The 144179-nt window shown below is 40.7% G+C and overlaps 4 protein-coding genes across 5 annotated transcripts; all 4 read left to right on the top strand.

Annotated features, from left to right (window-relative positions):
• The first annotated feature begins 35461 nt into the window (after positions 1-35461).
• On the top strand, positions 35462-54857 carry map1b (microtubule-associated protein 1B). Its single transcript, XM_084935627.1, has 7 exons — positions 35462-35897; positions 37553-37654; positions 44748-44830; positions 45521-45661; positions 45841-50980; positions 51238-51476; positions 52533-54857. The coding sequence occupies exons 1-7, from the start codon at positions 35714-35716 to the stop codon at positions 52686-52688; spliced, it is 6045 nt and encodes a 2014-aa protein (XP_084791753.1). The 5' UTR covers positions 35462-35713; the 3' UTR covers positions 52689-54857.
• Positions 54858-61615: 6758 nt separating this feature from the next.
• Positions 61616-64639, top strand: ptcd2 (pentatricopeptide repeat domain 2). The gene is made up of 10 exons (XM_084935623.1): positions 61616-61748; positions 62113-62205; positions 62290-62419; positions 62505-62622; positions 62726-62804; positions 62901-62992; positions 63071-63184; positions 63286-63360; positions 63447-63560; positions 63856-64639. The coding sequence occupies exons 1-10, from the start codon at positions 61619-61621 to the stop codon at positions 64075-64077; spliced, it is 1167 nt and encodes a 388-aa protein (XP_084791749.1). The 5' UTR covers positions 61616-61618; the 3' UTR covers positions 64078-64639.
• A 613-nt stretch (positions 64640-65252) lies between these two features.
• On the top strand, positions 65253-72823 carry cacfd1 (calcium channel flower domain containing 1). Of its 2 annotated transcripts, none has more exons than XM_084935626.1 (5): positions 65253-65905; positions 68175-68247; positions 68805-68930; positions 69082-69189; positions 69291-69580. In XM_084935626.1, the coding sequence occupies exons 1-5, from the start codon at positions 65797-65799 to the stop codon at positions 69301-69303; spliced, it is 429 nt and encodes a 142-aa protein (XP_084791752.1). In that variant the 5' UTR covers positions 65253-65796; the 3' UTR covers positions 69304-69580. The 2 variants fall into 2 exon arrangements, with proteins under 2 accessions (XP_084791752.1, XP_084791751.1); XM_084935625.1 differs by lacking the exon at positions 69291-69580 and adding an exon at positions 69587-72823 and having other exon boundaries at positions 65261-65905.
• Positions 72824-80634: 7811 nt separating this feature from the next.
• LOC146383991 (carboxyl-terminal PDZ ligand of neuronal nitric oxide synthase protein) lies at positions 80635-142433 on the top strand. The gene is made up of 11 exons (XM_084935622.1): positions 80635-81175; positions 82903-82974; positions 110226-110318; positions 110425-110483; positions 113412-113520; positions 114169-114310; positions 117427-117599; positions 122335-122496; positions 123398-123602; positions 124373-124703; positions 138465-142433. The coding sequence occupies exons 1-11, from the start codon at positions 81071-81073 to the stop codon at positions 139024-139026; spliced, it is 2013 nt and encodes a 670-aa protein (XP_084791748.1). The 5' UTR covers positions 80635-81070; the 3' UTR covers positions 139027-142433.
• Positions 142434-144179: the final 1746 nt, after the last annotated feature.

The following is a 144179-nucleotide window of genomic DNA, read 5'->3' as shown; positions in this document are numbered from 1 at the left end:
GAGCACGCAATGTTTTTTGCAATCTTCTGTTGTTGAGTTTTTGTGAAACTGCAAGAACTGCAGCCTCAGTTCCCTGTTCTTTACAGGCGTGGCACCTGCTGTAGTCTTCTGCTGCCCATCTGCTTCAAGGTTTGATGCGTTGTTTATTCATAGATGCTCTTCTGCAAACTTTGGTTGTAAATGCATGGCTATTTGCTTTCCTATGAGCTCCTATGACATCAACAAGGTATTTTCATCCAGAGGACTCTAACTCACTTTTCTCTACAAATCCTTGACATGGTTGCACAGGGAAATCCCAGCCGATCAGCAGATTATGATCTATATGTCGAAAGTCACCTAAATTGCATTTCTTCCTCATTCCAGGGACTTTACTTGTGCATGTATACATGCCTAAATATATTGCAGCCATATCTAATAAAGTGACCTGTGAGTGTGTTTTGCAGGCTCATTTACATTGTGAATTTTCCAAAAATATGTTTTCAAGATTTAGATCAAATCCCAATTAATCCCAATATCAAGGTTTAATACTGTTTATCAGCTAAGATGTGACCAAGTCCATATTACCTCTTTAACCTTTTCTCTGTAGCTTTTCAACAGTTCACTTTGATAGTTTTTGTAGTGCGTGTAGTTGTGTAACCCATTTAAATGCAATCATTTAGCAGCATTAATTCCACTTAATTAAAGCGCTTATATGACAATATCCATGAGCATCTGAACATGCCTAATGTGCAATAAAAAAAAGACGGTGTGCTAACGTGACATCTTCTTTCACTTCTTCCCTATGGCTAACCACCTGCTGGCCTTGCAAAGTTTGTCGTTCCCCTGGAAAACAATCACATAAATTGTTTGTGTGAGCTTTTATAAAACAGTTACATTTAAGTTACACCACCTGCAGTGGTTGCATGAATGCATTAAAGCGAAAGTAAATTGTCTGCTTATATGATGTGGAACTCGGCATCCTGTTAACCAACAAGATGGAGTGTTCTGACATCTGTTTAATGTTGTGAAAGAGCCTTTTTCTAAACCAACTCGCCATCTTTTCCCAACCCTGACCAAGAAGTTGCAGCGGCCGAAGTTAAGACAAAAAGTAAACAGTGAATAAAGACAAAAGTTAAAAGCGTTTCCAGACACAATCTCCAGTCTCACAGTCAGAAACAGAGTTTGTTTGCACCACCGCTGCTCTTTCACACCTACCTGCCAATGCAGACTTTCTGTCAGAAGGGAAACACTTCAATATGTTGTTACAGAAATGCTTAGAAATGTTTCAGGAACTAGAAACAAACATCCAAAATGACTGTTTAGTTGAGTTTAATTATGTTGCAAACAGACAGAAGTGTGCTTTCAGTCTTCCCATCCCCACTCTTGCCACGTGTTGCTACGGAGACAGATAACCACAGGTTTTGTCCTTGGACTGAATCATTTGAAGGAATGTGCTTGTTTATTAGCAAGACTAGAATGGAAAGAATTTCTCCCCAGCAGGGATTTAGGCAGATTAATTGATAAGCCAGTCTTTATAAAAAGCTACAAACATGTTAACTTAATTGTCTATTTGCATATTATTTCTCTACAAATAATTACAAGATCAATGTCCTGGGTGATAATAAATACTGCAGTGAACATTTCTGATTAAAAAGTGCATTAAAATCAAAGCAGAAATATATATAAAAATATTAAAATACAACCTTTTCCGCTTTCTGTCCAGTATGTGATGTAAAGGGTGGTCAGGGTTACTTAAAGGTGACTTTCTCTTCAGCACAGCTTCAAAAGTCTTGAGTTTGCAGCCAATTACAGAGCCCGCCTTCCTGATTAATTTATCAAGTCTGTCAGTGTCACCAGCTCCAGTGCAGGTAACACGCTGATGGAAAATCCATCATTTTCCTGCACGCACTGAAGGATCTCAGCTTCCTAAGGAAATGGATCCCCATTCCTCATCTCCTTTTTTGTATACAAAAAGGGGGGATGAGGGGAAGATCAACTTCTGAGTCGATCTTCTAGTTCAGCCAGTCCTCCACCACATCACCTTCCTGTCCCAGGTTAGACAAGACCAACATGTTCGTTCTCAGTCAAACAATCACCATGCCTGTGGGTTTTTTTCACATTCAGATTATTCATTGCATTTGTTTTTCGACTTTATTGGCAGTCAGGTTCCTATGAAATCATTCTTTGTTTCTTTTCTTTTTTAACTTGTAAAATGAACCATATTATCCACATAACTGCCTTTCTATGATGTTATTACGTCTGCTGATTGTTAGGGAGATAATACTTTGACCGTCTGGAAGGCTTGCAATGGGGCAAACAAATCTGGGGCTCGTATGAATTACGGCCCAAAACAATACGACACTGTGGCCTGCTCAGATGGGAAATGTACACTCAGTATATTTGAAAATATTTGCATAGTGGCGCAATGTTCATAAATTTGGTTCTGAATAGCACCACAATTGATGTGAACTTTATCAGTCAATTAATCAAGCTTCATGGGTATAATTCAAGGCTTTCTTTCAAAATATCATATTGCAGTAATTTTTTTTTACTACGCAGTCTGCTGTTTTCAGAAGCTCAGGATAGGTATTTTATTATACCAGTGTTTAGTTCCTTTTAACTCTAAATCCATTAACCTCCTAGGACCTGGCGTCCAAATATGTGGACACCCGATTTTGGGTCGTCTAGACCAAAATACTACATTTTGCTCTACAAGCAAAGTTATTGTACAGGTTGGGCCATTTATATGGATAGACCGTAATAACATGGGAATGGTTGGTGATATTAAAGTCCTGTTTGTGGCACATTAGCATATGTGAGGGGGCAAACTCCTCAAGATGGGCGGTGACCATGGTGGCCATTTAGAAGTTGGCCATCTTGGATACAACTTTTGTTTTTTCAATAGGAAGAGGGCCATGTGACACATCAAACTTATTGGTAATGTCACAAGAAAAATAATGGTGTGCTTGGTTTCAACGTAACTTTATTCTTTCATGAGTTATTTACAAGTTTCTCTTTGTTCACAGCCTTTGACATGTCGAAGAGGTTAACACGTGAGGAGCGGATTGAAATCGTGTTGATATCTGGTGAACGCAGCAACCGGGTCATTGCAACAGATTTTAATGCAAGACACCCTACGAGACTACCCATCTCCCATGCTACAGTCAGCAAACTGCTTGCTAAGTTTCGTGAAACTGGTTCAGTGTTGGATTTGCCAAAATGTGGACGCAAGAAAACTGTCGCTAATGAAGAAACATCAGTGGCTGTCCTAGCTTCATTCAGCAAGAGCCCACAGCGTAGCACTCGCAACATGTCACTGGAGAGTGCCATTAGTCGAACATCCCTTTGGCGGATATTAGCTACTCACTAATGGCAGCGTTACAAACTCCAGCTACTGCAGCATCTCAACGAGGATGACCCAGATCGGCGCACAGAATTTGCAGAATGGGCAAAACGAAAATTGGAAAAGGACCCTCAGTTCACGCAGAAGATTTTGTTCAGTGATGAGGCAAACTTTTATGTGAATGGTGAAGTTAACAAACAAAACCACCGTTATTGGTCTGACACTAACCCACATTGGATGGATCCCTCCAAGACTGTTGGAACAACAAAAGTGATGGTTTGGTGTGGTATATGGGGTACAACAATAGTGGGTCCATTCTTCATCAATGGAAACCTCAAGGCCACTGGATATTTGAAATTGCTACATGATGATGTGTTTCCCTCTTTATGCACTGAAGCTGGCACGTTCCCTGAGTTTTTCCAGCAAGATGGTGCACCACCACATTATGGGTGCCAGGTCCGAGCACTCCTAGATGAACAGTTTCCTGGAAAGTGGATTGGTTGTCGTGGGCCAGTTGAATGGCCCCCAAGGTCTCCCGATCTGACCCCCTTAGACTTTTATCTTTGGGGTCATCTGATCTGGCAATTGTCTATGGTGTGAAGATACGAGATGTGCAGCACCTGAAACTACGGATACTGGATGCCTGTGCTGGCATTTCTCCTGCGGTGTTGCTATCAGTGTGTGAAGAGTGGGAGAAGAGGGTTGCATTGACAATCCAACACAATGGGCAGCACATTGAACACATTTTATAAGTGGTCAGAAACTTGTAAATAACTCATGAAAGAATAAAGTTACGTTGAAACCAAGCACACCATTGTTTTTCTTGTGGCATTACCAATAAGTTTGATGTGTCACATGGCCCTCTTCCTATTGAAAAAAACAAAAGTTGTATCCAAAATGGCCGACTTCTAAATGGCCACCATGGTCACCGCCCATCTTGAGGAGTTTGCCCCCTCACATATACTAATGTGCCACAAACAGGACTTTAATATCACCAACCATTCCCATGTTATTACGGTGTATCCATATAAATGGCCCACCCTGTAGTTACACAAAGGTTTGGGGAATTTTTGCTCGTTCATTTTTAAAATGCTACTCAGGAAATCTTATTTTTACTCAAGTCCAAAACATCCAACTCAGAATAAATGATCCCATACAGTCAGAGGATCTTGGATGGATCCTGAGTAAGATTTCAAAGATATGAGTGAGTCATTGACAACATGGCAATAAATGCACACCTATGCTTATAGGACGCTTTTCTCACCTTTTGATAAAACCTTGTTATTGTCACAGCAAGTTGTGAAGTATAAAATAGAACCTCAGTATAGTTTGCTGTAGTATATATGCCTGATAATGATCTACAAAAATATGAGCCAAGTCCTCATTCTAGCTTAGGTCAGTGTTTGAAAATCATGCGGCAGATTGCATCTGCTGCCTTCTGAGCCACTGTTCCTTGTTTCTGTGGGAAAGGAGTCGGAGCTGTGCAGCACTTTGAATGACCTCAGCTGGACTACGTCTGTGATCAGGAGGCTTGTTCTGGTGTCCCCTTGTGAACAAGAACTCCAAGCCAAATAACTGCGTGTGATCTGTGGAAGATAAATCTTTTCCCAGACAACACAGGGACATTTAATGCTTCACTAATGCCACTGTGTGTTTGTGCTTAATTTGCACCGTAAATCTGACCATGTGTCAGGGGAGTGAAAGATCTGTGTGCATGCTGAGTGACAGTTTTGCTCCATTTCTGCTTGTCAAACTGTTAAAGACTCTTTCCTCATGTCTTATGCCACTGGAATGATGGTGATAACTGTATTGTTTACCAGAATGTAATTTAAAAAATAATTAAATTGTGAAATCTTGACAGATTACTAGTAATTCTAACTGTGGCTTCTTTCAGTTACATTTAAAAGTGAGTAGATGAGAAGTGAGGCGGCACAATTTTAATAGTTCTTTTTGAGTATCAGTGTGTGGGGGCTTTTTGTTTTGTTTTGTTTTTTGAGGTTTGGGTGGGTGGGGTGGCGTTGTACTGGCTATGAACAAATTTTAAAAATATTCCCAAGAATGCCAGCTTCTTGGCCTTTTAAAAGATGGCCTTTCTTAGTTTTGTAAACACCAAGTACAGTATTTAGTGATCACTGTAGGCAAAGGACAATGACACTGGCCAGGCCTGACCGCTGCTGCCAAACAGATCAAGGTATGCTAAACAGACACAGCAAGTCTGCTTCAGGTTGTGCTGAGATGCTAGGAAAAAAAGGGTGAGGCAGAACACAAAGAAGCAAATTGTAAATATCGGCAAGGTCAAGCTGTGACACTCTGAATTTAAAATAAAGCTAAACAAATTAAACAGTAAGTAAAGCTTACTGTAATAACCCTGCAAATATGAACACATAAGGAAAGAAAAAAGCCTGCAAAACCCTTACTTACTTAGACCTGGAGTGAAACCATTAAATTCATAACTCTTATTATAACTTACTAGCTCATGATTACAAAGAAACAGATTTATTTACATTATTTGTGCATTTTAAAGCACAGAAGAGCTGTTTTTTACTTCAATAGAAAATAAATACACTGCCAACTGTGAGTGACGGCAAATGTAAAAAGCTAATTTGTCGTAGTTCTTTTTCCAGCAATTAAGCAAGTATAGGTTAAAAGCTCCTTAAAAAGCTTCTGTTGATATAAAATTACTTGTATAGGTCCCTACCTGGCCTGCAATAAATAGCAGATCTAGATTGGCTGTTCACATCTTGCATTTGTTCTAATGAGCCTCCAGGGAGCTGCTCATCTGGTTGTAAAAACATGAATGATAGTAAAAATAAAAAACAGCTCTATTACTCCACAGTGGAGTGTGTGGAAATGAGTGTCTGGGGTGATTTGTGACACAGTAAAAGCTGCAAGGGTGAAAGGGAAAATTTACAAGATGGTTCTGAGACCTGCTATGATGGTGGCAGTGAAACAATTAGTATATCAGAGAGACAGTTTAGGATGAGCAGTTTGGAGATGTACGTGAAGAGGGCCTGCATGGGAATAGAGTGACAAGGAGGCAGATTTTCCACTTTTGTCACCTCTAAATGGAGCAACCAGGTGGAGAGAAAGAAAAAAAAGGAAGGAAGGAAAAGAGAAAAGGAAGAAGAGAAAAGGAAAAAGAAGTAAGAGAGAAGAAGAAGGAGGACTAATGTGATACTGACCCGGTTAAGCATGTGTAAAGGTCCAATGCAGCAACCGTGCTTCCATTTCTTTCAGTTTTGAAAAAAATGTTTTAATAAATATGTTTTTAATGTTTCTTGTTAAACATGAACATTATTAGACTGTACACATTTATTTTAATGAATGCTCCATGTTCCTGGGTATGTAGCCACTCTTTAGCAGTCCCTGTAAATGCCTTTTGGATTGTATAAATAAGGAAACATGGAGTCCATACTGTCTCACCTCACATTTTAACTCCCAGCTGCTTCAAGTATTGTGAAACCTCTTAAACGTTTCAACATGAAAGCAGTCAGTCTCTCTGCAGTTTCTTTATTTTCCTTTCAAATTAGCCATTTCAAGTCTTTCTTGATGAAAGAAAGGTATTTTAAAGCAAATGCTGAAGCCGATGAAAAAGATACAAGTGAGCAGCCACACACAGGGACCGGAAACAGAGTTCGGCAGTTCAAATCCTGGCTATATTTTCCTTCCATCTCTGCACTGCGTGCCAATCGAGATATGAAGCAGGTGTGATGGTGGAAATTAACTCAAGAAAAGTGTAGGAGCTTTGTGAACAACCATCAGAGTAACATCTAAACACAGTGATGTTATTGTGTCAGTTTGTTTGTTTGTCTGTCTATCAGCTGTCTAGTATCTACAGTTTTCAACATATCCAGATCAAATTATGTGTGGTGCCAGATACCAACAACAGCTGGAGCTGATTTCATTTTTGGTGAAAATCGAGTCAAGGTCACACCAAATGTGAAAACAACTTTATTTACCCATATTTGTTATGGATCATCATCAAACTTGAGTAGCTACATTGGCTAAGCATTTGATCTTGACATTCATTGTTAGTGTCCAAGTTTAAAATCGACCTTGGAAAAAATATTGTGAGTGATATGAAAGAGCAAGGTGGCAGCTGCACAACACACTTTTTAGTTTTTCACTACGACCCCCTATGATGTCACAATAATGTTTTTAGAGTTTCGCAAAATCACAAAGTGCATAAATATATCTTGAAATCTCACATTTTTACAGCTTATAGGAGACAGACTTCTGCGTCAATCAGGTTGGTAAAGATAATCAAATATGCCATTTTGGCAGTGTTGGGCAAGTTACTTTGAAAAAGTAATTAATTATAGTTACTAGTTACTTCTTCAAAAAAGTAACTGAGTTAGTAACTGAGTTACAAGATTCTAAAAGTAATTAATTACTTGAAAAGTAACTACTGCGTTGATTTAAAAAATGTTTAACCCTCTGGGGTCCAAGTTATAATTGGGCATTTTATTTACCCATATTTGTTATGGATTGTTCTGACACACAACACCAAACTATCCACAACACTACACACTAACTACACGAGACAACACATTAACTACACACTCCAAACACGCTAAACGTCACAAATCGCTCACATCTCAAAACTCGCTCTCTATTTTTCTCCTGTCTTTCTTTCTCTCTCTCGCCGTCACTCCTAAAACTTCCCCCTCTTCCTAAACAACCAAATGTCATGTTGCCATATCATTTTTGATTGGCCGACATGGTGCATTTTTCCACCAACACGAAAGGGCATTTTTTGTTTTGTTTTGGCTCATAAGGAGAGAGTGCTTGCTAGCGCTGTCCTTAGACAGTAAACGTGATGAAACTATTGAGGAAAAAACGCTGCGTATATATTGTTTATCATGACTCTGGTTTTACGTGGCCTATTAGTGTCACGCCCGCGGTGTGGCAGACGTGTGGAGTTGTAGAAAGGACCCAAAAGGCGGCAGCTCTGGTGCAGGTGAGTATTTATTTACAGGAGTGGGTACAAACAGCAATGGTGGGTGAACATGAAACCGGAAACCTAAACTGGGTAAAACTAACAAAACAAACCAGAAACGAAGATGCAGGGAGGTCCGGGGAAATACACATGGAGAGATACACATGGGGAAATACACATGGGGAAATACACATGGGGAAATACACATGGGGAAATACAGGGAGACCGAGGGGAAACAACACAGACAAACCAGCAACTACTAGGACAGAAGACACAACTTAAATACACTCAGAGAACACGGAGATTACACACAGGTGGGGAACACAGCTGGGAGTGATTAACGTGACGAGACTAGGGAGGCAACTGAAAACACTCACATAAGACGCAGACCTTCACAACATGAAAGGACACAAACTAAGAAACGCGGACTAGATACAGGAACACACGGGCAGAACAGAGTAAACACTAAACAGAGGAAGAGCAGAACCAAAATCGCAATAAGAGAAAACACAAAACGCTGGGTCAAAAGGACCCAGGATCATGACAATTAGCACAATTTAAAAACTGGTATATATCACCTTGTTGCTTTGTCATCTTAAAGTGGTCATGTGATTGGCTTACCACGACTACTTTATTCTTCCTCAGTCAAACAGCAGCACTCATGCGATTGTTTTGCCCCCTTAGCTCCAGGTGTTGTGCCAAAAAGTGATCGTCAGCTAGAAAGTGATTGCCGCCCGCGGGAGCGTGCGCAGCTGCTTAAAGCTGTAGCGCCCAGATTAATTACAGATACTTCCATGCAACTGATATAAGGTGCAGTAAGCTGAACACTATGGCGTTATTTTTGTGCCACTATTCTGAGCGCACGTAAAAAAAATTTGCAGGTGCAAGTGTTGCATTTTGAGGAGAAATATTTTTTGAGCGAAGAAAAGCTAAATTTGAGTGAACAAAATTCATTGCTGCGTGCAAAAAATGTATTTCAGTGTTTGCTATTATCCATACACACACACAATAGCAGCCCCTCCCGCTCAGTTTTTGCATTTGGGCTTGCTCGCAATGTGTTGCCCGTGCGCGTTCAACTCTTTCTGTACACCGTTATATTTGTGCCACAAAACCAGCCAATCACAGACTTGGATGCAAAAAAATCTGATTGGCTGTTTTGGTCTCAAATCAGCTCGAAATGACGAAATGCAAAATCACCATCAGCCCACCAGGCAAATGCCCGGTATGCCCAATAGAGCACGTGCACGAGAAAATGCTAACTTCCTGTTTTAAGACCGGATGTAGGGTTGTACATTTCCGGTAGCTTTATTTTGCGGTCAATCGCTACTGCGAAGATGGACTTGTAACAGCCACTAGGGTGTGGTGTCCCTTTAAGACACCCAAGTCGAGGGTTGATGGTGTCATCAGTTTGTGCCACTGCTCTCTCTCTCTCTCTGTGATTGTGTGGACATGTGCTTGCACGCTAGTGCATGAGGAGGGATGGATTTTATGTTTTACCTCTCCAGACATCTTTGTTTGCAACGTTATGGGTTGTACGAACACTGTGCGCTGTGTTTGTTAAGCTGCAGCCGTTCAACCGGGCTTATATGGTTGATGAAGAGAAGGTATATTAAAGAACACACTGTGGAATTCCCAACGCCAGCGCGAGTTTGTAATCTTTTGGCTACCCTGCTAAGTGTTTTGCCGCCTCCTCTCAACCACTAAACGCAACCCGACGTTACAGACTCCAAAAGCATTTCCAAAATACGGAAACGGAAAGATCGCTTTAAATTACAAATAGCTGTGTACTGCTGGGGGGAGATTTAACAAGATGTTACGTTTCCACTCCTTTCCCAAAGATCCTGAATTGCACGCACAATGGCTGATAAAAATCAATGGGGACGGCTTCACAGTTACGACCAGCTCTAGAGTGTGTAGTCGGCATTTTGAGACTGGAGAGTGTCGTGTCTTCCTCTGGGAAACGTTGTCTTCAGCCGAAAGTTGTTCCCTCCTTATTCCACTGGAATAATTTTTCAAAAAAGACAGAGCGACCCGGAGTTTGGGAGCTAGTGACCCATGGCCTTAATAACATTACACAAATGTGCATTTTAACACGAGGCTGAAGTTGGTTTTCGTTTCTAGGCCTCATCACTTTAACAATATTAGTGTAACTTACCTCCGATCTGTATTACATTGACCAATAGAAAGTTATAATTTGATCTGAAATTTAGCAATAGCTGCAGAAAAAAAACTATATTTCACCATTTAAATGCAGATTTCCGTCATATGAGCATTTGATGGCCTTTTGGAATCTAATCCAAGAGGCAAAAAGAAGGATGGTGAGGGTCACCAGTGGTCAGAAGAGCCTTTCCACCAGCACATCCACCGAGAGCCCTGTAAACAGACCAACTGTAAGTTCTACAAAATTTCTACCTGCTTGATCTGTGTGTATTGCGCATTTTTGTGACTGCAGCATTTTTTTTTTTCTCTTCCAGAAATTGTTGCCAATTTATGAGCTCTTCTTGTTCCTGAATTATCTGGCAACCGGCTGTACACAAAGGGAGCTTTGTCCAAAGTTTAACATTCACAGAGCTACAGTGAGTAGAATACTTGTGTCATGGTCCAACTTTTTGTACACTATGCTTGGATCTGTCTCCATCTGGATGGCACCTGGCAGAGTGAGAGCAAACTGCCCCACGGATTTCAGTGGGACTTATAAAAATACCCAGGTCATTCTTGACTGTACTGAAATGAAGTGCCAAACACCCTCCTCCCTTCTGCATGTCCTCTTGGCATGTCCCCCCATGGAGCAATGACATTTGCCTCAGCACTTTTTGAAGGCTCCATCAGTGAGAAGAAGATTTTCCGTCACTCTGGCATCACCTCCCTCCTAACGCCTGAGATGGATATAATGGTGGACAAAGGGTTTCTGGTAGATGATGGATGTCCTTAGAACCCAGTCCATTGCACGTTTTAGGGTCTACGTGCAGAGGCTCATCAGGAGGGTTAAAGAAAACAAACTTTTTGACACTGTCATCCCTCTCTCCATTTCTGGGAGTATGAACCAAATTTTTACTGTTGCACGTCTCCTCACAAATTATCAATACGGACCCCTGGTCAAAAAATGGGTGGTTGATTAAAAGCTTGAAATGTGTGTAGTGTATTTTGTAGGATGTGGGAGAAGTATCCAGTGTTGGGAGAATACTTTACAATTGTATTTAGTTACTGAATACTGAATTCTTGCCTTTAAATGTATTTTGTAGCATATTCCATTGCTTTGTCTAATCAGAGTACTGTATTCTGAATACTTTGAATATCTTTAGAATATTGTTATTACTCTAAATTCATGTATTTAGTTACCTCCTAACAATGGAAGTAGCAAATTTTTTTTACTTAAGTAGAATTGATAAACAGCTAACACACCCCCTTTCCTGGTTAAAGTTCAATAATAAATCACTTGATGTTTTACTGTATCTCTGCAAATAAAACTGTCTTACTTTAACCGCATTGCCTATTGCTCTATTCTGTGCGCTTCTTTTTGACTGCAATAGATTTTCTAAAGATGCTAAATACTGTTTCCCTGGAATTCTGAAAGAAAAACACATAGATTTCAAATTATCAACTGTATTTGACATACTTTGAGATTTATAACAGTAAAGATATCAAATTTTTTTCAACAAAAAAAACCATGATTTGAACACAAACACTGCCAATATTAATACTAACACAAAACTAGTCTGTGTGAACTGTTCACCAAACCTACTTTTACCAACAGCTTTCTATTTTGATCAAAACAACAGGCAAATATAACAATGGCCCTTGCCCACCATGTAAGTTTATGACGTTAAAGTCAGGAATGTCTCCATCAAACCCTCATCCCTCTGTATTCTTTGTATGAAAACATCTTTTTGAGTGGAGACTACAAAATCGCACCAACTCATACCTGTAGTTAGCAGCTGGCCCTGAACTTGCCAATAACAGGCATGTGTTGGTTTAAGCTGCAATGCCCCACTGATGACCTTGAGGTAAGGTGCATCTACATAACTTCTAATGTTTGGACATTTCATTTCTACTAGGCCAAACTGAGGTTGCTCCAAGGGGTCAAAAATGATACCTCGGAAAGGTAAAATGATTGGCTAGAATCCAAAGTGTATGACATCTCAGGGAAAAAAAGCACTGAAATAAAGCACCGAAATGTGCGCTGCTTTTCGGTCTGGTTACTACCGCTAATGTCAGAACCATAATGGCACCGGATACCGGTACCCATCCCTACCTACAAAGTACAATATTTCAATGTATTTAATGTCATCAATGAATATCCTTAGAAAGTATTATAAGGCCAGTCCAGCTATGCAGTCAGCTGGTGGGTAACAGGCATCTCCGTAAACGTTAGAGCACTTTTGCAAATAAGTGATGTCTTGATAAATCGATCAGATATTTGAAGTTTACACAGCACCATTCTCGCATGAAAATATCTTAAAAGTTTATTTTGTGACCCAGAAAGAGTAATATTTCAAACTCCGCCGCTCTGTGTTCCTCCGCCACTGCCTCGTTTGAGTTTTGGACGAAGTGGATTCTGGGATATTGCATTTCGAGCTGATTGGAGACCAAAACAGCCAATCAGATTTTTTTGCATCCAAGTCTGTGATTGGCTGGTTTTGTGGCACAAATATAACGGTGTACAGAAAGAGTTGAACGCGCACGGGCAGAAATGTTGAGAGCGCAAGCAACACATTGCGAGCAAGCACTAATGCAAAAACTGAGCGGGAGGGGCTGCTATTGTGTGTGTGTATGGATAATAGCAAACACTGAAATACATTTTTTGCATGCAGGAATGAATTTTGTTCACTCAAATTTAGTTTTTCTTCACTCAAAATAAATTTCTCCTCAAAATGCAACACTTGCACCTGCAATTGTTTTTACGTGCGTTCAATTTTTTTTTATGTGCGCTCAGAATAGTGGCACAAAAATAACGCCATAAAACACAGCTTCAACCGTCTGTTTGTTGAAAAATAGTAACGTGACCGCACCGCATTTTCTTGTTAGTAACGGTAACGGCGTTGTAACGTTAGAAATAGTAATTAGTTAGAGTACTTGTTACTGAAAAAAGTAGGGGCACACAGGGTCACACATTAGGAAACATCTTTTTGTTTCCACTGGATCTCCATCTCCAAACTTTAAAGCAATATATTAGTCATTGGGAAACAAAAGTGCTTTCTTTGTTTAAGCTCTTTAAAGAACTATTCTTTCAATTTGACATTATATGACAGAACAACACAAAAAGATTAATATACTACATTAGATTCCCATGTTAAAAATGCTGACATCACAAAAATGATCTATTAAAAACAGCTGATATCATCATGTTTCAATCAAAACATTACAAAACATTAACGTTTTAGTATAGCCCTTGTCCTTTGGGGCAACAGAGTTGCATTCTGCTCCTGTTTTATGTGAGTTGGGAACCAAAAAGAAACACAGACACACAGACATTAATCTTACTCCCATAACAGCAGATCAAGTCATTTCATTCCACTGACAAGCACTTGATCAAATCTGATTGCTGCCTTTTTCTAGTGTAGTTGTTTTATAAAAGTGCTTATAGGAATATAGACGAGTATACTTTTTTAAAAGTATTTGGCCTTTATAAACTACGACAGTGTATTTTAAATCAAACATTATTTAAAATAAATATAATTTTAATTACACGGAATCCTTTTAATACTTGGTTAAAGTCTAAGACCTATGGACATCACCAAATGCTGTGTTTCCTCCTTTTCAGATGCCAAGCCTTTACTGCAGCTAACCTTCAGTTGCTGCTTGTTTCATTCAGTTGTGTATTTAGTAACCATAAAGCATGCTCAGATGACTGACTTAGCCATTGAAGAATTTGCTGCCTTGATATACTCTGGGTCAATAACCATTTACTTTGTGACGTTCTCTCTGTTCAGTTTTACTGCATGTGGCTGAATTCTAAATCTGAACAGGCTATTCCATTTTCAGAGCATCAAAAATAATTAGACAACTGTCTGGCTTTCATTGCTTGGTGAGACCAGCTGCCTTGTTGTTTGATGACAAATTAAGCAGATAAGAGACTCAAGGGAGTTGAATCAAAGAGCAGAAGTTGTTTGTAGCTTTACAGTGGAAGTCCAAATATGAGGTCCAAAGCATGAAGGAGATTTTCATCAATTCATTTCAGTCAATTTAGTTTTACTTGTATAACAGCAAATCACAACAGCAGTCACATATATGCAAACTGAGAGACCCTGCAATAATACAGAGAAAGGCTCAAACCAAAGTAAACCTGTCTCAGAGACAGAAAACTGGATTTATGTTTGATAGGGACAGGAAAGCTGAGGAAAGAGAGAAGAGAAGGCCCTGTAATGCTCTAAAACAGGGGTGGGCAATCTCAGTCCACGAGGGCCGGTGTCCCTGCAGGTTTTAGATCTCACCTTGGGTCAACACACCTGAATCACATGATTAGTTTGTTACCAGGCCTCTGGAGAACTTCAGGACATGTTGAGGAGCTAATTTAGCCATTTAAATCAGCTGTGTTGGTTCGAGGACACATCTAAAACCTGCAGGGACACCGGCCCTCGTGGACTGAGATTGCCCACCCCTGGTCTAAAAGTTAAAACTAGAATTCTAAAATGGAACCTAAATCAGATTGGTAGCCAGTGCAGCCAAAAACAGGGGGTCATATGAGTCAAAAGCATGGATTATCATCTCGAGTTCACTTGTTGACACGATGGATATAAGTTTTGAAATGTTCCTTAAATGAAAAAAGCAGGTTCTTACTATCTGATTTAAATGTCCCTCCAAAGAAAAAGCTTTATCAACAATAAATGGATTGGTGAAGCGGCCGCAGCGATGCGGACCCTCTACCGGTCTGTTGTGGTGAAGAGAGAGCAGAGTGTAAAAGCAAAGCTCTTAATTTACCAGTTGATCTACCTCCCTACCCTCACCTATGGTCACGAGCTGTGGGTAGTGACCGAAAGAACGAGATCGCGGATACAAACGGCAGAAATGGCCTTCCTCCGAAGGGTGGCTGGCCTCTCCCTTAGAGATAGGGTGAGAAGTTTGGCCATTCAGGAGGGGCTCAGAATAGAGGCACTGCTCCTCCACATCGAAAGGAGCCAGTTGAGGTGGTTCGGGTACCTGACAAGGATGCCTCCTGAGTGCCTCCTGGGTGAGGTTTTCTGGGCATGTACCACCTGGAGGAGGCCCTGGGGCAGACCAAGGACACGCTGGACATGCTTTTATCTCTCGGCTGGCCTGGGAAGTCCTTGGTGTTCAAGCTGGAGGAGGTGGCTGGGGAGAGGGAGGTCTGGGCTTCTCTGCTCAAGTTCAAGTTCAAATTTATTCGCCACATGCAGTGGCAGGTTGCCCTGCAGTGGAATGAACCCGCCCCCGACCTTACACACACAACACAGACATGACATGGGGATACAAGTCAGAGAACGGTTGCATTACAGAAAAACCACTGAAATGGACACTACAATGGGAAAAGTACAAGAGGAAAAAAAGAGACCTCTACTCATGCTGGGCTACAGGAGGACAGCATGAGAACAGGAAACAAAAAAACTCCTCTGCACAGAAAGCACATAAATGTCCACAGTACAACATTATAGAGCATGTGACCAGCAACAGGGTTGGGTAGGGGATAAGGAGTAATCCCAGGCAACACAGCAGCCATCCTGCCACCGCGCCGACTCTCCAGCGCGCCTCGTGTTCCCAGGAGGCAACAAGCATCGAAGGCATTGGAAGGGGAGGGGGGATGTGTGAGTGCTTATCAGTGTAAGTGTATGTGTGTGCGTGTCCATAGTTCAGCTGAGACAGTGTCCTGCACCCTATCAGGCTAAGTAAACAGTCTGCTAGCCAACCCAGGTGGCCTTGCATGGGATGGGAAGAATAGTCATCACACAGTCGTTATCAGGGAGTTTTTGTTCGGCTCCAGCCTTGGGCCCGTGCAGCTGGCGCCGTGGTGTCCGCATGTTGATGTTGTTGATTTTTCTTTTATGCGAGCAGCTCAGGAGAATTTCAAAGCTGTTCTTTAACACTCCGACACTGGTCTCTCAATCTCCCGTTGGAGAACTGCGAGCCTCCCCATGATGGTATCAAACTTCTGTTCCGTGGTGTTGTCATTCTTGTGATTCTGAGACCCCACAACTGCAGTGAGCCGTTCTGCGATGTGATCCAACTTTCGCTCAAGGGTCTCATTTTGAGCAGGCCTCTCTTTGATGTATCCCAATATACGCTCAATGGTGTTATTTTGAGTCTTCACGGCAGCTGTAAGCGTCTCCAAGGTGTTAACCATGCTGCGTTCGTTGTGAGAGGTCGCGCCTCGTCCCATCGCTTCAATTCCAGCGGGCAGCCTTGGGGGGGTTTGAACAGCCGGTTCCGCTCTCTTAATTCTCCGATAAGCCAGGGCCAAGCCAGCTCCGATCAGCAAGAACCCTGTTATCATGGTTCCGAATAGGTAGATATCTTCAGCGTCTTCGATCGACAGTCCCGCCAGGCACATGATCCTTCAGTTCTGCCACCCGTCCATCGTGTATCCGGCAGGGAAAGTCCCTCCAGGGCACTCGGGCTCTCCCGAACCCAGACTTCTCGTTGAGAAAAGGGTGTCAATAGCATTCAGAGACCAGTTGATCAAATCCATAATTCTCTTTTAGGGTTTAGAGAACGACAGTGAGAGACTGTTTGAGGGAAAGTAATACACACAAGACAAGACAAGGACACAAGAGGCTAAGCAGGGAAGATAAGGGGAAGGAGGAGAGGAGAAAAGTGCGACCGCCTTCGCCAAGAGCCAAGAGAGGGCTGCTGTCCCCGCGACCCGGCCCCGGATAAGCGGAAGAAAATGGATGGATGGATGGATGGATGCTTCTGTGAGGAACCTAAATCACCCAGTCGCTGTTTAATATCAGGTATTCCACTGTCTGGTGCAATAATCAAAGTTTCTGTTTTGACTGGGTTTAGCTATAAGCAATTATTGTTCAACCATTGTTTAATGTTGGTTAAACAGTCAATCAGAGCAGAGAGAACTTCAGAAGGCTTAAATGAATAGTATAGCTGAATATCAAAAAGATGATAAGATACTTCAGGAAACTGCTGTATTATCTGGCTTAAAGGAAGAATGTATATTAAAAACAGAATAGGTCCCAGCACGGAGCCCTGAGGAACTCCACACAGCAACTCTGTAGATTCTGACATGATCTGGTTTGCAGACACACTAAAACTCCTTTCAGATATGTAAGATGAAAACCAGTCTAGAACAGAGCCAGACATCCCTACTAGGTCTCTGTCTGTTTACCGGAAATGCAATTTACGAAAACCAGATTGGAAACGGTCATAGATGTTGTGTTTTTCCAAGTATGCTGTAAGATGGACAGCAACTGCCTTCTCAAAGAGTTTTGACATAAATGGGAGTTTGGAGATAGGTCTAAAATGTTAAAGTAGAGTTGGATCCAGGTTAGGTTTTTTTGAGCCTTGGTTCCACAATGGCATGTTTAAAAAAGCTGGGGAACACCCCAGTCTGAAGAGAAACATTAAAAAGGTTCACAACCCAAGGACCAATGGTGTCAAAAGCATTGATGAAAAGCTTAGTGGGGATAATATCTGAGGGGCTTGAAGATGGCTTCATTTTGTCCAACAGGGCTGCTATTTCATCATAAGTCACAGTTGTAAAAGTTGACCAGGAGTGCAAAGGGAGTGCCTCACTCAGAGAACAAGAAAGTTTTGGGGAGATTTTAGCATTGATTTCTTTGATCTTATCAACAAAAAATCTGAGTTTATTACTGTCTGTCTATCTAAAGGTACCACGTCTGGGGATACAATAGCACTGATTTAGTCAAAAAGAATCTTGGGATTTCTCTTGTTTTTTGATATGAGTCTAGAAAAATATTCTGATCTAACATTTTTCACCGCATCATTAAAGGAGAGCATGAGATCTCGAAGATGGAGCCTCTGAACTTCAAGTTTGGTTTTCTTCCATAGTCGTTCTGTTTTGCGGCATATTCTCCTTAAGTTTAAGATAGAGTCATTTATCCAAGGGCATGTCTTTTCTTGTAAGGCAGAGCTTGTTTTAATAGGTGCTACTTGATCCAAAATGGATTTGCATTCTCTATTAAAGGACTGAATGAGATTATTTACATCATTTCCAGTAAAAAGTGGAGAACTGTCAAGCACAATGGAGAACCTCTCCAGTAGTCTCAGTTATTATGCGTCTATGAGTTTTTAACTTCACAGGTGTTTGTTTAGAGCTAAAATTGAATTAAAAAAGACACAATTATGATCACTCAAATGTACGTCCTAGACAAACACGTTGTCAATGTGGAGGCCCAAGGAAAAGACAAGGTCCAAGGTACGGCCTTTTAAATGGGTCGGATCAGAGACATGTTGGACAAAGTTAAAAGAATTAGATATAGATAAAAGTTCAGCTGCAGAGTTAGATGAGGCATCATCAATATGAATGTTAAAATCTCCAAGAATCAAAACTTTCTCCAGCTCCGTAAAACCCTTTAAGAACACAGTAGCAGGACCAGGAGGGCGATAGACTAAAACACAATAAAAGATGTTCATAGAGCCCACCTTAATTGTTTGCAACTCAAAAGAAGAATAGTTTTCAGTTTGCATACCTCTGCATATGTAACTGTCCTTAAAGATGACAGCAAGTCCTCCACCACGGCGACCTAAACAGGGGACGCCCAAGTAGGAGCAGCCAGTAGGGCACAGTTCATTTAGGTGAATAAACTCACCATGCCTCTGCCATGTTTCATTGAGAAACAGAAAATCCAGGTTTTTTCCTGTGAAGAGCTCATTCAGAGAGAAGGATTTGTTTGTGATGGACCGGGCGTTAAAGAGCAAAATCCGACTAAATGCTGGCAGCGCAGGTTTCACATCAGCTTGTCGAAGTGGAACTGACAGCAAACACCTTGTCCGAAAGCATGGTCTCCAGCAGCGCCACGGAACCAGTGGGACCAACCACTGGTTTTGCGATGCAGGCTGCGAGGACAGAGAAGTGGGGAGATAATTGACAAAATACAGAGCATCAGATGAGAAAGATCAAGGTTGTAGTGGCCGTGATTACGCGTTTCCAACCAAATCTCTCAGCGAAGGCGGTCGCACTTTCTCCTCTCCTGCCCTTAACTTCCCTGCTCAGCTTCTTATGTCCTTGTCTTGTCTTGTGTTTTACTTACTTTTCCCTGGAACACTCTCTCACAGTCTGTTCTCTAAAACCTAAAAGAGGAATTATGGATTTGATCAACTGGTCTCTGAATGCAATTGACGCCCCTTCTCAACGAGAAGTCTGGGCTCGGGTGAGCCTGACTGCTGAAGATATCTACCTATTCGGAACCATGATAACAGGGTTCTTGCTGATCGGAGCTGGCTTGGCCCTGGCTTATCGAAGAATTAAGGAAGCGGAACTGGCTGTTCAAACCCCCACAAGGCTGCCCACTGGGATTGAAATGATGGGACGAGGCGTGAGTTTCTCAAAATGGGCTCATTGAGTGCAGCACGGAGAAGATCTTGGAGAACGCACGGCTGCTATGAATACTCAGAACAAGAATTCTGAGTGAAAAACTGGATTACATCTGGAGGGGCTAGCTCGAATAACACCTTTGAGCGCAAATTCGATCACATCTTGGGGAAGTGCACTGCGATCGTGAGTTCTCAGAACCTGCTCTTTGAGCAAAAAGAATGACAACATCACGGAACGTAAGTTTGGATAACATCATAGAAAACTCACGGCTCTCCAACGGGAGATTGAGAGACCAGTGTTGGACTGTTAGAACAGCTTTGAAATTCATATGAGTTGTTCGCACTAAAGTAAAAACCACCATCACTTCATGCAGAGACCCCTTCGGTGCCAGCTGCGGCCTCAAGGCTGGAGCTGAACAAAACACCCTGATAACGACTGTGTTTAGACTGTTCCCCCCATTACATGCAAGGCCACCTGGGTTGGCTGGAAGACTGTTTACTTAGCCTAGCAGGGCGAAGGACACTGTCTCAGCTGAACTCTGGACACACACACACACACATACACTGATATGCACACACTGATCCCCCCTCCCTTTCCAAACGCCTTCGATGCTTGTGCCCTACCGGGGAAGATGGTAGTCGACTGGACCAGCGCAGACATGCTGTAGGACCAGATGCGCTGTCTACACCGGCTCTCTCTTACCCTTTACCCGCCCCTGTTGCTTGTCTTGTGTTTCTGTGGTGTATTGATAGTCATGTGCTTTTTGTGCTGAGGTGTTTTTTCTGTTATCAAACTGTTCTCCCACTAGGAGCTCAGTCTGAGTGGAGTTTTTTTTCTCCTCCTCTTACCTCATGTTATGTATTTTCGTTGTTTTTTTCCTATCAGCCTACCTTTCTGACATGTCTCCCCAATGTGATGTTTGTGTAAAGTTGGTCAGAAGGTTCCTTTGTAAGTGCACATGCGGCATTAGCGTGCTGCCTGCTGTAACCTTAATTTCCTTCGGGATTAATAAAGTATTCTGATTCTGATTCTGATCTGGAAGGGTAACTGGCAGCAGAAACCGGGGACGCCTCCAGGCCAGTCGGGAAATCTCCGATCTGTAGGCTCATCTAATGTGTACCTGGAAGCCGGCCCACCAGCCTCTTTTCCTCGATTTCTTCTTGGAATTGCCTAAGGCACATTTCATAGGTAGCAAGAAGTAATCTGGTGGGGTAGAAGAGCACACAAATGGTGGGGGGAAATTTATCCTATAACTGTCCCAATCGTCATAAAGACGTTCCATAAACTCTTTGATGTGGAGCAAGGAAGAACGGTCATAAATCGCAGCAGCATAGCTCCATATATTAAACGTCAGGGCTGATATAATAGCATAAAATACAATACAACGCAGACAGATAGAAGTCAAGCCGAGCAAAGGTGCCATCTTCCTGTCACAGTCAGCACAGTCACCTAGGCTGGCCTCTGTCAGACGTGCAGCATATGGTCGCCTGCTTATTCCAGTGAGTTAAACCAGCACCCCAACAATTTGGTACATTCTTAACAAGAGGCTATACACTGGCCAGGTCAGCAACAGCCAAAGTGTCTTAAACACCACAGAAGACCTAATCACCAAATCAAGTCAAGAACAACCATTATGGGTTAGGCATATCATTGTCAGAGTGTACTATCCATTCAAGAGATGCTTTCATGAATAGAAAATGCAAAGGGTTTAGAGCAATGTCACGTCTACAGATCCGAAAGTTTTATTCGCAGCCAAGGTTAATTACACAACTGGGAACAAGGTCAGATACCCCTGTGCTGAGCCGGGGTTTTACTAACGAGGGAGGCCAACAATCCAGCAAAGAATGACTGTCAGCCACCGCTGAAGAAGGAGATGGTGATTGATCATTAGGGCACAGGTGGGTGATGATCCACAGGTGAGCAGGGTGGGTACCCGTAACGTAAAAAATCCCTCAATATAACAAAGCACCACGAAAGTAGCCCATAAAGTAACCACAAAATTAAACCAACAACAGTTTAAAAACACTATTCAACAGCATTAACTAAGTTTACTTAATAAATACTCCATTTACAGCTTCTTCACAACACTACAGCATATCAGGCAGAGTGGGATAAGCGGAGAGTAAAAAAAAAAGGTGTGTTTTGATGGCCTTTAGCATTTGATGACCTTCTAAAATCTCTGCAGTGTGGAAAGAAAACAACCAACACATCCATTAAAACGAGTGCTTTATTACAGGCAGTTGGAAAGGTTAAATGAATGGAGCGTGAGTGTGCGGCGTTAGTGCCAAAGCTTTGGATCAACATCAGTCAGTCCCCTGGTGGATAACATACAGCCAAGGAGTCAGATAAGATTTGGCTGGGCTTTCAAACTGATAAGAAGCAGAGAAAAGACCATCGGAGCACAGAACAGCACAGTATGGACACGCAGCAATTTCCTGCTGCTCCGATCAGCACAGAACGAGATGTTACAACATTAAAGAAATGAGGCTCAGAATGCACAAAGCTGTTGAAATGAAGAACTGTGCTGAGACAAGAAAAGCCTCTGAGTTTCAAAGGAAGTGTAGGTTTTGTTGTGTAGGTTTTTATTCCTACATTTTGAAAAATGTCATTTATTGCTGTTCATTACATGGCAAAGTTTATACTAAAAGATTTATCAGTTCCCTCCATCTACACTTATTCAAGTGGCTATTTTTATGCATGTATGGGCTTCAAAGTTCTGCACATTTTCTATAATTTGATGTATTGTTGCTTCAGAAAACTGTGACACCGATTGCAGTCATCGCTAAACCGAGTTTCGGGAAGGGTGATCCCAAGTGCAATATTGTGCAGTGGGTGCCAAGTATTTCCACTAAATGGTGTTGGCGGATTTGATGTTACCCAGTGTTGCCTTAATGGGTTTTGTTGAAATGGAAACACTCAGAATTCAAAGCAAAACATACAATTGCATTTAATTGCCCAACATGGCTTAATCGGCCACAGAATTAGCTGAAAGTTAAAAGAGACACATCACATTTTTCCTTATTTTCTGCTTACTTACGGCCTACAATGTTGAATGTTTATATTAAATGTAATGTAATAATATGTGGATGAATTTGAGAAGCTGTCATTTCCAGTAGTGAACATCAGCCGTCAGTGACCTTTCCCAAAGCTTACAAATCAGAAATGCCCTAAAACCTAAAACTTTTTAAATTTACTTTAGATTATTCGTACATAATAGTGCAGTCTTGAAGTATAAACCTGAAAGTAGGCATGTTTCCTTTGGATAGACAGTGTGAACTTAGTTATATGCATCCATCCACTCCCACTTATCCTTGTCAGGGTCACGGGGGGGCTGGAGTCTGTCCCAGCTGTCTTACGGCTAGAGGCAGGGTACACCGTGGACAGGTCACCAGTCTGCCGCAGGGGTAACACATAGACAACCATTCATGCTCACATTCACACCTATGGGCAATTTAGAATCACCAATCACCCTAAACCCACTAACTGCATGTCTTTGTACTGTGCGAGGAAGCTGTAGTGCTGTGGGGAGAACATGCAAACTTCACACAGAAAGAACCCGGCCTGCTGGTGGAATTGAACTCAGGACCTTCTTGCTGTGATGTAACAGTGCTAACTAGCATGCCACCCTGCTACGCTAAATTATTCAATATAATTTTTTTTTAAACATTTAAAAAATATATTTTTATAAGTATATCCATTTATTTTTATTATATTTAATTATATTGCAATTATTCAATATGATTAAAAACTATATTCAGAAATAAACATCTGCTTTAGATAGTTTTTCAGCCTTTACTTCTTCTTTTGTTTCCCACTTCCTCAGTTTCCTCAGATATTTTTAGGGACACCCTGAGATATCCTGCAACTGAAAAAATATGCCTAATTTTTTAGCTAAGAGTTCTTTTGGGAATCACCTTGTTGGTGCAAAATTACTATTGTATGTTTGTCAAACATGGAAAAAAAATGCTATGTGTAACAAAGTGTTTAAAGATACGATTTAAAATGAGAAGTTGTCCGTTTTGTGTAGACAAAATGCTGATTCGTCCCATGAGTTAGGTGCCTTTTTATGCTCGAATGATTCACAGGTCAGTGTTAAGTGGCTAAGCAAACAAATAAAGAAGATTCCTCTGAAAATGGTCAGGTGCAAAGACTGAAATGAGTGAAAAAGCAGCCAATGTCGAAACAAATACTTGATAGATTTCCAGGAACTATTGCTCAAGTCTGTCTCCTTGGAAGACAAATATAAAGAAACAAGGGGTGGCTTCAGACTTTGGCTTCCCCAGGACAAAGGAGAGAATAAATAACAAAAGAAAATTGAACAAGCAACAAAAGGCCTGCATGGAACCTGACCTGCAATTTACGGCATCCAAATTCTGCAAAACACCGAAGGAATTTAAGTGATTTCTTGTAATAATCCCCAGGTGACTAATTGGTCACCCCTTACATCAGCCCGCAACCTTTCGAAATTTTCTTCCTGTCACGCTCAGACCTCATTGGAGAAACATATATGTCTCTAAGCTTGTGGAGATTGGATTCTCCAATGCAAAGGGGGAACCCATTTTTGAACTTAAAGCATTATTGGATGCTTGGAACTCTATTGCACTTAGCCAAGTTGATCTGTAAAACCTGCTGCATACCACTAATTTTTTGAGGCATAACAAAAGGATTCAATTGTTATCCACAAAAGTCATGACAGAATCTCCAGAGATGCTTATCATGCAGTCCTAAACTCCATTTTTCTCAGCTGATGAGATGAATATGGACAAAAGCACTTAATTGTGTTTGTTTGGTGAATGTTTCTGAACGTGCTTACATTTAATTGTAAAACACTGCATAATCCTTAGAGTGTTTCCTCCATTAAATCACACAAAGTCCTTATTAATAAAACATGTCTGAGTCTTCCACACACTTGTAGTTGCGGTAAGCACTTCGGCACTGTAAGCATTTAACAGGAAAAACTGGATTTCTTACAGATACCGTAAGTGTGTGGTTTGGAAATGACACACACATGCACACACACATCCCCCATGCAGGACACAGTAGTTTCCTTTGCTTCTGCAGGAGTTTATGTGTTGTGACTCCACAGCTCCACTCTCTGGTTGTACTTTAATGACACAGCGCAGAACGCCACAGACGTTCAGACTCGTTTTGTACTTTAGCCTCCTCTGAGTTGTCCCTGCAGGAAAAAAGCTGACACACATTTGGCTCGTGATAAAAGTCTGAAAAGACCTCACAGACTGTGCTCCAGTGCATTCTGTAACTCACGGTCACTGCCAAAACCTCCACTTTGTTTGCTGATTTCAGGTAATGACAAGTTTACATGGTTTAAGGAGGAAGCGCGTTTCATAATGACTGAGGTTTTGCGAGGTCAACTCAGTAACGGAATGTTGACTCACAGAGATAAAGCTTCGAGATAGCAAGCTGTGCTTTCGTAAGCCACCGTGAAATGTTTTCCTGTGACAGGACAGCAGGAAGCTCTTTTACCTGTGAAGGTTTAGTCATATCGTGTTCACAGAAGTTTAATGACGGCTTGCACTTTGTGAGGTTGGAGGGGTAATAATATATCCTTAGTGTGCAGTTCATTCATGGGTCAGCTCAGGGTCCAGGTGTTTGTAGTGAGATGGTGTTTGTGTCAGCTGATGTCTTTTAGTAACTATGAAATTATGGTTAGTGGTGTCAAACAGGCTGGTCAGACAGGCTGGTTTGAGTATTTCAGGAAGCATTGATTTTCTGGAATTTTCCCATGCAACCATCTCTGGGTTTTACAGAGATTTGTCTGAAAAAGAGAAAATATGGGGGAAAATGTTTTGTTGATGCCAGAGGTCAGAGGAGGTTGACCAGACTGCTTGAGGCTGATAGGAAAGCAACAGTAACTCAAACAACCACACGTTTCAACCAAAGTATGCAGAAACATGACCAACAACCCACTCATAAATAGGCCCTCTCCCTTGGGTCTTGGCCTTGTCCAGTCATGTCTGAGGCGACTCAGAGTCCTACAACACCGGTAATAACTCCCACACGAGTATTCACTAGCTGGGCCCATGTCCTCATTTTAGGTTTGACAGCATTTTAGCAGGTAAAGGCGAATGGCTTGGACATGAGTTGAGCTGCAGTTTGGGGAAGGCCTCAAAGGGGACTGGCGGCGGCTCCCGGGCCTGGCAGATTGCCATGTACTAAATAGAAGTGAAGAGGTTAAAGAAGTGAAAAGGGGAGGGAGGTTGGGGCACGTAAACGAGAATGACGAGCTTGTATAACTGGGAGAACCTATATAGATGAGAACTGGAAGGAGAGTGTTTGGAGGCGTGATCCCACTCCTGAAATTCCGAAAATCCGATACTTAATCTCCAAAAATAGACATTATGCTTGACCTGGGAGAGCTGCCCTCTAGGTAAAGTCGATGGTTCATATGGCTCTCCATCATATCAGTGCTGCTGACTTGGGGTATAATGGTTATTCCATATAAGTTTGGGGTTAATAATAAAAATAATTATTATTATTAGCAGTATTATTAGTAGTAGTAGTTTTTCCCTCCTGATTCTATTGATCCTGGACATATCTCTCTAAGTATCCTAATTTATGTGATGTCTTGCTCTATGTTGAATTTTTCAAAATAAAATTTTCAAAAGGAGGAAAACAAAAAACAACCAAGGTATGCAGAAAAGCCTCTGTCAATGCACAACATGTCAGTTCATAAGGATTCAGCAAAACTCTGAAATTAGACAACTGGAAAAATGTTGATGGCTTGATGTGTCTCAATTTCTGCTGTGACATTCAAGTGGTAGAATTTCATGTGAAAAACACAAAAGCATGGCTCCAACCTACCTTAAATCAATGGTTCAGACTGCTGCTGCTGAAGGTGATGGTGTAATGGTGTGGGGAATATTTTCTTAGCACAGTTTACGGGTATCAACTAAGCAAATATATACCATACATGGGTACTGTTGCTGACCATATCCATCCATGTATGACCATAGTATACAGATCCCCTGATGGCTGTTTTCAGCAGGATAAAGCACCATGTGACAAAGCTTAAATCATCTAAAACTGGTTTCTTGAACATGACACTGTCTTCATGTATTTAATCTGCAACAATTGCTTTCATGCATGTGTTCTGTAAACCTGTCTTTAAATGATCAGCTTTCTATATGATAGCCTATGATTTAATTAAAAAACAATAAACAAAAAATGGGACGAGGCTACTATGACCACTGCTATTAATCAGAAATATAATGTAATTAAATTAAGTACTCAAGTACCTAAATCTGGCTCTACCTCAACCTTTCATGACACTAATGTGCAACTTAAATTATGCTTTTATATTTTGAAAACTTGATAACTAAAAACTAAACACTAAAGTTTCTTGTCTTCTCCCACCACAAGAATGCACACAAATACCTGACGTATGATATTAATTTATTTTAATAATTTGTGTGCTAAAGAGAAAATCCACTCTCCCTGAGCCTGGTTCTACCTTTTCTTCCTGTTAAAAGGGAGTTTTCCCTTCGCACTGTCCTCATTTGTCTGATTGGGATTGTCTCTATATTGCTGTAGGATCTTTGCTTTTGTAATATAAAGCACTTTGGGGTGACTGTTGTTTTAATTTGATGCTTTATAAATAAAACTGAACTGAATTGAATTAAGGTGACATCTATAGCCTGTGTTCCTGTAAAACAAGCACCACTCAAATAACCAGTGTTGCTCAGTTACCTATTTACAGTAAAATAAGAAACTAAATATTAATGGCGATCTTTTCAAAAAAGGAAAAGAAACAGGACAAAAGTTCTCCAATGTAACATGAACTGAATTTCCTGCTTTTGTTCAGGTGTGTCGCCACAAGAGGGAGCCATCGATCAAATTTTGACAAACTTCCTACACTTGTCTACAGGATAATGAACAGCTACGATCTCCTTCATATTAAGAACAGACTTAATGACATTCCTGTTACTGTTCTTCTGCGGTTGAAATTTTTTAATCCAGTCTTATGAACAACTTTTTAATTTAATATTTTATTTTCAATTTTGAATTTGTGAAACTTTAGTCTCACTTGGCTCCTTAAAGCTGTAATGTGCCTCTCTAGATTAATACCACAAAGCCATTCCTATACCTTGGTGCTGCCAGTAAGACCTCTCCTTTCTTCACTGACAGGAGTTCACTTTGTAAAGTGGTGAGAAACTGTTGATCTAGCAGTGGCTGGATTTGCTGGCGGTCATAGAGCAGCGCTTCTGCCCTGGGCCCCGGATGTTAATGACCAAGTGGAAAATATTGAATTAAACTAACTTGAACAAATACAACTCAGGATCAATCTTTATATTTTTGATATAGATTAAATAAATCTGTCAGGTGTGGTGTGTGAACTTTCAGCTTCTGAAGTGGGGCACGTCTTCTAGAGAAATAGTTCATTAATCATCTCCAAAAGTTGACTCTGTTCATCTGGACGTAGCGTTTTGTGGGAGAAACGTTTCGTCACTCATGCAAGTGACTTCTTCAGTCTCAGCTGACTGTAGGTTTCCCCAAACTTATGAACAGTACATTTGCATAAACTTTAGTCTCTCTGTGAATGGTACTCATTGCAATTGATCAGTGGGCTTTGATCAGTGGGTTTTGGTCGGTGGTTGTTGATCAATGGACATGAGAATTTGCATAATTAAGATTAAGGAACTGACCTCCCAGCCCATTGTTCCTTCAGTGGGCTGGTTTCAGTCATTATGCAAATGTACTGTTTATAAGATTGGGGAAACCTGCAGTCAGCTGAGACTGAAGAAGTCACTTGGATGAGTGACGAAACATTTCTCCCACAAAACGCTATGTCCAACTACGTCAACTTTTGGAGATTTACTTACCTGGATGATTGAGCATGCATCAAGAAGTTCATTAATCAGCAAAGTCATGTGACTGATCCTCTGCCAAATATGAATTTCTGTACATGTGATAATAAATAGGGTAGTGGCTGATGCTGTTATAAATCTGCATCCAAGACTACAGAATGAACTCTTCTAGATGTTAAGAATAAAGTCTAAATATTAATAATTTGTCCCAGATCTAATCAACTACCATTCCCATAAGTCGTTAAAGCCTTTGAAAAAAACATCATGTCACTGACTGGAAGTGCAACGTTAGCATTGCATTCAGCTGCTTGGGTCCTCTGGGTGTCATTCAAGCAGCAGATCTGCCTGTAAGGACTTTGGTTACTTCACACTGCATGCCACACACACATTATGAACACTGATAGAGAAACGAAAAGATCCAGTATTAAACTTTCCACATCTGCGTGTGTGCAGGAGTCTGCTTGACTCACTTGCGGGACTTGGTGGTAACTAAATGGATATAGGAAGATCAATCATAAACAGAAAAGGATGACGACAATGAGGCATGAAGAAGCTACAGAAGGCAGAGGGAGTTCAGTCCTGGCTGTTTTACCAGCAAATGGGTCGGGACACGAGTACCAGATTAAGGTTACCAGTTAAGGGAAATTTGTGTGTTATAGAGATGCAGTCCAAGGTGCATCAGTGACAATTGCTAACGGGTATGAGACCAGTGATCTATCTAGCTTAATATAATTTTTTTCAAACATTAATTTAGAGTTAAATGCATTAAATACTTTTTTTTTTTTTTGTTCAAGTGTTGAGCACAACACACGTTGCTGCATTCAATACTGGCCTGCCACTGACATTCAATACTGTTGCTGTGTTATGTGACCGTAAGCACATGCAAAATAATGAGTATCGATGGCTATAGGATGGAATGGTGCATGATATCTGGTCTGATAAAACACTTGGTCAGCTCTATGTATGAAATAAAGGATAATTATCACTTTTAAGGTCTAATGACTAACAAAATCTGACATTTAGTTAGATTTTGGTTGGAATGCAAATAAGAAAATGTTGCAATTATCAGGCGGAAATCTAACCTATTTCTATTCTGTGATAAACGCACAGTGCCATAAGATCCTCTTGTATCTGAGGTATTTCAGCTCAGGCAGTACAGCAGTGTTATCCAGAGCAGACGCAACAGGGTTCGATGGGTTCATGCAGACACACCCACACAGACACACAAATCACAGTTGCTGGCTTGCCTTTGTGAGGCATGTCCATAAAAACAGGTCAGACTGACTATTTTATGATTGGCATTTTCTAAATTCCTGCATAGTGCTGAACATGATCGCATTTGACAATCAGGGAGATGGAAATCAGAGCTCTTGTATAGTGGATATTGCATGTATGCTTTAGAGAGTCATTGCACTCATGTAAACTTCATTGATTGAAACTCTCATTCATCACGCAGCTGCCTTGTTCAATTGCATGTATACACACACACGCACACAGAGGTCTCTGTGATACACTGGTGTTGTCAGCTCAGCAGGGTGTAGACTAGCCCAGAGAAATGCCACAGACACACCAGGCATGGCGTGAGGGACTCCTCAGTGATGGAGTGTGGTCTGTGCACCTGTTTGTTCCCGTTTACTGGAAGACCTATTTTCATTATTAATGCAGTGTGGGCATGTGCTTTTTCCCTTTATAAATATATACTAACTGCTTCCCTTAAACATAGTGGTATATAATTGAACACATACAGTAACTGAGGCTCTAGTTACTTTACAGCAAGTCCTGCATTCATTTATCAAACAAGATATAATTGATTTTTGCATGAATTTGCAATGGGATTTAACATTTGTAGTTCCAACACTTCTCCATAAGCAAGCATTGCATTCTGACCTTTCTCAAGGTGAACAGTTTTGTTCTTGACAAACACACAATGCCTGCTGGCTACATCACCACAGGGGCCTTGGCAACATGACTTAGGGGGATGCACAAATGATGTGTGCCCATTTGCAACTGTTTACTGTGCAAATGTTGTGCAGTGATTTCAGAGGACTTGTAAATAACTTAAACTAATAATGAGAATCAATATTAATATTAATGTTCTAATAAAACCTCCCATCCACATATGTGCCATTGTGGGCATTTGGTGCCAACTCTGCACAGGAGGAGCCAGCGAGTGCAGCCACTGAAAAGATGTTTTACCCACACACACTCTCTCTATTAATGTCTTAATTGTGGCCCCAGATGGCGGAGGACAGATGGCAGTCCCAATGCCAAGAAATCTTGAAAATGAAAAACCTCTTGAAGAGAAAAGTATTTTCAATATATATGTAATTTAATTTGTTTCTTACTTAAACTAAGTCTACATATTTAACTGGAGTTAACGCAAGTGCTACAAAAATATTAATGAAGGTTCTGTTTTATTCAGGTAAAGCATAATGAAGCCGAGGTTACCCTTTTTTTTTTTTAATCAAAAAGAGTGATGTAACATGAACTAGCTAAAACGACTGGATTATGGATTTTTCTGTGCAGCTCTCAATAAAAAAAATTCCCTCCCTAAATCTCACACTGTCATCAAAATTTTAAGACACCCTGCTCAGAAGGGGTTAACAGCTTTGTAAGCTAACAAAGTAGAGAACATAGTAAACACTATAATGAAAACAAAACTAAATCATAATTATAATCATACTGGCCTGGCTCTATTGTTGTCAAACTGTAATATTGATAAATGTAACCAGACTATATCACTTCAGAGACAGAGAAACTGACAAAGAAGGGGTGCCAAATAAAGGACACAACAATTTTAACTGAGTAATTAATTTTTAAAATCATTAATTACATTTAGCCATATTTTCTCTCTGTTTCAAGCTTTACATTTACATTAAGGTGCCATTGCTAGAGGGAAATTCTTCTGTTTCATCACCAAATATAGGGCTATTACAGTGTTTTAACAGTGAAGAAAGCTTTGCAAGATTTAATGGTGACTTTTTTCAGTCTATTTGCTTTGTATTTGAATATGAACAATCTGAACTTTGAATTTAATTCATTTTTCTTCCTATTCATTTTTTTATGGAACAGAGCTAGAAATATTTGCTTCTGGCACACATTTTTTTCAATGTCTATTTTTAAGTTGTTGCTTTTTTAAACATATACCCAATTTAGTCTGTTAGTGTGTCTTATTAGACTACTGCTTTTGCCATTTACTAGGACCAAAAAGAAACAGGCAAATGACATGACCTCAGCTGATAACCTTCCATTTTCTGTGTTTCATTAAGGTCAGCTAAGTCATTCAGCACATCAGAATGAAATTAATACAGTACGTCTCTATTGCTGGTAGGAGAGTGAGATATAAGAACTTTTCTGGCAGGAACCACTGGCCATATAATATAAGCATAAATGCAGCTTGATTTTCTAAAATCCATTCAGAGTAGTTCTAGGCTTTCAGTGTTACCATAGTCCATAGTAAAGTGAAACTGTGCATCATCAGCATAGAAAATAGTTACTAAATATGTGGCCCAGTAATATATTTTTGTATATATTCATGTTGTTTTCTGTGTTCTTTTTAAACAAATTTTAGAAGAGTGTTCACCTCTTTGTTGTGATCACTATTGTGGTTGTTACTCAAAAACGAATTATTATACATATTACACAGAAGACTTTTCTTTAAAGTAATGTAGTGCGTTACTTTATTACTTGAAAGATAAGGTCATTCCTCCCTCATTACATTACTTTCATGTTACTCTATAAAATAGCTGAAACACACTGTCTCATAATTACCATTTAACAATGTAAACCTGGGGCTACAGTCCCACGGACCAACACAAATCCCTATCCAAATGAGAACACACATATGATCTTTTTCGTAGTATTTATGTACGACCAGAAAGCTGAAAGTGCAAAGCAAGAATGAAAATCAGCACAAAGAGAGTTTAAAGCGATCGCCACGGTGATTCTGCTTTAGAAACATGAAAAGGTAGAAACAGAGGCTCCAGCCTGGCTGTGCCTCAGTTTGTTACTCGTTGAAGTTCAGGGTCTGGCTGCTGGCCTGGGGTCAGCATTCTCTTAGCTTGCACTAGGTTCTTAGCTAGCTTAGCAATAGTATGCTGTCTGGCAACCTCAGCAGGTGCTCCATAAATACCTCGGAGTAAACAGAGATAATAAACTGGACTGGGTTAAAACACAATCTATAGGAAGGTCCAGAGCCGTCTGTATTTTCTGAGGTGACAGAGATCTTTTTACATCTATCGGACAGTGTTCAGGATTTTCTGAGTCTGTTGTGGCCAGTGGCATCCTCCATGCATCCATGCTGTTGCATGCTGGGGCAGCAGGCTGAAGGTCGCAGATGCCAACAGACTCAATAAACTGATCCACAAGGCCAGTAATGTTGTAGGGATGGAGCTGGACTCCCTCAAGGTGGTGTCAGAGAGGCGGATGTTGTCCAAGATAAAGACAATGCTGGACAACACCTCCCACCCACTCCGTGACATGCTGGCCGGTCACAGGAGCACGTTCAGTGAGACACTGAGATTACCCAAATGCACCACTGAAGGCAATCTTTCCTGCCTGTGGCTCTCTTCCTGAACATCTCCTCCATCTAATGCACAGTACAGTGAAGTAGTTACACCCTTTTGCACATGCTCTACAATGAAAATAACAAAGTTTTACAGTTTAGAGTAAAATGTCAGTCATACATATTTAATCTTTGCAATATTCTGGATATTTATAATTAAGCTATTTTTATATATTAGAGTAAATTAAATTTAGTAACTTTGCAATGTACTTGATTAATCCCGAAGGAAATTATGTGGTTAGAGTGGCTCCAAGACAATAAAACAGTAACAGACTGAAATCAATTAAATCATACAATAGTTCAAATTGTATTCGTGCATGTGATGAATAACATTGTATTATTTAATTGATTTTAGTCTGTTACTGTTCTTATTGTCTTGGAGCCACTGTAACCACATAATTTCCTCCAGGATTAATAAAGTATTCTGATTCTGATTAAGCAGGTGATTCATTTTGAAAAGCTACAAAATTATGTAACATTTAATAGACCAAAGTTCAAAACCAGATAAGTAACAATATGAAAGAAACATGCAATGTATAAACTTACCCCACCCTCTGTTGTCTGATAGCCACTGTATGCATCTTTTGTTCTTTTCCAGAACACATTTCTTTGGTTTCCAAAGAAATGAATTAAACAGTTTATTTCACTTCTTTGGTTTGTTTTTTAAGTAACATCCAACAAAATGGGGCTTGGTGTTTTGTAAGACTCACGTGAGTGTTTGGGTTTTGAATCATTCACATCTTTCAATGTTCATTTTTAAATGGCTTGTCCATACACACACACACACACACACACACACACACACACACACACACACACACACACACACACACATCATACATTCCTGTCTATCAAATTACCATTGGCTCTCTATTCATCACCATCCCCCTCAATCCACGCAAACAGATACACACTCACACACACACTCACATCCATCTCGTCCTTGTCTGTATCTGGGAGACTTCTGGGGGCACCGTGTTGTATTTTTAATGGCATCCTTCTTTCCCAGCTGTGTATGATGAATGTTTGATATGACCTCCAATGGCCTTTGGAGAATAGAATCAAACCCAACCCACCACGCCACAAAGCCTCTGAAATATTCACATCCAGGAGCTGCTGAGTGGATTCCTGCTCCTGGTAGCATTTTTAAGTCAATAAAACACCTGCAGTGGCCCCATTAGGCTTGCCAGAGGGAAATCTAGAATGAAATTCTGGATTTGTGCGCACGTGTATATGTGTATCTGTCTCACTCGTTTTTTGGTCTACACCTCCCTTTCTGTCTCTGTCATATTTGTGCCATTTTTTTTCTTGCAATGCTCAAACGTAGTTTTAAAGTTGTTTGTGTTCACAGAGGCCAAAGTTTAGCAAGTAGGATTATTCTCCTGGGAAAATGGAGCATCTTTTATGTTCATATCAAAAGACAGAACTATTTATTATTCACTGCCAACTGCATTCAACATCTAGACACACCATACACACACAGACACACACAGCACACACACTTGCAAAGAAAATATGACAGACTGGAATCCTGTGATCTCAACTCTTCTCATTTGCTTTCTGTTTGTAGTTTTCTGACTTAACCCACCCTAATATCTGATACTGCTTTCACATGAAGACTTGTGTTTTGTGAGATGTAAGATTCCAAGAATCAAAGAATTTTCCTCGAGTGACTCCCTTGAAACTTTTTAGTAGACTCTATGGGAGATCAAAGAGGGACTGTGAACAGATGCATAAAGGATATTTGTAGGATTAGAAGCCAAACACTTTTTTGGTTTGAAGTGATTTGATGTGTCTGGACATATAATACTTAGCCCTGCAACAGACTGGTGACCTGTTGGTGTGTACTACACCTCTCACCCAGTGACAGTCCCCCCAGCAATCATAAAGCAAATAAGTGGTTATCAAAATGCATGGATGGATGGACGGGTGGATGGAAGGATAGCTACCATGGCTTCAGTCAATCTCTCAGGGGTTTTCTGCCCTGATCTTTGAGTACGGTCCTTGCAATTTGCATTCATTGTCTTTGAATATCATAGTTTTGGCATGGAAAAAAAATTAAATAAAAAACAATTAAATAAAAAGATGAAATCTCGGTTTAAAGTAAATGAAAAGTCTGTTTAAAAACTGAATCTCAAAAAGCACGTCAGAAAGGTCTATAAAGATTTTCACTGCGCTTACAGAACTACAACTCGTTTACTACAACCCAACATCAGAAACTGAACTCAGAGGGGTGAAACATCAGTGCTCTAAGTATTTTTTAATAGGAGTAACAAGTAGTGAGGAGCACCGATCCAGCACCGATGAAAACAATGAAAAGCATAAAATCTCAGTGACTTCCGGATGCGTTTGATTCGTTGCGGATGACATCAGCTGTGGAGTGAGTATGCGAAAAAAAACCTCCGGCGCCCTCGTCTCTCCCCGGTTATGTGACACTGTGTCTGCTGGTATAAAAAGCAAGGGCCACTCCTATCAAGGCTGCACTTGCATGTCTGGAGACCACTTCAAAGCTCTGCAGCGAATAAAGGGAGGCTGGGATCCGCAAACGAGAGACAGCGAGAGAGCGGGGGCGTAAAAAAGAGAAGATAGACAGCAGGAGAGGATGGCAACCCTGGTTGAATCTGCAGACATGGAGACTTTAGGCGGCCAAAGCAACACCGGGGCGTCGCTGACATCCTCGAGCCCCTCGCAGCACTTTAATGACAGCAAATTCTACCTGCTGGTTGTTATCGGAGAGATCGTAACGGAGGAGCATCTGAAGTGTGCCATTGCGGACATAGAGAAAGGTAAGATGGGGCTTTGTGAAAGGGGGTGTAGGCCAGAGAGCTCCTCTTGACGTGTTCAAAACAACTGGAACGGAGACGGATAGACTGGAAGTTTGGCAGCATAAAGTCACATAATCTGTGCGGGGGTTTTATTCTTTTTTTCTTTTTCTTTTTTGGAGCTGTAGTTATTTGCAGCGCTTTGCTTTGTGAATGGTGGTGAGGAATTACGCGTGTCAACGAGTAATGAACACAGTCGGAGTGTTATTTGTTGGGCAGCTGTTTGAAGTAGACTGCGGTGGTGCTATCTGTCAGCCCCTCCCAGTAACATCACTGTGAGCTAGAGGAAAATAATCACTACATCTTCGCCCTCGGGTATTTTACCCACCAACAACCGCGTTCAGGGGCAGTTCTGGATCATTTATTTTCTATCACATAATATCAGTGGGTTCAGTTGTTGCCAGCCACAACACACGTGGGCCTGGTGCTGTTATGAAGCTGACGAGCAATGATTCAGCATCCAATTCGGATTGTGCGTCAGTGCAGTGAAGCGAATCGGATTTCTGAGGGTCTCTCGCAGCACCTTGCTTTTGTGTCACAGTTCACGGCCTGAAGGAGGAAACGAGAGTTTTCTCTCGGTTTGTGTCGTGAAGTTGACAGTTTGCGTTTCGAGACTGCTACAGTACGCGCCCTTGAATTACAATCAACGAATTCCCTCTTCATCCCCGTGGGAATATTTCTCCATCACTACCCTCCTGCATCCAGCTTTCTCTCTCATCCCACACACCGGCTTGTGGGCGTGGCTCGGTCCGCACTGCGGTCCCTACGGAAAGCCAGGAGGACCCATCTTCAAAGTGAAGCGGGGCGTTTTTTAGAAAGGCTACAGCTGCTGTACAGGCCTGCCTCACTGGCCATAGTGCACTGTTTGTAAGGGGGGGGGGGGCAATGGCGCAGTATCTGCGTGGGCGTAAAACTAAGATGGGTTCATATTATCTTTACCCTGCACACTTCTAGATTTTCCAGGCACTATCAGAGTAAAAGCACAGAGTAGGTGTGGCTCTTTGTTAAAGGTTAAATCTGCTGATGATGTATACAGATGTACCAAACAAAAAATGAATAAATAATTTTTCTTTAATTAAAAAAAATAAGAGGTTACTTTTGAGATGAACCTGTTGGGGCCACAGTCATTCTCTCTCTCTCTCTCTCTCTCTCTCTCTCTCTCTCTCTCTCTCTCTCTCTCTCTCTCTCTCTGTGTGTGTGTATTGTCAACTTTACACTTGACCTTGGGTGGGAAAAAAATTCAATAAATAACTTATGCTGTCATTTATTTTTTTAAGGTTTAGGCCCTGTTGCTAAAATAAGTGTTTTCAGCCCATCGTCTGTTGTTCACCTCAGAGTAACACTGATTCACTGCTGCTATCAAATAACTTCTCGGAAGCCTTCATTAGGCCTTGGCTTTGCAAAATTATAGAGAGGATGACACCGCAATGAGTCAGCACAACAGAGGTCGTCCCTGCTTCTGGCACCATCATATTTCCTATTATAGATTTCATTCCTCTTGCCAAATTAAAAGTCAATCCTTGCTCGTGCCAAGATTTTCCTGTAAATTTTAGGAAGATAATTCACGAGGGAAGGTGACTTTTCACAGTTTTGTTTGTGCTTGTGTGCTTGTGTTGCAGGGATCCGCTCGTGGGACGCCAACTTAATTGACTGCAACCTGGACCAGGAACTCAAGCTGTTTGTGTCCAGACACTCGGCTCGTTTCTCTGCAGATGTCAGAGGTAAACTGGAAATTTATGCCACAACGTTTCACACCGATTAATGTCTTGAGATTTTTCTAACAGCTTCCATTGTGTCGTAAACAGAAACCAAAGACATACACTTTTGCAGTCATGTGAGAAATAATACGCTTAATGTATTAAAAGTAAAAACAATCACTATATAAAAGACCCCCTTTTTTATTTTAATTTATTTCAATCTACCCCTGTCATAAAATATGTTGTGAAGCACAGTACTTGAGTATTTACAGTTTCATAGCTGCGTTTCTCAGCAGTGTCCACCATTACATCTAAGTCAGCTATAGCTTCCTTGTGGAATCCTAAACACGTAGGCTTTATTGCACAGGATACACCCTGTCAGCATTTTCTTGCAAGGCACTTTTACCTTTGTGTCATTTGCAAAGTGAAGGAGTCTGTATGAAGATGAAACACATTCAGTGTGGCAGGACATGTGGTCTATCAGTAGGCAACATGGCCTTGACAGTCCCCAGCAGTTAAAGCTTCTGCTCCACATTGAGAACGACCAGCTTCGTATGTGGTTAGATGTTTAATAGATTGATCAAGCCGATAAATGTGGCTGCAAACTAAATCAGTAGGTCGATTCTAATGCATTAATATCCCTGTATCAAATCTCAGAAATGAAATACAGTCATCTGAGAGGCAGGATTCATCCAGAATGACATTTAACAGCACTCCAGCTTCACACTCCCTTTTATCCCGTCTTCCCATCCTCCACTCTTGCCGTTTCCTCCAGTGTGCTGTTGCCTTGCAACTAGATGCACAGTTGATTTGGGAGTAATTAGCAATGTCGAATCCCTAGTGGCGGTGTCTGTCCATGAAAATAAAGAAGGGAGGGGAACGGGGAGGACTCAGGGAGCAAGAGGGTGAGGGGAAGGGCTTTTAAAGAAAGACAATGACACAGGCGGGTGGGGTGGTGAGAGGAGAGGAAATAATGGAGTAAGAACAGGCTGAAGAGAGATTGGGGTGATAAATAAGCAAGGTCACACAGAGAGACACGCAGCAGAATGAAGAGAACACTTTGAGAGTCAATGTCTTGGCAGGCAAAAAATCAATAATGTTATTTTCTCATATTGTATTTCTTTCCTTTTGGCAACTCTTTTTTTTTACCTTTTTAAATTTTTGATTTCAGCTTGATGTGAACTGTACAATTTGACGGGTTTGTAGGGTTTTATGTAAAATGTCATGATTCTTTTTAATTCACAGATATATATTTTAAACTTTTGAATCATAATATTGTTAATTTAAAAAAAAAGATTTAAAAATAATAATGACATCACTTCTGTCACCTGGTGCACTGTGCTTAGTACTGGTGCTTCAAGAGCAAGAGGGTTTCTGGTTCAAACCCGCTGGCTGATTGGGTTCCTTCTACTGTCTGTGAGGTTTGTGTGTTCTCCTGGAGCCTGCGTGAGTTCACTCCAGGTACTCTGGCTTCCTCTCAGAGTCCAAAGACATGCATGCTAGGTTAATCGGTGATTCTAAATTGTCCATAGGTGTCTGTCTCTGTGTTAGCCCATGCTAAGTGATCTAAGACTAGTGGTCTCTGGAGGGTGTTACCAGCGAACTCTTCTATAGGCTCCAGTCCCACCACACCCCAAATGGGAAAACCTCTTAAGAGGATGGAGGTTGGATGGATTTTGTCCAACCTTTCTCCCCTCACTCTGGTTTTCTTCCTGTTGGAGGGAGTTTTTACTTCCTATTGTCACCAAGTGCTTGCTCATAGGGGCTCATCTGACTGGTGGGGTTTTCTCTAAAATAATTGTAGTGCTTTGTATTGCCTTGAGGCAACTGTTGTTGTGATTTGTTGCTATATAAATTAAACTGAATTGAATTGGATGGATGCGGTACCTCCCCATACTTTTTCACAGAAAGGTGTATATTATCAGGAGCAGCAGCTAGAAGCTGAATTGGCAATGGGCTGCAAAGCAGCTTGCACTTGCACACTATGGGCATGCTATGGCAGCTTAAATACACTTCTTACATGAGATTTGTCCTTTGGACTCATAGAAGTTGAGCCATCAGTAGAGGTGGGCTGGCACTGAGATGAATTGATCTGCTCCAATTGCAGCCGTGACCGTGACCTTCAGGCACCCCTGTGCCTGAATTAAAACTATGCTTGATATGACTTTATTAATTATAAATTAGGATTTAACAGGAAACAACATCGAAGCTGAGTGAAACATAAAAGGTTAAAAAAAAATAGTTAATCCTTGCTAACAGAATTTGTATCAAGCATCTTGTCAGAAATGAATCAGCATCGGTTCTCGGAGGGCTGTGTAGTGAGTTGAGCTTATGAGTTGAATTTCAGTGGGACTTACCCTTAGCTGTAATAAAGAAAAATCAATGAAACGTCTTTAAATGCTGCATTCTTGAGTTTTCTCTTTAGCTGGTAGGGTGGTTTCATTCATTGCTTAGAGATTATTCTTTAGAGGAAAACCAGCGGATGAAATCTGGCTCAGGAGGGCAAATGCAATTACCTGTCTGCTTGATGAACGACGAACTGTCAATCACGTGGCGCACAGGATGCCTGGACCTCACAGTAACAAGGAAAAGAGAGGAAGAAGAGCAGGCTAGATGGGAGACCACCTGCCTTTCCTTTATAGACATATGACACTTCTGTTTACTTATAGATTTCCCATCACTCTGCCATCAGTGCAGACAGCAGTGAAGCCTCAAAAGACATGTCTAAACCACAAATCCATGAAGAAGCCTTGCTAATGAGATTCTTGAAGACAAGACTGCAATTTATGATCGATGATATTTAAAAACTGTGTTGACTTTTATTCATTTGTCAGAGAAGAAAATATTCCTAATGGTCTGTTTTCTCTTCATTCCTGACTCCAACTGCAGATCAGCAGTTTTATTCGCCTGCATCATAAAAAGTCCCACATCCCCTGATATTATAAGCACTGCAATAGAAAAAAAATTGTAATAATAACTGCCTTTCATCTGGCAGCTTGTCATTCAATTGCATGGGCTAATTCCTACAGTAATGACTATGAAGATGTTAAAAGCTGAATGCTGGCAGTGAGAATCAATATGGTGCCACAGGTGATCGACTGCTTTTCAAGTTAATAGCTGGATCATTGCCATTAGCTCCATTACCACACATGTTATATATGCTTGGTTGGAGACAAATCCAAAAGTCACCGTAAACATTTTGCCAGTGTCTCTGCTGGACGTCACTGTTTTGATATGAAATACACTTGCTGACACACACAATACTGGGGATCTAGAGGAGCAGATCCAGTCCTTGTCCTTAAATGTGCGGTTTGCTTTAAAGCAAAAGGAAGGAGGTGCTGAATTTAGTTGTTCCACTGATCTATTTTTGGTGGGGTGCCATCCTCATTGATGTTCCCATCTGGCTCGGTCAGTTGCAGAGAGGGCAAAACCAACTGGTCGTCCTCTTCCTATTCAGCCAGAAGGAGAATGTTTAGCGATGCATGTCACATTACCTCGCCTCCCGCTGAGACAGAGACGCACTGGGTTTTAAGGATTTTCATATCGATCAAAGTAATTGTCAGGGTCAAACAAGCTCCTGTGTGCAATCTGTCACTTTTTGATGAGTTAAATCAGACACATGGCGGTGGTGATGGATAGTTTGGTTTTTTTCCTGTGGGGAGTGCTGTGCTATACTTTCTATTTCATCACATAAAAGGCCAGTAAGCAGGGCGTAACCCATGAAGAGGGACAAAGACAAAAGAGATGCGTCTCTTTTGCATTAGCGGTTACAGATATGGCTTTGTTTACAGCAGCACGAGCAGAATTAAAAATAGACTTTAGGGATTGATTGTTCTCTCATTTCACAGATCGCTGAAAAGTGTTTCCACAGTTGATCTTAGAGGAGCACCGGTCAGACCACTGCCTCCTCAGAATGGGTTTTAGTGAAGGTTTTTCCACCCCCTGAGTAGCAGGGGTTTTATGATGGTTGTAGTAGACAGACACAAATCTTCAACATGCCGGTAAAATGCAGGTGCAAAGGAAAACTGTTTTTCACGAGGCCCATCGGTTTGACAGAAATCACCAACAGCTTGTTCACATCTCAAAGATGAATGTACCAACACTAGAAATAAAAGAAACAAATAAAGCTGATGCATTCATTGCCTGCTCACTGGAAAAAAATGACACACATTTAAGGTTTTCAATAGATTCTGTCGGAAAATATCCACTATGCACTCAAAAATGAAAGCAATGACCCTTTTGTCGTTTAAGGTTCTGTCATGATGTTGAATTTACACAAAATCTCTAGATTACAATCATTCTAGAAGAATTCTTTTTTTTTTTTCCATCCACACCCCCAAAAACAGAACTGACAAATGCCTGGGAGGGAACAAAACCTCGAACCATTATTTCAGTTTTTACTGAACCCCCGAGATTATTAGACCCCAGCAGTCATTTACTGTGTAGGAAACACAGCAGTGAATGAGAGTGTTTTCTATAAGGCATGATAACTCTCTGGGGTGAAGCAGTAGAGTTAATGGTTGTGCATTGCTTCATGAGAATCTGCTGCTATATGAAATATGTATGGAGGAATCAGCCGAGCAGGCAGATAGCTGCTGGAGTATTGCGTCTCCAGGGACAAGCCACACTCAGTCTTCAACACCGTGCTTCTGAATTTACAGTCTGGATCCAAGCACTTCACACAAAGCAGATTCTCATCCTTTGTCTTTCCATTATAGCAGCAACATTTTTTTGTTTGTTTGTTTTGACTGAAATAAATGAATAAAAATAAGATCTGTGTCTTGTAGTTTGATATCAGTTGATGCTTGATGTTGGTGACAGTGAGGAGAAACAAAGGGTCTGTGGGGTTGACTGAGTGAAGCCTGACATGTAGGGATGGATAATGAAGCTAAAGATACCATGTTCATGTCTCATCCGCTGGGCCAGAGGACAGCCAAACCCCCCTCACACACGCACAGTGGGGTCACAGTCATAATCAATCAACCAAAACCTAGAAGATTGATCACGGGCCTGTCACAACACTGTTCGTGTTCTGTCTAATCCAGGGGTGTCAAACTCAAATACACAGTGGGCCAAAATCCAGAACTGAAACAAAATCGCGGGCTAACGTTAATATTTATTGAAATATATTTATTCCTCCAGATATAAGAATGAATCTTTTCTTATGGACTCAAACACGTTTTGCTGAAAAACTGAATATGGAACAAGCAAAGCTTAATACTAAACAATATATATATTAGCTGTATAATACCAGTAGGCCAGCTCTAATAGTAATTTGGTATGGCTTCGCGGGCCAAATGTAATTAGGCTGCGGGCCAAATTTGGCCCACGGGCCAGAGTTTGACACCTATGGTCTAATCACTCCGTCTCATGAGAGAGGAAATATTACCTTTCTCAAACTGCTGCAGATTCAACTATTTTTAGTGGCCATTGTCAGAGTTCAAATCGTTACTGGGTGTTAGAGTGAGGCAGATAATAACCCAGCCATGTCGGTGCTGTCTGTCCTCTCACAGAGGCCGAGTCTGACTGGAGTTGTGTAGCACTGTAAAAGAAGTGGCTAGTCAGTAATTGACAAATAATTGGGACACATTTAAATTTTTTTGAACAAAACTAATGAAACATGTCCTTTAACCTTGCAGTATGTAAACATTTGTTTGTTGAATAAAGTAGCCAGTTTAAAGCATCATCTTTATATTTGGGGAAATTTGATAGACATTTTTAAATAGATATTTGGTCAGTTATTACAGGCAGAAACTAATTGGCAGAATAATCAGTAATGTTAATAATAATTTTTATTTTGTGTCTTTAGTGTATAACTGTTACAAAGAACTCAGGGTTATTATAGAAACTGGGAGTTCAAACGCACTGCAAGTTGAATAAAGCACAACGTAAATAGAAAAAAGCTGCAAGAGCTTGCAAAACATAAATAAATAGATAAATAAAATAATAAAACACAATATAAGTATTTGTGGGGAGACAAAAAATGTGACGGAACAGCTGCAGAACTGACAAGCTAAAAGTAAACAGCAAACGTGTATGTACATGTGTTAAAAGAATCATGTGATTAAAACAAACAACAAATTTATGTAAATGTCTGGCCACTTAAATTTCCTGCATGAACAGTGAAGAACAAGGCAATAGAACATGTGTAATAGAAATATGTATATTTCATGAAAAATCAGTCATTGCTGTTAATATATGAATATTAATAGGAGAGTTTTATAATGATGAATTCAAAAAGATCAAAGAGAAATTATTCTTGTGTCACTTACATAAGCTGACTGGTAAACTGGTGTCTTACAACAAAGGTTAACGAAGGAGGATTTCAGCTTTAAAACAAGTTTTTTTTTTCAAGGAGCAGGATTCAAAATGAAGCACTTTCCTCTGCAGAAACCACACGTTTACACAGCCACACTGCAGCTGCCAGCGTCTGATAAATTTGCAGAGTGCTGATGTGTCCTTATAAGAACCAGAGGAGTGGAGATTCATTACAGCTTTGTAATCAGTTTTATCTTATTATGATGACAATAATCATGCTAATGATCAAATATTAAGGCAAAAAGGTGAATACTGTATGCTCCCCATCTTTTAATGTAGGTTACAGAGACTGAAATTCAGGTTAGCAGAGTAGACATGAAACAGGTGCAACGATTGTGTTTTCAGAGAGGAAATTGTTGCAGTTTTAATTATTCTAGCAATTAATTTGCTATAAATTAATAAGCACAGGGGCAAAAAAATACTTGATTTTTAATTCAATTAAATTTTATTTTATTGGCGCTTTATATTGTACAGCAGATCATACAATAATAATAATAATTTTTACAATTATTAAATGATAAATCCAATTATTTCCTTGAATAATCAGCCAATTGGTTTGGTTGGCAAATTAGTAAATACTTTCCTTCTTTTCCTGTCTTTTATGCAATAAAGTAGGATATCATCATTACTGAGAGGCTGTATCTGATACACAGTTTTCTGTTGGTCGGCTACTCTGTAGATTGATTATGCCTCTTGGTTCTATCTAATTATATTCACAGCAGGGTTTATATATAACTCATAGCATGAGTTTATATTTAATCATTTATTTTACTATATCTATTTTCTGTTTTCTTTTCAGGTCAGAGAATTCTTCACCACAAAAGTAATATTCTGGAGACCGTTGTGCTCATCAACCCTTCAGATGAAGCCGTCAGTACCGAGGTAAAACATTTTTCCTACTAGAAATTATAGCTTCTTCCCATTATTCTCCCATCAGCATTTACAAAATATTTAAATCTTAGAACAGGTAATTATTCAGCCCGGTGTGTTTGCTGATGTGACTAAGAACCAAAAATGGGGGGGGGGTGTAATAAGAAATCTAAGAACCTGGACTGATGTGTTCTTTATTGCCGGGATAGCAAGCACAGATTTTGGATTTCGCTTAACTTCAAGGAGAATAAAAATATGAGAGGATCAGGAATTGCGCCTTCTCGTTGTTTCCTTCACTCCCTCCCTGTTTGCAGTCACACTCTGCACTTATAATATCACAGAGCACAGCAGGAGTGATTTGGCCAGCCGCCCAGAGAAACTGATGGTGCTGAAGTAGATAAAAAGAACATCAGAAATAGTGAAGGACAGCGAGATAGAGTGATGACAGTACAATAGACAGTAAGAGAACAATTAAGCTAATTAGCTAATGGAAATAAGTGACTTGAAGCTGGTGGTATTTCTAGTACATTTATCATTAAGCTAAATGCATAAGTATTGAGCTTCTTTATTTCCTTTTTAATATAATTATTTTGAGGAGAAGGACTGCAGCTGCAGTAAATAGTCTCCAAGTTTATATAAATTATTATCTACTGTTGAACAAATCAGTGCACAGACAACGTATATTTTTTTTCTCCTTTCTAGGTGCGTTTGATGATCTCTGACACTGCCAGACACAAACTTTTGGTCTTGTCAGGACAATGCTCTGAAAACACCGGGGAGCTGATCCTTCAGTCTGGATTGTTCTCATTTTTCAGTTTCATAGACATATTCACTGACCAAGAGGTGAGCAAACATGGGGAGGGTTCTTCTTATGACACATTTACATAATGGTTATTGAAAGGTAAAAAAAGAATGAGAAAAAAATGTGTGGTGGTCTACCCATATACTTACAGACACATACTGAACCTGAAATCATTGTAAGTGCATTACTGATTCCATTAATCATTTTTTCTCATGGCCAGATTGGTGAATTGCTCAGCACCATTCACCCAGCAAACAAAGCCAACCTCACTCTCTCCTGCCCCGAACAAGGCGAATGGAAAAATTCCAACTTGGACAAACACAATCTGCAGGACTTCATTAACATTAAACTAAACTCCACTCTCATCCTTCCTGAAATGGAGGGCCTCTCAGAGTTCACAGAGTACTTATCTGAATCTGTAGAGATCCCAACTCCTTTTGACATGTTAGAACCACCAACCTCAGGTGGATTCCTCAAGCTCTCCAAACCATGCTGCTACATTTTCCCCGGAGGTCGCGGTGACTCCGCTCTCTTTGCTGTCAACGGCTTCAACATGCTAATCAATGGAGGTTCAGACAGAAAGTCGTGTTTTTGGAAGCTGGTGAGACATCTAGACCGGGTGGACTCCATTCTCCTGACCCACATCGGTGACGACAATCTTCCGGGCATCAATAGCATGCTGCTGAGGAAGATTGCAGAGCTCGAGGAGGAACAGTCGCAGGGTTCAACAGCAAACAGCGACTGGGTGAAGAACATGATTTCTCCAGATATTGGCATTGTGTTTGTGAATCTTCCCGAAAACCTGGACAATCCTGAACCCAATTACAGAGTGCGCAGAAATGTTGAGGAGGCAGCTTTCACTCAGCAGTTTCTTAACAAACTAAATTTACGGACTGAGCCTTTGCAAAGACCTGTAGGAAACACTATAGAACCGATCATACTTTTTCAGAAAATGGGCGTGGGCAAGCTTGAGATGTATGTGCTTAATCCATCAAAGAACAGCAAGGACATGCAGCACTTCATAAAACAGTGGACAGGAAGTGAAAAGGACACCACTTCCATCCTGCTCCCGAATGGAAAAGAATCAGAGTTCCCTCTCTCTCACATGATTTCCATTGCTTCACTCATTGTGTGGCACCCTGCAAATCCCTCAGATAAAGTTGTTCGTGTTCTCTTTCCTGGAAATGCCACCCAGCATCATATTTTTGAAGGTTTAGAAAAGCTTAAGCACCTGGACTTCTTGAAGCAGCCCGTTTATATTCAAAAAGCAGTGTCTGCTAACATGCCATCAACACCGACACTGAAGCAAGCCAAGATGAAACACCGAACAGACAGCAAAGAGAGCCTCAAGTCTACCCCAAAGCCTTCACCAGTCAAAAACATCAGGAAGGATTCCACTGAGGAAACACCAGAAAAGGCAAAGGCTGATGCAGAATCAGCTCGTGAAAAAACACAAAAGATGGAGAAAAAAGAAAAAGTCCCACTGAAAAAGGGAAAGGCACCTGAGAAAGAATCAAAAGCAAAGGCAGAGCAAGCTGCCCAAAATGAAACGCCAGAAAAAAAGAAACCAAAAGCTGAAAAAGAGAAGATTGTTAAAAAGGAGGCCAAAGCGTCTGTGGAAAAGAAAAAGGAGGTTAAAAAAGAAGTAGCAAAAAAAGATGAAACCCCCAAACAAGAAAGCAAAAAAGATGAAAAAGTGAAAAAAGAGGATGCAAAGAAAGGTCTAAAAAAGGATATCAGAAGAGACTCACCTATGAAAGAGAAGAAAGAAGAAAAGAAAGAGCAAAAGAAAGATGCCAAAAGGCCATTAAAAGATATAAAAAAGGCATCTGCTGCAGGTGAAGTAAAGAATCTCAAACCAAAGCCTCTGAAAAAAGATGATGCTTCAAAGAAAGATTCAGGAGGTCCATCAAAGTTAAAAGACAAAGGAAAGATAAAGGTGGAAAAGAAGGAGACAAAAGAGGATGCCACCAAAGTGGAAGCTAGTGCTGCTCCAGTGACAGTGGATCCAGAGGAAGAAAGATCTCTGATGTCCTCACCAGAGGACCTCACTAAGGACTTTGAAGAGCTCAGAGCTGAAGAGTTGATGGAGGACGATGCAACAGTTGAACAAAATGTGGAAAAGGAGACTGTGATGATACACCATGAAGACGTGATTCAAACCAAAGAGTCACCTGAGGCATTAGAGTCTGTTGATGAAGGTATAACCACAACTGAGGTGGAAGGAGAAAGTGGAGAGACTCCAGATGAACAAGTACTCAAGGGAAAAATCAATGGAAGTGTATCAGAGAAGTTTGATGATGAGGGCACTGTGATGGAGGAGACATCTGAGGGAGGGGATTATGAAGAGAAAGGAGAGACTGAAGAAATATATGAACCACAGAAAGCAGAACTGGTTAAAAATAATCTTCCTCCCAGTGTGGAAGAACACCAAGAGAAACATGCTGAAATGAAACAAGTTAGTGCTGAAAACAACAACGTAGAAAATGATTTCATTAGTCAAAAAGAAACAGAGAATCAAAATCTGTTTGTATCTGCTTCACCTAAAGTGTCCTCACCAGTGTCTCCAGCTGTGTCTATCCATGATGAAATGGTGCCAGTTGGCTTTGAGAGTTCAACAGCCTCCGATGAAGAGAACAGAGACGAACCTCCTGAAGATTACACTGTCACATCTGGCCACACCCAGTCCACCATTGAAATCTCTAGTGTGCCTACTCCGATGGATGAGATGATGACTCCCAGGGACATTATGAGCGATGAAGCCACCAATGACGAGAATGAGTCTCCATCACGGGATGTTGGCAGGTTTGGCACATCAGAGTGTGACAGAAAGAAGCTCTCTCAACTTCAGGATATCCCATGTTTAAATCGCTCTCAGAGTGATGCCACTGAAGGTCAAGACTACAACCATTCTGCTTCTACAATATCTCCGCCTTCATCTCTAGAAGAAGATAAATTCTCTAAGGATTTTCTCTCTGCAGGAAAAGCTAAATGCTTTGCCACGGATCAGTATGATGCTGATTCATCTAAACTCAGTTCAGTATCCACAACAGTACCTTTTGTGCGATCTCCCTCAGTTGACAATAAGGATATATCTGATTCACCATCAGTGTTTGCTCCTCCAATAGAATTATCCACCACACTGGCAGGATACACCAGAGCAACAGCAGATTCCTCCATTAGCCCAGAGGACAAGACATTAGAAGGTGCTAATTCGCCTCAGTCATCTGGTCACACTCCCTACTATCAGTCACCCGTAGATGAAAAAGCGGGAGCTCTGGCAACTGCATCAGAAGAAAGAAAAGAACAGGGTCCAGTAATTGTGGAGGTTACAAGTGATAAAGAAGATTCCTCCAACAGAGTTACCCCAGAGCCTCATGAACAGGAACTAGAAAGTTCCTCCCCAGTAGAGAGGGTAGCATCCTCATCAAAGAGCTCACCAATAGCTGAACCTGATTCTCCAACAAAGAAGGAAAAGTCCCCCTTTGATATAGATGCTAAGAAAACAGGAGAAAACAGTCATTCCGTCTTGTTTTCAGCACCACTGACCAAACATGAATCAGACATCAACCCTTTTACAGCGTTCAAAGAAGAGAGTAAAATGTCAATTTCAGAGGGCACTACATCAGATAAGTCTGGAACTCCTCTGGAGGAAGTAGTAGCAGAGGACACTTTCTCACATTTAGCTTCAGCATCCACAGCTTCCCTGGCCACCAGCTCTTTGCCAGAACCAACCACGGACTCTCCTTCCCTTCATGCCGAAGTGGGCTCTCCTCACTCAACTGAAGTAGATGACTCTTTGTCCGTCTCTGTGGTTCAGACCCCAACCACTTTCCATGAGGCAGAGGGATCTCCATCCAAGGATGATAGCCCAAGGCCAATGTCAATCTCCCCAGACATCTCCCCCAAAACAAAAAGCAGGACACAGATGCAGGATACAAAATCCCCAGAGCACTCTACCATGTCAATAGAGTTTGGTCAGGAATCCCCTGACCATTCCTTAGCCCTGGACTTCAGCAAGCAGTCCCCAGAGCACCCATCAGTGGGCAGCTCACGTGCTACAGAAAATGGCCCAACTGAGGTTGACTACAGTCCTTCAGATGCAACTGACATAAGAGCATCTGGAGACCCAACCTCTGCAGTGGAAAATCCATCACTTTTTGAAGAAAATGATTCAGTTTGTGCCACTTCTGCAACCCCATCAGATGCATCTCAGTCTACTCCCTCTGCAACAACCCCATGCCAAATGACAGAGATGACACGTGCTGTGGTTGAGCAAACACAAAAGTCTCCAGTCACCCCCAAAGCAACCTCACTAATCCACTCTCCCCATTCCAGTGAGCCATCCCCTGTGCTTGGAGGCCCAGCAGGTAAAGAAAGCAGCAGCCCCATTTCACCATCTGTGGAGGATATAGCTGATAAATCTGACACATACCAAGAATATGACAGGTCACCCTCACCCCCAAAAGCTACTTCCCCATCCTCTTCCTTCACTCTTTCAAAAGAGGAGACACTTTTCCAGGCAAAGGAAACTAATCCCTTTAAATGTGAGGATTATACATTTGAGAAAAAATCCCCTGTGAGCCCTAAACTTCCTTCCCCATCACATCTGCCACTCTCTTGTGATCAGTATAATTCTGCCTGTGGCTCCAAAGACCCAGACTCCACTAAGAGGAGCCCCTGTGCTCCATCTAAGACAGATGTGGACCTCTGCCTAGTTACTTCATGTGAATACCGTCACCCCAAAACAGAACTCTCCCCATCTTTCATCAACCCTAACCCTTTGGAGTATTTCATCAATGAAGAGAATGCCTTGGACGATGAGAAACCTCTGGCCAAGTCAGGAGGAGGACCTCCACCACCAGGAGGTAAGCTCTACACCAGGCAATGTGAGGAGACACCGCCAACATCCATTAGTGAATCTGCTCCCTCCCAGACAGATTCAGATGTTCCACCAGGGACAGAAGAGTGCCCCTCAATTACAGCAGATGCAAACATTGACTCTGAAGATGACTCTGAGACTCTGCCTACTGACAGAACCCTCACCTACAGGCATGCTGATCCTCCTCCCGTTGCACTCAGGGACCCTGCTCCATCTTCAGGTCACCATGACGTCTGCATGGTCGATCCAGAGGCCCTCAAGGCTGAAGAAAACCTCCACAATGCTAACACAGAAGGAGGCGAAAAGCCCAACAAGAAAAAACTTTCCAAAAAATCTTCATCACCATCTAGAAAGGTTGGTCTATCAAAAGTGAAGGACTCAAAGACGGCCTCTCCAAAGAAGGGTGTAGGAGAAGGGAAAGATGCCAAAAATGCAACCAATACCTCTGCCTCCAGAGGGGTAAAAAGCACCACATCAGGTGAGCACTTATATACATATATACATATATATACACATATATATATACATATACATATACGTATACATATATATATATATATACACATATACATATACATATATATATATATATATATATATATATATATATACACACACACACATATATATAGTGTATCACATATCAGTTTTTGACATCTATTTGTGGCACAGTATCTTTTGTTTTTATTTATTATTTTCCTAATGTCATCTGAGGCAAATTTACATTTTTTTCAGGTACAGGAAGTGGAAAAGTATCAGGTGGGACATCTCTACCAAACTGTCCTCCTATGTACATGGATTTGGTTTACATCCCTAATCACTGCAGTGCCAAAAATGTGGATGCTGAGTTCTTTAAGCGTGTGCGGTCCTCTTACTATGTAGTAAGTGGCAATGACCAGGCAGTTCAGGAACCCAATCGGGCTGTCCTTGATGCTTTGCTTGAAGGAAAAGCCCAGTGGGGAAACAATATGCAAGTAAGTACCAAGTATTAATATAATGTAATAATGCAATACAGTGGTCCAAGAGGTCAAATGGACTGCAACTTAAGAAAACACCAGGAAAGAGAAAATTGCTGCAAAAGTGCACCAAACACAACAGATGCTGAATAAAATGCAATGGAAATGGAAAAAAAACACAGCAGAAGTTGAGTATTCACAAAACACAACAGAGGCGTGTCTGGGGATACGCTAATGTCACAGACTAGCACATGTGACAGAAACCAAAACATGCAAAGGACTGCACTGAGACATGCTTAACAGAAGCACAGGGTTCATCAGTGTTGCAGAAGTCAGGTGTATTTTCTGTGATTCATATAATACTGTTAATACATTGTTTGCTATTAGCAAACTGTTACTGTTACCTTGTCACTTCACTTCCGCAGCCGTTCCATGCACTATCAGATATCCCAGGTGGTGTTGTTTCTCTAAATTCATAATAATTTCAGTCCAGGAGCAATGTTGTAACTGACCAATGACGATGTCTGAGCATTCAGTTAGCATTATCCAAGAAATTAGTTCATGTTTTTAAAAGTATCACTAGCAAAGCAGCATGAGTAACCTAAATTTGGATAACAGCAAACTTAACTTGATAATATAATTAATAAAAAAGAAAACACTTAAAATGCTTACCATTTGTTCCAGAAGAGAGTTTTGTGTAAACAAATGCATTTTTTCCTGACATTGCAAAGCTATGGTTTTACAACAATGTGATTCATCATTTGCAGTGCAGATCCTGGACCAACATCAACACAGTGCTATCAGACACACCTCGTTGCAACACACAATATGGTTTCCTCTTCAACACTTCTGTTCTGTATCATGATTTTTAATTGTTTTCAGCTTTTGCATCATTTCTTTTCTATTTCCATTGTGTTTTGTGTGCTTTTGCAGCATTTTTCTATTTACGGTACAGCAAAAATAAAAAACAAAAAAACAAACAAACCTCTGCTTCAACTAAAGTTAATGTTTATATATATGATTATTTAAATTCAAGATGCCATTTCAGTTGAGTCTCTTTGTCGCCCATGTTAGGTTACGCTCATTCCAACCCATGACACTGATGTGATGAGAGAGTGGTACCAGGAGACTCATGACAAGCAACAGGAGTTGAACATCATGGTACTGGCCAGCAGCAGCACTGTTGTCATGCAGGACGAATCCTTCCCAGCTTGTAAGATAGAAATGTAGGCCTGTTCCTTGAGAGATCAGGAAGGGTCCCAATTTTAAGTAAGAAAACCAATTCATGTAGCATAAAACCTAAGCAGACACCTAAACACAGAATGAAATAAATATCGGCAACAAGGACTGATCACCAAACTTTCCTCCTATGTACTAACAGTAACACAGATCAGCTCTGAAGGAGTCCATACAAAGGGTGATGTTTCATGCAGGTAGAGTACTGGGGGAGATAGGAAACCAAATAAACCAGCCAAGCTATGATTGTCCAGTTATGCTGAGTCTAGTGAAGTTCAAGGAAATGATGTTGTTGTTGATGTATCGAGTTTCCTCTGCATCCCCACATCATACGTGAGAAAGCTTTCAATCAGCCTAACCACTTTCAGCAAATACAACTACTTTACATCTGGTATGTTTTGAAAAAGAAAATGTCTGTTATCCACACCAAAGGATAACTATAACATGTTTTCTGTTACTGCCTTAGGGAATTAAAGTGAATGTATAAGAAGTGGCACAGATCTTGCAGATTAGACAGGTGGCTTCAAGCACCGGGAGTCAATCCTAAGAATGATGTTAAAAGGTTATAGAGTTGAAAGATAGCAAATATGATTCAGCTTGAATGGACACTGAACACTGATTAACATTAATGATGTCTAACTTATCTTATTCATTACGGGCAAATCAGATTGCTCCACCGTTATGAAAATGTTCTCTGCGTTTTTTGTTTTTTTGAGCTGGCTGGATTTTAATTGATTTAGCGTCTGTTTTTGTCTGGTTTACACCGCTGTCTGTGTATAAGTAAGTTATTACGTTTAAATTTCAGTTAACGTGCTTGATCGTCCAGGCAGCCTTTTACACTGTGCAACAGGAAGTTGCTTCATGGCGCTCTCCCCTGTCTTTGTCACATCTGCATAATCTACAAAGAGGAATGCCTTTTATTTCAGCTTGCTGATTTATTTACAGATTTTAAGTTCTTTCTAGAAAAGAATATCCAATCTTGTTTCTTATGAACGTTTTGTATGTAATCAATGCGCAATGGGGGGAGCTAGCCTTTTCCCACTGGAAAGCTGGTGAAGCAGGATATTTTCATAAACCTTAAAATGTCTTGTTTTTCTAAAGCATTGTACTATAATTATAAATAGCTTTGTGGCAGATGAAGTGTTTGGAAGACATGCATGAGTTATGATAAATTAGTATTTTTTTCCTTTTTTTCATGGGGGTTTTGCTCAAATTTTCTTTAAGACCAACAGGGCTACGTAGGCTAAATAAAGACATTTGAGGAGCATTTTAGGGTTTTCGCAAATTGTGCCATGACACATGTATTCTACGCTCCAAGGAATCGCCAGTGGCACAGTGTTGATATAAACATGATACTGAATGCAGCACATTGTAGATTTTCTAGGTGGAGGGTTCAGCATAAGGAGGCTGAAAAATTAGTCACGAATGAGAAGGGAATCAGCTTCTAGTAGAAGCTTTTTTCTCTCGTGGAGGGGCAGCACACAGAGGTGAAAGTGAGTGACTTGTGTGTTTTAGATGAAAGTATGTAAAACCAAGACTAGACACTTTAAACACAAACACGACACATAACAAACTAACAGTACAGAGACAACAGATCAACTTTGACAGGCCAGCTTCTGGAGAAACATTTACCAATTCAAACAGGCTTTTCATATTTGGGGCTATTCACTCGACACACAAACGGTACGAGATATGAGTCGAGTGATGCCAGGTGTTCATGATACCACAATAATGCAGTTTTCCTGCAGGTCAACCTGAAGCTAACACTACAACCTTACTGTCGAGCAAACAGCAACCTGCAAACTTTGAACTGACACTACTCTTTTCTCTCTCTTCTTTCTCTGCACTTTCTCTTTTTTCTCTCTCTGTCTCTTTATCTGCCTTGTCTCCTGATCTTTCTCCCAGGAGAACTTTAATAATGTTTGTCTGCAGCTGTGTGGTATAGGTGTCTTGTGATCTTTGCATCGATCGTCTCTGCCCTTTTTCCCCGGACTCATATGTAACTTATAGGACTTAGTTTCAAGTAAAAAATACTCCTTAGTGCTTTCTGATGTTTGTGTGCAATATTTCCTCTACCCATATGGTGAATCTAATGTAAGAGGAACCACTACTAAGGAACAAACATTAAAAAAACAACCACAATAAAATCTGTTGAAAAAATAAGACTTTTGGTATGTTTTTCTTTCTTACACCAGAAGAAAGTCAGATCCTTTGACAACCACTCATGTTTGTACAAATTCATTAGGTAGATGAAGTCATCCAGGCATAACGTCTGCTCTTACTAGACATTTACTACTTAATAATTGGACAGAGACAGACTTTATTAATCCCACACTGGGGAAACTGTTGTTGTTACAGTAGCAGGAATGAGTCAGGATGAATTACAGCTGTATTAAAAAAAGAAAAATGAATAAATATGAAAAATAGTATACAAATATAAAAACCAAAAAAAACTATACAAGAGTGGTTTGTGCTATTTAGAAATGGCTGCTATATACAGTCAAATACCCTCAGAGAGTTTTTCATATGTACATAAAGTGCAGTGGGGGTGATAATATACACACATATATTGTATATTATGGTATGTATGTGCTAAATGAGCTGCTCATGTCCTCCACAGTCTCATGCAGGCAATGAGAGTGTTGTCCATAATGGACACCCTCCTCACACCCACCTTGGATTCTAGGGGACTGTCCAGGACAGAGCTGCTGACAGAGCTACACCGTGATAAAACTATGCTGGACCTTCAGAACTCCCTTAATTCTTCATGGCATAGACTCAACAAGGTTCTGGAAACATTCCTCCTGAGATTTTGGTCCATATTGTCATGATAGCGTCACATAGCTGCTGCAAACTTGTTGGCTACACATAAGTGATGCAAAAATTACACATCCCAAAAGTGCACTAGCGGATTGAGATATGGAGACTGTGCAGACAGACAAATTGAGTACAGTAAAGTTTCACTGTCATGTTCCAGCAAACAGTTTCAGATGATCTGATCTTCTTATCGTGTGTTATTGAGCTGGAAGCAGCCATCAGAAGATGGGTACACATTATCATAACAAAGGTTCGGGCATGGTACGCAACAATAGTCAGGTAGGCAATCGTGTTTAAATAATTAAACAATACTCAACTGGCACTAAGGCCAAGAAAATATCCCTCAAACCATTATACCATGAGCAGCCTGCCACCAGTAGCCTAAGCCAGGATGGATCCATGCTTTTATTTTTTTTTGCTAAATTCTGAATTTACCATCTGTCTTCTGTTGTCCACTTTTGGTCAACTGATGTGAACTGTAGCCTTAGTTTCCTGTTCTTAGCTAACAGAAGTGGCAACCGGTGCAATCTTCTGCTTCTGTAGCTCATCTGCTTGAAGTTTCAAGGTGCTGTGTGTTCAGCAGTGCTCTTCTGCATGGCATCGCTTATTTTTTTAGTTTGCTGTTGCCTTTCTACATAGACATATTTTCATGCACTGAGTTGCTGCCATGTGATTGTGTATTAGATATTTGCAGTAACAATCGGCTGAACAGGTGTATCTAATACAGTGTCCAGTGAGTCTATTTTACAGGGTATAGAGTGCTAGTTTCAATTTAAAGTCTGTGTCACCGAGGTAATTATAAGATTTCTTGAGGACCACGGACCTCTGAAAATTCCTGCCACGGTAACAAAAACTACAGTCAGTCTCATAATGTTAATAAAGTAAAAGTTTCAGAAAAAGTAGGTACATTGAAGATTTTTTTTTTTTACATTTACATTTTTTGCAAGTGAACAAAATTTACATACTAATATAACCTACTTTATACAGTGATCTCTATTTATTTTAAATTAAATGCCCAGCATGCCTTGGTTTAGCCACCCAAACTAAGAGCACCTGTATTTGTATCTGTTGGTACTATATCTATCATTAGAAATCTGTCACTGGCTACATAGAAACTCCTCTACACTATCTGTTCATTTTCAGTCATGTGGCAGGGATTGTTGGCTGTAAAGTGAAATTGTGGCCGAGTGGAAATTACTTCTTTTAGCCTCATTGCCAACAAATGTCCCTGAAAGTCAGAATTGAGGAGAGATTTATGTCCCCACAGAGATTTACAGAGTGGACTGGAAGCCTCATTTAGTTAGTCTAAGGGGATGTGATGAGGCTAAAATAGCTAAGAGTGAGAGTGCTTTAATACAATCTGTAGGGGTATTAATATAATCTTGTAAATGTGTTTTAAGCTTTGGTTTATATACTGCCAATAGATTATATACTTACATTCATATTTTCATGTTTTGTTTTTTTTGTATTACTGATTGATTTGACAACCAGATTAATCTACATGACATTTAATTATATTCAAAATGAATTCTGATAGTTTTTCTTACTGTCACAGGTCATTTTATTTTCCAAAGCTGTTAGATGTTTGTTACCAATTAGTTAACATTATCATGCTAATGTTCCAAATAAAAATAATGAGCATTTGTGGATTAGCATTGGTATTATTCAGCTCAAAGCACAGCCATGACTAAAAGGCTTGAAGATACAAGTCATTAGCTACTTTTGATGGATCACTTTGTTGAAACAATTCATGCATAACTATTGAGAATCTGTCAAACTGTAAAAGAAATATGTATTTAAAAACTAATTAACTAAGTGTGCACAGTAAAAGTTGTTGATGGATTAAAAAAAAGTATAACGTTAGTGTAAAATTGTCTGCAGTGCTTTCTAGTTGTTCTGACATTGGCATCTCATTGCCAGCGAAGCTATACAAAAACATGAATTATATTTAAAAAAAGCATAACATTCATATACTTTATTGTTTGTTGGAAGATGCTTAAACAGATGCTAACAAACCAATGCCACTCCAAAGCGTGCAGCTCACAGCAGATTTAAAGATAAAAACAAAAATATATGGATAGATTGATAGCTACACAGAGAACAAGAAACGTGTCACAAGAATATGAAGAATGAAAAAGAAAAGGCAGAAAGGAGACTGATGATTTCAGACTTTCTGCAGCATGAACTAAACACAAGAGCCTTTCAGATCTGATGCCCCAGAGGTACCGGCTGAGAAAGAACAGATCACCAAGAAGGAACACAGCAGATCAAGATGAGATGAGAGATGAGAGTCATTTTGTTGTGCAGTGGGAGACCACAGCTTCACATGTTTGATGTCTCAGAGCAAGTGAACACTGAGCTTTGCCACCCAAGCTTTCAGGGCTTTTAGCTAATATACAGCACTCTAGTAAACGGACAGCCTTTTTTCTTTTATAATGTATGCATATTTCCTTCGGCCTACTACTTATTTATAAGTTATGCAAATAAGGGAGAATCCCTACTGTTTCTTCAAACCCTAAGCACAGCCATGGGCCTTTAAGATCAGCCTGCAATCAGTGTAATCATAAGGCATTCTACAGATGAAGAAAAGCTGTGGCTTTATACGTCTAACACAACCAGTCTCTCACAGTAATCATTGCCAGGTGTTTTTCTTTTTTTTTCTGCTCCAAAACTGTCTCAGTGGGGACATTTATTAATGATGATAGGGCACCCCAGGCAATTTCCAAAACTAAAGGGAAGTGCACGCAGGGATAAATCAAAGAAGATGTAAGTGCTGTGATCTGTCAGCTGAACCTGGCCATTTGTCAAGGGAAATCGGAGTCTGAGTGCTAAAATAGAACCCCTACAAACAGTGTCGTGCTCCCTGTTGATTATTGCATCATTCCAGCAACTTTGCACAAGCTGCCATCACACTGATCACTCAGCCTGTGGTTATAGATAAGCAACACAGGTTTTAAAGTATGTGAATACAGCCATATGCTGTTATAAAAACAGAAAGAGAGAGAGATGGAGAGGGAGAGAAGGAGAAACCCATAGAGACATATACACCTTGCAGGAAACCATAAATTATACAAGGCCCCGTGTCTGATTGGCTGAGCCAGCAATCTCAGCCGGATGGGCTGAGTTCATGTTGCCAAGGCAACTGTGGGGGATCCTCCCAGTCACAGCCCTATTTTCTCTGTGAAAGACTATCCATCTTAGGAATTCATTTAAGAAAATACCATAATTATAGGAATTACGTTTTCAAAACTTAAAACTTACACTGCTTTGCGAAACAGCTTCAGACTGAAAAATTGCTTCATCTATAGCTGCCCACTGCCTTCAGGGAGAAACCACCTAAACATTCAAACCTGTAGGAAATGAGAAAAAAGAGAGTGAAAAACTACTGCATACTGGGTTCCATTTATGAATTGATTTACTGCTAATAAACAACATGTATATTTTTCTTTTACTGTAGTAGTCTGTCTGAATTTTAACATTTTTGACATTTTTCTTACACCCCCACCATGAGAAAGATTTTAAAAAAGCATGCAAAGGCATGATTATATAATACTGTGCGGGTCAATGGGTACACTAACTAGCAGCAGAGTTTGGCACTTACTGCTGCCTTTTATGTTAAAGTAATGTTCCTTTAAAGTAATTAGAGGAATTCAAAAAACATAATTGCTTTTACTACACTGCTTGCACGCAGAAGGATATTATTGCATTGGAAGTCACAAAAGCCATCCAAATTGGCTCTGTGGTTCAGTGACCTGACACAATTTATACAGCTGGAAAAAATAAAGTATACTCTCAAGGGGTCGAAGGAGAGATTCTTTGCCGTTTGGGATACATTGCTAAAACATTTAGAGAAAATTAAAACCATACCCATCTGATACTCGCTTGGCAGCTACTGTATACCCTTATTGTTATGATGACGATTAATTTTGTGCAAACTATTGCCTTTTAAGTGCACGTCTTTAAATATGGTGAATTTTGATGTACCTCATTTAAATTTATTTTATTTTATTTTTTTCTTTCTTTCTGGATTGGTGTCCAATATGTTCTTGGGGTGGGGTACACATATAAAAAGAAGCATTGTAACTTCGTTACATGTATATCTTTGTATTACATTCTTGACGCTCAATAAAAAATATATTAAAAAAATTAATAAATTCATTCATAGCCCTACTTGTAACCCATATTTTCTTTTTTTCTGCATGACATGAAATTGGCATACAATTTTTGAATGGTTTTGGATTTTATAATGTAAATTATGGATCTCTTCCACAAATTGTATTATCTTATCTTATCCTATCTTATCTTATCTTATCTTGTTTTATTGTAAGTGCAAAATATGATTTGGCATGATATTGGTGTTTGCTCATTAGAGAACATTATGTGAGTTTTTGATTCACCTTTTAAAAATATAGACAGAGAGGAGCCCAAAGCGACAAGGGGATCTGGAATGATAGCTTGAAACAGAAGAAACATTTTACAGAGGAGGTGAATTTATCTTAGCACTGTAAATGTCAAACAGGCCCAGAAATGACTTAATGACACAGCACCGACTTGGCCCCCCTCTACATCAACGGGGCGTGTGTGGAGAGGGTCCACACTTTCCGGTTCCTTGGTGTCCTCATCTCTGCTGACATCTCCTGGACAGGAAACATCTCAGCGGTCATCAAGAAGGCCCAACAGCGGCTGCACTTCCTGAGAGTCCTCAGGAAGTACAAGCTGAACTCCAACCTGCTGCTGACCTTCTACCGCTCGTCCATTGAGAGCCTGCTAACCTACTGCATCACGGTATGGTACGGCAGCTGCACCAAAGCAGATAGAGTGAGGCTTCAGAGTGTGGTCAAGACAGCACAAAAGATCATCGGCTGCCCTCTCCCCTCCCTGATGGACATTTATTCCTCCCGCTGCCTCACCAGAGCAGCAAACATTATCAAGGACAGCTCCCACCCTGGCTTCAACATGTTCAGCCTGCTTCCCTCAGGGAAGCGCTACAGGTGCATCAACACAAAAACCCACAGACTAAAAAACAGTTTCTTCCCCAAAGCGATAACCACCCTGAACTCACACATGCACAGATAACACAGCCCCCCACTTCCCACTTCCTCTATGGACCACCACTGTGCAATACCAATTCTATGTGCAACAACTCAACTGTATATACATAACACTATTTATACCAATTCTATGTGCAATAACTCAACTGTATATATATATAACTCTATTTATACCAATTCCATGTGCAATAACTCAACTGTATATACATAACACTATTTATTACATATTACTTACGGCTTGTATATTGTACATTTTATATATATATATGTTTTTCCCTATGTTAATACTGTCCATATGTACATAGCGCTGCAGAACTGTACCCCCCCCCCAGCATGTTTACACTGAGTAGGAGATGCTCTGTATCTCATTGTACAACTGTATAGTGACAATAAAGGCATTCTATTCTATTCTATTCTAAATATAAATAAAAAATGTATTGTTTGTTCAGTATCAAATATTACAGTAAACAGCAATATAGTAACAAAGAATAATACCATATGAGTGTAAACTCATAGTTGACTTTCTGAGTCCCTGCATTTTACATTATTAAACTGTGTATAGTATACCTCACTGTGTGGGTACAGTACAAACACTGTAGCTGCTCCAAGCAATGACGCCAAACCAGAAATGTTCTGCAGCACAACAGCACCACCTGCTGGTTAACAGATAAACACATTTTCCTGTTTGCTGCCGTTTTGTTCAGTAATAAAATTTCGCGTGGCCTTTCTGGAAACCACGATTCAAATAATATAGTTAAAGCTTCGTTTTAAATGACGATCACATCATTTCTGATGTATAATGAAAAATCTGTCTCCTTCGACCTGCTTAAAAAAACTGAGCCGGGTCATTAAGCGGTGCCATTTTGGATCATACCAACTGGAAATTGCACATGACGGAATTAAAAATAATAACTAATTATATTATTCAGGTTAAATAAAATATTGACATTTTTAAGTGTTTTATTTTGATATGGCTTAATTTGCAGGGCGGAAATTATTTTTTATTTAAAACCTTGCTTTATTATTAGCAATAACATCCCCTTTGATTTCATTGCCATGGTACAGTCTGTGGGAGATATGGCGCTGGGCAGACTTGGTAAATGTTGTCGGTCGTTATTATTTGAGCCCTCTAAAGGAGTTTTTTACGGTGTTTTACAGCTAGGCTGGATTGAAGGCTGCATAGGAGGTAAGACAAACAAAAGTCGCCAACAAATGTTGTCACTCTTAAAAGGTAGTATGAAAACTGCGTGGTTTGCATAGCGGGGGAGCTAGCACCCTGTAAAGCAAGCACACGTGAATTAAAGCAAGGTACAGCTGCTAATGGGGGTACTGAACTTGAAATAAAGCCCACCAGAACCGCTTAACTGTTGCCACTGTTGTTCTCTTTGGCTATGTGAGTATTGTGCAAGCTATTCTATGCAAGGCTACCTTATCACAGGGACTCGTAAGAGCTTTCTTCTCGTATAGTTATTATTATTTTTGCCCATATATGATTGCCATGTATGGGTAACTGATTATGGATTCAACCACGCATTTTAACCACCCTACAGCAAAAAGGCATTTGTTGTCGGAAGATGTTATCAAGCTGCAAGACTTCCAGCAAAGAAAGCTGGCAGTGGCTCACCATGTCAATGGATCGGAAGGTAAAGTAGTTATTCTTTCCACTGGCCCAGCTCTGCAAATTTATGTCGTATAAAACTTACTTTTGTGTAAACCTCACACTACAGGGAATTATATTAACCTATTCAGTCAGAAGCTGCAAAGGAATGAGCTGATATTGCGGGATGATTTGAAGCTTCTCCTTCACCTGTGCCAGTCAGCAGATGACATGCAAATAGCCAGAGATGCCATCTATAGGTAAGTGCAGCATTCATACAGGGATATTTGTTAAAAAACAACCCAGCCAAATCTCACTTACCCATTGCTGGCTTGTTCTCATAAGGTATCACACAGAAAACCGTAACTTGTTGTATGGAGACTTCAAATTTGGTCCTCTCTTCATGAGACTGTGCTATGAGTTGGGTCTGGAGAGCATGGCTTTTGCTACAATAACAGACAAGGTAAACTGGGTAACATCCAAATTTAAGTTAAACAACAATAACTAGAATGGGCATATACTTTAGTGTTTGACTAATAACATTTTATTTTCTACTGTCTGAACAGATCATGAAAGGATTTTTCCACGACACCACATCCTTTAATATAGCCATAGACATGTTGTTCATGAAAGGCTCCTTTGAAAGTAAGTAACAGATTAACTCTCCTGTGTTTTTTGTTTGTTTTTCTCCCACAGTGATTATGATATTTATATAATAATGCAAACTTTTAACTATTGCAGATGCTTTGGAGGTTCTAAGAACCATGAGGAGCCAAGGCATACCATTCAACAAAGACACTCTCACGTTAGCAGCTGGTACCTGCTATAAGCTGGTAATGTTTCAGATATTTTAGTCTTTTATGTCCATTCAACATTACAACCTTATTTATTCTTATATTTGTGTTGGTCAGAATACGGCAGAGACCTACCAGATCTGCATCGCGCTCATTGAAGAGGAACAGACCAGAGGGCAGTTCATCCCGAGGCATACTTACTGTTTCGCTGTAGCACTAGCACTTCGAAGAGTGAGTTTTACATTGTGTACCTCTTTTGCATGAAGTGAGATATAGCACATATTTAGAGCATCATTTGTTTTCTTTTCTTTGTGTGTGTGTGTGTTTTCCAGGGTGACCTTGAAAAGGCTCAGTCATTATTTTCACAAATTATGAGCACCGACAGCAGATTATGCCAAAACTTTAAGGTAAAGGTGCAGCATGTAAAATGTAATGTGCATTACTTCTTGCATTTCTTCTTCCTGTCATTCTGTGTAATTTGTTTGTACTTTAGGTCCTAATACTAACAATGTCTGGAGCATTGGCAGAGGCTATTTCTATCCTTTCTGTAGCCATGTTGCCAAAAAGTCCATCTTTTGTAAAAAAGCCAGAGTTTTCTCAGGAGGTGGTAAGTGAAACTACAGCTACTTAAAATTACTGCAGCTGCCAGGTGATTGGTTAGGGTTACATAATTGTTGTTAGTGTAAATGCTTATGTACAAGATGAGTGGTGCATTTAAAGTTCTACACATTTTTTTTTTCCTGTTTTAAACATTGGAAAATCTAGTCCAAAGGAATTTTGATGTATCCTTGTGCTGTTCTTGTTAATCCATGCTACTCTGAGGAAATGTTACTCAGATTGTTCTCTCAAGCTTGAATGAACAATCATCTGCCCCAGAGTTGACTTGGTGTCATCCGTTTCAGGTGGATTTGCTACGTTTGCGGAGTCAAGGCAGGCCGCATATAATAAAAGTGGAGCAGGTAGTGACTCAGCTTGAAAGAGACGGTCAGGTGACTCAGCAGACGCTCGATGACATGCTGTGCCGCACACCCACAGGGAAGAGGAAACCAGCGCCAATAACACTGGAGAGGAGAACTAGCCGGAGAACTCTAAAGCCTCTACAGTCCACTTTACTGTCAGAGTGAGGCTAGAGTTGGCCATTTAAACACTCTGACATTTCCCAGATTTGACTTTGATGTTATAAACACACTCATATGATATTTAAGGGCCCTGAACAGCAGCCTATTAAAACATGCTTGTCCTCGCCAGTGCAGATACAACAGCCCATAGCATTGCACCTAAAGAAGCAAAATTGCCAAGAGGAAAGTTTATTTTTCTACTGCATCAGCATCATTGACAGAGTCTATGCCATCTTCAATAAAGAGCACTTTAATATTTTATGTTAAGTGTGTTTAAAATAAATTCACAGTACCTGTGCATACTCTTAGACTAATGAATTATTATGTGAAGGCACAAAGCAACACTTTTGTGAAAAGGTAGGTTGCCATCTTTAATGCTGAGTCATTTAACAGTCTTGTGTCATATGCATTAACTATCGTTAGCTACCAAGAAATCAGAAACGGGGACAGGTTTATTTGTAAGGCTCGTTTGGAGGTCATAAGTGGGTTTTCTTTTTGTTGGGGGAGAAGTGTGTTATGTGTATGAATGAGTGATCAAAGAAAGATTTATTAAAAATCTAAAGTTTGAGGGTGTTTCTGGAATCAAATGATTTTGCTTTCTCATACTTTCTAAAGAGGACACTGGCGATTGTAAAGAGCAAACACTGGGTATGTTGTGAGTTTTCCCCGTAGTCGACACTAGATATTTCCCACATCTTTAGTGTGGTTTAAAGGTTTAGTGTGTCTTGGATTTCTATATGAATGGGGGGAAAGTGGGCCAGACCCGTGAGTCTAAAGACATTTAATTACATATTTAAAAATCCCTGAGATATCTTATGAGAAAAAGAAATTCAATTGTAACTGTACAACTCAGTGTTTCTACATGGCCTGTACTATGAAGAATAAAAGAAATGTGTTACAGAAACATTTGTTTTTAAAGAAAAATTCTATTTAGTAGATACTGAAAAAGAAATTGAGATTTCTGTAATTTAAACATGTAATATAGTTGGGAGAGGTCTTAAATGGTACTAACAAGTCTTGAGTGTACACTCCCAGCACCTAATGCGACAACTTAAAAATAACATTACTTTAGTAGAAAATTATTACAATGCCAACAGATGGATGTGAAATGCTAGTATTTCTACGGTAACAGCATAAATTAAGTACAAATGCCAACCAAACCCGCCCGTAGGCATTTGCCCGGATGTAAACAAACCGTGACGTACATCGGAACCTTCCCACAATGCACTGCTTACGTCTATTTAACACGTAAAGAGGCGAAAGATTGAGCTGCTAAATTAACCTGAACACACCGGATGGACAGTTTTGAAACAGCAGAAAGAGAGCGTGTTTGTTTTTTTGTTTATGTGACTGATTTTGAAGTTCTATGAGGCGGTGCGGCGACATCCTCGCCTAGCGGCCGCTGGTGGCGGTGCTTTTTAGCGTTAGCTTGCCGGTTCGCTGGGACTGTCTTAAGCCGTGTGTAGAAGCTCCTCGTAACATCGGGCAGCTGACCCCAACTGGAGCAGACAAAGGAAAGAAAATAATTTATCTTTAAAAAGACGTATAAACTGGAAACGATATAAAACTATTCGAAGGGACTGCGAGGTCGGAGTAAGATGGTTAGGAATTAGTTTGCTGGGTATTGTTACATTAATTTATAGATTCATATTTGGGTGTTTGGTGGTCTGACATTTGTAAATACTGGCTTTGGTTAGCTTTAGCAAGCGTAGCTAGAAAAACACAATGAGCACCGAAGAGACGGCAGCGCCTACAAAATCCGCTCCGGATGATGATGGAATGACATGGTGGTACAGATGGCTCTGCAAAATAGCTGGGGTTTTGGGAGGAATATGTAAGTAGCTGTCAAAGTCTTATGTCACTCCTCGAGTAAATAACGTTACGTCCACAGAAACCCAAATCCTGCCATGACCACACGCTTAGCTTTAGTTAATACCACAGACTGTGCACTATGACCACTGCTGCTGCTGTGTGCCAGGTCACGACATTTACTTATTTTGTGTGACAGCTATGTGATTAATCTTTACGCCGTAATTGATACTGTTATGTGACCTCCTCAGTATGCAGATGAGGGGCAGCTGCAGAGTGACATGGCATGGCATTTTTTATAACGTAACATCTGTTTTAGATTGTGAATATGCCGCAATTTAACTGCACAGCCACTAAACAAAAGCTTTGTCACTGCTTTGTCCCCCTCGCTGCAGCAGCAGCCACTCCTGGGCACCGTCTGTTTGTTTGTTTTTTTTCATGCCACAGCAGCTTGTTCTGCCAAAACGAACCGCGGTGTACACGCACATACTCAGGTATTCCCCTCAGGAGTTTCATGTGAGGCTTTTTATTTATTTATTTAAATATAACTGCTGGCTCTGCAGTTTTTGCAGTATCCCTGATCCACCCTTCCTCTCCCTGTATCCATCTCTCCTTCACAGTGACACCAGAGTCACCGTGTCCGTATCACATTAACAGCTGCATATTCAGTGGCTTCTGTATTATTGAGGAAGCTGGATTGTCTGAGTGCAGTGGATGAGTTTCAGCATGAAGCTGCTCTGTGGTGTTATTTGGTTTAGTTACCACAGTGGTGAAAACTACGAGACTTGAACACTTTCTCATCTCCACCCTAAAAATACAACTCTGTGTAGACATAGATTGGTGTTCTGCACTCAAGGGTTTTTAAGATTTAGTGCTAGGTGTTTTTTTTTGTTTGTTTGTTTGTTTTTACATTTAAAAAATTTGAACTTGTCTTTTTTTAATTTTATTATTTTTATTTATTTATTTTTGATTGTTTGATACCTTACAGCAAATTCTGTAAATTGTAATAAAATATACATTAACTTTCAGGATTTTTCTTCTTTTTTTAATTATCTAAAACAAAATGTTTACAGCTTTAGCATTTTTATTTATAACATTAACTACTGGCAAATAACCTTTTGCATTTCCTTTTTGTTGTTGTTGTTTTGCAGATTTTGCAGAGCTGAGAGTCCTGTCCTCAATACTACTTAATACTTAATACAGTATTTAGCATAAGATTTAGAAGCGGTGAGATTTTTTTCAGATATATCTTCTTTTTAAAAAAAATAGCTGTGGACTTCACATATGAAGTATTGTAATTTCAATGTAGTGGATACATATAAGCGCACACACAGCAGACTGAAGATACCAAAACTTTACCTGTTCTATTCTACATGGATATCGTGTATATAGATAGCAATTCTTGTGTTTACAGTTGACTGCATTACATTAGTGTGAATCAAACTGGCAGTAATTTACACCATTAGTTCATTTTCTGTGTTAATTGCTTTATTTCACACACACATCCGTGATATGTGAGATGCCAAGTTGGATACATTAGAGCCTGCCAGAAATCCTTACATGTAGGAAGTAGACATGGCTTTTTTACACAGCTTTTGAACTCACAATTTTCTACTGAGCTTTTGGTCTGTCTCATTTTCTGCTGTACACATATTTAGTTTTTTACATACAATAGTGGACCTTCTGCTTCTTAGCAGTGGAAAATCTTCCTCACACTGAGTAGATGTTGTCTATCATAATCACTGTGGAGAAATGCTGCGAGTGAAAGCATTAAAAGGTTTCAAACAAATGCTAGCCAAAAAGAGGAATGCGGCCTCAGTTATGATGCAGTTATTATTAAAACACTGAAACGAATTCTCTTGTACATGAAAAAGGCAGCCTGCTTTGATTTTTGACCTGATTTCTGTCAAATTTATTCTGTGTAGTTAATCTTTGGGCCAGGCCTTGTTTCATGATCGCCCTTTCATCGAGATAGGCGTGCTGTATTTGAACAGTTTATTTGATTTTTGTTTATTTGTGTCAGAACAAACACAGAGCACAGTTGTAGCGCTCACGAGACCTCTTTCATTCTGTGTTTGTCGTCCTTTTGCATTCGTATGTTCCATATTTTCCACGTCACTAAGCAGCTTACACATGACAACTTTCCCACACAACTTTCGACACTGAAGTGGCTGAACTGTATTAACAGCTTCAGCCGGATGTATGGGACGGATTATTTTCTCTATCATGCAATCTTCTGTGGTGTCATAATAACAGCCCTTTGCTTTGTGTTTTGTCCTGTCCAAATCATGCAGCCTGTGCCATCTCAGGAGTGTGGAACTGTGTCACTGTGAACCCTCTAAACATTGCTGCTGGAGTGTGGATGGTGTAAGTCCCATTAGTGTCGCACTTTTGTAATATTCACATGCCACACAGCTAGATAGTTTAAAGGACAGTTTAGAGGTGAAAATGCAGTAAACATAATACCAAATGACCTCTTTTTAGGCAATACTGTGTGTTGGTGATGTAGCGCATTCAAAGACAATCAGAAAGTTGCCTTTTCTGGTCCAGTTTGTGTAAAGTAATGATTAAAGACACCAAATGAAGAGCCTTTCAGCGAACTATACATTGATATTGAGCAGAAATCTCATATAGCCACCTAACCACACCTACTCCTCTAACAAAGGAGGTATGAAGAGTAAATTGGAGCATCTTGCGCCAAAATGCCTTAACAATTCTTGATTTTAGGTAGGATTTTTAAGTTATAAGCAGGTTAAGTGGTAACTGCATCTCCAATTTGGCTAGCTGGCTCACTGTGAGAACTTTGTTGTTGTTTCCATGATAGCACAATACGTCTTTTCCAACTAGCTGCTGCTTTTAGTAAAAGGAAAGGGCAAAGAATGATTTCCTTGCCGTGCTTACATATCCTCTCCTTCTTTCTCAAGGTTGAACGCCTTTGTGTTGTTCCTCTGTGAAGTCCCGTTTTGTTGTCAGTTCATCGAGTTTGCTAATGCGGTCGCAGCTCGTGCAGACAAACTCAAACCCTGGCAGAAGGCCTTCTTCTATTGTGGGTGAGGATGATTTATGGCACTGGAGACAGAAATGAACTATATGGGGGAAAAATAAAAAACATTTGGAACTTGGGTTTTCTGATAGTTGTGCACATCGCATATAATCTTGGAAATGTACTTAATCAGATTCGATGACTTTGCCTGTTCTCAGGATGGCTCTGTTTCCTGTATTCTTGAGTTTCTCCTTTACAACCTTGTTTGGGAACGCCATCGCCTTTGCTACAGGAGTACTGTACGGCCTCGCTTCTTTAGGCAAAAAGTAAGAAAGAAAATATAATGCATCTGAAATATCTACACAGTACAGACTGTGCAATAACGTGTTTTTTGATATCTCACCCACATTATATCCCATTGAAACAGGCTCTCACATTAAACATTAAACGTGTCATTATAACAAGTTATCATGTTTTTAATCTCAAGTTTAAATGCTCTAACAGTTCTAATGTGATTTATGTGGTTTCTTTTGTTGTTGTTTATTCACGTAAAGTAACTTTTCACTTTTCAAGATGAGCTGTCCATTAACCTTGCAGTTAACAGTGTCATCTATTCCTGTCATTCTTTCTTTCTTTTTTCCTCCCCACACTTCCCTGAACGTAACATTTTATTATTACCATCACTCTCCTGCACCCCTGTCTTTCCTTTCCCTCCTCTTCCAGGGGAGATGCAGTGACTTACGCCAGACTGCAGCATCAGAAACAGGGGGATGAAGAGAGGATGACAGGAACGACAAACGGGGCTCCAGAGTGAGGCCTTTTCACCAGCTGCTGTTGTTTCTTTCCCTCCTCCTCTGTTCTACACTTGGGATTTTTCTCCTGTCCTCTATCCATCCTACCTCTTTCTCCACACCCCTTTCTTTACTTAAATGTTACATTCTTGTTGCGCTCACCTGCAAAACAGATTCAGCCTGTTATTTGGTACTTGCCCTATAAACGGGATTCATGATTGTGACCTGATCACTTATATTTAAAACTTAGTTTTTATGTTTTGTTGTGTTTTGCTGGTTTCAGTCATACAGCCTTTATTTTTCTCTCTTTCTTTTTTAAACTGACATTGTTGTCGCCCATAAAGCCTTTCAGGAAATCTGATCAGAAATTAATGTGATTGTAAATTGTACATATTTGACTTCAGGTTATTCACTTTGACTTTAAGGCTGCAGTTTAGAGTTGTGTGTCAGAGGAATTCGCCCCTTTGCATTCTTTGTGTGTGAGTGTGCCTCCCTGCTGTGGCACCGTGTCTCAATGCAATTTAACAACCGTGTGGCCAGAGTGGGTATACTTTTGTTTTGGGCACAGCGTGGTACACAGTGTCAGCAGTACAACACATCAGCGGGTTAAAAAAAAACAACAACAAAAAAGTTATTACACTTTAATAATGCACAATGTCCCGAGGTAAAGAACCGCGTGTATCAGGAACAGGAATTGTAGCAAACAGAGCTGCCCTCGCAGAGCTGGGAGAGTGGAATTATTGCCTGGAAGAACGTGACTCTTTTCTCAGCTGTCCTCAGATCAGATTCGTCACATTTTGGGATTCTCTTCAGCCGCAGGAGGCTACGTTTGCAGCTGCGAGGCACGATGTGCATCACACATGTGTCAGATCACACTTCAGTAATACTCAGAATCAGTTGGGGAGGGAAGCCTTCTCAAGTTGCGGATGAGCCACAGCTCATCTAGAGAGACAGGTTTATTTTCTGTATCCTCTGAAGGCTGAGACCGGATCTACTAGAGAACTTTGAGCTATGTTTACTTGCGCGTTGCACCGGCATAAACTGGGTTTGGCGTTCAAAACAAAAAAATAACACTGTCAGTATTCACAATGACACTGCAGCGACAAGATTGCATTTAAGTGGTGCAAACTTTTGTGACTGGCCCTGTTGCGTATGTATTTCTGGAAGTTTACTTTCTCAACGCACAAAATACAAGGAGGAGAATATTTAAATCACATGATACACAGTTTACTGCTACTTGCGGCAATATTTAACGCAGAAAAAACACTAACCACGCTTATAAATACTATCTGAGGATTGCACTCATGCGCGAATTTGCCTCACTTAGTAAGTCTGGACGATAAAAAGCGATTGCAGGGATAAGCGCTGTCACTCCAGAATGTATTATTGTATTTGAGAATGTTAAGGACTGTATCGTCTTCTGACGACAATTAACATTCCTCTTTGGTTTGACTGAGTTAACAACATATGATTTGCGTATAATATTTTTGTATGTGGCTGTGTTTTGATTTCATGACCTTTTATCAACAACCTAGAAATTTCTAGACCAGGAATGTCAAAGTCATTTTACGTCATGGGCCACATGTGACTTGTTTTTATCTTAAGTGGGCCGGACCTGAAACTCCCTGTTCTGTCAGTGTAAAGACATTTTACTACACATTTAAAAATCCCTCAGATGCAGAAAAGTGCAGATTTTTCTACATGATCAAAAAATGTTGCTGTAGTACATGAAAGAAATGCATGAGCACAAATAAATGTGTAAAATTACAGAAAAAAATGTTCTGGTAACTACAAAACTGAAGGATTGTGCTGATTCTAATGTGGACTCATTGTAGAAAAAAAATTCTGCATTTAATAGTGAAAAAACATGATCTTTTAATTGTTTATCTATTACTTAATTACTTTAGGGTAGTATGGATGGCAATCGGGGAGGTCCTTATGTGTATAAAAAGCTCTAAAGCTCATGAAAACGCAGTTAAAAGTCCAATATCAAAGCCATTCTGTGGGCCAGATTGGAGTCTTTGCCGGACTGATTCTGGCCCCCAAGCCTTATGTGTGACATCCTCAGTCTAGGCACTTAATGTCTGTCAACCAAAACCTTTTATAAATCTCTGGCCAGTGATTTCAGTAGCATAGCTTCTGAGCACACACAGGTCTAAACTGCAGCTTGACGTCATATTTGAGGGATATTTTTAACATTGGAGAATGTATCTGGTGCATCCAAAGATAGAGACCTTTTATCTTTATTTTTGTTTTGTGCTTTTTATACATTAACTTTTCAGTTGGCTTAAGTTCAGTTGAGGTATTTGTGTAGCTTTCAGTTGAATGGCAAAACCTGCTTGTGCTGCTAACGGACAAGAGACCAGTCGCCAACTTGTGGCATGTAGATTTTGTGAAACGTCATGAAACGAGGAGCAAAACTGTGCACTCATTTGGGAATCTTTGTGTAGCTGGGGGGGGGGGTTTCCCGCTTTAGAATCCGTTAATAAGTATCTGCTGATTTCTTTGTGTCTGACATACTGCTCTCTTATGCTCTACCAAAACCCATCCACAGTTTAATGAAGGGAAGTGTCTTGATTCAGGGAGTAATTGGTCTGTATCCCACACAGTCACCACAGCAATGGTTTCACTCAAATGAGGTATGCAGTGCTCACCAGTGTACCGTGTGTGTGGTTTGTTTTTGGGCCTTGCCATTGTTATTTTAGCAGTAATAAGGATGGAATAAGTGTTTACACATACCTCTTACAGCTGTTTCTACCTTAAGTCTTGACTGAGTGAATTATTCATACCATCACCATCAGCTCTCAGGTATCATAGTTAACAGTGCACAGCACACAAAACCAGCCTGTGCGTAGGTCCTAGTCGAAGCCTGACTCTACGATTTTACTGTATCACCCGAGTCAACGTGAAAAGCATTTTGTCATGCAATTAAAACACACACAAAACAGCCTTCACACACATCCAATCCAGTGATATGCTAAAGTCTAACACTATAAAAGCGCTCCACTGCTGTTTTAACACTGCTTTCTCTGTCCACGGCCATCCACAACAAAACGAATTGCTGCAGGTGTTGAGTGTATCTTGTGCTGTAAGGGATATGTGAATAATGTGTGTTGTGATGTGAATCCTGATCATGTTACAAATTAGTGAATAAACAAAATTGCTACTACTGCGTGGTGTTGGCTTCTTCTGTACCTTTTTGTATCACTCTCAGGTTTGTATTTCTTCTATCACGATGATCAGGTCAAAGTTTACATGTTTATATTAATGTCAGAGCCCATCTAACTTAGTAACTGCAGTTATGTCCTCTGTCATTTCAAATATTTCGTGTATAAGACATAATAAAAAACTGCTTTTTACCAAATTATCTTATTAGGTAAATACTGTACATGACATGCATTACTTATTTAGCAAAAATGACGGCCTAACATCTCCACTTTGGTCTCATCTGTCCAGAGGACTTCCAGAAATCTTGTAGTTTGTTCAAATGCAGCTTTACAAACTTAAGTTGTGTTGCCATGTTCTTTTTAAGAGAGAAGAGGCTTTCTTCTTCTTGTTTAGTTGCTTTCTACTTCTGCTGTCAAATGTTTTCCTCATATAACATCCTAACTAAAGAGTTGGAGATGTAGCTCTTTTGCAGAGTAATGCACACTTTGACCAGGGGTCATCGATTCGTGGGAAGATTGGCAAGTGTGTTGAATGCTTTTCCACTTGAATAATCTTTCTGACTGTAGAATGACATGCTACAAATTTTTTCTAAATGACTGTATAACCACACCCAGATTGACTGGCATCGACAAGATCTTTGCTGATGTCAACAAGCTGCCAAAACTTCAGTTTTTTAATGGAGATGCACACACCTGAGCTTTTCTATTAAAAGTGGGAGAAAGTAGTAAGGATGTGTTTAGTATTCACACGCTGCTTCTTAGTTTTGGTTTGGTTTCTGTTTAATAAACAGTGATGTGGTGTAATATATCATGTTTTTGTCATTCATCCAATTTTAAGACCTGCTAGGGGTCCTGGTTAGATTTATTATGTTTCCTCCCCTCATCCCAAACCAGGCTGCCTCTCCCTGAACTAGGTTCTGCTTGAGGTTTCTTCCTGTTAAAAGGGAGTTTTCCTTCCCACTGTCAACAAAGTACTTGCTCATAGGGGATCATATGATTGTTGGGTTTTTTTTGTAGGGACTTTACCTGACAATGTAAAGCGCCTTGAGGCAACTGTTGTTGTGATGAATAAATTAATAAAACTGAATTAAATTGAATTGAACTGCTGTTCTCATATGCAAAACCTTAGAACTTGAAGTGTTTATTTTAATTTCTTTTGTTTATTTGCCATTAATGATTACTCTTGTTAAAAAGTTGTACACCTGGGAAAAGTAAGTATGATATGTCACAGTCACGCGTGGTTCTTTTCAGTTCTTTTTCAAATGTTATTTCCATTTACTGCAGCTAGGTAGAACCTTTTTCCTCTTTAAATTATTCAGCTGTGGTTGAATCTGGGCAGAACATCCTGCTCCTTCTGAAAGCTTCAAAAGACAAAGCATCTCTCTGTCTGAAGTGTGGAGTTAGGCAAGAAGATGAATACTGATGAAAGACCAAATTTTATAAAAAGATTTCTGTTATACGCTGTTTTTTTTGGGTGGGGGCAATTTTGTTAAGTGTTAGAATGTTTTGGGGCGCCTTTGATTGTGTTTTCTTAATAAAACAATTTCCCACTGACATTTTAAGATCCTTTCAGACAAATAAGCCTTACTTTGAATAATGATCTTGGAATAAATGGCCCCTTTCTGTTTTGAAAAACCAAATGAAAGCAAGTAAAATTGTTTATTGAATGTAATTCAATTTCAGTTGTATTTATTTATACATCACCACATCACAAGAGTCACCTCAAATGTGGTTGTAAGGTAGGGTAAGGTAATGATTCTGCAATAATACAGAGAAAACCCCAAAAACCAGACAACCCCCTTTGAGTTCCCACTTGGTGACAGTGGGAAGGAAAAACTCCCTTTTAACAGGATGAAACCTCTGGCAGAATCAGGCTCAGGGAGGGGCGGGACAAAAGACACACTGTGGAAATGCAGATGATTCATAGAAAGGTTTCAGTGTCACATAGATGTTATTGATAGATATTACTGTTATCATTAAAAAGAGATTTCAGTGTTATCTCTTATGCTTCCGCTTTTTGTATTGTTACAAGCAAAAATATTTGGGCTTTTTAAAAAACATTTTTTATAATGCTATGTGTCATCCAACCCAATCAAACCATGGTGTTTGTAACTGTGGTTGATCTTGAGTGGTGGCCCTTTACAGTGGCAAGCTTTTGATATTTCTTATGCCCTGTCAACATGAATCAGTATCTGCAGGTGAATGGAAATTGAAACCAGACTGTTGATCAACCACACTGAACTAGAAGGAAATAACCTTGAGGATTTTATTAAAACATACAAGCTTAATTCTTTTCCCAGATGAAACTAGCACTCCTATTTGATTTCATCAAGTATAGTTTCTCTTTCTTTTGCTTAGCCTTAGCCTGCTGACTTTAATATTTCTATCACGAGCTTGCAGTAAAATCAAAGTATTGTTTCCCCTTTTTTTGCTGTCATGTCGGACAAATCTAAATCACGTATACTTTAAAATTCAAAAGCAGTGATCAAAGAAAAATGAAATGCTTCACATCTCAGTGTCACACCACAGAAATTAAGGATACTCCAGAGTTCCCTGTTTTTTTTACATTTTGCCGTACACTATTGCTTTTTTATTCATTTTCTTTTAATTATTTGTATCTAAAAACTCATGAAAAATAAACCCAGTCTGACTTGATTTACCAGCACTTCCCCTAAAGTATGCTGTATAATAAATTACCTATTTATTAACTACTATTTAAATTTCCTTTGTAGTGAGTCATTTCACAATACATCAGTATTACATTTTCCATTGCTTCCTGGAATGTGCAACACATAAATAATGCTATCTGTAAAACTGCCATTACTCTGAGAATTCTGAATAAAGTTCTCATGTTTGAACATGTGATTCTTTTTTCTATTTTCTTCTGGCCACTGAAGAATTCGTGTCTTTGCCTTGAGAAACTCTTGGGTAGTTTTGACTCATTGTCCATTTGTATGATCAAGTATATCTCTGTACACATTAGAGTTCATCCTGCTACTCCCAGCAGCAGCTACATCATCAATGAAAAGCCATAACATAGCCTTCACCATGTCTAACAGACGATGTTGTACGCTTTGGATCATGAGCTCTTCTTTCCTTCTCCATATTTTTTTCTTTTCCAATCATTCTGATACAACTTCATCTTGGTTTCATCTATTCTAAATATTTTTTTCCAGAACAGTGCAGGCTGTTTTAGATGTTTTCTGGTATTATCTAGTCTGACACTCTTGGACTCAAGTGTAACTAGTGGTTTGCACCTTGTTCTATGCTCTCTGTATTTAAATTCATAATGGTGTCTTTGACAATGATACACCTACTCCCTCAAACGTGTTTTTGATGTTGTGAAGCTGCAATCATCTACTTTAATACTTTTGTTAAATCCCTTTAATTAACACTAGAATTACTGAGCCTTTTTTTCCCTGGTGCAAGTCCCTACTACTAGATTTACTAGCCCTGCGCAAATTTGCGTAAATTCCCCTGACCCTAACACCTCATGGCACCCCGCTGAGATTTTCACAGGTCTTCAGCTCCATTGTTCTCCTGCTTCTCCTGCTTCAGTCCGGCTGAACTTCAACCACATCTTGACTGTTAGATTAGAAAAAACAGGTGCAGAATTTCAAAAAAGTATGGCCCTAAGCATATACATACATACATACATACATACATACAATGATGCTTCACTGCAAACCTGCTCCCATCACAAGCCTGTTTATGTCTTGTGTAATTATGTCTCCGCATGTTTTCATTATCTGAACTCTGTGATTTGTCACAGTCTGAGTCTTCTGTGTGGTTTATGTTTAATAACAGCTGTTAAAGTCAGATGACTAGACAAGGAGTTACCTGATGTGTTCTGCAGATTAGATAAGTGTGAAATAACACTAATACAGCCAGATGCAGATCAGCTGCACCGCATGTGGATAAGATCAAACAGGAATGTTTCCATTAGTCTATTACATCATTAATTGTGAGACCTTTTCATATTCACAATGACCACATACTAAGATTACAGAAGAGCAGACAGTGGACAGAGATATTTACAAAGCAAATAGAAATGGCCTAAAGCACAGCTCGTAGCTCAGGTGGTAAACATGGAAGCTCATTTAACTGCAGGTTTGGTTTTGGTGACGTTTCTCTTGTTCTCCTGAGCATGTTGAATGGTAGTTCACCCATGTCCCCTATGTCAGTCAGCCTATTCTCCCATCTCATCATTTAGCCTGATATATTCAAATAAGTTCAACAATATTTTTAAAAAAGAGGGAAAAAAATTAAGAGGCTTATGGGATCAATAACGTCATGGGATTTCTGCTGGATGCTTGGCAACCAATTAGCAATGATACGACGTACACCACTTAAAGTCTACTAAAAATGTATGTGTTTATCCATTTTAGGGTCATTGGGGGGGTTGGACGAGACTGGATACACCCTGGACAGGTCACCAGTTTGCCACAGGGCTAATGCAGAGAGATAAACAGCCATTCCCACACATCCATGGGCAATTTAGAAATAACAAAACTGTATGTGTTTGGAAGCAAGCTGGAGTACTCAGAGAGCAGACATGGGAGAAGCATGCAAGCACCACCAGATGGTGGATTCAAACCCAAGGACTTCTTGCTGTGAAGTAACAGTGCTAACCACCACACCACCCAGTAAATTTAGTAAACTTTTTTCTTTTAATATAATTTGGCTTTTTAATTTAATTTGGTTGATGATCCTATAATTAATGTTTTAAAATAAAAACCCAGGCGTATGACAAGATGACTGCCAAGAGGCGACTTGAAGGGTTTTATCAGCTGTGGCATCACATTTGTCACACAGACCTGAGAGAAGCAATGCTCATCTCAGCTAATGCTCAGTCAGAAAGAAAAGACCCATGTTTGACGTTATCAGTCAGAGCACACTGACCATCCAGCTCATTTTAATCTGACGTTTTGAGAATGCATCTTGTCTCACACGGACAGACTGATAGGCTGCGTAATAACCTGCAAAAGTATTAAAAAAACACCACTCTGATAGCTGCTGCTACAGATGGAACTTCTCTGTCTAACTGGATGTCATTACCATAATAGCAAAAATACGATACTTTTAATTTGTAGAGAGAGGAACACGATAGATAGAATGCAATAAAATGGAAGACACATGTTAACACGTGATGAGCTGTAATGGAGAAAGGGCTAGTTTTAGTTGTGTTTAGTTCCAAGGTGTTCTGTGAATGACTGTAAATGATAACTAGGGCTACCTAAAACTGTAAAAGTATATTTAATTAAATTATTTAAAAGGAACGCACAGCTCAAAACACATACAGCACCGTGACAGCCAACTTAACTTATAAGAACCAGAGAAAAGTGTGAATACAATCAAAAGGATTTAGCTGCTAGCAGGTTATGCAGTTCATTGTGTCTGTATCAGGTGTGATCCAAACTCACCTTCTAAATGACCAATAGGAATGCAGTATTTTTTATCATTAATGAAAAAATTGCATTTTACTGTCTTTGATATTTCTTCAAAGTAGTCCCCCCCCCACCCCCACCCCCACCCCGCCCAAAAAAAAAAAAAAAAAATTACCAGCTTAACCACATCCTCTATGGATTCTTTTCTTGGATTCCCCCCCATCCGTAGCACTGACCTTACATGGAGGTTTAATAGATGCTTAATGCCTGTTTGATGAATCAGGTTAATTCTACCCATCTGTCACCAATTAATTAAAATGGCATTATGTGAGAAAAAAAGTCTTGTGTGTCACAAGACTTTCTTCTCTCACTTTTAAGCTCTTGCCCTTTAAGTGCCGATTTAGTGGGATTTAGTTGTGTCACCTGGCTTCCACTTTCTCACATTCATGCATATTCATTCATTCATTTGATTTACAAGGATTAGTCTCTATAGGTCTATGGCTCTGCTGTCTCTGGAGAACAAGGCGACAAGTTCAAGAAAAAGAAGTTTACTTTTTCTTGAAAAACAGCTGGAAAAAAGGCAAAGTTACCTTTAAAATTCAGTAAATTATAGTAAACGGCCAGCAGAGGGCGCTAGGACATAATTTCATTTGACGAGGATTTAACTTAGTTTTTAACACAGTAATTAATTATGTAATAGATTAGCGGCTACTACTAGTACTACAAAAGGATGGCTCTCTTTATTATTGATGCTTTAAATACTGAACATGATGTTCCTCTTACAGACTGCTCACTGGGCTTAACGTTAATACCGACAGCTGATAAGAGCGTCCTGAGAATTAACCCTCTATTCACTGTTTCTCTTATCATGAAACCAAAAACTGATTTCCGGTATTTGCCAAAAACAAAACAAAACAACAAAACAAAACAAAAACCGACAGAGCATATTTAAACAGGTGTAAATGACTTGATGGCTTATCATCTGTGAAGCATGTGTTAAATCTATTTATTAAGAATGATATGAAGCAGGGGCGATTCTAGGTTCAAACTTTTAGGGGGCCTCAGCTCCCATTCATAATGTCACGCATGCAGTGCCTTGTTATTAATATTAATGTAATATGCTGTTTCCAAATGTAATCAGTCCTTTGCACATTTTCAAACCTCAATTCAATTCATTGACATTAAAAATGTTTTTTTAAAGAGTCGCAAGAGGGCATCAGAGTTTGCAACAAATATAACATTGCTGTTCTATAATGTGGCCAAAAAGGATTGGGCTGATTATAATGTAGGTGCAATAAGCCATACATTGTGTAAAATGACATGCCACTGTGCAACCATCAAAAATGATCTGCCAGGCAGGCAAAGGGGGCTCACTGAGCTCTTCTTATAGGAACAAACTCACAGAGGCTCTGGTTAGAAAACTCAAAGGGCTGATGAAAACGGAGGGCTGATGTGTGTGAATTCCAGCCATTTGATCAGCAGCATGAGCTGATCAGACCTGAAAGAGGTCTTTAATGTGGAGAAAAAAAGCCCAGGGCTCATGGTCCAACAGAGCCACTGGATGATGAAATAAGAAATAAGCGGATATATGGCATGAGGGTTTTGAGTGGTCTGATAGTTTTCCGAACTGTATCAGTCATACTTTTAAGTGGGGTTTAATTCAATGCATGCTATTGCATGATATTTAACAGAACTTTTGTGCAAGTGGATCTATTCTATAGCCTACATCAAGTGTGTCAAACATAAGGCCCAGGGACCAAAATCTGCTCAGCAAAGCCTGAAATCTGGCCCACTGGATGACTTTGGAAAGTGTGAAGGAGGGCACACATTTCGGACTTTTAGGTAAGTTTTACAAGCTAAACCATCCACACCAGAGTAAATAAGGAATAAATAGACATGTTTTTTTTTTTTAAATGTTTACAATAGAAATTTCGTTTATTTTAACAAAGAGTTCACAGTAAGTTCCTTGAAATTTAGTCGCGAAGACCGACCGTTTTTTTTTTTTCATTTATTACATTAGCATTTCTTTATCATGTAGAAGACACCTGCTGCGAATATTATCAGTCAAATTCAATGAGCGATGAGAAGCGGGTGTAGAAGAACTGAGAAATACAGATGAAATCTCACCTTTTTCCCCCTTAAGATATCTCAGGCATTAAACGCATAATTGAACTTCTTCAGACTGACAGAACGGGCAGTCTCGCTGGTTCGACCCACTTAAGATCAAAATGTAAATGTGATCGATTCTAGTCCAGATGTGATTAGCAGCTAATTACAGTTTTATTTCTGCAGCAGACCCACCTTCGGTTTCCAAAGGTTTCTAAGGTTCATGTCCCCAGGGGAGGACCAACTTAGTCGTCGGCCTTCCTCCCAGCTCCTGGGTTGCGTCATGCTTGGGAACTTCACTCCAGTGAGGGACCTGCTTTGTGCTTTGTGGAGAGAGAGAGAGAGAGAGAGAGAGGGCAGCGTTGCCACCAACAGGACGGGATTCAAAAAAGGGGGGAAAAAAGCACAGCCAGCAGGCAACATCACCTGCAGAGCGAAACAGCGTTGGATTTCCCCGGTGGGAAACAGACATCCGTGTTGTTTTCCTGTATGTCAGAGGCTTACTGCGTGTAGAAGAATTCGCTCAAGTGTCGGTGTTTTGTATCAGGAAAAAAAAGAGGCGCGCAGTTTTGTCCTTCTTGAGGACCCGGGACCTTGTTGACGCTCGGAGCGGGGACGATGGACCGCGTTTCCGCCGGGAATTCGCTCTTGGAGCCGGGCCGTGCGCACACATGGGAACTGTAGCGCTTCCAGCCCGGTTTGTTTAGCGGTTGAACCGTGTTTACTTTGCCGGGAAAGGAGGTCAGGAAAGCCGCGATGCCCGCCAGGAACAGGTACAACCTGGTGGATGATGTGGCGGACTCGAGGGTGCCGCTCCACAACGAGGAGGCTTACCAGCACGGGATATATTTCCAAGCCAAGGTGAAGTCCGGAGAGAGCCCGAACCTCCTTAATATGCAGTGTTTTCAGAGTTACATGAGCCTGCTGTGTGCTGCTGGAGCGGCAGGTGCACTGGGCTGAAGTTTGAACACATGGTAGCTTTGCCTGCGGGTCCTCAACCTCACACATTTATTAGTGCACGCATACATCTAAAGTCTAAAATGTTAAAGACAGGACTCAGAGCCGATGTGGGATGACTCGATGTCTAAAAGCCGATAAAGATAGATGATCATTTTTTGATGCTTTGAGTGCATTTGGGGGCTTTTCCCAACTTGCTGAATTATTAAGGTGATCGCGAAGAAACCAGACAGTATTCCGCTTTAATGATTGCTTTTATAGTGGAGATGCAGCTCGTGATTGCTTTTATCATTGGTTGCTTTTTCTTTTTTTCTTTTTTTTTTTAGATTATTTCCAATAATAGCAGTAATGGTTTGCAATAGATGCGAACAGATAATTAAAACAAAATCTGTTTTCTAGATGTGGAAGTGATTTTAGATCCCGCTGTTTTTGTCAGATCAGCAGTGCAGGACTTCAAAAGTTTCGGTTTCCGTTCATGTGAAACAGGAAAGAAGCTGAAAATAGCAAATATCTGGCACTTTGCACAAAGTCATATTGATGGAACAATCGCTGTGTGAGTCATAGGCACGTGCGTCTTTAACTGTATTTTGGGTCTGTTTGTTGTTCCGTTTGATCAGCAAACCGAAAGGGTTAAAAAAAGGGAGTATTTCTGGTCCAAAGTTCATTCACATGGGTGCTTGTATCTTGTATCTCACTGGGCCTGCTCAGCAGCAGGGTGATGTCACTGTTCCTTTCTTTCGCTGAGTGTCCCATAACTCCTCAGCACAAACCTGATATTTACTGTGAATATACAACACTTTTCAGTCAGATAAAAACAGTAAAATATAAAAGATGAATCCCTCCCCCCAAAAAACCAAACAAACAAACAAAAAGAAACATATGCATGATGCATTTCTAAATTCAAACACCGTGAGCTGCAGAATCTACACAAGACAATGAGTCATTAAATAAAAAAAAAGGAAAATCCTATTTACCAAGTAAACAATAAATTAAGGCCAGTGTTGCTGAAGCTCTCAGACAGTTTACTGTAAAATGATAGAGACATCAAAGGCGTCATTGTCCCCAGAGCCCCTTAATTACACAGGCGCGTATTCAAATATATGCAAGCCACAAAGAGCTCATTAAAAAGGCATAGCTTTGCTTTGTTTGGGTTTTTTTGTCATACATTAAACACATTTTGTCTTAAATAGAGACACCCTGTTTGACACTTTGCAAAGAAAATCTGTGATTGGCCGTGTTAGCTGATCTCTCCGGTAGTGAAAACCTGCTAGAGTTGCTGATGCCCGGGGGGTGAGCAGTATCACATGTTGGAGGCTTGGTGAAGACGGCTTTTTTCTTTTATTGAAGTGAACAGTCTAAGTGATCCCTAATTTTGGTGCCGTTTGATAACCCCCCCCCACACACACACACACTTGTCTTCGGGAGGCTGTTTATCTTCCAAGGATGAAAATGGAAAAAGAAATTGCACATTTAATCTTGTGAAGGCAGAATGGCTTTGGGAGTAGAAGCACGAGGAATTGGATACACTGATCTCAGTTTGTGGCTAAGGAATATTAATTGTGCAGCTGTTTTCCATGGGATAATATCTGACGCTGATGCTTTGTGTATGTGTGTTTGCGTGTTTATTGCAGTACGTGGGTAGTCTTGACGTGCCCAGGCCCAACAGTCGGATGGAGATCGTGGCAGCCATGAGGAGAATCAGGGTAAGATCCAAAGACAGTGTCATCCTATGTTTAAGCCTGGGAGCAAAGACACACACACACAGACTTACACACTCATCAGTGTGTGAGTCCAGCGGTGAGTGGGCCTTGATGGAGGACAGAAACTACCTTTACAATAACAGGAGAATCGCACACACAGTAGAAAAAAAAAGAGCATGCTGTTGTCAGAAGGTATTTGTTCCGAGGAGGCAGTGACGCATGTGCTGCCCGGACAGCGTGTCACGGCTTCTGACGTGGGAAAACAATGCAAGGATGAAAAAGTAAAAGGGCTGAGGTGGATTGTGTGGCTCTCTTTGCCTCTTTGAAAAATGGGGAGGCAGCGTATACATGCATGTTGTGACTGCCTTTGAACAAACTCAGTCTGTGGCTTTTGATTTTTGCATTCTGTTGAGCGGATAGTTTTGGTTTTTTTTTCCTCAAATCAGCTTTATAGTATAAGATGATGACCCCCCCCCCTCTCCGCCCCCCTCCTAGCTATAAAATCATATCATTGTTACTATCATCTTTGCCCCAGAAGGCCGGCGGTTTCATCAGGAAGCTAACACAAAGCCAAATCAGACAGCCAGGCTGGTCCTGTAATCTAAGTGTGACTCACTAGATGTGCTTGGTTCAAACATGACAAAGCTCTTAGCTTTTGCCGAGTGTGTGTGAGCTGCTAAAAAGTCATAATGTGTATTTACCCCCCTGAAAAATGCACAAGATTTAAGGATACTCATGCAAGCATCTCTTGGGGGTTCTATTTTTTACCCTTTTCGGGTAAATTTAAAACACTGCAATAGTGTGAACTTCAAATTTGTATAAACATTTGTACAACCGCATTTGTATAAACATAATGCAACCCTACATCTGGAAAAAGCAGGGTTGCTCTACAAACCTGTGAAAGCTGTTGGAGGGTGAAGATAACACACCTCTAAATTTACCACAATTCCAGCAAACCTGTAAATCAATAAAGGTGTAGAGTAAACATGATCATAAGGGTGATACAGCACAGGCTGCAGGTACAGACAAGGAGGGAAGATGCTGCTGGTTGCTACAAGAAAAAGATCATCTTGTACATTTCAAAAATGTACAACACTTGCAACACAGTGAGATCTGTTTACTATGTATTTATGAAGCTCCCATATAAAAATACACAATTTGTCATTAGTGCTTATTCATGTTCATGTCTAAGAGTGTGCTCTCATTCGGATGCATACATGTTGGGGTTGTGCATATCTGTATATTCACTTCCTTTCAGAGCCAAAGAAAGCTGCTAAAGCTGCAACTATTAGTGTATTTTTTTTAAAAAAATGACGTAATAGGAAATTATTAAAGCTCTGATTTGTGTCAAATAGTCTCCTGATGACTGTAAATATGATAGTGTGGCTGTCAAACAATTTGGTATCATTTTTATAGCTTTTTTCATGTGTTCACAACTACATGCATCAACATGCATGGAAGTGTACCCAGGCACAGGGAAAGCATGCAAACTCCCCACAGAGAGGACCCAGCTGAACACAGGACCCTCATAGTGTGAGGCAACAGTGCTCACCACGTTACCACTGTACCACCCTATTTACCTGATTATTATTCTTTTGCACTTATTTCAATTCATTGCATAGAAAAAAAAGTAATCAAAGATCAAAAATCCATTTTATAGAACAGCGGACGCTTTTCCTTGTTTTAACACCCAGTCCCACTTCAGCTCTTTTAGAACTTCGCTCTTCTCTGCAGATGGTTGACAGAACAACCGTAGAACAAGCAGGAATCACCCAGAGACCAATCGTCAAACATAGTTTTGATGCCGCCTCCATCTGACAACAAACACTCTCTGCAGGTAGACAGGCTGTCCACGAGGTTGCCTTTGCACTAGCCCCATTCAGGCGTAAACCACACATAAGACTGATACACATATTTGTTCCAAAATATGGGCCAATATTTTTTCTTTTAGACTCGTGAAGCATAATCATTTCTCTAGAATTTGTTATGTGTAGTTATTTTTGAGGCCTTGTTAATTCAATTCAATTCAGTTTTATTTATACAGCGCCAAATCACAACAACAGTTGCCTCAACGTGCTTTATATTGTAAGGTAGTAATCATACATACAGAAAAACCCAACAATCATATGACCCTCTATGAGCAAGCACTTTGGTGACAGTGGGAAGGAAAAACTCCCTTTTTTACAGGAAGAAACCTCCGTCAGAACCAGGCTCAGGGAGGGGCGGCCATCTGCCGCGACCGGTTGGGGTGAGAGAAGGAAACCAGGATAAAAGGCATGCTGTGGAAGAGAGCCAGAGATTAATAACAAATATGATTCAGTGCAGAGAGGTCTATTAACACACAGTGAGTGAGAAAGGTGACTGAAGAAGAAATACTTAAGATATAAGAATGCAGTTTAAAAATAATCTTGCTTTATTGTCACAAGACATGGATTATATGTTTAGACTCTGCCCAGCTGCTATGTTGCCAGCAGTGGAGAAACTATGCAACATCACCACTTCTTAACTTTAGAAATTTGCATGTAACGGCTGTTATATACTGATATATTGCCAAATAGCTAATATCGGCCAATATATCAGCCCTAACGATATATCAGTCGGGCTCTAAGCTCAACAGCGTATTCCAGCATCCACAACAGTTGTAGAGGAACCGAGTTGTGTGACGTACAGATGGTTGCCTGCTCACCAGACCTTCTAGAGAAAGCTACCATTTTTAATCAAACTTGTTTACTTTATGTAGATTTTGTCAGCAAAAACAAAGCAGCAGCCTAAAAGAATAAAGTCAACACAGATGTGCCAAATACTCCTGGAGTTTATGTTTTAGGTCTGTTTTCCAAGTGAAATGTAATTAGCTGTATATAGATGTATTTTGAGTAGCCTTCCTGATTTTCACCTCATCCTTTTTTACAAAAGCAAAGAGGCTCGTCTTTAATTTAATGCGCGACCGTTTGGCTGAGGCACTGAGCAGAGACTCCGCGGTGCGAAGCATGATTAAAGAGAGTGAGGAATGAACTGATGGCAGCGGGAGAAAGACTTGGGAGAAGGAAGTCCTGGAATCTAGCAGGGTTGTGCGGTAGCTGGCAGAGCCGTAGTCGTTTCATATCCCTCGGCTAATCTCTTTGGTCTCAGTGGATGTGAGAAAGCAGGCGCAAACATGAGAAGGGAGAGAGGAAGGGCAGACAGCACAGACCATCATCTTTGTATAAACAGTGGATCTGGGTTTGACAGAACGCAGGAGTCGTGCTAGTTTTTGGGGGGGGGGTTTTGTTTTTTTTTCACACACCTGCCATTCCCACGGAGAGAAAGTGAATAGACACAATTTTGTATCCTGTGGATCTTTTCAGAGTCGCTTTTTTTGTTAGACGTCCTCCCATTATGGCTGGCTGGTCATACTGTGTTGGTTTTGTCTGAATTTGCTTCATTCAGTGTGACCAGTGACATAGAAAGTTTGCGAGTCTGTGTGTGTGTGTGTGAGGTTGAGTGCTCTATAATAGTGAGACCTCTTGTATTCTAACAACCTCCACAATCGATTAACGAGACAGAATAACAAAGGCTGGTGTTGCTGCATCCACACGGAAAGATTTGCGGTCTTCCACGGCTCACTGCCTCAGAAAAAGGGCGTGTGTATGTGATGGAATTTCTTTGGGAGACAAACGTGTGCTATTTACAGGAGGCCACAGACTCTCTACAAAGAAAAACAAGTTTGAGGCTATTCTCTCTCATTTCCCCCCGACCCGCCTCACCCCCCTCTCCACTGCTGTTTTCTTTCCATACCCTCACTCTTCCCCTACCAAAATAGACTGCCTCGATTTAGCCCATCTCTGGGTATCTACTCAGTGCTGACAGGAATAGATTTTAGGCTGAGGGCAGGCTACGCATGCTTCTCTTTGAATTTTGATCGGCCCTAATGGGATTTTAAGCCTCCCGCACGTGTCTTTCAGGATGCATCTTCCTTTCCCAGACTGCCAACAGTCAGGTTTTTACATCCTTTCTTTCTTTCTGCATTTGTCTCTGCGTCTGTCTGGATCATCTCATGAGAAGAGCCCCTGTCTGCCATGCGAGAAGGAAGGATGCCTTTTTTTTTTTTCCAGGTTCCTGCTGTTTTAGTTTGGCTTCGCTGATTCTGTTAGTCTTCTGAGAGCTTGCAGAACTGTCATGATTGTGTCAGATGCAGATATTGGGCTGTCGAGGGGGATGAACCTGTCACGGGGTACAGCAGAACTTTTTACACGAGTTAGTTTTACTTTGTCGAGTTTTGTTTATCATGCCTATTTTATAGTCAGACATAACTCTGACTGTAGGTAGAACAACTGTTTTGTTTTGGTTTTTTGACATGACAGTAACTGATTGTTGAATAAGTAAATATTGGTGTGTAGTACTGGCATTACTTCTTCCAGTTTCTCCCAGCAGCCCAGGATTTTGTCAACAATTATCAAGCTGCAACTTCAGGGTTTAACAAAAGGACACCCCAAAAACCGCAGTACTTCTAAACACCACGTGAGGCTGGTTTCAAGTATGACTCAAATCCTACAGACTTCCATTCAGCTCATTTACACCTTCATAACAAAAGCATGTGCTTAACATAGATACTGCAGGTCCATGGCCACTAACTGAGATCTGTCTATGCTACACCTGCACAAGTCTGAGCCATTTATCTGGAAGTCTACAAGTTTTTTTTTGTGTGTTTTGTACCTTTTTGAAACATTTCCAAGACAATATTATAACAAGCAATATAAACTGATCTGCAGTTGATTGCACAAAAGGACGGTGGCGAAAGTTATCTAGGATGAATTAGCATTTGTTCTAGAATTTGTGATATTTTGTATGATAGCAAGAAAAAGCTAGCTAGTATTTGTCAACTATCAGCTTCGCTCAAATGATTTCTTTGGAGCCCTTTGAAGACACTGATACTTCAACACACCAGAACCAGGAGATCTGGCTATCTTTTATATACAGTCTATGTCAAAAACCATCAAGTCATCAGACAAATTGAAGGAATCTGCAGTCGAAAGCATGTGCGTTTGTTTTTAACCATCTTCTTTAATTCTTCTTGTTCATTCACTCAGTTGTCATACAACATACTGCATCACTGTGATACTGGTCAACTTATTTGGCAGTGGCACAAATAATTTAGAGAATCACTGAAATATTAGTATTCCTTTCCTTCCAGTCTGTTTCCATCGTCCATTAATTCTTAAAGGTCAAATTTTGGCAACTAGCCATAACAACTGTTTTCCTGTGCCTGAAGGCTCCTAAACATACCACTTAGTCATAGCACCTGTGAATGAGTGTGACGTTCATAAATGAGGCATTTCGCTCAAAGCCTCTTGTAGATTAAAACACTTCAGATAATCACATAACATGGCCAGGTATGACTGAACTGCAGTCAGGACTCAACATGAACAGTTCCTGAGTTACAGTTTTGCAAAACAGTTACACACCCTGCATGTCCCAGAAAGCCGGGGGAGAAATGAAAGCACAGCTTAATTCCAGGCAGTTGTAGATCTACAGCAAAGTGGGGGTGGTTGGTCACCACGTGTGAATGGGGGGGATACTCTGTTTCCAGAGAGGCATGGACAATAATGAGAGGTTATTGTTTTTTTTGTACTTTGTATTCATGCTAGCTTAATGGCAGATGTACAAGAGCATAGTCGGTGACCTATATGTGTAGCGGATTAGACGTGATCTCAGCTTTGAAAGGGTGCACTCATCTTTTGTTTACCCGGGGTGATCAGTGGTACCGTCTTCTTGATTAACAGTAAAAAGTTACAATTCGTGACCTGCTGCGTTTGAGCCTGGTAACACTAAAAAGTGGCACAGAAGAATTTTAGCTATAGAAAATCTATATTTTGTAAAGTTGATGTCACCAAGCTTGAGTCACTGTGCAATTAGTCTAGTAGACAGTACCGATACCTTTGTAATGCCACAGTTCTTAGTATTACACGTGCTACTAAATATATTTTAAATCAATCAAATGAACACATTCCAACAAAATTTTTAAATATACTCAAACTGACAGGATGAATGCTATTCTTTTCTTCAGCATCTGGTTATTTTGATGTGACAAGTTGTCTTTATCCTTTGTAAAAGTTGTATTCAGTACTGCAGTTTGCAAAAACTAATAGCAGAATGTTAGGATGCTGAGAAACAAGGCAGAATGTGGAGCAGAGGAGAGAGAGACTAATTTGTTTCTAAATTGTCACAATCAAACCTTTTTATTCTGAAGGTTATTTGTACCTTTGATCCTCGTCTTATGTAACCATCATTCAGAATGAACCAAAGCTGACCCTGACGTGAAGCATTCATCCAGATTTGCTTTGTCTCCTCACAAAATCCACCGATTGTATAATTCAGTGGAATTCGGTTGATTTTGTAGTAAAAATTCAACAGTTTGAAGTGCTCATGAGAGCAGCTTCACTGTAACGTTCACTGGAAATTAATTCACGGAAACTTTATTCCACATTCAAAATATGCAACACAAGTGAGCACTAGATATTATGTAATATTTGATTTTGTCTGATAGTGTGGTGTATATTCCTGGTGTGTGGGGTAGATAAATATCCTAAAGGGACAGCAAGTCTTTCTTCACATGGTTGGACAGACGGCTAGTAAGTGGTCCCTGTCTCCAGTACCAGCTTCACATGCACAGACACACAAGCTTCTCCTTTCATCATCATCCCTAAGGCTATGCTTTCTTTCAGCGCCACAATTAGTCAAGTCTTATATACTCTGATGTCCCTACACTCACCCGAAGCAACGGAAAAGACATTTCTAAAACCATGAACTCAATCCTGCTGCACAGCCTGAAAGCACAGTTTTCCATAGGCATTCACTGTCCATTAGACTCTGTACCTCAGCACACAGTTCAGGTTTTATTATATTAACCAGTTAAACTTATTTGGAGTGTGTTTTCTAAGTATTTTTAGATATAAAATGATTTACATTACAGTGGTATGGTCTCTGAAAGTGTATAGCCAGAACCTGAGCGGTCCTGTAGCCTGCCTATTTCCACTGTTAATGCTGCCACAAAGCCTGCCGTAGCTAATCTTGAGTACAAACACAACTAAAGTCAACGAACCAGCAAGTGGATATGCTTCTGTGTATTGTTGGAACACATATGCCAGGTTCCTGCCAGAAAAGACACCAGTTCTAGGTGGACAGGACAGTACAAATGACCAAATTACCCCCTTTGCTAAAACACTCATTGTGCTGAGATAGACAGAACAGCCAGTCTGCGTATGTGCAACTCTCCAAGGAGAAACGGGGATGAACACCATCTGACAGGTACAGGTTCGTAAAATTTGTCTTGTTCTTCACTGACTTTTTAAAACTGTATTTTTTTCATAATGAAAAAAATGGTTACCTGCAGTAGCATGGTTCAGTGACATGTGGTGACTGCTGTTGCTGTTTAAGGTTGAGCTCAGTTTAAATACTTTGTACAGTGCTGTGCCCCTGTGTCACACTTACATTTAGATCATCAAACGTATTTTAATATTAGATTTATTAAGGGAAAAAGGCTATCCCAACCTACCTGGCCCTGTATGATAAAGTAATTGTCCCCAAAACCTAATAACTGGTTGTCTCACCCTTGGCAGCAAGGACTGCAATCAAGCCTTTGGGATGACTGGCAATGAGTCTTTCACAACTCTGTAGAGTTGTGCTTTTGGAAACAGAATTTCCCAGAGGAACCCACCCGAGGGATTAATAAAGTTTTATCTTATCTTATCTTATCTTATCTTATCTTATCTTATCTTAGAGAAAGTTTGGCCCACTCTTTTTCACATAATTTTTTAATTCAGCCACATTTGAGTATTTTTAAGGATGAATGGCCTGCTTAGGGTCATGCCAAAGTATCTCAATTGGATTTCCATCCCAGTCTTCACTAGGCAAACAACAGTTTTTAGCAGGAACAATATGCTAATTCAGTGCTGTAGGAATTCAATTTTATGGCGTATTTTCCAATTATGTCCACAAAAGTTTAAATAAGGCAAAACTCAACTACAGTTAAGTTGATTTAAAGGAGCATTGAGAGAAGCAGGATGTGCCAGTCTAACTTGTGTCATTGCCAAGAGTTTAAATATTCATGTAAATGTGTTATTTCAGTCTTATTTAACAAACTAATAAGCATTCCACAAACCTGTTTTTCTTCTTCGATGTGGAGGAGAGTACAGTTAAGACTGAGAAGTGTGTAATGAATGTTTTTAAAGATGAGTCAGAAAGATTGTAGAACAAACTGTGAATGTGCTGTTTTCTATATTCAGATTAGCACTCTGTTTTCTATAATGTGCCTGCAGTTTTTAAAGACACACAAGGTTAAAAGTCTTTTTTTCATAATCGCAACAAAAAAGTCTATTTGACCACATGTCCGTTTGTCATATTACTTAAAATATACGTGCCATGTTTGGAAGTTGTGCTTCTCTGCCTGGGAGCATTCTTCCTTAGCATGAGTAGGCAGATAAAACTCGGCCTATCGTACTTTAGTATCGTTTGTTGGATAATGATTGAGGAAAGTGCTGCAGGCTTTCGAGCTGGCAGGATAGGCTGCCCTACTTCTTTTTTTTTTTTTTTTTTTTTTTTTGTGTCCCGTTTGGATCTTTAGCCATCAGAATTGTTGTCTTAAGGCCAAGAAAGATGCCAAGCGGATTTATTTTACCAAGTGGATCATCATGGCCTTGCCATATTGGTCCATTTGATTGACCTTTATTATAATTATGTATTTATTTTATTTTTGGTTGCTACAAACGGGACAGACGTGACTGGGGGATAGGACAGGGAGAAAGAATGAAAGAAAGAGAGGGAGAGAAAGAAAACCAAAGGGGAGAAGAGACGGTGAGAAGGGGGGGAAGAAAGGAAAAAACAAACAAACAAACAAACAAAACGCCTGGATCACCTGTATGGAGAAAAAAAACAGAAGAGAAAGCAAACAACAAAGATCAACATAATAAAAACAGCACCATCACAATAAACTAGCTAGCAGTAGATAACAGTAGATACTAAATAATAAACGATATTGTGCAGCACGCAAGATAGACAGCGCACAATGTGCTTTGAGGCAGCAGCCAAGAAAGGTGTAGTCCGCGTCTGTGAACACCCGTGTGTACACCTGTGTGCATACCTGTGTGGATCAGCATGCTTGTATTCCAAAGGTTTCTCCATGTAACGATCTGCTAGGGAGTGTGGGGAGCCATAGCCCCGTCCACCAGGGTATGAAGCAGGTATGGAGGAGATCCAGGCCCCAGATATCCAGAGGCCCCAGAGTACAAGGACCCGAGGAGGACCACCAAAGGGGGGGGGGACCGTGCCACCCTCCTGGGAAGAGCTGAGTAGAGCCCCAAACGAGAGGTCACCCCGCAGCTACGGAGCAGAGGGCAGAGGGGGTTGCAGTGGCGTGCCCGCGGGCTCCGCCGGCAGCCAGCTGTGCCAGAGAGGACCGAGCTTCAGGCCCAGAGGCCTGAGGGCATCCCACCCCCCGGAAGGAGCCCAGCCGGGCCACAGGCGCCCGGCCCCGCCAATCGGCCACCAGGAGTGAGCCGGTACATGCATGAGCGCCCAGCCCCAGATGACAAGGACCACCAACACACCAACGTCTAAGGGCATCAGCCACCGGCAGGGAGTGTGGTGAGGGGAGATAGGCCTCCGTCCTTTAGAGGGCCTGAGATGTACCCAGAGAGGTTGAGTCTAAGACCCAACCTGACATATAGACACAGACAAACAGGCACACGCGGACACAGACGTGCATTCCCACCCCCATATGCACAACCAAATACTCGGCACTCACCCAACGTGTAGACAGACACAAATAGACACTCCACAGACAGTCGCACTCCCCAAACATACTCTATATCCCAGGTCCAGGTACCCCCGCCCCCAAAGGGGCAAGCCGCACCTAGACCCAGGAGATGTAACCCTTCTCTCTGGGGTGGAGGCAAGCGGACCACCTCCTTATCTGCAGTAGCAGGGAGGCCCCGCATCCCAGACCCCAGTCTGACGGCCAGCACCTCCTCCCAGCCCCCCAGCCCTGACGGCTAACAGAACCGGGGTGAGTGAAGACCTCAAACCTCCCTACGCCCGCTCATATATAATGTTGTTGTGTGCTGTTCTAAAGTGCATTTAAAACTCAGGAGAGCATGGTACTAGCTTCCTCTCAGAGAGCAGCACGGCTCCTCCCGAAAACCCTCAGTGTCTAAATGCATTTAAAATTGAGGGTAGGGCACCAGCGCCAGAGGTGGGTTGGAGTACAACGACCATCCTCTGGATGCTGTAAAACGTGCCCACCCCCAAGGCCCTATATGTATGTGTTATGTGAGAGTGTGAGTAATGTGGATGTCTAGGTTGCAGAATAAAATTGAGGCACAGGCGGCCAGAAGGGGACAGAGGGGGAGTGCCTCCCCTGCACCCTGGTGACATACCTGCACCCCAAGCCCTGCGTGTGTGGGTGGGTGTGGTAGAGCGGGAATAGGGAGGCAGCTGAGGATGGGGAGGGAAGAAAGGGAGGGGCAAGCGGCCCCTCCCTGGGGCCAGCTCCCCCGCTGACCCCAGTAGGCACCCCCACGCTCTGGAACCCACCAGGACAAGGAGGCCCAGGCCCATCCGGACCGGGGCCCGCAGCAGCAGCACTGCCCAGCCCCACAGAGTCCGGGGCAGCCCACCCGACTCCACCCCAGAGAAAACTGCACCCACCCCATCATCCAATCATCTCCCAAACTACACAAGACAATAGACACCCAGGTTGAGTTCATTCTCCCCCTCTCCTATATCTCTCCCCCCACCTGCAGAGTGAGCTCCTGTAGTGAGGAGACCACCTGCAAAGATGTAACAACCTCCCCACCAGTTAGAGAGCCCCCTAGTTGGGCCGATGCACCAGAGGTCCCCTGCACTGGGGCTGAGCCCCCCTGCACCCACCCGCCCACTGCTCCGGCGACACAACAGCCAGGACCCAAGCCCCCAAGGCCCGGCCAGCACCCCAGACCGGGGGGCGGAGCACCCCCAGACCCCCAAGCCTCCACGCCCGTCCCGGACCCTCCCAGGGATGCCCTACTTCTAAATGTGATTTGGAGTCGCGTGCGCGTTTGTGTGGGTGTGCGCGCCTGCACATTTATTTCACTTCTCTCATCTTCTTCCAAAGTGCTACATATAAAGCCTGAAGGTCTCAATCTTCTATTCCCCCCATTCGGCTCCCCAAGACCCTGATCTTCTTTTTGTTTTACTACCGTACTACTCTCCCTCTCATCATTCCTCTTCTGTCTCAGATGTGCCGTGGTTCAAATATGCACAAAGCAGTTAAGGATTAAGCTCAGGTTGATGCAAACGTACCTCCATCAGTTAGTTACACATTACTCTTGCTCCTTTAACAGCTTCCTACTGCTTACTTGGGATGTCTTGATACCTTTAATGTAGCAAATTTATGATTTCCATATTTGGAGACACAGCTAAAGCATGGCTAATTTCCAGTTTGAATTGAACTCATCAACTCAGGTGAACCAACACTCCTCCTGACATGAATGTGGTTCAGTGTTCTCATCAGTCAGTCAAGCAATAAATTATTTCCTTCCTTCCTTATCTCATCTCACCTCATCTTAGTCACCATCTCTTTCCTTCCCAAAGCTGAGCTCTTTTAACCTTTGTCTGTGACAGTGATATTTAACTTGTATTTATATGGATTTATAGGACTGGCTTGCAATTAGAGCTGGGCCATATCATACCGTTCACGGTAATACCAATATAATGTTGGGCAATGATAAGAAAATGAAATATTGCAATAGAATATGGGTAAAACGCGCATTTGCAGTGCCTATGTTTACATATGCACATGGCGGCGATGCAGAATGAGAAGGGCGAAAGCGGATCGTTGAATGAAACAGATGAACCAGAATTGGTTTGTAAAAATGGTGCAACTTCAGTGGTGTGGAACTGGTTTGGCTTTCGTCCGTCAGATACACAACAAAGCACAATTTTTGGTAGAGCATGCAAGCAGGAAATAAGGCACACTTAAAATCAATTGATTTTCTGAAAAATCGACAGTGCCCCTTATAATCCGGTGTGCCTTATGTAGGAATTCTAGTTGTGCTTACTGACCTCGACCCAATTTTATGTGGCACACGGCGCTCAAAAATCTGTCAAAAAATGTTTTAGTACGATACTACGAAGCCGCACCGCTTGATGGATTGTCGGAGCATTACGGCTATCGTAGTCAGGAGCCTCGCGGAGTGAGACGTACTGTGCTTCAACATAATATTACCGTATTGTGTGCGTATAACCTCTTAAATTTTGTGGATATTATACATGGTTATGCTGAGGATATGTCGACCAATTTCCACTGGAAATGCCTTTTGGTTGAACTGTCAGCAAGGAATTTGCATTTGCACTGTTAAATTTTTAGCTTTAATGCACATAAAAAACAGCTGCTTATTTAAGTGAAAATACATTGATGGGTTTTTTTTTGCACTAATAAAGTTGTGGAGTTGTAAAGTATTTTGTCTAGTGTCAATTATATCGTCAGTTATATCGTTATCGCAAATTTTCAAATGTATATCGTGATAAATATTTTTGGCCATATTGCCCTGCCCTACTTGCAATTAATATATACCTTGTTTTAAGTTGCATTTAAACCTGCTATGCAAATCTAATTGAATTAAAAGCTGTGCATTTTCAAAAGGCAGTCCCAAATTTATGTGTATTATGGACTGATACATAGAAAACACATTCGAGTGTTTAATTGAAGTAAAAGGCACCTTATTTTTAGCCTCATTCACCCAATCACAAAGCACTTTATTCTGTGTTTGTCTAACATTCACTCACACACTCACATGGGTGGAAACTTAGGGTTCAACATCTTTCCCAAGGATAATTCACATGTAAACATGTAGACTGGAGCTAGGGATTAAAATAGCAACCTTCCAATGACTAGATGACCCACCACGGCTGCTCCACAGTATAATGAGCTCTAGTAGATGTTTCTTCTTTGTGGACAGGCTATGATCACCTGACCAGTGATACTGGGACTCTGAGGCTTACTGCTCTTTGTGGATATATGAGCAGATCTTACATAAGCTATCACGACTGCTTTCCAGACCCTGGCCAGTATAAAGTTAGTATAAAGGTGGAATTTGCACATTACACTACAAAGTGTCATCAGCTTAAATTGAAATCTATAAATTCTGAGCTAACCTGACACTGATGATGGACACCGCAACCAGTAGCTGTAAGATATTCCACGCCTTAAACTTAACCACCTTATTGCAAATGCACTCCTTTGTCCATTGTAGCCTTGGAATAACACACAAATATTATGTTTGTTATTATTTCAACAACAATTCATTAATAATAGATAAAACTTTAAATTTCCAGTATCATGTCACTTGCTGAGCAATACTATTTACCTTTGAAAATGTAATAATCATGTGAATGTAATATTATGTGCATGGCGATATTTGTTCAGCTGTTTGAAATAACCTGCCCATTGAAAAAGTGTAACAAGCTAGGTTCTGAAAGTAGCTTTATTGACATCTGGATCCACGTACTCAGGATTGATGTAAAGAGGATAAAGCATGTGAGGAGCGTGTGCAGGCAAGACGTTGTGGTGCCACTGCTTTCTGATTTGAATGTATGCTTGGCATCAGCTGGTAGAATCAGCCTGCAGCACAAGAGAAATTATAAAATGATGTATAAAACTGCCAATCAGATTTAATAACTTAATAACTGAAGGTGCCAGATTGACATTACTTATTGTTCCCACTCATATGTACCTCTGATGGCACCCACAAGCCAGTGAATGCGATCAAACTAAAAGCAATCTAGCATAATTCTCCAGTTACTGTATCGCACATTGGCAGAGCCAGAAAACCAGAGTCTGTCATACTCAAACAATGATGTTCAGTGGGAGATTTTGTATTAACATAGATATCTTTGAGGCCACAACCTAACATATAATATATATGTTAGGTTGTGGCAAACATATATCAAATTGTTCAAATACTTTGTAGCACCAAACCTCTCAGTTTTTTCATGTTCACTTCAAGTAAAACGTTTGTTTAGCATAAGGTGAGCACAACGTTCCTTTTAAAAATGATTAATTATTGTTAATATCTTGCTCTCTTCGACAGTGCATCTTTTATCCTCTCTCTTTCCCCTCGCCTCCAATCGGTCGCAGCAGATGGCTGCCCCTTCCTGAACCTCCAGCTGGTTGTGCTACAGGTTTCGTCCTGTTAAAAGGGAGTTTTTCATTCCTACTGTCACCAAGTGCTTGCTCATAGGGAGGTCATGTGATTGTTGGGGTTTCCTCTTTGTTAGGGCATTTACCTTACAATAGAAAGTGGCTTGACATGACTGCTGTTGTGATTTGGCGCTATGTAAATAAAATTGAGTTCAGTTGAATATTTTGTCCTTTACTCGCAAATTTGTGAACTCACCTAAATTTGATGTCTGTGGCACCAACGGATGTTTAGTAGGGATGCCAGAGCTCTTCTTTCTTTTAAACAGAAACGCCGTTGTCACTGGATCATTGAACAGTTCACAAACTAGACAAAGCTTGATTATAAACATAATCTGCCCAGCTTTGATGCATACTCTATTACATACAGTGCTGAGAGTGTTTTAAACAATAGTCTAAGTCAGTCTACTGGATGATCTCACCATTTGTGAACTGTGAGTTTATCCAGTTTATCATGTCAGCGTGTATTATCCACAATAACTGCTAATACCACTCTGTGATTGGCCAATATAGGCTCATACTTGTCTATTAACAATATCTTTGTCTTACAAAGAACTGTGTTCCTGTGGCATAAGCAGTATAGGTTAAAATACAGATAAAATAAAAACTGTTGTATTTTTAGTAGACTGACTGAAGACAAAAACATCAAGGCTTTCATGTTTTGTGATTTCCTTTACAGATTTTATGTAACAGACTGCTGCAGTGAAAGTTGGAGAAACTGTTTGCTGCATTTATTGTTATCTCCACAAGCATCAAGCTATCAGGGCAGAAGAACTGAATGAATAATGAGGGAAGAGACAGCCCACAAGCTGTATAATGATATGCACTGGAGGCTTTAGCTTATTTTGGGAGCGGAATCTCAATTTCCTAAACTCTGAACTCTTTCATGTTTTCTTGTGCTTCCTTTGAATAATTTGATCCCAGCTGAATTTCTGTGTAATCTTTGAGTGGTCTGGTTTCTCACTTTCTCTTCCTGTCTTCGGTGGCTTTTGATAAAGCCCATGCTCCTTAGATCTTGTTCTTTTTTCATGTCTATTTGTCTCTATTTCCTGTCACCATCACCTAGATTAGGTACATCAGACAAGTGCAGGAACATGTTGTAGCTTTCCAGAATGGTCCTGACTCCATTATACCAGCAAGCAATTTCATTCTGCTGACCATCTGTAAAAGAATTTTGGACACAGTCATATCAAATGTCAGTCATATCACCGACCTCTGTCTCTGTTGAAGAGCCGGCTATTTGTGAAAATCTAATTAGATTCCCACAGCAGCCATTGGGGAGCACTTGTGCCCAAACTGAAAAATCCCATGAGTAGATTGCCATGAAACTTGTCTCCAGAGAATAAATCCTTTACTTCTAGTGCCTCGTTAATCCCAATAAACTTTATATGGAATGTGTCTGCAGTTACTGATTGTCTTTAAAAAACTAGCACAAACATGAATTCACCCAGAAGGCCATCAGTCAGTAATTTACTTCATTTAGCACCATGATCAGATACAAGTGTAATTTTTCCTTTATGGTGGTTGCTCCATCACGTCCCCCAAAGAGCCAATTAGAGCCAATCATTTTTATGCATTCATGCACAAGAACGGTAGAGGGTCTGTTCTGTTTTGGGGGATTTCACTGGCAAATGTCTAGATGTGGTATTTATGAATACTTCAGTTAATATGTTGGCTCTCTTTTCCTATTTTTTGCATAGGGGACTTGCTTCTTTAAGGAGCTAAACTAAACTAATATTGCCCCAGATTAGAGCTTGGCAATTGAATATATGAGCTATTTGCAATCAGCTGAGTTCATCAGTGTAAGAGTAATGTAGTTCTTCTGAATCTGGTAATGTATGGTTAAGTAATGTAGAACGGAGCGCCAGTGTGGAAATCTCAATTCTTGTCTCTGAACAAGTTATCTCAGAGCTTATGGTAAGCCAGCTAGTTACTTGTTGCTCCTGACTGAGCCTGACTGATATATTGGCAAATATTGGTTATATGCCAATATACTGATATTCGCATATATAATGCTGATAAAAAAAATAAAAAAGAGAAGTGAAGACGTGGGAGAAACACCCTTCAGCGATTTTATGACAGTTCCATAGTTTGTCCACCAGAGGGAGCCCAAGAAAACAAAACAAGGACAAGCAACTAATTCAAAATAAGCTGGAAGAATGAATGATTAATTTAAACCTTCTTATTCTCTAAATCTTCTAATTCGTCTTAAAAAATGTTTTTTGGGTGTTTTTTGTTTTATTTAGCCTAGATGGCGCAGTGGAGAGGAGACAGGAAACCATGGAGAGAGTTAGGGAAGACAGAGCAAAGGGTTGGAGTCGAGCCAAGGCTGCTGCATTTAGCTTTGCAGCTAAACACCCAAGATTATTTTTTAACTGCACTGTCACATTATCTTAGTAATATGCAATTTTTTCAGGTTTTTGTGTGTCTAAGAAGAAAAAAAAAACTTTTGCTAATATATAAATACAGCTGGGCTCTAAACACCATCATACATCACAGATTGTGAGGTTTTAATGACTGCTGGCTTTTTCATGTTTAAACCCCCACCGTTTAAATCCCCCAAATTGGTAATGTATTCTTTTACATGACAAACAAGTGTGTATGTGTGTGAGCAGTGTGGGTCCGCTGTAGACCTTCTGGGTAATAAGTGAAAAGGACAGTACAGGAATAGTCCTGGTTATCAGACTGCACACTGCTCATCTCCACTAAGTCCTTTGATTCTGCACAAAAGGCATTCGGTGTATTTGATTTCTTTGATTGCGTCCAATCTTCTGCAGTGTATTACTAATGTAGGACCTCAAAGACTCAGGGCCGCGAAATGAAAACACCAAATAAGATACCTGATTAATGTAAAGAAATGAATGCAGGCCAGATTCAGTCTCCTCTTTCTCTGTGACTCCACTCGACCCCTGCCATTGAGTTTGTAGTTACATTCCAGGTATTGTGTGAATCGTACAATGATTTAAACAGTTCACTTAAATATTAATGCATACAGTGTTAACCCCGTCTTGTGGAAGGATGCAGTCAGGTTGGAATGAAATTTGCAGACAGCACTAAGTAGAAAGCAGCTGGCTGTCATCAATCAATGCCATGTGGTGGCACACTTTGCACTGCCTTCTGTTGTCAGACATGTTGTTGCTGGTGTAGTGGGCTGCATGAGAAGCTGTCTCAGTCATAGATTTAAGCTACTCACGTCTGAGCTTCATGAAAGCTCTCACACTCTCTTAAAGCCTCCTCAAGGGGACTTTTTGGGGGATGTTTGCATGTAAGGCACAGATGGTGGGCAACCCTGATTCACAGCCCATGTTTGCCTCCCTAAAACAGGGTTAGCATGTGATTAAGCACTGACCTCAAACCTTGCATTGTTCTAGTAAATGGTTCATCACCTAGTGTTTCCCCAACACCCAAGATGATTTGTTTTTAGCCCAACAAAGAGACAGCACACAGAGAACAACTACTGAAATGATTAGTATCCATTCATCCATCCATTCTCTTCTGTTTATCCAATTAAGGTTCACAGGGGGACTGGAGTCTATCCCAGCTGCCATAGGGCGAGAGGTGGGGTCCACCCTGAACAGGTCGCCAGTCTGTTGAAGGGTTTGAAATGAAATGCTTAACAGATTAACAAAAAAGTGTTTTACCAGCTATTTTGACAATCAGTTATCAGTTATTCTTAAGATGCTTTATATTGCGAGGTACAGACAATAACAGAGAACATGCCATATGAGCAAGCACTTTCAACTGTGGGAAGGAAAAACTCCCTTTTAACAGGAAGAAGGACTCAGGGACGGGCAGCCAGCAGCCATGAAGGGTTGGGGGGAGACAGGAAAGAGTGGAAGTGGAAGAGAGCCAGAGACTAATAATGACTAATTATTAAATACAAAGTAGTGTGTAAACACAGATTTCTAGAAGGGGAAATCAGAGCCTTATTCAAAAAAATCTAAAAATATCAAAACATTTTTTCTTCTGGGTCTCAGCTTATTTATTTTATTTTATTTCAAAGCAGATGTCAGATATTACATACACAAGTGTTTATTAGTTAGCCTATAGTACCGTACAAGCTCTGTTACAGTATGGATGTAGATCGCTGATGGTTGCCCCCCTGCACTGGGTGCTAAGGGGATTTTATGGCTTGTGATCTGACAGCGTTCATCCCAGTAATCCTATTACTCTGACTGCTGCTTTGCCAGACTACTGCTTTGGACAGAGTCACACTCAGCATCCCTGTATCAGCCAGATGCCTTCGTTTACCCCCTTTCTGTATGATGCCCTGTTGCCCCAGTGGCTCCACCTGTCATTTCAGACACAGTTTGGTTTCAGTTTTCATTGGTGCTTTTTTAAACAGAAACACCCCGGCCTAGATGGCGTCTTTATTGTAATATAAACCCCTGGCTAAATCGATCCTGAGTGGTATCCAGACAGCCGTGTGCTTTATAAATGACACAGAGGGCGATTATTTGCATCACTGTTGTCAACCATACCGAGCAGGTAAAATTATCCAACAGATTCAGCTGTTCAGATTCATCATCAGGGCCAGATTTCCTTTCCTTGAGAACTGTGTTTAACTATAAAGAATGAATAATTTTTACCCACACTCTTTGGAATAAGTCTGATTATGACCTTCAAAACACCAACAAGTGTTCATAGTATCACATTTAATTTAGATTATTCCCATAATTTTAACAAAACTGCACAAGTTTCAGACACTGTCACTGTCTCTTAACCTCCTAGGACCTGCGTCCACATATGTGGACATCACATTTTGGGTTATTTAGACCAAAATACTCAATTTTGCTCTACAAGGGCCTGATATCCACTTACGAGGACATTATACTGCTACTGTTCTATCAAAATTTTAAACGAATATCCTCATATGTGGCTCTTATTTTTCTTAAAAACAAAAATAAGGTAAAAAAAAAAATCTTGTAATTCTTTGTTTTTACATTCATCGAGCCCCAATATGCCCAAATATCAAAGAGAAATTAAAAATGCATGCTGTGGAAGAGTTTGGGTCCTAGGAGGTTAATGCCGCACTAGGTACTGAGATGCGTGTTGGTACAGTTCGCCCTCGCTTCCATTTTTCCAGATGTCAAGACATGCCTGATTAATTCCTCTGTTTTACACAACGTGTTAAAGCGCACCTGAAACACAAAGAAGTGTGTAACTCACTCTTTTAAGATAAGGGTTTTTCTAAGTTGTGAAATAACATGAATAACAGCCTCAGCTCCTCGTTCACCTTCAGCCTGTTTCTCATTGAGTGCAAGTGCTTGGCATGTTCAGGTTGTTCCTTTGTATTTCCTCCCTTCCCATGTGACTAACCCCGAGTAGCTGCCGTCAGCGCCCTGGGACTGGCTGTCCTTTCACCGTGCCTGTCAGTGACTCACTCAAGCGTGCTCCCATTCTCACTCCAAGGGCGCCAGCGCTCGAGGAGTCCCTGCCTTGGCCCGCACTGGGGCTTAGCTTCTTCTTCTGACAAGTCTGCCTCAAGTGTAGTTGAATCCTCTCCAAAGGTACTCACATCTCACGTCACGCTCGCTGCTTACCATCCGCGGAAGGTTTTCATCTTGACCTTGCCGCTTTCGTTTCAAACGTAACGACACGATGGCGATCAATCCATGCGCTCCGTTGTATTCACTTCCCAGACTTTCATTCTTTTCCTCTCCCCCCTGCACAGATGCACAAGCACGAGCTGTGATGGTCAATTCTGTCTGTCAGTCACTGTAAACAGACTTGCGGTGTAAGTAATGAAAGCCATTTATCTAGAAAAGTAACAGCTGGAGGTCCCAGATGGAGCTGGTGGAGAGTCAGGACCAGCTGGTGAAGCCTGTATTCCTGGTAGAAGATTGTAACTAAAGTCCCAAAATAAACATGCTGAGGTCAGGTTAAAGAAGAGTAAATGACGATGAAGCAGCGTAAACAAAGCCCTTCGATCAACACTGCCGTTAAGTATTCTGTTTTCTGTTAACACCCGCTCTCTCTTGAGAAAAGACTGCTGCTGCTCACTGGGGGCTGCAAACAGGAGTAATATCATTACACAGTAGAGAGCAGTCAGCACACGCGTTATTTCTCTTCATTTTGTCCCCTCAATTTTTCCAAACACATATATATATCTATATATAGATATATATATAGAGAGAGAGATATGTAATGTCGCCAGGGTAAAGGAAAAATAAAACTCCCCTCCATTTCTGATCTAGGCCAAGGTCGTTTTCCGGGGTAATTGCACCGACACACACATTCCTGCTGACTAACGATGAGACGTGCCAGGAGGTCTGGGCATCTCTGCTATCGTGAGAGTCACTCTGTCCTCCCTGTCTGGCCTCAGGAGTGACCGGCAGCAGCGATTTAAGCTCCACTTTCTGTTCAACTCATGCAGCAAAGTACATTTTCTTCATTTTTAATTGAATTTCGTTTTTTTTCCCCAGTAATTTGATTTCCCACCCCTCTTCCAAAAAATAATCTTTATTTTCATGTTAAATGTTCAGCTGTTGGGGTAGCTAGTCTGTCTTCCTGCCTCAGTTCTGCTCCCAACAGTCATCTCATTGTACCCTGAATCCAGGAAAAAAAGCAGTGAAATTCCTTGGAACTCCCCAAATCTGGGGAATTATAATGAAGCCGTTGCTAGGTTGCGATCTATAGGGCCTATTGTGGATTCCTGTATGGATTCAATGGTACAACGGGGAGCATGAGTGACCCACAATGCACCTCGCATTCCACTGCTTTTCAGGATTGCTGAAAGCGGGGAGGGGTTGTGAGTGGGAGTCGGGGGTGCGCCCTTCTCATTCCATGATTTTTGTTTGCCCAACCTAAAACCCTCCTCATTTATTCATTCTTAAAATGTCCATTAACATCAAGCAGGAGGGGGGAAAATGTCCTTTTCCAACCTCTCATTTTTATTTTCTCAGAAGCCAGAATTTGAAACATGAATCGAGTAATGTTAACTGTAGGACTCGGTGGCCTTTCATTTAGGTTGCTGGCAGGTACCATTTGGGACCCGGAGGTTTATTTACAGTATCTGCAGTGTAATTACTTCCACATAATGACTGGGAGCTCTGTTCTTTGCTCTGCAGCCTCTCAAGAAAAAAGGGATATCAGTCACATCTTTGTCTCTTTTTCGTCTTTATATATGTACAGTAAGAATACTAAGAATAGAAAGATTACTGATCACATTCAGGGTGAAAATGGGCATTACTTGTATACAAACACTATCTGAATTCTCCCATGATCACCATACAGGGTTAATTTAGGTAGCAGGGTCTATAATATTATAATGTTTCTGATATCTGTATTTAAGGTAATCTAATGGTTTAATGGAGATTTTTAGCATGTAGCATGGTAACATTTGCTCATTAACACTGAACGAAAGGTGCAGCTGATTGGCCTGGACAGTTAAAGACTAGCTAGTCAAAGTCTAGCAGACATTTCAGTGATAAAACATAGCATCACAGTGACGCTCGAGGGAAAATTAGGAAAGGTAACAGGATTTGTCTTTTGGACATGAATGTCAAAACTGCTGTAATCCATCCACTAGCTACTGAGATATTTCAGCCTGGGACAAAGTCGTGTACTAACATTGCAGGCCTTAAAACCACATGAATAGATAGTCTTGCAGATTAAAGCTATTTTCCAAAGTTTTAGTATCATTCTGAGGGCATTGCAGTTTGTCAGATAAACAATCTCAAGTATCTGATCTGGCTGCGGCTCTCATTGCCTTGAAGCTATTAAATATTTAATTACTCACAAATTGAAAATGCTCTGTAACCTTTTTTTTGTCTTGCCTTCTTATACTTTCCTAATAAAAAGTGATTGATCTCTCTCCTTTGGTTTAATCTTCCTCTGTGTTTCTCTGTTGTAAAATAGCTAGCTCAAAACAAAATATAACAGTGATCTGAAATGTTCTACTGAGAGTGAGTTTTCCCTTCCTCGTTTTGTGCACATAGCAACTTCCATCACTATTCTGTCTGACACTTTCATAATAGATTGCAGAGAGGAAACGCTGACTGGAATTTGTTACGCTGTCTGGGAAGACTGATGAGTCTGAAGGCTTAAATGCTCACATCCAGGCTGAGAACGGTCTGAAATAAATGCTCTCAGTATGTTCGCCTTGAGCTTTTACATTGCTGTAGTACTGCAACACTCACTGTCAGCATTGCAACTAAAGTTTTATGGTTAAAACCTAAGTCTTTGAAGGGAGATTTTTAGCTCATGTGCCTTTGCATGTCTGTTCAGTCTTCATTAGTCATGCACCTTTCATTACATTTCAGATCTTATTCCTCTCACGTGAGCCTGTAAATCTGGTTACCTAAATTTCTCTAACCTAATTCAGAAAGTTTCAGCATCCGTAGCCACGCGCTAAAGTGAACTAAGCTGTTCTCTGGAATATCCTGAGGGTTTTCAGAGCTGACATATGCTACGGCTTAGTGCATCTTGTGTCATGAGCTTTTAATTGTTTGTTCTGATGTCAATACCGGGAAAACCATAACAATGCAAGTGCATTAAAAAGCCTTAATATTTCAAAACACTTTGCACTTAAGCAAAGAAAATATAAAAATTTCATACTTTGGATGAAGTTGCAAAATCCCACTTTGCTTCAGCATAATGCTGGCATAAACTGTGAATTATAAATGAGTTGCGTGAGTGTTCTCACATCCTTGTGCAAGTACAGTATAAAGGTAGTTTCGTGTCTCCTGTTTTGGTATTTATTAGACCTCACAGTGTAGATCAATGTATGGAGGATATTTTTGTTCTATTTTGTATTCCTCTGTCTTACATTAGATTGGTGTTGCAGATTTTTGTTAGGCTTTGGAACTCCCAAAACCCCAAAGTTAGTTTTGTTAGTGTTAGTACTTAAGTAATTCCATTTTCAGTTCAATTCAATTTTATTTATATAGTATTTATATAGGCTGCTATCATGACCGGTTGGGGGTGAAGGGAGGAAGGCAGGACAAAAAAATACTTGGAAGAGTGTCAGAGATTAATAATAACTAATAGCTCGCAAGCTAAAGTATTTTAGTCATTGTCATAGCAGTTGTGTTGTTTAGGTTTTAATTTCTGGTTTATGACCAGACACTAGCCTCGTGATGCTAAAGTACGACTGTGATGCTAGTTTGCTGCATGCTAGTATTTAGCTCAAAGCACCACTATGACTGTGACAGTCCTCTTTTTTTTAGCTCTCGGTTTTTTGTATTCCTCAGTCTTACATTTGGTTTGGTCTTGTAACCCCAAAAATCTTTCAGAAGTTAATTCTGTTACTTTCAGGACTTACTTTTAGCTTGTAAGCTAAATTGCTTTAATCATTGTCATAGTAGTTGTATAGTGTAGTCTGTATGTATACTATATTGCTGATAGTGATTTTTTTACACAGCGTGGTTCTCAGAAAATAAAGAAATGATTTCAATTCTGGTTTATGACCAAACACTAGCCTTGTGATGCCAAAATATGACAGTAAACACCAAGAATGCATGCTAGTCCTTACGTAACAACGGTTGTCTCTTAACCTCCTTTCCGGCTCTCTTTGTATCTGCTCTCCTCTCCTCCTATGTTCTCTCTTCCATTTTATAGGCTTCTTACCCTTCTTTGTCTCTATACTTTTATTCACATTTATTTTGCATGCCAACATCTTATATTCTCTTCTCTTCCATTCTTTTTACTCATTCAACGAACTGAAGTATAATCACATTTGCAATATAATATAGAAAATTTACTTTTGTCAGACAAATTTTTTGCTGAGATTTAGAAGAAAATATATGAATCTGACTGCATTTGGATACCTGAGTGTTTACTATGTTATAATTATATTAAATCTAATGAAAACATTGGGACAGAGTTTTCCAAATCTAAACCTTTCATCAGTTTTACAGATATACAGAAGAAAGAAAAGAGAGTCCACATTTTAAAGCCACTTAATCTGTTCTGTGCATTCTGTTTTTTTAGTGCGTTTTTCATTTCAGTGAGACATCATGTGCAGCTTTCCAATTTTCCACAATTAAATGTTTATTTCCATTGTTGTAATAATTTTTTTTTTTTTTGCAATAGCGTTGTCCTGACTCATTGTTCAGAAAGTCAGGTAATGAGGTACTTTGCACTGTTTTCCTCGTATAAGCATTATATTTTGTTTTGAGAATGCTGGCATTGCTGTTGTGAAATGAACTTTTTACCACAGGCTAAAATGTTTACAGTGACTAATGTTAAATAAAGTTCTTAAAGTAATGTAGTGGAACTAATGTTATAGCTTGTAGTCTTTAGTAGGCTACTCACCAATCAAGCTAACATTTTGAATCTGTGTCCCGCTAACAAACTAGAATGCTAATATTTTACATACACAGTCTATAACAAACCATGTCAGTGCTTTAAAATGATCTTTTAATATTGTCAATTACATTTTAATAAAGTTTAAGTACACAGGATAATTTTTTAGCCTTACTGAATTGGGTATTGAGGTAGTACCAAACAATTGGTACCACAAAAGTGACCACAGCGCATTGCAGGTTTAACACATATTTAGTTGAATTATTTGGAATTGTGTGAAAAATGTTTAAAAAAAAAAAGTGTGTATATATATATATATATATATATATACATATATATATATATATACATACATACATACATACATACATATAATAAAATAACTGTATAACTGGGGAAAAAGTGTTTATCTTTTGTACTTTGGTTTTGGTACAACTAGATAAGCAGCTTCAATGATGTCTGTGAAGGTTCTCAGCTTCAATGATGCTGAAGGCTTTTTTTATATTAAGATCAGGGCTCTAGACTAACTTTTTGCCATGGGCGTACAGGTACGCCTAACTTTAAAAAGTTAGGCGTACCGGCACAAAAGTTAGGCGCACACAATAATTTATATAATATAATGTGTTTTTCTGGATACACTGTGCTTTTTCAGCATTCAAAGATTGATGACACCGTGTCAGAGCACTGGCTATGAATTTCAGAAGGATCAGGGTCAGACCTTAACTTAACAGAAAAGTTAGCAATAGTTCTTTTCCTATTACAGCTACATCCACTTCTGTCGTGCCTAGGCTGCTCACTAGGGCTGGGTATCATCACTGATTTCTATAATCCATTCGATTCTGGTTTTCAAAGTCCCGTTCAAAGTTGATTCTGATGCGTCGGTTCCGCTCCGTGTTTACGTCTTTGTGTGGAATCCGTGTACCTGCTCTCATTTGCTGTTTGGTTGTTGTTGAAATGGTTTTGTGAGCTTTAATCTGAGAATCTGGCGTTTCTGGCAAAACACAGTTATATTTAAAAGTCGATTCAGGATTTAATGAATTGATATCGCTTTATTCAAGCTACTCACCTCTCTCTTCCACCTGCACTTTCAACTGGACCACGGCCAATCAGAGAGGTCCCGCCCCTGACTATCTCTGATTGGTTTAGTCCACGATAGGGGCATAATGTGTGTCTGTGTGTCTGTGTCTGTTGTTGACCACAGGGAAGGTTGCAGATTTTTTTTTTTTTTTTTTTTGCTACCTGAACAGTTGGTCGCACAGGTGCAACCAAATATTTTTTTTTAGTCGCACCACTGAAAAATTTGGTCGCATTTGCGACCAAATTGGTCGCACTCTAGAGCCCTGAAGATGGAGGAAGGGGAGCTGTGGAAGTTGTTTAAGTTGTGCTGAGTTGAGTTTTCTATGCTAATCACAATCATGTTCAACTCCAATCAACTCCAGGCCGCGAGGGCTGGTGTCCCTGCAGGTTTTAGATGTGTCCTTGAACCAACACAGCTGATTTAAATGGCTAAATTAGCTCCTCAACATGTCCTGAAGTTCTCCAGAGGCCTGGTAACGAACTAATCATGTGATTCAGGTGTGTTGACCCAAGGTGAGATCTAAAACCTGCAGGACACCGGCCCTCGAGGCCTGGAATTGCCCACCCCTGTTCTAGATAGTAAGGTCTCAACATTTCCCCTCTGCAGCTGAATTTCATCTCATATTGCAGGCATATGTTACCAAATATAGTCCACAAAATATAGGCATTTTGGGACATGAAAGATGGATGTTTCCTGCGGCCTCACTGTAAGCCATTATAGCTGGTAGCTCACAAGAGTTGCTTCTTATTTATAACTGATCTGAGTCGACAGGCCAGACTTGCTAACTTCCTCGGCAGAGTGCCTGGCCAGCTGATGAGGTGGAAATGTGTTAGTCACTCTGTGCAGACACAGCTGTTGTGTACTTCTCAGCTAACAGAATGGAGACAAACCCATACCCAAGGCCTTGTACTTAAATGTTGTTTAATTTAGTAGGATAGTTTGTGTTCCAAGAAGAGATGTGGTTCAGCTCTGCAAGGCCACAGTCTTTATAACACGATACTCGATGTACTCGACGTACTCGACTTGCATTGCAGCTGAGGTGCTGTTTTGTCTGTCTCTGAGAGCTTTGGCGAAGTGTTTTTTTCTTGGCTGCAAATGTTTATCGGACTTGATCAGAATTCTTATTGCAAACTGCCAAGCCATTAAAAATGCTGATAAATTAAAGTGCACTGCCGATTTTGTTTTAATGCTGATAGATTGTTCTCTTAATGCTGCCACCCTGCCAAAGCAAGACATCTCTCACTGCAGTGAAGAACTGGAGTTGTTGGTATATGTGTGCGATGCGACTGTATAACAAGTATGAAACACAATGTCAGAGTGAATTTTAAGTGAAATACAGCAACCAAAATCCCTCTAATCACGTTCAGTGTTGGGTTTGAGCACGTGATTGACTGATTCGGTAGATGCATTAATGAGCAGCTGAACAGGTGTATGTAAAAAGTGACTGGTGAATGTAATTTCTAAGCATTTTTCCAAAGGTATCTGATTTCATCCTGCATGTGTCTTCAGATAATCATCTGCAAGCAAACAGATGGAATTAGGAAATTGCTATAAAAGACTTATTTTCTATGATCATTCACTATTGTGCAGTCTAATTCTTACTTAGTTAAAGCTCCACTACTGCAGCAGTCACATTTCTATCCTGCAGAAAAGATAAGATGCTCTTTATGTATGCATGATTAATATTCCGATCTACTTTTTTTCCATTTACTTTCCCAGTACGAATTCAAGGCCAAGAACATCAAGAAGAAAAAGGTCAGCATCGTGGTGTCTGTGGACGGGGTCAAGGTGATGCTAAGGAAGAAACAGAAGGCAAGCTACCAGAATCCAAAATGACCGTTTTCTCCTGGATTCAGAAATGAACCACCACCACGAGAATATTAGAACTGAGATATAAGCTCTTTCTTTTCATTCACAGAGAAAGGAATGGACATGGGATGAGAGCAAAATGCTGATCATGCACGATCCAATATACAGGTCAGTGCACCTCTCAAAACAAGTTCATATCTTCATATATAAACAAGCAATAAAATCTCATCTTCCCTTTTTCAGTTATAGACTCAGAGGATAAAGCTGTCTGATATTCAGCACAGTCTGTTCTTTGCTCTCTGCATCTTGATGTATGCTTTACCCAAAGTAATTGCTTTGAGTAGACTACAGGTTATACAGGGAGTGCAGAATTATTAGGCAAATGAGTATTTTGTCCACATCATCCTCTGCATGCATGTTGTCTTACTCCAAGCTGTATAGGCTCGAAAGCCTACTACCAATTAAGCATATTAGGTGATGTGCATCTCTGTAATGAGAAGGGGTGTGGTCTAATGACATCAACACCCTATATCAGGTGTGCATAATTATTAGGCAACGTCCTTTCCTTTGGCAAAATGGGTCAAAAGAAGGACTTGACAGGCTCAGAAAAGTCAAAAATAGTGAGATATCTTGCAGAGGGATGCAGCAGTCTCAAAATTGCAAAGCTTCTGAAGCGTGATCATCGAACAATCAAGCGTTTCATTCAAAATAGTCAACAGGGTCGCAAGAAGCGTGTGGAAAAACCAAGGCGCAAAATAACTGCCCATGAACTGAGAAAAGTCAAGCATGCAGCTGCCAAGATGCCACTTGCCACCAGTTTGGCCATATTTCAGAGCTGCAACATCACTGGAGTGCCCAAAAGCACAAGGTGTGCAATACTCAGAGACATGGCCAAGGTAAGAAAGGCTGAAAGACGACCACCACTGAACAAGACACACAAGCTGAAACGTCAAGACTGGGCCAAGAAATATCTCAAGACTGATTTTTCTAAGGTTTTATGGACTGATGAAATGAGAGTGAGTCTTGATGGGCCAGATGGATGGGCCCGTGGCTGGATTGGTAAAGGGCAGAGAGCTCCAGTCCGACTCAGACGCCAGCAAGGTGGAGGTGGAGTACTGGTTTGGGCTGGTATCATCAAAGATGAGCTTGTGGGGCCTTTTCGGGTTGAGGATGGAGTCAAGCTCAACTCCCAGTCCTACTGCCAGTTTCTGGAAGACACCTTCTTCAAGCAGTGGTACAGGAAGAAGTCTGCATCCTTCAGGAAAAACATGATTTTCATGCAGGACAATGCTCCATCACACGCGTCCAAGTACTCCATAGCGTGGCTGGCAAGAAAGGGTATAAAAGAAGAAAAACTAATGACATGGCCTCCTTGTTCACCTGATCTGAACCCCATTGAGAACCTGTGGTCCATCATCAAATGTGAGATTTACAAGGAGGGAAAACAGTACACCTCTCTGAACAGTGTCTGGGAGGCTGTGGTTGCTGCTGCACGCAATGTTGATGGTGAACAGATCAAAACACTGACAGAATCCATGGATGGCAGGCTTTTGAGTGTCCTTGCAAAGAAAGGTGGCTATATTGGTCGCTGATTTGTTTTTGTTTTGTTTTTGAATGTCAGAAATGTATATTTGTGAATGTGGAGATGTTATATTGGTGTCACTGGTAAAAATAAATAATTGAAATGGGTATATATTTGTTTTTTGTTAAGTTGCCTAATAATTATGCACAGTAATAGTCACCTGCACACACAGATATCCCCCTAAAATAGCTAAAACTAAAAACAAACTAAAAACTACTTCCAAAAACATTCAGCTTTGATATTAATGAGTTTTTTGGGTTCATTGAGAACATGGTTGTTGTTCAATAATAAAATTATTCCTCAAAAATACAACTTGCCTAATAATTCTGCACTCCCTGTACAGTGTACCCCTCTAAGTGGATATTTTGTCCTTTACTGCGGGCCCAGTGGATGTAGCTTTTGCATGCTTTACATGTCCTCACGTGTACGTTACTATACATAATGGGTGGCTATATATGGAAAATGAGGCTACATTCATAATACATAGGGGACAGCTTATGCATGCACTGTAGTTAGTGAAGCATGTTTCTGTCATTGTTTAATTTTTTTTTTTTTAGTCAAACAGTCACCAGTTGACAAGGTGAAGATGTCACCTGCTCCCAAGCGATTTAACTCTTAACGTGTCAAAATTGTACTGCATATCAGATGCTAGTAGGAGTAAGGTTTGTGTGCAGTCAGAGATTTGTGTGCAAGTTGATGTAAATTATGGATAAATCTGTGGGAGGATCTCATTTGGCAGAACCACACCTCACCAAGGGTCTTAGTGATGTTCAATGTAATAATCCTTTGTGTGTGTAAGTGTGCTTTTTGAGCAGTAGGTCGTTATAATTTGTTTGCCTGCTTCCCAGTGGAGACATTTGACAGTAGAGGAGCTAGAAACAGATGAAACATTGACCTGTGCCAGTTTACTGCACTGGTAGTAGTGTAGTATCAACCATGACATAATGTCTGTACAGTATAAGCCACGGTAGTGTAGTACAGTAGCAGGTGTCTTTGAAAAAGCACTTTGAGCACAGTATTGCTCTTTTACTTGATTCTGAAGAAGGTGAATTATTTGTGCTTGATTAATGGCTCCATGATATAGGATTTTAAGACCGATAAGAAAGCCAGTGTTCTACGATCACGTTAATGCCACTAATATTTTTTTCTTTTAGAAAAAAAAGTCCCTTTCAGTTGTTATGTGTAGTTATTTATTAACTTATTTATGCTCTGCCTGGCTCTGCTGATTGTTTGTGACACTCCAAACACACGTCGCCAGTGGGGAAGTTGCAAAGTGCCCTCCGGTGGACAAACTATGCAGCATCAACACAGACAAAGTAGTTGAATGGTGTTTCTCCTGTCTCTTTTTCAGCCATTATAAACGCCAATACTGAATCATTTGCAGATAAGCAAAAGGCAAATATCCTGGCGCTGCTAAATCAGTGGAGCTCTACTCATTTATTTGCTATTAGATACAAATGCCTAATATTAAAAGGCAAGAGAGAGTTTTTTTAAATCAGCTGTCGTGTTTTCAGGATTTTCTACGTATCACATGACTCCCAGGACTTAAAGATCTTCAGCTACATTGCAAGAGATGGCTCCAGTAATTCCTTCAGATGCAACGTCTTCAAGTCAAAGAAGAAGGTACAGTTTGACTGGCTCATACGCCTTCTAACCAGACTCATATTATGGATCTCCGCTATGATAGTTACAGCCATTTGAAGTTAGGGCCAGCAGAGCTTGGTTACAGGGGCACAGCTGCCCTTAGAGGCAGAAGAAAGAAAACACTGTGCAGAAGACATCAGGTCTGGTAGTTTAGTATTCTGTGATTTTCACTTTGCTGTTTCATTCAAGAATATTTCATTCTGATGATATCAGCTCTGTTATTCGATATTTGGTTTTAAATTTGATTTAAGATTCAATTTGTAGTGGCTTATTTAATATTCGGTGGCTTACCAGATCCACAGCATGCTGTGAATACAGAACAGATGCACTCAAGGACAAAGATTACAGCTGCATATTTGAGATGAGGATCTCTTTACCTTTCCCCATTTTAGGTTCTTTTTATATGTCTGCAGTTTTTTGCAAGTTACTGCTGCTCTTGTTTTTACATCAGTCATGAAAATTGTGCCACAAACGGGGTTTTGTTTTTGTCCCATTCATAAAGTGTCAAAATTACTAATAGTTCATATTTAAAACTCGTATTAGGCTGATCACTGTAACTGACTTATTGTGCTGTACTTCTGCTCTAAGCATTGATTTCTATCACAATGTTCCTCTTTTCTGTGGCAGACACAGGCCATGCGTATCGTGCGAACAGTAGGTCAGGCGTTTGAGGTGTGCCACAAGCTCAGCCTGCAGCACGCCGAGCAGGACGCTGACGGGCAGGCTGACGGAGAAAGTGACAAGTCAACAGAGGAGCCCAGCAACCACGGTGAGGACAACATGATGAGATTTACTAATTTTTGTGATCCACAATTTATTTATTTATTTTTATATATATATATATATATATATATATATATATATATATATATATATATATATATATATATATATTAGGGGTGCAACGATACACAAAATTCACGGTTCGGTTCGGTTCGATACTTTGGTGTCACGGTTCGATATTTTTTCGATACAAAAACAAAAATGTTCATTCCTTTTTAATTTGTCATTTATTAAAATTATAAATATATATTTTAACTCAAAAGTACAGTTTTTAAATTTAACCCTAACCCTTGTGCGTGTTTTTTATTTTGACAGCGAATGCGCACCTGCGGACCACTTATGTGCACCCCTGGTTATATAGCTCATCATATTGCAGCCACAGAAATTCTTTTGTCCATGAAACCATAAAGCTGCACTTTCTTTTTGCCTTATAGTCTGATTTGTCATAACTTTTCCGTTTTGTGGTAAGCTTTTCTTTGGCTGTCACTTCTTCACCCTGACCTGTCTTATTTGGCTCAGCAGAACTGAAATATATATCCTGCTGCTTTTACACAGGCACTCACATAATGCTCAGCGATTCTCTGCGCGATCAACCTCTCACATGTTTGAGCTTGCTGCGGGAGAGTTCACTTGTCATGTTTGCATAGTAAGCTAACGATTGATAAGACGATGTCAGAGGAATTGGTGCGCAAATTATCATCACTCACCAATCAGTGCTGTCGCTCTCTATACACAGTTCGCGCGATTGCAAAGTGAAAGCAAAAAAACAAGCGCAAATTCAAACACGATTTCAATATGTCATATATTGACAGTGGCTCACCGATGCCAATGACATAATTACCCAGCTACATTTCCGAAAGAATGCAAAAGCATTGACATATATTTTTCCTTCCTACAATAGCCCGACGGGCAGGGCAGAGATAGATTTTGGTAGCCCGACTGGAAAAATCGCTAGCCCCAGGACGTCGGGCTAGCGATATTGCGAGCCCTGTATCTGATTGAGGAATCACTCATCTTTGGAAAATTTAGTTTATTACAGAGAAATGGCTCTTTCCAAAATAAAAGCTATACTATACGCTTCTTCTGGGCTATATTCTCAGCAGCATATTAAACATATCAGGTCCCCATAAGGAGAATCATGTGCTAACGGCTGTCTAAATGACTCGGGTAAAGTTTGTAGCATGCTTGTTGTTTTTGTCTGCTTCCACTTGTCTTTGCACTAGGATGATGTCGGCGTAAATGTGCAGTCATATTCGTTGTGTTCCCACTAGTGCTGTCAGCGTAAATCTCGTTGAAATGCCATTAACGCCACAACACGGCAAATCTCCGTTAACGAGCTACCCCTGATCGCCCTGGACAGCCAACACGTTAACGAGCTAACTGCGCTAACACACTAGTTCCCACCCATGTAATTGAGCATTGCGTGGCACATCCAACATACTGTTTTACTTTAGTCCATGACGCGCTTACCTTCAGGGTCATACGTCACATGAAAACCAAAATAATTCCAAACGCCAGATCTGAATGAGGGTGGGGGAGGTTCAATTTGCCATGTTGCAAGGAGAGCTTAACTTCTGTCTCGCTAGCTTGCCCTGCGCTCTTCCTTCTGACGATGCTGTCTGTGTTGAGCGCTCAGTGGATCTGCGCTCGACAGTGCAGCCTAGGCGGAGTAGTCGAACGCAGATTCACTGAGCGCTCAACACAGACAGCATCGTCAGAAGGAAAGTTGATAAAATAAATTACAAATTTTGTATTGTTCGATACATATGCGTACCGAACCGAAAGCACTGTATCGAACGGTTCAATATCGATACGAATATCGTTGCACCCCAAATATATATATATTTTAATGTCATATAAATATGACATTAAAATGGAGCAGCACTGTTACCTCACAGCAAGATGTTCCTGGGCTCAAATGGCCATGGACACTCCATGTTTGGGTTATCTCAGAGCACTCCGGCTTCCTCCCAAGACATGCAGTTAGTGGGGTAAGGTAATTGATGATTCTAAATTGCCCGTAGGGCTACAGGTGAGTACTAATAGTTGTCTCTCTCTCTGTGTTAGCCCTGCACCAGATTGGCGACCTGTCCAGGGTGTACCCCGCGCTTGCCCTATTGCACCTGATCTAAATGCTATAATATACAGTTGGTGCAAAATTTCCATAAAAATATCAAGAGAAAACTGAGAATATTATTACGGTTTTACTTAAGGTTACACTTGATTGAGATGGAGATGTTGATATATACATAAAAGTAGAGGAAGGTCGGGAAAGTCATCAGTTTGGCAAGTTTCTGGTCATAAACCAAAGCTGGGTGACATGAAAAATGATACTAAAGGAAAAGTCAGGAGATTGCCAGCATAATCAGTATTAGTGCTTAGGATTTTCTGGACACATGTCTGTTTGTGTATATTGTGGACTACAGTGTATGTTTTTAAGGACTTTAAAGAACATGGATTTTTTTAAAAAGGCAAGCTTAAAAATAAGAAAAGAAACCATTCCACGTTAAATTTGGTGAACACTGGGAAAGTGAGTATTTATGAGCCACATTGGTCACTTAGGTTTGACTTTGCCTTTCTTCGGTCTGATTACATGCTTTTTCATGGCATAAATTGAACTGTCAAACCTCACCATCCGATTCATTTAGAACGGTGATTGAATGGTAACAGGCACGTGACTGGTTACACTGGGATGTAAATGAATCTAAGGAACAACATTAAGATAATATGTAGTGTTTGAATGTTTTCCAAGGCCTCGTGCTGAGTACAGTTTGTGCAGGTAGGATGGGGGAAGCAGTGGGAAAGATTCCCATGATTACAGCTTTCAGGTTACTGGAGAAAAAAAACTGGGTGATTGCCAGTGTTGCATGTAATGAGGGTAATTTTCAAAGTGACTGAAATGTTATCTGACATCAGAGAGCTAATCATGATGGGTGGGTATGTGTGTGCTTGAAATAGCATTATTATAGAGTTATATAAATTAGGGCCGTGTTTGTTTGATTGGCGCTTGTTCAGTAAATTACTCTTTAAGTTGGACATGTGAGAGAACATCTAGCATGTACCAGATGTGGAGATGATCCATTTTTGTGTATTCCTCTACAGGTCGCACACTGACGGGGACAGAGCGAGGGGAAGATGAGCAGGACAGCAAACATGAGGGACGACGAGGAGGAGAGGATCCTGCAGCTGGCAGCTCTCTGTGTGAGAAGGCAGTGAGCGAAATTCTCCAGAGCTTGGCTGAACTCAACGTCGTCAAGCCTGGACAGACCATCATGGTAAGATACTGTAAGACAAAGCTGGAACAGGTTTGACATATCAGGTACATGTACATACAGAAACATGTTGTTTTATTATTCATGAAGCTCAGGATATTTCACCTAATACACAGGTTTTTATTTTATGATATATTTCCCTTTCTGAAAAGCCATCAGTCTTACTCTGTATTCCACACAGAAGTTATGGTAACATTTTGTATGTCACCATCTTATTTATTTTTCAAACTCACACAATTACATTTGGACAACACGTTAGAGCTGGAAGGGTTTATTTCCCATTTCCAGCATTAAGAGAATGAAATAAATTCCAGCTGAACAGCCTCGTTCACATACAGTCTACTCAAATAAGTGGATGCATACATTCATTTGATTACTGTAGAGAGGCAGTTTTTGTTGTTTTATTGGAGGTAAGGTAAGATGAGCATGGGAGCCAGTCGATGGTATCGGTCCCTCATCCTCCAGAAACGTGCATATTTTTGCCACATGAAGCCCAGCATTGTCAGGTGGAGCTCAGAACTCATTGCACCAACACAGGGTCTCATGATGGATCCAAGGATTTTATCCCAATACCTAATGACAGTCAGGGTGCCGTTACTTAGTCTGTAGCGGTGTATGCATCCCTCCATGGATATGCCTCCTCAGATCATCACTGACCCACCACCAAACCAGTCAGGCAGATAACATAATGTTCTCCATGGCTTATCCAGACCCTTTCATGTTTGTCACATGTACTCTGGGTGAACCTGCTGCCATCTATGAAAAGCACAGGGCACTAGTTTTAGCTCCAATTCTGATATTTCATGACAACTGCCAGTCGGGCTCCATGGTGTCAGGCAGTGCCCACTAGAGGATGACAGGCCCTTAGGTCACCCTCGTGAATACTATTTCTGATTGTTTGGTCAGAGACGTTCATGCTGGTTGTCATTTTGTAGCTCTGGCAGTTCTCATTCTTTTACTCCTTACACAAAGGAGCAGATACCTGTCCTGCTGATGGGTTAAGGACCTTCTGCAGCGCTGTCCAGCTCTACTACAGTAATTGTCTGTCTCCAGGAATCTCCTCCATGCTATTGAGACCGTGCTGGGGGACAGCAAACCTTTTGGCAATGGCACGTATTGATGTTGAATCCTGGAGGAGTTAGACTCATGCTACCATTTCAATGGCCTCCACCTACAAAACAGTCAACAATATAAAGCGGCTTGAGGCGACTGCTGTTGTGATTTGGCGCTATATAAATAAAATTGAATTGAATTGAATACAAAACCATTTCTGTTTTGTGTCCCATTGTTCCCCCTCTGTTGATAATTTCATTAACACCAAAGCAGCTGAAACTGATCAACACCCCCCTAACTCACCTGATCCATATCCCACAAATTAACCGACTTGATGCTGTACTCTGATTAAAAATTCTCCTTTCAATTTAATGCAACATTGAGAAACAAGCTAAAAAACAAACTGCCTTAATTGGCATCATTCATAAGCACAATCTCAGTTATAACAAAAAGTCTGTTTGTTTTGAAAAATCACACAAAGAAGCAGCACAAGCCAGGTCTTACTTACGGAGAGTACAGGGACTATTTCCCAAGCACTTCTATGAAAGCGTACTAACTCTTTAACTATGCCAATATTTTTATTAAACTTGACATGCAAAATTTCCTTACACTGCAGTTTCACATTCACAAACTTGTACTATAAATGCCCGTGTTTTATACGGGAGTATATATTTCCACCACATTTTCCATGTGGAAGCTCCTGTTTTATTTCTGACACTGGCTGCAGGGGTGAGGCAGGAGCTTTCACACTGTAATGATGACTTTCATTTTTGCATCAAACGGCTTCTACCTTTGTAGCTGCAGGGCATCAACTCTGATTCATTGCTTTGGCTCTAGTGGTGTTTTGATACTATAATCTAGGCATATCACTGCCAAATGGCTCATTGAACTAAGTAAGTACAGTATAGTGCTTTCTCATCTACTGCAGTACCTGACCACATCACTGACTGCAGCTCTTCATGACTAATAAAAGATGCTATTTGGCAGCCTATTGGAGACATAAAATAACCTGATAACTCTTGCATGAGATGGGAAATAATAGATTTTGGTTAGATTGTGTTTAACATGTGGCAGAGCTTGAATCCCTGTGAAATTAAAAGCTGACGATGATCTTTCTTTATGGTTTTGAGAGCAATAGGAGGAAAAGATGCAAAGGCTTTGGTGTGTTATGACATCTTCCTTTTGGATTTGTCACCAGGGCCAAGTGTGGCAGGCACAGTTGTTATCATGCTACTAAAAGAGGGAGAGTGCAATAGGAGCGAGGAACCTGAATATTTTTGCTGGCTGGGTAAGGGGGACGCTTAATCCCAAAAACCCAGCGTGTTCCCTTTGATTTTCTGAGAAACACCACCGTAATCCCATTGAGGGGTTCACCAACATCTGCACCATGAAGATAAGCAAGGAGGGAATAAGAGAGAGTGAGCAGCTGGTAAAAAAATAGATGAGGGAAGGAATAATGAGAGATTTGGATATCAGGAAAGATGTAAAGTAAAGATGACAAAGGGACTGGCTGTATTTGAATGCCAGGATGATAACACTCACCACAGGGGTGGGAAGGAAATGAACAGAAATGCCCCTGACACCATCTGAAGTGTTAAATCAGCCTGCTTTTTTGAGTGTATTTTTGTTAGACAACTACTAACACTGATTTTCATCAGTTGGAGGCTTTTTCATAACTTTTTAAGCTAATAACGTACGTTTAAAATGTTATTACCTTAAAAAAGTCTTCCTTAACTAGGATTCTTAAGTAAGTGAAGAGTGAAAATTTTTTGCCCAATAGGCTGTATATAAAAGATGGACATGGCCACTGTGATCACCTACTGATTTGTAGACTAATTTTACTTATAGTTTGTCATCTTATGCCTCAGTCACACAGGCGTAGAGACGAGTCAGGGACCCTCTGACAACCTCTGGTCACTGGTGAAAAATGTGTATTCCCCAACTGGTTTGAGAGTGGTTCCTGGCTATTGCTTTGAAATTGCTTATAAAGGGGGCACTGGATTAAAAAGCTCTTTGTGGTTGCTAACACTTTGTTGCCTGTAGTTCATATGAAAGAAAGCTTGTCTGCAGGCGGTAGTAAAACCCACGCTGTTTGACACAAACCTCTTCAGAGTAAAAGTTGTGGCTAACCCCTGCAGCTAACAGGGACTTTTACCCTTTTACCAGTATCCACTCGTAGAGCAGTTAGCAAGTGTTTGTAGACATGCAAACGTACATCCAAACCGTGGGTAACTGCGGCAAACAGCTACCAACCAACCAAAGATATCACAGAGAATTTTTCAGTGCAGCACTTTGTACCTCTTTGAAACCAATTTCATCTATCAAGTACCAACAGCTTCCAGCAACTGTTTGCCTACTGGCAGGGGATGGGTCACTGACTGGTTGTAGGCCTATGCAAATAGAGTTTTAGCAATCAGTTTCACAGTGTCTGCCATCAGCCTCTTACCATTTGATATGTTTTTCCCTCTGAGTCTGTAAAACTAAGGCCTTATCTTGTTTTTTGGTTTGCTTGTTTGCCTCTGTTTGAACAAAAGAGTAGCAAAGGTGATGCACTCTAGCTCTAGCTAGCTAACTTGCGTAGCACAGCGTGTCCCATGTTAACTATGATGATTCACATTTTAATTAGCCAAAAAAACAGGCTGTAAACAAAATGTATTTTTTGTTGTGCATTTTGTTGGTTACTGGTTACTAAGGTGCCGGCCATAGCCTATCCCAGTGGTGGCTTGAAGCATGTGACATTGTTTTTATTAATTCCCATCAACTTCAAAAATAGCAAGGATGTTAGAGACTAAAATGGAAAGCTCTTGTGTAAAATGAACAAAATGGTGTGTTCATAAAGTTATGATCACTATAGTTGCTCATAGTTGATTAAAAATGTGGTAAAGCAGACTTGCTATGTGTCAGTGTCAGAACCTGTGAGAGCAACATTAGATACATTGATACATTAGAGCTAAGACTTCATCTTTAATGTAATGCCAGTGAGCTGCCTCTCATAAAAATCTGCCTGAACTTGAAAGTACATTACAGTGTTCTGCCCGCCCTCTAGTGGTGAGATGTGGCCTTTACATTTTCTTTTCATTTCATTTCATTTTAGTAATAACAAGTGATGTAATTATACACATATAAATCTTATGTTTTATATGTTTTATATGTATGTTTTGTCATGAAACCATCACCACACATACAGACACACACAAAACCTCCATTTCTTGATGACTGCCAATACCCCAGATGCAGAAACCCACAACCTATCTGCCCTTCTTACTGTGCAAGGCAGGAGGGGAAGTGAGAAGCTACTTAAGGAATGCCCTATATCTCCAGGAAATCTGGAAAATCGTTAAAAATGTGTTACAGGACAGATGGAGGCAGGATGGAAGGAAACGAGAAGATCATATGGTAATGAGCATATAGCTTATAGAAGTGGCATTACAGCAGGGGCCCCTCGGGAGCTCAGTGGATGACTATCTTGGTCTTGGGGACAGAACAGGAAAGTCTGTATCCCGCTAGTATGGTAATTGCATTAATCTGTCCAAGGTCTATAAATAGGTCATGTTATGCAGCTAGGACATGCAGCTAGCAGCTCCGTGGGTTCTGAAGGCTCAAACCTCATACCTTCGTCCCAAGCCAGCCTGTTTTCATCAATAAGTGTTTTTTTTTTCTCTCCGTGTTGTTTGTCTGGGGTTAGGACTTCGATCGAAGGTCCCTCTTCACTGTGACATCCCAAGGCATTACTCCCAGCAGCCCTTGCTCTCCTTCTATTACTCCGCTGGCATCACAGCACTACCTGCAGCTTCTTCAGCAGCAGCTGCAGCAGCAGCAGCAGCACACACACGTGGCTGTTGCTCAGGTAAGAATCATATGCACACAGTCTTACAAGGTGTACAGCATTAGACACACACACAAAAATCCCATTATGCCCACAGTACAGAATACTTTTTAATCCTCTGCTGTACATGTAATAAAAATACAGATTCAGAGCTTTAAGATGAGATTCACTGTAACTGGACTTAGCTGCACGTCAGATATTAAGTGGTAAATGTCTCTATTCACACTTCATAAATAACTAACATTTAAAAAAAATTATTTTATGTTTTTTATTATCACCTTCTACCAGCAGGATTTCAGATTATTAGTGGCACTTTGAAGATGACATTTCATTACTCAGAATTAAAATAAATGATTTTTGCTATTGCCAGTAACTTTTTAGGTTGATCCTGGCTCATGCTGTGATTTCAGATGTAAAATTCCTCATACATGGATAATGCACAAAAATAATGTAGACTTTTCTCTGCTTCACACCAGAGCACACTCCGAATTTGCATAACGAGAAAACAGCAACAAACAGATTATTACCTGCTTCTCTGTGTTTCTCATATTAATGTTGTCCCACTAGAGGGCAGAACTGACACAGTAATGGAAGGACAGTTATTGCAGCTTAACATCTCACTGCCTGGGCTGAAATATAGACACACAAATGATGATAACAAAACATTTGAATGCAGTAAGTCTTCTGCACCAACCACTTAGTCAGTCTTAGACCCAAACAGCCAGAATGTCAGCACTTCCCATTGCAGTCTAGTTATTATAAATATAGAAAGTAACGTAAATCTAAATTTGTCTCCGTAAAATTCTGGAGCTTATGCCGTGTGCGATGTATAAGAACACTGTTTATGTTTCCATTTTGCACGCTCAGGTCAGAAATGTTCCCACTCAAACAAAACACACCTCGGCCTTTGTTCTCTCTCCAGGTACAGCTGCTGAAAGATCAGATGGCAGCAGAGACCGCCGCTCGTATCGAGGCTCAGGCCCGCGTCCACCAGCTGCTGCTGCAGAACAGGGATTTGCTGCAACACCTGACCCTGCTCGTGCAGCAGCTGAAAGAGCTGGAGGCCCGCGCCCTGAAAGCAACACACCCAGGGCAGCCGCAACAGGAGCTGCAAGCTAATGGACACGGTAGGCGACTAGAGTGGTGACTGCTGAGAACAGCATGTTGTCTTTTGAGTAATTTGTTGTCAGGTCAGGTTGTCTATGTGCTGCGGTCTTGATTGCTCACTCCTTTTTTTTATCGGCCTGTGCATGAAAGTCACAACACAAGCCACGCTCACTCACCGATTTCCCGCGCCTGCCAGCATTGTCATCTGTGCTTGTGGTGACGGAAGATGAAATTTCAGCATAAACTGTCGAGCAATTCAGCCTGGAGAAATTTAACCAAACTGAAAAGGAGTCTGTGTCTGCCAGCCCGACAGATGACATTTTACGTTGAAAGGACTACTGCGCTTTTATACAGGCTTGGAAATTAAAATCGAGAACCATGCATCAACCCCATACTGTGTTATCCCCCCCCACGCATTCCCGTGTAACGCACAGTGGCATAAATCATACTGTGCGCAGTGGATTAAAAACACTTCCCCTCAGCAATATCTTACTTCTCAGTGAGAAGGTGATGAAAACAGCCTTTATTCTTTGTTCTTTTTCAGCTAAAAGAATGGGTAAACTAACTAGAGGCATAGCTGTCAGTCTCTATACTAGTTGTGTTGGCTTAGAGAAAATCTTGCTGACCTCAGGTGCAGCTGGCCTGAGATCAGTGCACAACCAGATCTTTTTCTATAATGAGAGTTAGAAATCTTAACAAACTATTCTAAAAAGTCTACATGCTGGTTACAGCTGACTTGTGTCATTATACCTCTTGTTGATTTGTCTCCCATTTTTTCTGTTTTTCTCAGATGGCCAGCAGTCATCAGGTGGCTTAGTTTCAGCATCAGCAAAGTCCCTGTCCTTAAATCTGAAGAATCACTACAGTCAGACCCTGGACCACCTCATCACCTCCACGCCCTCACGGCTGTTCGAAACCTCGCCCCTGTCGCCCACCCAGGTGGGCTGTGCTGAGTCCTACCTCAACCTGCTTAACATGGAGAGCGGCGTCAAACCACCAGCCTCAGCCAACAATGACCTGGACCCCTTCATCAGAGCAAATGGTGCTGTGGAAGACAAGGAGATGTCCGGCAATGAGATTGTCCCGTTCACATCCCGAAACTCTGCCAGCATGGATGAAAAGTAAGACTGCTGTCTTCATGTTTATTGTAAAGAAAAAGACAATATTGGGTGGCTGGAGTGAAGAATTTACATATTAAAGGAAATTTCTGTTTTGCTGTAACGCTATTACAAACAACAAATTGGCTTATCCCAGCATTGGAAAATTGTTCATATCACTTCCTCAAATACACAAGAGTGAGAATTCTTTTATACAAGAATTCAGAGAGTGGAGGACATCACATGCAGTTGCCTGAGGGGGGAATTTGGTATATGAAAATTCCTTGGCTATCTAGCCTAGGCAAAGCCCTGCCACTAACAGTTCAGAGTCTGTACCTTCACAGCAGTGTGATCAACATAGCACTGTTTGTTGGTAATAACAGCAGCGATGTATCCACCAGATAGTGGTGGAGCGTGGAGATTTTGCTCATCCATCTCACATGTCCATGATGACAGAAGAGAAATACGGCTTGTATAGTCAATCAGTCGTTTTACATATCAGGAGATAAGAACAAAAATTATGTGGCTCTTAAAATAAAGTAAAATTCAACCTCAGATGAACAACTACAGATGCCATATTGCACTGTGTAGTTTTTTAATTAGTAAAAGCTCAAATGCACATGCTGTGCATAAAAATTGATCTACACCTTCATTGCTTCTAAAGGAGTTAAGAGGGTAATTAGCAGCCAGGTGCTGCTAATCAAATGCATTTGATTTATTCATCATCAGCAAGTGTGAGCACCTCTCTAAAAGCAAACGTTTTGGCAGTTTTGCTGGTCTCGAGCATTCAAGTGTGTGTGTTAACGAAATGGCGAGGAGGAAGGACATTAGCTCTGATCTCAAAGAGGCAATTGTTGCTGTCATCAATCTGGGAAGGGTTATAAAGCCATTTCCACACAAGTTGTCCATCATCCTACAGTGAGAACGATTATTTAAGAGTGGAAAATATTCAACACACTTGCCAGTCTTCCCAGGAGCAAATTCACCCCAAGGTCAGACTGTGCAATTCTCAGAGAAACTACAAAAAAACCCAAGAGCTACATCTCAGACTCTACAGGCCTCAGTTGGCATGTTAAATGTTAAAGTTCATGATTGTACGATTAGAAAAACGCTGGAAAAGTATGACTTGTTTGGAAGGGTTGGCAAGAGAAAGCTTCTTCTCTCTAAAAAGAATGCGTAAGCATGGCTTAGGTTCGCAAAGTTGCACCTAATCTTGAGAATTCTGCAAAAATCTCCTTTGGACAGGTGGAGGGCTGTTTGGTTTAATGCACAGTGGCACATCTGGTGAAAAACAAACCAAATTGGAACTCATTCCAACTGTCAAGCACGGTGGAAGAGTGGTGAGGATTTAAGCTTAGTGTGCAGTCACAGGACCTAGTCACCTTACAGTCACCATTAACTCTGTATACCAGTATTCTAGAGTTAAATGTGAAGGATGTGGAGTATTATAACAAACTGAAAAGTAATAACAAGCAGAACTTTGTTTCAAAGAAGTTGATTGGATTGGTAACCTTTAACGACGCTAGCAGGCAGGTTTTGCTAACTTTGGACTGAACAGCATTAGCTGTTTCTCCTGTTAAGTTAAACTAAGGAGTATAGATTGACATTTAGCACACATATCCTCGTCTAACTTGCTGAACATTTCCCCCGAACGTTAAGCTCCTTTAATGGCCATGCATGCTGCTTATGTCAGTTTGTGTTTGGGGTAACCAGGCAGCGACATACACATCCGCTAGCTTTCAGTGTTATTAGCGGGGAACAGCTCGACTCAGCAGAAAACGCCTCCAGCTAATCAAAGTGTGACTGCAGTCAGGGGATTACAGAACACGGGGGAGAGAAGGTTTCGGGTTAGACAAACAAAGAGGGGATTGGAGTTGCTCGTGAGAGGGAATGAGATTTAAGAGAAACACACGAAACTCCATCAGCTCTAAACTCTGGCCTCGTGTTTCTGTTTCATGAAACAAACTCATGTTGAGAAGCCATTAAACCACACATCGAGAGAATGAGGACAGTAAATGTGATTGTTTTCTTGCAATAATTCATTATTAATGTGTTTTGCTTTTCAGGCTTCCTCGAGGCTTCATTTCTCGCTTGCACATTTTATCTTGTGAATTGCTTTTACTACCTTACCTTTGACTCGGCATCTAAAATTTCTGGCATGTCGCCCAGTGACACCCGTGCACGCACACACACACACACACATGCCTTGAAACATATATAGAACTACTGTGTATAATCACTTTTTAATTAGGTTTAAATGCTCTTAAAACCCCTCCTGCTCTAAACTTTTACTACAAAAGATCAAGGAGAGTTCTCAGTCAGGATAAACTCTTTTAGTAATTTCCTTTTTATCCAGTTTCCTTTTCCTTTCATTCACACACTTAAATTGGCTCTACAGAGCATCTTTAGGATGATTTCAAAACAGTGAAAGAGGAAAATGGGAAGTTGACCTGGCAGATTGCTTGTGCTTATCCAGACTCATAGCCTGTGGTTTCGTCCCAGCCAGTCCCCACTCACATCCATTCACAACCTGAAACTCTACCCTGCTACTATCTTTTTTTATTTTGCATAAGCAAAAGAAAAAACAAAGGTTAACCTCAGACGTCTTCCAAAGAGAAGCGTCCTGTTACTGTACATTTCCATCTGAATATCGAATTCTTCTGGGAGTGTGCGGCTCGCATGCAAGGCCCTCTCGCTCCCGCTGTTTCACTGCCCCACCACATTTTCTATTTTAAAAGACGAAGTAGCTCAGGAACTTACCACCAAAGTGACTTTTCTCTGGCTGCCACCCTCCTCCTCATCCTCCTCCTCCTGTATTGGCTTGTGTTAGCGTCCTCTCCTGAGTGACATCATCTTTATGTAAAAAGCAATCTTGAAATTTGATGCCCGGCTCTTACACAAACGACATACAAAAGGGATGAAAGTCAGGGTTACTGCTGAGCAGAAGAAGAAGAAATACACAACAAACAGTTTTGACCTTTTTTGCTGTTTAGATTAGGTGATGTGATGAAGCTTATGTAGCCCAGCCAGATCTTGTAAATTTGCTACAGCATAGGAAAAATAGAGGGGAGGTGGGGGCGGCAGTGGAAAAATGGAAACTTCATCTCCTTTGTGTTATTGTGTCCCCCCACCCCACCCGTTTGCCAAACTCCTTTGCATTACCTTTGACGCAGTGAGACTCCTCCTGTGTCTGCCCTCCCCCACCCGCTGCATAGCAAATTTTATTGCTTCCATTTGCTTTTGTTTTCTGGATTTCCCCAGCGGATCAATGTTTACAGCCTGAGTGGCCCAATTTTATGTTCTGCGAATGACTAGACAGGTCCTCCAGTGCCATCTTCTCCCTCCCATCTCTTCTTTACCCCTCTCCCCGCCCTCCCTTGCTCCCATATCTAGCACTGGTCAAGCAGAGTGACAGAATCTATTGGCACTGTTAATGCAAAATCGCCACGCATTATCCTACAAATGCATATGTGTGTTCTTCAGCTCGCCAGCTGTCCCCGGTGCTTTGTGTTGCCGCTTATAGCGTTCGGTGTATAGCCAGCCGTGTAGTGAGTCAACCTTTACACAACACGAGTGGGATCAAAACAGGATGTTATAGTAGGCTTAAAATACACTTTGTTGCCACAACTTTGAGCTGAGTAAGAGGATGACTAAAGTGAGCGGAGACTCCTGAGTGCACGGACGTTTGTAAAAAATGTTGAGTCAATCCAGACGTTAGTGAGATATCTCTACCTGGACAAAAGTGGTAGACAGACCAAAGATTGACATCCCTTGAGCCACAATGCTGCTAAAAGCTGCAGCCTGCCCACACAGAGCTCAGACAGAAACGTATAGTAGCCAGCTTATATTCACAAGTGAGTCATACTTTCCCGTGGCATACACTGCACTGTATACACTGCATTCTCTTCCACTCTCTCCGACAGGACTGCATGTTGCATAATCACATTTCCTGACCTATCTCATGATATTCCTTTCTCCTCCATCTTTTCTTCATTTTGCTGCTTCATCACATCATGGTCTCTGTTTCCGAGCTGCACTATCAGACCTCGCCGGCTGATAATTTGATTGCACGAATGTGATGGGAGCGTACTGGATAATGGTTTTAGGCATTTGGGCAGAACCCATACTGTCCGCTGAATTTACATGCTGTTTTTCACAAACAGTTACTGTAATGTTTTTTGACAGTTTTTCAGCAAGACTCATTCGTGCCTTCAGACTCAGATTGGGCTGAATGTGATGTCTGCAAAGCTGGAAAGTTTGTAAGAATGAGCTTTGACAGGCACTCTAATTGGCAGGTTTCTGCTTTTCAGAAAAATTAGTGAAATTTTGAAGTTTTGCAGACTTTCACATTCGTCCACCTACAAACTTAAACGTCCCACACGGACATCTCACCAACACCCTCGACTGGGGTTAAGTGTTAGTTTCTGTAGAAAAACAAGATGCTTTTACAAAGGCCCAGCGTCCCCTTTGAGTTTACACGTCCTACTTCTTTTCTTCTTTCTCTTCGTGATTGACTGCTTTGTTCCTTTTTATTTAATGGTTAAAAAAATTAGTCATATGTACTTAGGTTGTAAATAAATGTTTTAAAAAGCCTTTGCTCCTCTCTCCGCTCTGTTCGTTTATTTTCATGTGAGATTTATTAGTTCAAGAACAGACAGTGAAAAGGCTGTCACACATCTTTGGTAGTAAAATAATTCAGTGAAAAGGCACTGCTACTCCATCTACTAACCATGTCTCAAGTAATAGACTTGTCTGTGGAAAGTTTTTTATTAAGAAGATATTTTGTTTTTGTGATATTTTTGAGTTATGGAAGGAAAATTAATCACTACTTTGCAGATTTATCATGTGCCACCAAGTAGCAATGCACCAATCCAATCTAATGGAGTCCAGTCGTGAGCTCAGGTCAGTCCTGACTCGAAAAACTGGATTGGATTGGATGTCAGAGCTGGCACATTTCAGTTCAAACCATGCATCATTAGCTGCTAGCAGGATGGCTAACGTAGCATGTAGAAAGCTAGCAGCAAAGCGACAGCAGCTTGGAGGTATTTTACTGTAGCTACACCAGCAGCTTTTGTTTTCTCTGCAAGTTTTTAATTTAACCACAAATTATTTTCAAGCGAGGTAATGTAGGTGCATATGCTATGAATGACATTATTTATGCATGCCTAAAGTAGTTGACTTGCATTGCTGTTCTAAGGCAATTGATAGGCCTCAAGGTTTTGTGTTCTGTCCAGTTTTTACAGATTACAATACATGAAAAAATGCAGTAACTTACATTGCCAGAATAATCAGCACAGTGAATGACAGTAATCCTTTCAGTTTTAAGTAAATTCCAAAAATGTTAGAATTGCTGTGAAAATGTAAATAAACGAACAAAATTCTGTAAAATGGTATTAGTGCTTTTTGAATTTGACAAAAGCCAAAAAGGCTGGAAAAGTAAGTAGCACTACAAAGAAACAGCTGTTGGGGGGAATAACTAGGTTAACAGGTCAGTAACATGGTTTTTACAGGCAGTGGTTTCACTGGTCTGCAAAAACCTGGTGCTACAAATTGTGGAAAAGCTCAGAATAATGTAAAATTGTGAAGAATTTGAGAAAAGCATCATCAGTAGTACATAACATTGTCAAAACACTAAGAAAATCTGGAGAAATCTCTGTGCATAAGAAAGAAGGATAAAAATCAATACTAGATTTCCATATCTTCTGGCCTTCAGGAAGCAAGGCATTAAAAACAGGCGTGATTCTGTCTTTTAAGTCACTGCATGGGCTCAAGAACACTTCCAAAAGTATTTGTCTGCAAACACAGTTCATTTTGCCATCCACAAATAGAGGTTAAAGCTCTAACATTCAACAAAGTGCCCATATGTGAACACGGCCCAGAAATTCTGCTGTCTTCTCTGAACCAACGCTCATTTCAAATAGACTAAATTAAAGTGTAAAGTTGTTCTGCGGTTGGACAAACTGAAATTATTTTTGGAAAACATGGACACTGCATTCTCTGGAGTAAAGAACAGAAACTGCATCTCTGATTGTATTGGGGTGCATTATTGCCTGCATAATTTGCAGTTTGCACATCTCAAAAGCATCATGAGTGCTGAAAGGTGCAAACAGGTTTTGCAAGGAAGGCATTTCATATTTTAGATAGACAATCCTAAACCGCTTACTGCAGCTATTAAACAGCACAGCTTCGTAGTTGAAAAGTCCAGGTGCTGCCCTGCCTGCTGTCCAGACTTTTTACTAATTTTAAACATTTGGTCCATTATGAAATAAAAATGATGACAAAGAAGACCCAGGACTGTTGAGCAGTTAGATTCATATATCACAAAAGAATGGGACAACATCCCTCTCCCAAAAGTCCAGCACCTGGTCTCTTCAGTTCCCAGATGTTTATAGTTAAACCATGGTGAACATGGCCCCTTCCCAACTTCACAGCTTTTTTTTTAAAGATGTGTTGCTACTATCAACGTCAGAATGACCCTATTTTTTGTTTAAATTGGTACATTTTCTCATTTTAAACATTGGTTATGTTTTCCACACTATATTGCAAGTAAAATATGGGTTTGTGAGATTTGCAGAGCTTTGCTTTGTGTATTTATTTACATTTTACACAGCACTCCAAGTTTTTTGGAATTGAGGTCATGCAGTACTTTGCAATGCTACCTTTGGATTTCAGGTCAGCTAAAGGTGACTTTTGTAAAATGCATATTTTCCACAAAGCATTTTGAATGTGCTATCTCTCTGATTTTCACCTCTCGCTGGCATTTGCAGCTGTATTCAGCGCCACGCACCAAGTCAGACTGATGGAAAAACCTTTGCTCTAGTCAGGGAAGTGCATGTTTCCACCTTATGTAATACCGAAGTTATTATTGAATTGTTGAAGCTGAGTTTAGAATGGGGGAAAATACTTCCACACCCAGCTGCTCAACCGAATATCTACATTCCTGTCTGCTACTGTGTGGTATTAGATATTACCACGGAGGGTACCAATGATGGAAATGTTCAAATCCAAAACCTTTTAGCTGTTATTCCTTCCACATGCATAGCTCCCCGACTCTGTCGTCTAATTGTGGCCTCTCTTTGGTACAGGTGTGAGGACCCGCTCCTGCTCATCCTCTTCTTCCTCTAACCATCCCTCATTTCCTAATGAGATATCATCAGCCACTGCCTTAAACCCCCCCAGCTCATGCCTTTCATCGCCCTGTCCCCATCCCCATCCCTCTCATCGTTTACCGCACCAACCTGCTTCTCCCTGGGAGCCCGGGGAGCTCTCTGCCACTGCCTAAGCCCCCTTCCTCTCTTCCTCTTCCTCCTCTTCTCTGCCCCTTCTCCTCCCTCTATGTGAGTATTACTCATGGTAACCAGCATGTGGAGCATGTGTCTGTGGCACAAGCATGAGGCTGTGCATGCAGTGGATGAACAGTGTGGGTGTTCGCTGGCTCGTGCGTAGGTCTCACCAGTGATTTCTCTGCTAATGACTGCGTAACCTCTATTTACATTCAAATGTGCTTCTGCAAATTTAGAAGCCGCATTAGCATTGAGGTAATCAATGAGTCACAAATGTTTTATGCACAGCACTTTTGTCTCTGTTTTCCACCTTTTGTTGGATTGTTTTGTCTCTCCCGGTTTTGCTAGAAGAGAGGAAACGTTCTTGTCAAGACGTGGTATTATTTTATCTGTGGAGGTTTGGCCTGAGCTGTAAAACTGTCAGAGCAGGGCTGGAGGAGCGGCACATCTTTATGTACCTGTCTTAGACTCGATCTGTTAGAGTCGGCTCTGTGAGATATTTTAGAGTGTGAGTGTGTGTTTTTGTCACATGCATGTTTTGATTTACCGAGAGAATCTGAGAAGACCATCCACCGCCATAAAGCACCAGAGGTCTCACGTACTGTTCTGCTGCATGTGTGACAAGCAGCTATTAAAGAAACCATCAGAAATATTGTAATTAATCAAGTTCAGTCAGGACCACTACAGTCAAAACAGAACTGTATTTACATCAGAGTTCATTTATATTAATCAGCATTTATGAAACGTGGAAAGGCCAACGGGGAGCATTCCTCCCATAGCAGCAGCAAGACCTGCAGCACAGATCCGAGTGGCAGTCACTGACCAATATGACATTTATTAAGTCACACACAGCACTAAGGGAGGAGCTGGGGTGGAATCCAAAGCAGCTGGCAGATGCACAACAACTAAACTAGCTTTAATATCACACCCTATATGAGATTCCAGTTGGATGCGTAGAAGATTACTGAGGAGTCATTTGCTGCTGGTTAGCTTGAGATCAGCCGGGAATTGTGACCGTGCCTGTCTTTGTGCCCTGCCTCAATTTAGAAGTAGTGGAAGTAGTAGTTTTCCAGCTGCATTGTGAAAAAAAGATAAATCCACAGTGAAATCAACTGAATCTAATTGCTGATCAAATGATACACCAGAAGTAAGCACTCATATTCTCTTTTGAACTGTATTTGTACTGTCATTGCAGGTACTCTCATAATAATCACTTTACTTTGTACAACTTTATAGGATAATGAGCACTGGGCGACTTGATCACTGTGGGCTACTGTGGGCCATTTCACAGTCAAAAGTCTCAGTGTTTGGCTCATCTTGTATTCTGTACACCTAACGGGACTAACTGAGCATTGGATTTTTAAAGTTCAGTGACCTGTTTTCAGTATTTTCTTGTCAAAGTATCTACTGTTTAATCACCAGTACTCTGCAGCTCTACATAATATGGAATGAAAGCTGTTATGTTACATAATAAGAAAATTTAAATTACCTCTTCAGACTCAAGATGTGAAGGATAATACATGTTTTATACAACAACAACAGCTGGTTATAAGCTAACGTCGTGCCAGCTAATGTTAGGCTCATTTTTATCAAAGTAGATGTCTTTCTGAAAGCGCTGTAACTAAGTTTAAGAATATAATCCACCCACTGTTATCATCTTCAATGCCCTGTACCAACACAGAGCAGAGCAGCTATCTGAACGCTACCCCAACAGAGGTTGATTATCTTGTTAATAATTTCACCTCCTCACTACGTACGACTCTGGATACTGTAGCTCCAGTGAAAACTAAGGTCTCTAATCAGAAGTACCTGACTCCGTGGTATAATTCTCAAACACGTACCCTAAAGCAGATGACTCGTAATCTGGAGAGGAAATGGCGTGTCACAAATTTAGAGGATCATCATTTAGCCTGGAGAAATAGTTTGCTGCTTTATAAGAAAGCCCTCCGCAAAGCCAGAACATCTTACTATTCATCACTGATTGAAGAAAATAAGAACAACCCCAGGTTTCTCTTCAGCACTGTAGCCAGGCTGACAAACAGTCAGAGCTCTGTTGAGCCAACCATCCCTTTAACGTTAACTAGTAATGACTTCATGAACTTCTTCACAAATAAAATTTTTATCATTTGAGAAAAAATTACCAGTAATCATCCCACAGATGTAATATTATCTACAGCTACTCTTAGTACCATTGATGTTAAGTTAGACTCTTTTTCTCCAATTGATCTTTCTGAGTTAACTTCAATAATTACTTCCTCCAAACCATCAACGTGTCTTTTAGACCCCATTCCTACAAAACTGCTCAAAGAAGTCCTGCCATTGATTAATTCTTCGATCTTAAATATGATCAACCTATCTCTAATGGTCGGCTATGTACCACAGGCCTTCAAGCTGGCTGTGGTTAAACCTTTACTCAAAAAGCCATCTCTAGACCCAGCAGTCTTAGCTAATTATAGGCCAATCTCCAACCTTCCTTTCATATCAAAAATCCTTGAAAGAGTAGTTGTCAAACAGCTAACAGATCATCTGCAGAGGAATGGTTTATTTGAAGAGTTTCAGTCAGGTTTCAGAGCTCATCACAGCACAGAAACAGCTTTAGTGAAGGTTACAAATGATCTTCTTATGGCCTCTGACAGTGGACTCATCTCTGTGCTTGTCCTGCTAGACCTCAGTGCAGCGTTCGATACTGTCGACCATAATATCCTATTAGAGCGATTAGAACATGCTGTAGGTATTACAGGTACTGCACTGCAGTGGTTTGTATCATATCTATCTAATAGACTCCAATTTGTGCATGTAAATGGAGAGTCCTCTTCACACACTGAGGTTAATTATGGAGTTCCACAGGGTTCAGTGCTAGGACCAATTCTGTTTACATTATACATGCTTCCCTTAGGCAGCATCATTAGAAGACATAGCATACATTTTCACTGCTATGCAGATGACACCCAGCTCTATCTGTCCATGAAGCCAGATAACACACACCAATTAGTTAAACTGCAGGAATGTCTTAAAGACATAAAGACCTGGATGGCCGCTAACTTTCTGCTTCTTAATTCAGATAAAACTGAGGTTATTGTACTCGGCCCTGAAAATCTTAGAAATATGGTATCTAACCAGATTCATACTCTGGATGGCATTACCTTGGCCTCCAGTAACGCTGTGAGGAACCTTGGAGTCATTTTTGACCAGGACATGTCCTTCAACGCACATATTAAACAAATATGTAAGACTGCTTTCTTCCATTTGCGCAACATCTCTAAAATTAGAAATATCCTGTCTCAGAGTGACGCTGAAAAACTAGTTCATGCATTTATTACTTCCAGGCTGGACTACTGTAATTCATTATTATCAGGATGTCCAAAAAACTCACTGAAAAGCCTTCAGCTAATCCAAAATGCTGCAGCAAGAGTACTGACAGGGACTAGAAGGAGAGAGCATATTTCTCCTGTTTTGGCTTCCCTTCATTGGCTTCCTGTTAAATCCAGAATTTAATTCAAAATCCTGCTCCTCACATACAAGGTCTTAAATAATCAGGCCCCATCTTATCTTAATGACCTTGTAGTACCATATCACCCTATTAGAGCACTTCGCTCTCGCTCTGCAGGCCTACTTGTTGTTCCTAGAGTATTTAAAAGTAGAATGGGAGGCAGAGCCTTCAGTTTTCAGGCCCCTCTTCTGTGGAACCAGCTTCCAGTTTGGATTCGGGAGACAGAAACTATCTCTACTTTTAAGATTAGGCTTAAAACTTTCCTTTTTGCTAAAGCATATAGTTAGGGCTGGACCAGGTGACCCTGAATCCTCCCTTAGTTATGCTGCAATAGACGTAGGCTGCCGGGGGATTCCCAAGATGCATTGAGTTTTTCCTTTCCAGTCACCTTTCTCACTCACTATGTATTAATAGACCTCTCTGCATTGAATCATATCTGTTATTAACCTCTGTCTCTCTTCCACAGCATGTCTTTTATCCTGTCTTCCTTCTCTCACCCCAACCGGTCGCAGCAGATGGCCGCCCCTCCCTGAGCCTGGTTCTGCCGGAGGTTTCTTCCTGTTAAAAGGGAGTTTTTCCTTCCCACTGACGCCAAAGTGCTTGCTCATAGGGGGTCATATGATTGTTGGGTTTTTCTCTGTATCTATGAAGCGCCTTGAGGCGACTTTTGTTGTGATTTGGCGCTATATAAATAAAATTGAATTGAATTGAATTGAATTTATGATACAAATCATGCTTTCGCTCTGATAAACAACTTGATTACATTCTCATAATGTATGAGAGCTTATTTGCTAAATGTCAAAGTTTCACTCACAGCAGAAAGGGTTAGCAGACTGACACTCACTACAAATAAACGGTGGCCACCATAGCTAGGATTGTGCTCTTGAATTGGGAAGGGTAAAGAAATCTACTGACATCTAGTGGTGAGATTTTACACACTGTAACTTTAAAATACAGACATGGTGTTGGCAGAGTATTTATTTAAAATGTTAATATTACAAGTTGTAATGTTATATACATTAACATTAGCTTAAGCATTTATTGAAGCAATAATTTACTTTAATTTAGCCAATCAGCACTATAGCTGACTTAACTTTGGATGCTGTTGAATGTCAGTTGTTTTAAGTGGTTCGCTAAAGTATTGGAACTATTTCCTCGTCCCTTGCAATGACATGACAGCATTTTTACATTTTGCCTTTGGCGAATTGGTTGACGAATTGGTTGGTCATCTACCTCGAATACTAAGTACTTCCATACCAGCCTTCTTATTAATGAGCGTGGCAAAGCCATTACAGCAGCTGAACTAGTCACAATCTTCCAAGTGTAGTTTATCCTGTGCTTGTGTGTGTTCGTGTTTTATTTCTTTAGCAAGTGAGGATAAACTAAAACACTTCCTGGCATATTTCATCTCGTTCAGTTCCAGAAGATTCACAGCTTCAGTACAAAGGCCTGCTACAGTACTTAAGGCAAAAACACAAAAGTACTGTCACATTTTCAGAATTTTGGTATTGAAAGATATCAGCAGTATCGGTTCTGTTGACAACCCTAATCCCAGTTGTATGTCCTGGTCTTCCAGAGTAGTGCTAAATCAAAATAGTGACAGAAAGTAGAGGAAAAGAAAATAGCCTGATGCTCAATCCAGCTGGAATCCAAGCCACAACTTGGCAGCACTTTAAAAATAACACCATTTAAACCTGCTGCAGAGTCAAACCGTTAACTGAGCAGATTGTGCGTGAACAGTGAACCTACCAGCCCAAAAAGAAGCTAAATATGAGTCAGAATCAAGTGGATTCATTTGCCTTTAGGGCTTACTATGTGTGCTACTTTGAGTATAAACATGAATGTCTCCACCAAAACTTTCTTAACATCATTTCATGGAAAACCACAAATGTTAACCTGCTAACCTCATTAAAACTCAGCCTGTGGCCACCGTTGATGCAGGTGCCACATTTTGCGTCAGTCCATAAAAACAGTTTCCAATACATTTAACTGAAAATAAAAAAGTTACCACATGCTGTCCTTTGAGGAAAAGTCGAGGGATCCTAAAGCAGTCGGCTCCATTGTCAGGAAACCACAACCTTTGAAACAAACTAGAATGCCGGCCCTTTCATTGCTACATTTTTCTTCATCTGCATTGCAATCCCCACAGCTACACTGGCTAATTAATGATACCCCCCTGTGCCTTTGGAGTCAGAGGAGTTCAGGTTGACTTTTACCTTCCTGTGCTACGTTGTGCTGCTCCATTTGTTAGTGTAGGAAATGGCGGATAATTATCTCAGGAGATGTTTTCCCCATCATTACTGTAGCTGTCAACATCATCCTCGTGTGGAGACGGTAAATACATCATTAGGTCACATAAGTTCATTACTCAGCCCAGGATTCAACCACGGACCAGATTTCTCGGGGGAACGAAGTTAGCAGCCACAGTTATAATGTAAATGGGAGGAGTCGGGGAGGAAGTGAGGCTTGTTATCGGGTGTTTGTCAGGAATCATTTTCCAAGAGAATGCCTATAATTGAGTGTGGTTGTGAGCACTGGTGCTTGTCATGATGTTATGGTGGTAAAATCAGAGTGAGCAATGTAGCTATTTCTGGTTTGCGTGTTGGTGGAAAGCCTGCAGCTTTTTCCTTGCTTCTTTACGCTTCCCCTCCCGCAGTCTTTGGCTCTTTTTCTTCGCCCGTCCCTCCGTTTCCCCAGCAGAGAAGCTGTGGGACGTAGATAAGTTCCTAGACAGCCGGAACAACAGGGAGCCAGAGACAGAGTCACTGTGTCGTGTAGTAGCAGCTTACACCACAGTGCACTCAGGTTAATGGAGTATAATGTGACTGATGGAGCAAAACTGGCTCGAGGTGCATTCTTCTACTAATAATGTAGAAAATGATGCTGAATATAAATAAGCAAAAAAAATTAAAAAAACAACAGAAAATGTGCTCATGAATCTACTGTGAATTTCTCAACATGTTAGCCGGTTGAAGGCTTCACTAACCGGTGCCTCTGTTTTCTCACCGACAGGTGCAGGCAGATAATCCCCAAACTCGACCCTCCTCCACCTTCCGTGAACCGCAAGAGAGCTAGCAGGACATTGTCTCCAGGGTCAGAGGTCGCAGCTGTGCCTACGCCCGCAGAGGTCACCTCTAACGACGCAGCCCCCAGCCGCAGCAGCAGCGTCTCGTTCCCTGACATCACCCCCAGCTCGCTGTCATCCGGTGACTTCCACTCCCTGAGCAATGGCGAGAGCAGCTCCTGCTCCACCAGCGAGGACTCGGGCGTGCGCTCCGAAACCAAGTCCCTGCTGTCGCCCCTGCGTGACGACGACGACCTGTTCGGGGACCGTGGGACATTTTTAACAGCCTCCAGCGGCTGTAACAGTCCCGTGGAGGAGAGGGGGGAAACCGTTCTCTCAGCCACTGAGTCGTATCCCACTGAAGCGCCCACCCTCACTTCACAGTCGGACACTTGTGGCCACCCGCTGCCCTTCTCCCCGATGAATGATACCTGCCTTCACATCAGCTTTTCTGAGGATGAGCTGCTGGAGAGCAGCCAAGAAGACCCTAACGTCCCTCAGCGGAGCTAGGAGCTATTGATCTCCTGGAAAACTTCCATCATCTTCTGCAATCAGCTTTTAATCTAATATTTACTATCAGACCCTCCTATGTTTGCACTGGACTCTATTTCAGGGCCTTTAATCGTTCCACCCACTTGTGACACAGTACAGGCACACAGTAGCTGATACCAGTTCCTGGAAAGTACTCTATTGTACAGTTGATTAGCCTGTGGACAGATTTAGTATTTTTGTAATAAAATAATGAGCTAATTTACTTTTTAGTGACTAGAATGTTTAGCAGAATACATGTAGCACCTCTTGCACTGTTAAAGTCAATTTAGCGTAGAATTCAAAGCCAACGAGGGAACACGTTTTATTTTTGCTAGTAGTCGACGTTAAAAGATTATTTTGTATGATGGTTCACTGTGGTACAAACTAAAGATACACAATGACCATGCAAATGCTTGTGATTTTGATGTTGGGATAAGCCTCGATTTCTGCAGGAGCACCCGACGGGTAATGGTGGGCAGAAAGAAAAGAACAAGAAAGTCAGTAAAAATGGAAAATGATGTGTTGCGGTCTGCGCACAGCTGTGTAGCACTGTGCATTATGTTTTTGTACTCTCAGAGGTTAGTGGGTTTTAGAATGGTTTTTTTCTTACTTGCATTTCGTGGGCCTTAAAGCACTGCTGGGAAAATGAGGGGAATGTCTGCAGGTATTCCGTGTATTCAATTGATTTGTTTTGGATGCAATCCTTTAAAACCAAAGGGGATTTTTGAATTAAAAGCATTTTCTTTTTGAGAAACTCGACATGAAGCTAATGACCGTGAAAGTAATGGATTGCGCCCGTCTGAGTGGGGAGTCTGTTACAAGATACTGAATGGGAAGATAATTGGGGAATCAGAGAGGACCTTGGAGAAAGACAGCTTGGCAGATGGATTTTCTCTTCTTTGCTTCTATCTTTGTCAAATCTTGAATACCCAACAAATCTGCTTTCGTTTTCAGGGTGAATTAACCTAAACGGTGGGAACATTGTTGGCATTCAATCAAGAGAAAAGGACCTCGAGTAGTTAAAAGTGAATCAAACTGCACTCTCATCCCAACAGTTTAGTTATAAAAGAAATAATTGTATGAAGTTGAAATGAAAATGCCAAAATGTACCACCATAGATCAAACCAGATTGAAAAATTCAATAAACTGAGTTACTTTAAATATCTGACATTTTATAAATGAAATCATAAAATGTTGAAGAAAATGCTAGAGATAATAATCGGAACAACGGACGATGAAAAGCAGTAGCTGTTTAACTTCACGTTTATAAGGTTTCAGTTGCCTTGTTAATGGTGTCGAATAAAGTGCCACCTTCTGCGAGTAGAAGTGAATATAAATGGAGATGAGGGGCAAAGCACACAAGGTCACATGGGGGGAGTGTAAAGTTGCAGGTGTACAGGCAAAACACAGAAATCAGGCTTTTCCCAACATTACACGTGGCAGGGAGCTTAACAGCAATAACATGAGGATGAAAAAATAATAAAGAGAAACAGCTGAAAAAAAACTTTGTTTCTGGCTATTTGTGGATCACCTGAAATGAACTAAAGTCTTAGACCCTTACTTCCTGTTAGCTTCTGCACATAGGACACCATTTACATTTACAATAATTGATTACACAGCGGTGGAGAGTAGACTTTATCAAAGTAGATGTCTTTCTGAAAGCGCTGTAACTAAGTTTAAGAATATAATCCACCCACTGTTATCATCTTCAATGCTCTGTACCAACATAGAGCAGAGCAGCTATCTGAACGCTACCCCAACAGAAGTCGATTATCTTGTTAATAATTTTACCTCCTCACTACGTACGACCCTGGATACTGTAGCTCCTGTGAAAACTAAGGTCTCAAATCAGAAGTACCTGACTCCGTGGTATAATTCTCAAACACGTAGCCTAAAGCAGATGACTCGTAAGCTGGAGAGGAAATGGCGTGTCACAAATTTAGAGGATCATCTTTTAGCCTGGAGAAATAGTTTGCTGTTTTATAAGAAAGCCCTCCGCAAAGCCAGAACATCTTACTATTCACTGATTGAAGACAATAACAACAACCCTAGGTTTCTCTTCAGCTCTGTAGCCAGGCTGACAAAAAGTCAGAGCTCTTTTGAGCCAACCATCCCTTTAACGTTAACTAGTAATGACTTCATGAACTTCTTCACAAATAAAATTTTTATCATTAGAGAAAAAATTACCAATAATCATCCCACAGATGTAATATTATCTACATCTACTCTTAGTACCATTGATGTTAAGTTAGACTCTTTTTCTCCAATTGATCTTTCTGAGTTAACTTCAATAATTACTTCCTCCAAACCATCAACGTGTCTTTTAGACCCCATTCCTACAAAACTGCCCTTATCACACTGCAGGCCTACTTGTTGTTCCTAGAGTATTTAAAAGTAGAATGGGAGGGAGAGCCTTCAGTTTTCAGGCCCCTCTTCTGTGGAACCAGCTTCCAGTTTGGATTCGGGAGACAGAAACTATCTCTACTTTCAAGATTAGGCTTAAAACTTTCCTTTTTGTAAAGCATATAGTTAGGGCTGGACCAGGTGACCCTAAATCCTCCCTTAGTTATGCTGCAATAGCTGCCGGGGGATTCCCATGATGCATTGAGTTCTTCCTTTCCAGTCACCTTTCTCACTCACTGTGTTAATAGACCTCTCTGCATTGAATCATATCTGTTATTAATCTCTGTCTCTCTTCCACAGCACGTCTTTATCCTGTTTTCCTTCTCTCACCCCAACCAGTCGCAGCAGATGGCCCCGCCCCTCCCTGAGCCTGGTTCTGTCGGAGGTTTCTTCCTGTTAAAAGGGAGTTTTTCCTTCCCACTGTCGCCAAAGTGCTTGCTCATAGGGGGTCATATGATTGTTGGGTTTTTCTCTGTATCTACTGTACAATATAAAGCGCCTTGAGGCGACTTTTGTTGTGATTTGGCGCTATATAAATAAAATTGAATTGAATTGAATAGGGAGAAGAGTGCTATGGAAAGAGGGGGTTCAAAGAAAACCTATGCTTACTGTACTGCATACATTTCCTGTCGCATATATTTGAACCTGCTGCTGATCTTTGTTCACATGCCTTTTCATTCAGTGTAATTTCCTGTAACCGCTGTACAGTCAACATCAATTGAACCACAGCCAGAGCTGAAGGCACTTTGAGAAGATTACACTGCAAATAGTAACGCAGCGGTGTAAGATATCAGCGCACAGGTGCGGCTCTGAGGAACTACTGTAGCAGCTCACGGCTGGATTCCAATTAAAGACTGTGCTGTTGGTTTCGTCTCCTCGCTTTGAATGGAAAGCAGAACAGACAGATCGTCCGCTCTTCTGGCCTGTTTGGCTATGCATTCATTATATCTCATTACAGTCCCATTTGACATTAGGAATTCATGCCTCTCAAATTCTTTACCACACACTTAACATTTTCAAGGCTTGACGACACTTCCTGTCCCTTCCTCCAAGGCGTTGTGCTCCCAAGGTGTCCTTTTCAAGGTGAGCTTTTTCTTCTCTCTAGTCCACGAGCCTGCAAACTTCGCTTCTACAGAGTGCCCTGTCGCTTCAGGGTGCAAACATCTGACTGACAGGCTTATTAGCCTTCAGGGCCTCAGTGTAATGCAGCTGTAGCAAAGAAGGCAATGCTGTTATTTCCCTGTGCACCTCTCTGATCTAAGGAGTGAAAACACCACCTCTGCTACAGTCTGGAGATAAGAAATTAGCTGTGTAGTGTCCCTGCGTGCCTTCATTCTCACCTTCAACATGGAATTCCCCTGCTGGATAATCAATAATGCAGGATGCTTGTGCAGCTTGTCCCTCCTCTCTCTCCTATTTCTCTCCAGAGAGGTGGTTTCCATCCTGTTCAGTAAGCCCATTCAATACAAGACTGCATCTGATCTGCGATCAATCTAATGTAGCCCTTAGAAGCTGGAAGGCAGCCTCACGCCAAAGCCCCAGCTCCTCGGCTTTACATAGCTGTTTAAAGTATGTCCCTTGTCCTTTATATGGCCATTAATGCTGCTGAAAAGTCATTAGTCTGTGTACGGACAGGAGCGAGCCGGTCAGTGATAAAAGCTGTGTGTGTGTGTGTGATGCTGGTGATCACAGGCACAGGGACCAACTCATTATGCAAAGCCTCCTGCTTTTAACAGCTGCCAGTAGAAACAAAGATAAAGAAACAAATCAGATCTTGTTACCTTTTTTTTAAGAAATCATCCGAGAATGAGGAAGCCCAACAGTTTAATTCTGACATCAACACAACAGGGATGTGAAGATAGCAATTCAGCGCATTTTAATTAATCTAATGTTTAAATGTTCAGCCGCATTTAGTATTTACAGGGCAGAAGGCTCAGAAAAGTAAACAGAGAAGATAGAGGGTGTGATAGTGTCATCTCTCTTTAAATGCAAATTTGTAATATCAAAGTCCTTGCTGGATACCATCAGTTTTTCTCGGGTCATAATTATGTAGCAAACACATTAGCAAGAAGTTCAAAGCAGAGGGCAGGATACAAGTTTTCAGGGTAAAACTCTTTTCCTTTTAAAGGTTTCAGTGACTCCATTTTTATATACACAGGATGTGAAAAGTGTCTCGCTTCCTCTTTGTCGTCTGTTATTAATATTTATAGTGAAATCATTAAGCTCGTGCACAAAGAAGGCTGCAGTCACGTGACTTTTCACCTTTCAGACAAAGTGAGGGAAAAAATGTTTGTATTTTAATTGCTTTTTTTTAAATGTTACAAAATTACTTTGGTGTGGTATGAATGACCATGGGAGAGTTCTCTATCAATAGGAAAAGCTGTAAAATATCAACACGTTCTCACTCCTAAGCTTAATATTTTACGCCAGGTGACAAATCGTCAACATTTTACGCTTTCGGGTACCCAACGCGTTCCTAAATGACATCGGAAAAAGGATAACATATGAGAACCGTTTGGACTCAATCTACACTTGTTCGTTCATTTTCTTAAAATCGCTTTGGAAAACACTATTTTACGCCATTTAACTGCTGGTTAAGGTTCGGAATAAGGTTATGGTTACGGTTAGGGATAAGGTTAGGTTTAGGGCTGGAACACATGGCTGGAACATCTATTACCGTCATTCCACTGGAATTCAGCCATAACCCCGGGGCTGAAAATATATGAAAA

The sequence above is a fragment of the Perissodus microlepis genome, chromosome 7, assembly GCF_051167445.1.
Source record: "Perissodus microlepis isolate ML-2025 ecotype Zambia chromosome 7, ASM5116744v1, whole genome shotgun sequence".
Taxonomy (NCBI): Eukaryota; Metazoa; Chordata; class Actinopteri; order Cichliformes; family Cichlidae; genus Perissodus; species Perissodus microlepis.
Note: the sequence above shows the minus strand (reverse complement) of the source record. Positions and strands in the feature narration are given on the sequence as shown.

Excerpts from the sequence above, each read along its gene's own strand:
- map1b (XM_084935627.1), top strand. The coding sequence starts at position 35,714 with ATGGCAACCCTGGTTGAATCTGCAGACATGGAGACTTTAGGCGGCCAA. Across the intron at positions 37,655-44,747 it reads TTTCTCTGCAGATGTCAGAG|GTCAGAGAATTCTTCACCAC; the intron begins GTAAACTGGAAA and ends TTTTCTTTTCAG. Across the intron at positions 45,662-45,840 it reads ACATATTCACTGACCAAGAG|ATTGGTGAATTGCTCAGCAC; the intron begins GTGAGCAAACAT and ends TCTCATGGCCAG.
- ptcd2 (XM_084935623.1), top strand. The coding sequence starts at position 61,619 with ATGGTACAGTCTGTGGGAGATATGGCGCTGGGCAGACTTGGTAAATGT. Across the intron at positions 61,749-62,112 it reads GATTGAAGGCTGCATAGGAG|CAAAAAGGCATTTGTTGTCG; the intron begins GTAAGACAAACA and ends ACCACCCTACAG. Across the intron at positions 62,420-62,504 it reads GCCAGAGATGCCATCTATAG|GTATCACACAGAAAACCGTA; the intron begins GTAAGTGCAGCA and ends TGTTCTCATAAG.
- cacfd1 (XM_084935625.1), top strand. The coding sequence starts at position 65,797 with ATGAGCACCGAAGAGACGGCAGCGCCTACAAAATCCGCTCCGGATGAT. Across the intron at positions 68,931-69,081 it reads AAGGCCTTCTTCTATTGTGG|GATGGCTCTGTTTCCTGTAT; the intron begins GTGAGGATGATT and ends GCCTGTTCTCAG. Across the intron at positions 69,190-69,586 it reads CTCGCTTCTTTAGGCAAAAA|GGGAGATGCAGTGACTTACG; the intron begins GTAAGAAAGAAA and ends CTCCTCTTCCAG.
- LOC146383991 (XM_084935622.1), top strand. The coding sequence starts at position 81,071 with ATGCCCGCCAGGAACAGGTACAACCTGGTGGATGATGTGGCGGACTCG. Across the intron at positions 81,176-82,902 it reads GGATATATTTCCAAGCCAAG|TACGTGGGTAGTCTTGACGT; the intron begins GTGAAGTCCGGA and ends TGTTTATTGCAG. Across the intron at positions 124,704-138,464 it reads TCTGCCAGCATGGATGAAAA|GTGCAGGCAGATAATCCCCA; the intron begins GTAAGACTGCTG and ends TCTCACCGACAG.